Source organism: Vespula vulgaris, chromosome 1, assembly GCF_905475345.1.
Source record: "Vespula vulgaris chromosome 1, iyVesVulg1.1, whole genome shotgun sequence".
Classification (NCBI taxonomy): domain Eukaryota; kingdom Metazoa; phylum Arthropoda; class Insecta; order Hymenoptera; family Vespidae; genus Vespula; species Vespula vulgaris.
The window spans coordinates 195543-310732 of NC_066586.1; the positions used below are offsets into that span (position 1 = coordinate 195543).

The following is a 115190-nucleotide window of genomic DNA, read 5'->3' on the forward strand; positions in this document are numbered from 1 at the left end:
CGCGTACGAGTACGACGCTCTTACTTCTATTCGCACTTTCGAGTTACCTTACGCGTAAGAAAACTTTCCACTTTTCGCGAGGAATAACGCAAACCCGAGAGAAGCTCTTTCCCCGCGGAAGATACATTATCGCATTATGGAACTTCAAAGCCGATTTCGAATTCTTTCGCGGCTAAAAATATCTCGATCGCATTATGAGAAGCCGCGAGAAAACTTGCGAAATTAATAATCGACAACGTCCATCTCTTTTTCTCAAAAACCGTGAGAAAATCGGTTACGGTTTATTATTATCGTTTCTCAGTTTCTACTCCTTGCCGGTAGAAAAGTAATTAAAATTTTTTATAAATAATTCCAAACAACTACATTCTCCTCTCTTTTCAATTATTCTCAACTTTCTCAACTTTTTCAATTATAACAAATTTTTGTCTATTTACTTTCTACTCCTACTCGGCATAACTTCGGCCAAGTCGAGAGCTTCAACTTTTCTCGCGAATTCCATTCACGAAGTAATCGTTTAAAATTCATTTTGTTGAAAGCAAATCGTTAATTATGATTTCATTGATCGTACCACCGTTACGATTGTCCCAGTACGAGTATTTTCAACAAATCCTCGCTTTTCTCTATATTACTTTAAAGCAAGGTTCGAAAGGGAGCTTTGTGTTACGATACGTTGCCCCAACGGCCCGAGAGTCGGATAAAATCAGAAGGCCTACTGCTGCTATAGCGCGAGAGAAAGGCAGAGAGAAAGAGAGAGAGAGAGAGAGAAACGAGTGCAATGGTCCGTGAGTTTCGAAAGTTTCCGTAATTAAAGCGCGATCCACTGCTCGTATCAGTGGATATAACCAGAAACGGTTAAAGTCTCGTTCTCGTTCTGATTTTAGAAACGAGGGAAAGATAATAGGTTTAAAGTTATACTTTAAAGGGAAAATTGTATGTCCTCGACGTATCGTTGACCATTGACCGAACTATCGCTCGAACTATCTCTCTCTTCCTTTCTCCCGATCCGAGACATTTATTTTTATTACTCATTACATTTATATTACACGATTCATCAATGTTTTTGAGATCGTATCGAGTTATCTCTCGCGCAGTTTCGCGAATAAACAAGGAAAGATCATGTCCAAATTCCGTAGCGAGAAAAAAGAAGCGGAAAGAAAGAGAAGGAAAAGCGCGTTGATCGATTAGAAAGCTCGTAAGTTCGTGCAATGACCTACTGGGATCGTACGAGCGAAAGAAGGTCGCCACGAATTCATGTTTTACCGCTTGTAAAAATTTATGGAACGTCATTCCGCGAAAACTGTGTAAGCCGACGAGATAGGAAAAAAGTGAGAAAGCGAGAAGGGAAAAAGTGCTCGACTCTTCATGAAGCTACGAAGAAGCGATGCGTCGAATAAATGCGAAGGGTGATTCTTATCGAGAAAAGTATGACGAAGGGTCGACACGTAGCGGCTTATCGTCTGGTTCACTTGTGCGATAAGCATGATTAAGCATACGACCAAGTACTCGTAACGATCATCGTAACGATATTACTGATTCGTCGTAACTTTCTTCGAATATCGTGCCAACGCTCCCAGTTTCTTTATTCGACGTAAAAATTATTAGAACGTAAAATATACGAGGTAGATATGCGGCTGATAAAATCTGGTTATCGGTCTTCATAAATATCAACTAATTTCGTATTCCATGGTATGTGCGAGACAATATTTTGCGAGGTGCGATCCTTGTCGATTCGCAGCATGCCAAAAGTATTATATATTCCAAGCGTAGAACCGAGAGGAAGCCAATGTTACGAACAAAAGTCAAAGTAGTCGTGTAATTTTCCATCCTCGAAGGGTAGTTGGGCGGAATACGCTCCTATCAAAGCAAAGTAAACGCAACGAAGCTTCCTAATTAGTGCTTCGCGCGAATAAGCGTCGTTAATAAGTATTGCAGAACGAGATGATTCCGTTTACGACTACTCGTCGTATAATACGAACGCAATAATTCGATTTCTCAACACATTTCCCTTCATGAATCCAAAACAGACGAATGTAAATGATTGACCAACTGTCTTATTCATTCACGAGAGAACGTTATCAAACTTCTTTGTGTCCAGCATCTATTATGGATCGTATTTACCGAGTTTGCATTTGCAAGTGTCGTTACGCTTGAAATATTCAAATGTTCAAATGTTCCTTTGTATTGAGCCGGACTATTTGCGTAGCAACGTTGCGCGTACCCTTTTCAAACGATCGACTCGAGCTCGTTCGACCAAATCTGTCGGTGGAAACTCGATTACCTAACTATTTTTCAATAAACTCGACCTATCAAACTTACGTCTGTCTCGGAAATATTAACGAGCTTCGTTTGTAAGCACGACCCAAATGCAATCTTTTAAATTATTTTCATCAACAAACGATCTTTCTCGTAAAGTTACAAGGACACTTTGGGCTTTAGTATGTTTACCGTAATAACGAACGTTTTCACCAAAGTCTCGTCCGTCCGATCAATCGAATATCCGAGCAAGAGAGAGTGAAAGAGAGAGAGAGAGAGAATAGGTCAAAAGGGTTAATTTACGAGCAAATGACAAGCCGCCTCTGTCAGTAACAGCCGACGCCTGTTATCCGCTATCAATGGCTCGATATAATCGTTCGTCCCTTAGTGAAAGAACGATCGAGGATTCGCTAGAAAATTGAAAACGTTTCACGTATCGTCGAGCTGCAGACGCATAGAAAATTTAACCAACGAGTCAACGGAGTTTCTCATTTCGAAAGAAAATCCTCGGAGGATACATAATTCTCCGGGAAGTGAAATTTTATGCTAATGCATTCTCTGATACTCGTGTAATTACTTTCTACCACTTTACGTATATATATATTATCTTAAAAAGAGTTATAATAAAAAATAAAAGAGGAAGAGGAAGATATGAAGTATTAGTCGGTTGCAAAGTGGAAAATTAGTTGCACTGTGAAGGAGCAACAGTGACCAATCGAATAAAATTATTTTCATCGTAACATTCCAAGACGAAACATTGAGAATCCTCTGCGGATCTCTTAAAAGCAACTGCCGTTTTCGTAAAGAGGAAAGAAGGAGAGGAGTAAAAAGCTAGTTTTTGGTCGCCGAGAGCATCGAGGCTTCGAACTTAAAGTCGTCGATGGTTCATTCTCGTCGTCGACCTCGTCTTGTTGGCGTCTTGAGCAAACAACATTTGAATACCAGCAACTGGATGAGAAAGAATCGGACGATGGTTGGCGCATATATATATTCCTGGCCTAGATTTTAAAAGAAGAAAAAGAAAAAGAAAAAGAAAAGCGTGGAATGAGTTAGGCGAGAATGAAAAGTGTGTCTGCGTTTGAGAGATGAGAATATGGAATAGAGAAGAGCAAGAAAAAGAAAGAAAGAGGGAAGGAGAATAGCCGACAAAGTTTAGTTCGAGGTGACGGTAGCTTGGCTAGCAGCAGAAGCGACCCTGCGTTTCTTGCCTCGTGATGCGCGTATACGCTAGTGTATTATGAAAGGAGGCGAATTAACTGTTCTTAAAATAAAAAAGAAAGAAGGAAGGAAGTCTTGTCCCCTAGGAGAAACGTGAAAAGTTTTTCTAGCATATCTTTCAAAGTTGGCGTACGTGCATGCTTTTCGACCTCTCTCGTTGTATCGTTCCTTCTCTCTCTCTCTCTCTCTCTCTCTCTCTCTCTCTCTCTCTCTCTCTCTCTCTCTCTCTCCTCTTGGGCGCGCGCGTCAATATTCGACCTTTATTATATTATATTATATTACATCATATTTGAGGGGCTACGTAATACAGAGTAATACAGAAATTTAAATGAAAATCGGATCAATGGATAAATAGACTCCATGAAAAAAAAAACGAACGAGATTTACGATTCGTCTCGATTCATCCCACTATATCCATTTAAGCATTATTTAGATTATCTCCGATAAAAGGTATTCGCGAAGGTATTAAAAGAGCAACTCGAAAAAGCATTGAAGAATATTTGGTCTCTCGTCGAAAAGACGTTCCATGGGAAAAGTATAAATTTCGTTAAATACTGAGCGATTAGGATTAAACGAGAGAGTCGTGCAACGTCGTCGGTTGTCCGGGAAAGGAGAAGGATCGTTCGCGAATTAGAAACGCCCGTAGAAAATGAAACTGTGAATGTATAGTCTCGTTAAACTTCCTAATTGTCAGCGATACGAGGAAAGTCGAGACGAGACGAAACGAGACGATTCTAATTGTCCTGTCGTTACACAGTTGACATCTGTTTCGTTCTAACTGAGAATGCCCACCGTCGTCGTTCTCGCGCGACTTTTCGACCTTCTCTCCTTGTCTTAATTAAGTAATAACTCGATTAAGCAACAAACCACCGGGAGTATAATCGTTAGCAATTAGTAAGAACGAGACGACTCTCCGAGTCCCTTTCCTTTTTCTCGAGGGTCCACGAGTCGATCGATTTTGTCCGCCGATAACCACACACGCTGTCGTGTCTCTCGAGTATAAAAGTTTAGTAAATAATATCAACAAAATACGACGATACTTAATCGCGAGTATCGCGTAGCTTGTCTTTTCTTTGACGAAAAAAAAAAGAAAATAAATAAATACGATGAAATTTTAAAGGGCGAACGCGAGCCCATAAGATTTTACGAGTCGACCAAATTATTTCATCGTTTAATGCGGCTACAAGGAAGATAGGACTCTTTATCAAAAGTCATACATAGAGAGGAAAGAGAGAGAGAAACGAACACACGTTTGGACTACGTATCCTCGACTCGTGAACTCACGATCGATTTTCGTGGGAGCTTCGATTGGCCGACGACCTGCCGGCGACTCGTGGCTTGGAACTTTGCCAAAAGGTCACGGAGCAACATGTATACGAGACTAGCGTGCGTCGTTATCGGGCTTCTACAAATCGCACGCCGTATCGTTCTGCGAACGCCTTGCTTCCTCTAAACGTAGACTAATAAATGGACAAATTGATACGCAAAAATAGACAGTAATTATTCCAAAGTGAAAGAAAATCGAATGTACGTACAATAAAATTAGGATTTTCGATTTGGATTCGGAAAGAAAATGGATAGTTCTTTCGCTTTCCCGATAAGGATGAGAGAGAAAAATCGAAGAAGAATCGAGATGCTTCTCGCCTTTTATCTCGAGTAAAAGTTACATTCGACTCGGTATACGGTTTCAACCCTATACGCGAGAATCAAAATCTTGAAGGACGCGACAGTACACACATGTAGCTACGTAGATACGTTAGGCTAGACACTTTCGGGAATTCCGACCTACAACGGAAAGCACTTAAAAGCGTTTGAAAGCATAGTATCTCTCGCCCTCGTTGAAAGTGAGACGCGCGGGATGGGTAAGGAAAGAGTACGAAAGAATATAGTGAAAGAGGACGGACCGATGGAAGGGGAAGTAGAGACGCGAGATGGATGGATGGATGGATGAATAAAGAGAGATAGACAGATAGATAGATAGATAGATAGATAGATAGATAGAGAGAGAGAGAGAGAGAGAGAGAGAGAGAGCGAGCGAAGACACGAGTATTCGCGGAGGAACAGGAGGAAGACAATAGGAAAACGACGAACGAGAGTACGAGCGCGAGAACTTGTAAAATTTAAAGCACGGCCACGCTCTCCTTCGACGAAAAGATCGATAATACGAGACTCTTCTGTTTGGTTCTTCGACTGGTATCGAGAATGACATTGATATCTATCGCTCGTACTTTCCCGAACGATAATGTATTTTTTATCCGATCGGATTAATTCGACGGATAGGAGCGATAATTATCCAAGGAGAGAAACGGCGTGATAGATTTGATAAGCGGTGCGCTCAAGCGCACGTTCGATCGACCAAACGAATCGTTATTGTCAAAGACGAAAGTATGATATGAAACGAAAAAACTTCACCGATATCTCGGTCAAAGGTTTCTATCGAAAAGACGTTTCTATGAATTCGTTTGAAGAAAACGCAGTATCGTTCCGCTCGGTTACATTCGCACGGCCATACAACGGCAGATTGGCACGTCCTTTCTCGAGAAAAGAACTTTTTCAGAGCGGAACGTTCTCTATATATGCGTAAAAAAGAGATGTAACATAAAAGGAACGATATACCGGCATATCGGCGAACAAGGAACGAGATCGAACGATCGAAGGAGTTATGAATCTAAGAGTCGGACCTTCGACATCGATTCGCACTTCCTTTTCTTTTCTTCTTTCGTCGAATTAATCGTTTTTCAAATATCTCTCTCGAAAATCGAAGCTGCATCGCATCGATCGCCTCGCGCGTCAACCTTCGTCGTTACTTTACATCTCGTATCGTAATCTCGAACGATCGGAAGTTTGTCACAAAGTTTCAACAGGGAAAACCAATAATTCTCCATTGTCGTTCGAGTAGTCGAAATCCTCTACCGATCGGCCGTCTTCTACTTCGAAACGAACGAATTTTCTTCGTTTCCTTTCAAACCTAACCGGGATCCTTTTTATTTTTTTCTCATCTTCTTCGAATTCTGTCACCAATTAATACGGGAATAAGAGAGGTATGGATATCGAAGGCGATATGTACCGAAGGAAACAAATCGGACGAATGAATGGAATCACAAATCGTATTACCGAAACAGCAAACCGTATTAATCGTCTCGAGTATTAACGCGCGAGAAAGGAGAGGAGAAAGATAACACCTAGACGCCTAGACAATTGTTACTCGTTTTTCTATTTTGACACGCTCCTTCTCTCTCTTTCGTCGGAATCTTTGAATCCCTCGGGATTGAACGGACCGTCACGGCATACCTTATGTTCGCGTGAAACTAATCTCGTCACTCTGTCATGAGCGCGAAAGCCGACAAAGTTACTTCCACTTGTCATAGCGCACTCGCCCCGACACCGGCGATATATGAGACGTCAGCTTGGAAAAAAAGGGGCGTACGATGACGTGATCGCTTAAAAAAGGAGAAAATAATCTTTTCCGCCGCCTTTTCGCGAGGCCGTGGACTTTCTCGTTCAGTGTTCTTTCTCTAGCGTTGAAAAAAAAATCAAAAACGTAAAGAATTTTTCTCTCCTTTCCAAGTCCGTTCGAAACAAAATCGAATTATGAAAATTACAATTCGGCCATTAACGTCGAATTAAGCACGAGACCGAATAGAATGGAAATCGGAAATCCATGAATTTGCATCGCGTTTCGTTCGCGTCGCGTTAGGACGAAGATCCATCGGACGGTGAAAAACTTGGAAGCGCAGCGACGTCCGCTTTAATCTGCCTTTTCCCCAGAAGACGCATTAATATTGATACCGAGTAAAAAAAAAATGACCTCGTTGAGAGAGGGCCGGTGAATAGAGATAGATAGATAGATAGGTAGATGTACAAAGAGAGTGAAAAGAGAGAAAATACGATGAAATGAGAGAAAATGATATAATTCCGAATGTAATTTCGAATTGGCCGATATCTAAGTACTCGCGTTTGTTAATGTCGACGAATATATATACCATTTTCGAATGGAATGCCTTCGAACGAATTTTCAGACTTCGGCGTTCCTCGATTGGGATCGACGATTCCAAAAGTTGTCGGCGGTTTATATAAAATACGAATCGGATTCGACTTTCATCGTTCGATCGTCTTTGTCTCCGCGTTACAACGATTCCGATTCGTCGACGAAGCGCGAAACATAGAAGAACCTTCGCTCGAATTCGAGAGAGAGGTCGAGCGATCTTGAAAATTTCCTTCGCCCGGATCGATCGAATCGATTTCTAAAGACGAAACTCTATCGGGTGCGTTTAATCGACGAGAATGTCATCGAAAAGACCGAAAAAACGTCGTTCGACGATTCATCGTTAGGATCTCTCGGCGAACGATACATCGACGATTTTGTGCAAACACGAAGAGGAGGTGTGAAAATTCAATTTTCAAAGATTGGCTCGATCGTTTAACGACTCTCGAAACTCGAGTTTGAAGAAACTCGATTACCGAAACTGGAGAGTTCCAAAACGCGTCTCGTTTTCCAATTCGATTCGTCCTATTCGAGCGATCTCTCGAAAGCGCAAACTCGCGACCTCGATATATTTGTTCTTCTCGACACATATGCAAAATTTCCCCAAGAAGGTACACGCGTGCACGAGTGTACGTATACGATAACGGGAGATCGATGCCTATGAATTAACTTAATGAATACCGATTATCAATTCGGCAACGAGCAAATACATGGCGAATCGCGGCTTCCTCGTTAATTCCGAAAGCCACAATTCGGCTCGCGAACGCGAGTAGCGTTCGATCGGACGATAACTATTATATTTCTTCTTCGCGTCGTTCGACTCTCGACGCGACTCTCGTTGCGCGAACTCTCTTACACTAGTTATCCGTTAAGGCCTCTTCTTCATTAAGGGTTCCATCAATCCGGAAAGGAAACGACGACGCCGACGCCGACGCCGCTGTCGCCGCCGACGACGTCGACGACGACGACGACGACGACGACGACGACGACGACTCGTGGAAATTCGTTGACGCAATTAACGACACGTACGCGCGCTTGTAGATTTATGTCTCATCCGTAGGTATATATGTCAATTTTGCTTTCGGAAACGGAACGTACCCGTAAACGCGACAAGATTCGACGGAAATTGGATTTCCCTGGTGCGAGTTAGATTCGTTACGATGGCGAGAGTCACCGAAATTCTTCATCGAGATGCTTCAGGACTACGCATAGCCGAGGGAAGAGATCATAGATCAGCCGGAAGTCGTTCGTTTCGGATCGAGCCGATAAAAGGCGGTAAAAGAAAATATATCGCTGGAAAAAGAGGGGGAAACGTGACGAGACCGAAACGACCCAAATACATATTGGTCGTGCGTGCTATGCGAATCGGGTATTTGGTATTCGTAGCGGGGGGTAAATCGAGACGGTCACGATTTAACGGCGATTTAGCAGCGGGAATACCGCAACGAGCGAGTAAAATGTAAATCGCTAGTCGTTAGCCGTTTTGCAGCCGTTTGACTGCCGTCGTTGCTGCGTCGTTGTTGTTTCCCAGTTCAGAGTTTGTACGTAAGTAAACTGAAAGCACGTGAAAACGAAATCGCTCGGTTTCTAGGTGTTTACGAAAGACCGCGTTCTTACGCGTCCTTCTTCTTTCGTGAAAAAGAAAAACAAGGATCGATACCATTTACATAGTCTCTCTGTTGACGAATGAAACAAAAAAAGGAATATCGTCATAACAAAAATAAAGGAATATCTTACTTACTAATCTTAAATTACGATTCTCTTACGTACGTATGTATCCAGTCAACGCAAATACGCAGGAGTATACTTTAGAGCGCGTAAACGTTTCGAGTCAAGCTTCGCTTTCCGTCACGCTCGTTCGTGATCGCTGAGAACAAGGCGACGTGCGTCGTGCCTATCTTAATTTTGATATCCTACCTACGATCGTCGAAGGTCGCACGTTGAATGGCATATCGCGTGGCGGCTAAACTCTGCTCGCCGTGACGTAATCGAACGTATCGTATTCTATCTCTACCCATGTAATTATAATTAAGAGACGAAGCATCGTGCGCACTGAAAATAAACGATAAGACTCACCTGCACATCAACGTTCTCACGTACGCCGGCAGTTGCGATGCGCGAGCAAAAAAAAAGGAAGAGTAAAGAGAGTCGACGAACGCAAAGATTTTGTACTCACCTGAAACAAAGAAGATAAAACATTGAGATAAGATTTAACGCAGTTAGGTATACGTCGGGTACTAGTTTTCATTAAATTCAACGAGGAGAGGAGAGGAGAGAAGTTAAAGACGTCGTTCGCAAAGACGTCTATCCCGAGTAAAAGGAAAATTGCTGTAAAATGCGAGGAGAGTGGTCGTGGGCAAAGGAGGCCGAGAACGACCGCTCGTTCGTTCGCGTACTAGCTTCGCAGAAAATGAGAGCGCGTTGAACAGAAGGAGTAGAATGGACAGGAAGAACCTGCCCGGCTATTATTTGCAATTAGTCGCGTTCAGACGTGCTGCCATGCGTGCAACAATACGCGCTGGTAAATGCGGTAGAGTGCGAGCGAGGGAGAGGCGAGACGGCCGAGAGAAAAGCCTGCTGGAGACTTTAATTATTTCGTCGTTTCTCATGAATAAATATGAGTCCTGAGTGTGACGCCAAAAATGTCTGCTGGAGCGTGAGACGAGGCACCGGACGATGCAGCGAACGGAGCATCGAGACAATGCCACGAACTGCAGCGAGAGAAGGGAAGAGAGAAACGGAGACAGCATTTTTATTTCATTAACGATCCTTCGTCATCGCGGTGCCGCATCCCGCGCGAGATCTTCGAACGTTCTTCGTTTTTCTTGAAATTACGACAGTTACTGCCCCGTTAAACGTCCCGCCACGAAATTTACGATCATCGCGATCGCCTTGACGTAAAAGTCGAAACGCGGGTAAAACGACTTCTAATCTCGTTATTACGACGTGCTCGTAAGGGTAAACTGCACGAACGGAGGGAAGAAAATAATAGGAGGTAGAGGGTTGAAGTCCGCGCGTTCGAGTCGCGTCTTCTTAGCGACGATGGTTCCCGAGATGAACGATTATCGTCGAGTAGAAATCGTTCGTAAACTCGGGTTCGCTCGTACCGAAACGATCGCTCGATACGAAAATTTCTTTTCGTAGAGCGCGCAGAAGGAAGGCGACTCGTTGCGTGCGTTACCACGAGAAAGAGGAGGAGAAGGAAACGGTCGTGAGCGAAATGAATTTCCTTATGTACTCCGTTTTCCTCGTAGCTAGAACGACCGTATGATTGGCTTCGTTCCAAGCTCGCATAATCTCTGGTAGACGAAACGCCTCCGGGTTTCGCCTATTTGCGCTTTAGCTCCTCGGGGCCGAATCGTGGAAAGAGAAGAAAACCCGAAGGGATATCTACCGGAATACCGAGTATCTAGAAACGCAAGGAGAACCGAGATAGCGACAATGGGAATCCGAGTCCTTGGAAAGTATCTTCGGACCTATCGCGTCTTCTCCCCGTTACAAATTTTTTACTCTACTTTTCTGGTCCGCTTTTATACTCGTACAATTCGTACGAGAATTTTTACGCGCTCTAGCAATTTTATTTAACAATATCCTTGACACAAAAATCGAGAAAACGAGCGATACAAACGTTTCCTTCCTTTTTTCTTTTTCAATCGTCTTTTCGCACGTTGCTGGATGGCAAGCGTTAATTGCACGTAAAATTCGAAAAAGAAACGCACGGTCGCGGAGTAACGTCACTTTGACGCTTTTTTCTCCTTTCTCGTATTTACGAAACTGAAAGTAGCGTTTCGTCGTCGTTTACACGACGCTTTAATCGCGCGAAAGGGAGTCGAAGCGCGAAAGAACGTTCCGCCGGTGTTGCAAAGCGAAAAATACGCGTACGTAGTAATACCGAGCATGTATAATCGCTCGTAAAAGGCGTCGGTAACTACCGACTATTCGTTGGCCAACGAGAAATTAATTTCTATCCTTTTTTCGAGATTCCAAAGTATTACTACGAGAAAATTTTCTTTTAATTCGAGAGAAAGAGAACAAACGAGAACAATCGTTTTTATTTCTCACCTCGAGAGCGAACTTACCCCGATGGATTTAAACGGGGAGAGAATCAAAGAAGCGAATCGCGTTTGTGTAAAATTGATAAAATTTAATCAAATTCTCGCGCGAGATTGCACTCGGTCGTCGGTCGTATTTATGAATACGAACCCATCGATGGGCTTTAATGAATGGCGAGAATGTTAACGAGGATTCGAGGGATCGCAGTGAAAAAGAGAAAGAGTCAACGAGCTTTTGGTTAACCGCAAGATCGTTCGATCCTGCATCGATACGTTTCGTTGCGTCGTCGACGTAACGGACCATTTTTGAATACGATCGTACGGGTCATAACGTTGAAAAGCCATTAAAATCTTCGGTGTTCGATCGGCCGACGTTCGATTCTACGCGTTTCCCGCCAATGGACAAAACTTTTCAGGATAGAACATTTTCTCTCCGACTATGCGGAGAATCCTTGTTGCTCGTTTCCTCTTCGAAGATAAATCAATGTTGCTCCTTTTCTCTTCGAAACATGGAAATGGTTAAAGCGCGAGAACTTGACGGGACGTAGGTACGAAGGTCTCGAAAAAGTGTCTGCTAAAAAAGACCAGAAATGGATGCAGCTAGAAAAAAAGGGACGGGTTTGTTGGTCGAATCTTCTTTGTTATATTTCACGCTGCCCGTATCTTCCTTTACTCGCCACCCGTATTTACGTTTACTCGCAACCAGCTTCGCCGTGATAAATCACGGCTCGAAGGAGAGCCGGAGCAAAATGTTTGGAGGAAAGTACGTTGCGAGCCAAAAATAAAGTATGATTCCTTTCGTCCCATGAAAACCGATACGTTCGTCGGGGAAAACCTATGTATCCCATTCCGTGGATATTTTACAGAGTACCTTCCTCGCGTAGGTATAACACTTTATACGATAACGTAAACTCAACCTGCTCGTTGGAATAAAATAATATTTTCTCTGGATCCAACGCATCGACGTTTTTTTTTAGAAATTTATAATATTACGTCGCTATGAAGCATCGGAGTATATATATATATAATAGACTCGCTAAACAAGTAAAAACGAACAAATATTTTATATAGTTTTCATCTCCTAAAATGAATATGAAAAATGATAAGACCGGATGAAACGATCCTACAAAAAGTATGCAAATTTTTAACGGTATCCTGTAGCGGGTACAACGATATAACGTAGCGAATTTTTCGCCGAAGAACTTGCATTCGGAAGAATGTAATTCCAGTGGCGTTTTCTTGGCACACTGACTTTTTCTCCCCTTTTCTTTTCCAGCTTTCGCTTTACGATCGAGGAGGAATTTAAATACGAACAATCACGGCGGTTCGAGCGGAACTCCAAGCGAAAAGTAGAAACGAAAGAAAAGAACGAGTTGGTCGTTTCAAAAAAATATATAGAGCTTCGAGGAGATAGAACGGTGTACGAAAATCGGTGTACCGTTATAAATCCTTCAACGAAAGTAGACGATCGTCTAAAACCCGCGCACACGACGATCTACTTAATAATATCTCTTCGAGATTTACGAGAAATCGTTCGTAAACCGTACAAATTTTGTATTATTTGTTGACGCTCGAACAGCATGAAAAGAAGAAGAATGTGCTTACGTGCCACTTTCCGTTGAAGGCTGAATCGACGGTGAATTCTAGAGAGAGAGAGAGAGAGAGAAAGGGAGAATCGACCTTTTGCAAGCCGACAAGCATCCGACGAATCATTTATGAATCACGTACTTACAAGGCTTCGTACGATTCGACCAACTCTCCAACTTTCTTACGCTTTTTCTCTTACAACACACGCGAGCGATATACTCGATCACCTTCCCCCTTCCAAAGAAGAAGACGAGGGTAAGAAGAAGAAGAAGAAAAAGAAGAAGGAACTACTTCGAGGGATACGTTCAAAAATCTTTTAAGAATCAAAAAAATATCGAGAGTTCGCAAAATAAAAAAGTTTTACTTTACTTTGTTTCGTTTTTCCAAGTTTCAGCAACGTACGTACGTAGAGGAGCGATAAGCTCGCTCGAATTTCTTTTATGGACAAAGTTAGCGTTACCTCGATAAAAAGCTTCCTCGTAAGGAAAGCAGTCGAGAGAGCATCTATGGAACATTGTTTCGGAAAACAGAGTTATAAGAGAGACACGATAATATCGTCGAAAGACAATGGAAGACGTTGATGGACTAAGACATGGCTAACCTCCTACGCGATAGTCAGCAAGCTAGCTGAATGTATCATGAATATTTCAACTTCGGTAAGTGTCTACTGCCACAAGTATGCGGCGTATTTCAAGTTTAACGAGATGTTGCAAACAGCGACCGTCTATAATATCTTATAGTCCGGCTTGTCTTTCGGCGTTTCGTCGACTCTAGTTCGAGACAGTCGATGATACTATTTTCGTCTCGTTAAGCACGCTGTCGTGAGGTATACTCGGGTTAGTTTCCCGACAAATTGCAAGTTTGAAATAAGTCGTGAGAAAATTAGAAGATCGATACGATACCATAGTTATATCCACGTGCTTACACGTGCGAATATCGGTTCGATCGAGAAAAATATAATTGGAAAGAACGAATAGGTCCGAAGCGCAAGGATGAAGGAAGGTCGATGATAAAAGGAACGTCGTCGACGAAGAAGAATGCTCGTCCGAGTAGTGTTGCTGACATTCGAAATGATTAAATTTCCATGAATTTTCACGCTTATCAATTTCTAGTGCGAATAGATACGTAACGTCCTTCCTGTAACACCGAGATTAGATTATTTCGAAATATCGCTCGAGGCTGGTTATCGTAATTGGAAAATATGTTAACGCTTGTCTTATTCTTTTTTTTTTCCATCCTATCGGCTCGATCTATCGGCGATATTTCGAGCGATATTACATTTTCCTCGAAACGCTTGAATTTTACCACGACTTGGACGTAACCGGTACGTAGATCCGCAATTTAGAGAAAGAGAGAGAGAGAGAGAGCGAAAGAGAGAGGTGAGGATAAATCGGCGTGCGTGCTTTTTAATCTAAGATTACTCCGGTAATCCGGTAGATTTTTCGGCGATGAAAGAGTCGAACGTGTAAATTTCGTACAAACGTCAAGCGAATTTCTGGAAATCGGGCATTACGTTAATGCGTATTCTTATATCCTAGGCATGGTATTTCATTGGATCTTAAATCGTTTTTACGAGAAGCGCGATTATCGTAGCTGTCGTAACGTAAAAGGAAGAAGGCCATCGAGGAACGATTTAACCGACGAATCGGTAGTCCGAAGATAATCGACGATCGGCGAACGGTACGCGTGGAGATCTGATCCTTCGAAACTTACGATCATCCTCTTGACGGCGCTAGGACTAAAGACCATCATTCGACGTTGCTTCTTGATGAGTCTGCTGAGCCGTTGAGTCCTTTGAGCGCACGTAAGCGGTTGTCCGTTCAATTGAAAATCGTCTCGAAGTTCGTCCTCGAGGTCGTTCGCATCTCTCTCGATCCGGGGGAGGTGCCTGAGCGTGACCGTGCTAAGCGGTACCGCCTTGGCGACTAGACTCTCGCTTCTAACGCTCCAATTTGAGCCACCGTACTTCTTCAGATTCATCAGATCACCGATGCTACCTCTGACCTGACTGGTACACAGCTGAAGATTCGTTCTCGAGAGAGCCGGCGAGTGAGGAAGAGACTCGGAACACTTTTCGATCGATCTGACGACGTCCGGTAACATCGACTTGTTCTGAAGTTTGTCCAAATCCGAGAGGGACGATCCACGACGAATCCTGGCTCTTGGCAAGGTCGCCTTTTCTTGCGCGATTTTTTCTTTCTCGCGATTCACGCTCTTCGAGGATAAAGAAGACTTCATGGCGAACAGGCCGGCCTTCAGTGGGAAGAGCAATGCCCACTCGGTCGACTTTTCGCGAGTCTCCATTTTCAGCGACTTTTTCGCTTTCTTCCCGTCGATAAGAGTTTCCTTCGAAACGCGCGTGTACGAGAAATATTATAGTCGCGCTCGAGGCTCCGAGACAGGAAAGAGTTCTCGTTTAAGCGTTACGTTAGAACGATAATGCGCCGTCCGGTTTGCGGACCTTCCGCTCGGTCGTTATCGTGCTTCCAATGGCAACCGGAAGAACTTGCCTCGTATAATAAAGTGCAAACGACTAGAAATTCGAGCAAAGAGATTCTTTTTGATAACGGTAGGCCAAAGTCTTTGCCTCTTTCGATCCGACGAAGCTCTTTTCAAGAAAACGTTCTCTTTACCTTCCATCCTTTTACACGTAGCTTTCCTGAGAACGTTTCCTCGCGCGACATCTTTAAGGCCGATATTTTCGCTTCTTTAGAAACGGAGGAACGTTTCTAAAACTCGATGTTTCCGGCTTTCTTGGTTAACGTTCTCAGCCACGCCAACTTGTTGCCTCGTAAACGTCGGAGCGAAGGAGACGTTGCGCTCGAATTTCTCGGTTAAAGGGATAAGCCTCGATCCGACGAGACCAAGGAGATCCTTCTTGGTTGGCAACTTCGATGAGACTCGATGAGGCTGATAGATCGGCGTGCGGGCTTAGGAGATCGCGTCGTAATGGTAAGGAGGGTGGTACGGAGCCTGTGACGGACCTCTCGGTGGTATTTTCACTTAAGTTAACACGACCCCCTGCGAGGATGTACTCTTTGCAGGCCGTCGACGACACTTCCGTCTAATAAAAGCCTAATAACGATCGATAGAAACGCCTAGCCTCCTTTCGTGCTTGACCAAGTCGAAGGATCGCACGAGGAAAAGCGAAGCGGTAAGTGTGGTTAAAACGAATCGACGGATGTATGGTTTGCGAACTCCACGGAGGAAGAAACGATTCGATACTGAGAGAAAAACCGGATTTGCTTTGCTCTAAACGCGAACGAGCTAGCCGTGATAAACGAATGGTGGTAAGCGAGGACCTTGCGGCGAAGGTGATATCGCTCGTTGTCGCTACGTACTCGACGTTTGGTCTTCGTCGTCATCGTCATCGTTATCATCGTCGACGTCGTCGTCGTCGTCGTCGTCGTCGTCGTCGTCGTCGTCGTCGTCGTCGCCGCTCGCAAGCTCGCAATCGTCATACGGGTTTCCGATTACGCACGATACGGACGACAGGTTTGTTCCACATAGATTATGTTTCCACGAGGTCTTTTTATCGCCAGACCGAAGAAAAATGTAGGAAGAACAGTCGTTTGAACGCAAAAGAGACCAAGAGAACGCGATTCAACGAAAGAATTTTTGGAGAAGAAATTGCAGTTGAATTCACGAGTACGTCGGTACATCAATTTGGGAAAATACGTTAGCTCGGTCGACTATTTTTCTTTGCGGAGTACATTTTTCGTATTGTCTCAAGCACGAAGAGAAAAAAAATGATGTATCATCGAGAACGAACGTAGATCATTTTCCCGAAAGAATCTGAAAAGAGAGAAGAGGTCGACGAACGAGCAGTCCGAGAATTCGAATAAAATGCAAAGCGAGACACGGTCGAGCATACGAACGGCCGTTTTTGCGCGAATAATAAAAATACGGTGGAAAGAATGGGAATGCGTGTTACTCGGGAACGCGCAAAGATCCAAGCTGATGCAATAGAGCAAAAAGTCAACGAAAATAACAAAATAACATAGTAAAAGCCTATCGTATATTTGTCAATGAATCATTCAATGAAATCCCATATCGCAGCTACGAAGGGGAAATACCGAAGGTAAGCGATAGAAGGAGCGATAGGGTTTATAAATCTCGCCGTTTTGACGTATAACGATAACACCGTACGCTCTTTTTTAACAATTTTATTTAACGTTAAGCCGGTAATGGGGATTTTTGTTGATCGTTATAGGTCTCGCGACGACGATCGTAACGAATGGGTTATCGCTTATCTCAAGGGGGGAGGGGAGGTTGATTAAACGATCGACCACCGAAAACCGATATAAAAGCTATAATTATAATAGGGGAGGAGGAGGAGGAGGAGGAATATTAGAGAATTCGATACGTTCATTTCGAAATCGTGTATTTCAGGGCGATGCGGCGGATCGTTGGAAAAAGTTTCCGGTTATTGTAATTATTCCAGAAAATTGCCTTCCCAGTAAAATCTCCCAATGCAGCGAACAAACAAACCGAATTCGTGGCTGTCTGCGTTATCCTCTTTCTCTCTGGCTCGCGACACGGCTTAAGCTTAATCCAGTTCGCCCCTTCCGGCTCCTGCCCCCGAATTCGCTCATTTACATTTTCTCTCGTACACAATAGCGTTCCTCAAACGTACGATCGTCTATCGTGGCAACCAAAAGTGCAGCAGGTGCGTACTCGGGAAACCACGATTGGGCGACACGATTGGGTGACACGATTGGAAGAGGCGAATTGGGCGACACGTTTGCGTTAATGGAAGTTTCGTGTAAGCCAACGTTAATCCACAGCTGCGACTTCGACGAGCGCTAGATTTTCAAGGTGACGAGTCACCGACGCGACTCGACCCTTCCTCCTCTCCGTATATCTCCCTTTTTTGCGATAAACGAACACGACTTCGACCTTTTCACGCTTCGTTCGCTTTTTATTCATTCGCCGTGCGAGTAACGAAAGTCAGTCCTATGCGATAAAAGCTTCAAGGTCGCTTTTAAACGGGCAATGGGCCGTCGTGAAATCCACTTTTATAAATTTACCGAGATAAGAGAAATGGTAGTCGAGTTTGCGAAAGAAATCGTCTGAGATTAATTAAGACGGATAACATTTGAGTCCGACGCTTGCAAAGTCGACGTTCGTGCGACTGATCGATCGATAGTTGCACCGCGAACCAAGCAATTCGTCGTGACTCGTTTCGGTGAGAGGTCGACAGTCGTGGTGCGAGCTTCCATCCTTGAACGAAAAGGTACACGAACGATAAATCGTGGAGAGAGAGAGAGAGAGAGAGAGAGAGAGAGAGAGAGAGAGAGAGAGAGAGAGAGAGGATGCGCTACTCTACCAGCGAGCTACGTGACAAATCGATGGGTGTTCCCCAAAGGTAACAATTGGCAAGGCCACCTTTCTGTTCGCGAAGGACTGCCAGAGATGCGGGCTACCGGCGCGGTGACGATATCGAGCGACGAATCTCTTTCGGAAGGTCGAACACGGAGGTCGATGTACTCGTGACGTTTCGGCGAGAGCAAAAGTATTTTTCTGGGACAGGACTATCGAATACAATTAACATCAGGCAGGAGTAGACGTCTTTGGCTTTTTGCCGAAGAACGAAAAAGACTTTTGTTCGATTCCTTTTAAAATAACTCGATAATTGTTCGCGTATCATCGGCGTAAAGTTACTTTGACGAGTAACTCGAGCGTTAAACTCGGCGCCTCTTAAACGGCAATCTTCACGGGGAAAGTATTTATAGGGAAAAGTTTGTCGAAGGTCGGAGGTACGCGATCGCATAGGGTGAAATAAATACTCACGTTCAATTGTATGATGATTTTGTTGTAGGCCCAGTGCCAACGTTGCCGCGGTGTCATCTTTATCTCCGGTCGTTCCTTGAGTTGCGTTGGGACGGGCACGGCACCGACCATCTCCAAGAGTTCCTCGTCGGGCGGTGGTTCCGGTGGACTTCGCGGCGGTGTATCCATTTGCACGCTCTCCTCCAACGACGCTTGCTTCGTTATACTCCCTAGAATAGGATGAGCCTTCTATAGGCATCTTTCTCGTACCCCGATAGATCGTATGCGGACGGGAATAATCTATTCTAGGATACCAACCGCGTGGACTGTCGGTGTGCGACAACGGTGGAGACGTCTTGTACGCATCGAGCAGCGAGTTCTCTCGAGAGCTACGAATCATCGCTTCCTCTCCGCGTTCGTACCTACGATTCAAATTCGCAACGATTAACGGCGGACCGACAGTCGGGCCAAAGGACGAACGAACGAACGCACGATATTTACCTGTCGAGAGTTTCGTCCCTCATTTTGTACTCCCCGTTGACCTGATTGCTCAACGTAATCTCGCTCTCGTCAATCGTTTCCTGATCCTTGAAGTAACCTCTCTGATAACCCTCGGCTCTTGATATTGGCTCGGGAGCGGTGAAATTTTGCGCGTAACCGGTCCCTCTGCTCTGATACGAATCGGTCCTTGTCAGAGGCGGTTTGAAGGCTTCCTGCGTGGCGGAAGAGACGGATTCCTTTCTGATAGACTGAGCGTAAGATCCTCTTCTACTGTAGGACTCTTCGGGGAAATGATCGGAGGCGTAAGAGTCGCCTCTCGTGAGTTTGGGTTTCTGGGAATGCGTACTCGAGTGTTGACTGAGCTGACTCTGATGGGACAGTTGAGAATCCTTTCTCTGGGGCTCCGTTGGAATGATTTCGGGATACTCCTCGTCCTCGATCGCTTCTTCCTGATACGATTCCGTTCGAGCCAATCGTTTGCCATTTATCGCGGCAGAGGTAGAATGAACCGTCGCTGTAACCGTGATGATGCTGCTACTGCCGACGTGATTATCCATACTCGCGACGTGATTTACCATGCTCGTAAGTGGCTGCGTCGTACTCTGGGGCGAATCGACCAGAGTGGTCGCGGCAGGACTAGAGTCACCCGCGGTCGAGTACTCGCTGTAAGCTTTCCTAGGTTGACTACTCTCGACCGAACTCACGGCCGTTTCGAAGGAATCCTTTAATTCGTCGTCCCTCGATTCCAGCGAGTCCGTGTTTTGTTGCAAAAGCGGACTGGGCTCGCGCTTACCGAGCTTCTTCCTCCTAGACGCACCTATCTGCGAAACCTGCTCGTTTTCCTGATTGTACAAATATTCCGACTCGCTAGACGGATAACCGTTGGTTTTTGTCTGACCCTTCGGCGTGGTAACGGATACTTCCGGCACTTCGCTCTGTCTCCTTTCCGCGACAGCGGCCGAACTTTCTTTATAACGTTCCTCGTAAGAGTCGTGATAAGATCCCTGATAGGATTCTTGATAGGATTCTGGATAAGCAGATTCGTCGTATTGCTCCTCCTGATAATTTTCATATTGATTTTGATAATCGTTTTGATACGTCGTCGGTACGGTCTCCTCTTTGGTATAAGGAACGTCGTAATTCGTATAATCGTCTTGCTGTTGCTTAATATAAGCATCCTGATAATTATCTTGAGTCGTAACAGGCACTTCATTGTACGTATTATCTTGATAGGTGTTTTGATAATCGGTAGACGTACTGATATTGTACTCGGAATCGTATTGCTGATATTGATTGTAAGCGTTCGACACGTTATTCTGGTCGTAGACGCTCGACGGAACGTAATCGTCGTACTGTTTCTGATAGGTTTCCTCCTGATTATAGGTCTCTTGATATTGGACGTTGTTCCGATCATAATTCTCGACTTGATAATTATTGTCGATTATCATGTCCTGGCCCTTGTCGTACTGATCGTTCGAGATATTCGTATACTGATCGTTAGGTAAAACGGTGTATTGGTCGTTCGCTTGGCTCGCGTTAGGATAAGTCGTTTCCTCGTACGTTTTCTGATAAATATCTACGTTCTTGTCTTGCACGTACGATTGCCGATACTCGTCCTTGTACGAGTTTTGCACGTAGGATCGATCGTAGGCGTCTTGCGTCTGCGAATCTTGCTGATACGCGTACGGATCGTCGAGCTGGCCCCCGTAAGTGCTGGCGTATTGATTGTCCTGGCTCATGTCGGTATACCGATTCTTGCCAGAAATGTGCGCCTGATCGAGAGAATCCTGGTGCGTAGCGTACAGGTTCGCGGGGTGAGAGTTGTCTTGCGGCAAATTGTCCTGACTGCGATAAGCGTAATTATAGTCCTCGTTGTAGTCAGACTTGTAGTAGCTCTCCTCGGAGGGCGTTCTAGTCTTTGGCAGTTGTCTGCTCGGCGTAGCAGGTAGAGAGGCGAGTTTACGGCCAACGACGACGTTGCTCGGTTTGGTCGGTGTCGGAGGTAGCTTCTTGCCGGTTCCTTCCTGGCGAGACATTGGACGTTGCTGCGGCTGCAGCGCTTTTCTACGACGATCGTGACCGCTGTCGCAAAGGGAAGAAGAAGAAGAAGAAGAAGAAGGAGTTAAAGCACCTGGACGACGTTAGCGCGAAGCAACGCTAGCCCCTTAGCCTCCCCCGCAAGTACCTGTAATCCAGTTCCTCCGAGTCGTAGCTACGTTGCCTGATGACCGTCGGCCTGTAATCGGGTCGATGAATACCGATACTCGACGCAGGCCTTTGCGGAAGCGTTTTCCTATTCCGTTTGTTCTCGTAGTAAGTGCTCGTGCCCGAATACCACTTCCCTCCGCTGTCCCACTGTCTGTCCTCGTCGTCCTGACCATACCTGAAACGACGAGGAACGTATAAGAAGAGGAAAAGAACTGAGAATTTATTTATCGCGGGATAACGACAACGACTCACCTTTCATCTTGATACACGTATCCCGTTATAGTGTCGTAGTACTCGTTATACCTGATGTCCGTTTGACATTCCGGATAAGTGGCGTTCATCTTGCTCGTTCTACCGTCGCTGCTGTAGCCATCGGTGAAGTACGAATGCTCGTCGTAGAGGGTCATCTGTCTTTCCAAGGACGGCCGTCTCTGAGGACCTGCGTAGGTCAGAGTAATACGATTTTACCGAAAGAGTCATTGCTTCGTTCTTCGTTCTTCGACGATTCGATTCGATTCGATTCGATTCGCGCCGTTTACCTCTTCTTCGCGACGTGGTCGTCGTCGAACTTGGATAGTACTCGGTGTCGCTGTAGATCCTCGTGTCGTCGAGCCGCGTACCGTGATAGTCGTAGCCCTCGCTGTACCAACCATCTTGACTGAAATTACGTATCGACACTTGAAATTCCGAAGTTTTCGTAGAGGGGATAGACTCGCGAATACGAACGATAGGTAAGTAAATCGTGATGGATGGATGTCGAAAAGGACGTGGCGTAATCTAGGCGCGCTTCCGCGATACGTGCATGCAAATTTCTTCGGTCCGGCATTTACTTTCGGTTTTTTTTTTTTTTTAATTCTTTTTACGTAGAAGAAAACGTTGTGGTGCGCCGAGCCATACGACAAAAGCAAAATAAACGATCGCAGGTGCGGACTAATCGAGTCTACGAGGCACGCTTGGTATATGAGTCGTGGTAATGAGTCGTGGTGAGAAACGAGGTGAGTGTTATTCGACGCGAGCCCGTTCGATTTCGACTCTTAGACGACGACGACGACGACGACGACGACGATGGTGTGTGACAGACTGCATGACTCCGAGGGATCTCTAATACTCTCACGAGTCTTTTTCAGACTATACGTTTCGTACCTGTCCTCGTAATCCCATGTGTGCTTCCGTCGTCTGAATCAGGAAAAGAAATAATAGACGATATTTTTTTAAACACGCACATATGTATATTCTTAACTCCAAATCTGTAGTGTAGCATAAAGAAAGCGTAGAGATCGATCGATATTCCGATCCATAACGTATTCTGCGAATTTTCGTTCGTTACTTTCCACGATAAATTTATACGCTTAAATACCTGTATTCTTTGTAATGTCTCGGTCTACTATTATAGAAGAGTGGCTCGGAACATTCCGAAGAATGCTGTACGGAGTATCGCTGAGGCAGACATTCCTCGGGATACGGCTCGTCGTATCTCGGACTATGACTTTGACTGCCATAACCACCGCCGTAACTACCGCCGCTGGCTAATCGTCCACCGACCGTCGTTGGAATCTGCCAAGAAATATAACACTCGATTATTTATACGCACAGATCATGTAGCACGTCGTAAAGTCGGCGCAACGTCGAAAGAACCGTTGCGAACGATTTAAAGGACCGAGGCTGGTTTTACCGACTTCTAAGTCGTATGGGATCAATCGGATCGATGGCTACCTGATGATCGTCCCTCTCGTAACTGTTTTCCCTGGAGGTTTCGAGAGACCTCTGAGGAGTAGCCAATTGATTCGCCGCGCTACGGAACTGCGAGGCCGAGCTGTTCGCCCCTTGTCCTCCAACTGGATAATTCAGGTCCGACGTGTAGTCGGAATCCTCCGAATAACCGGCTGAAAGCGAAACAAACGTGATTCAACGGATTCGAGCCGATCGAATCGACGTTCTCGTGTACCTTCGAACGCTCAACGAGACGCGCGTGCTCGATAAAGGTGTCACCCTGTCGCTAGGACCGTTACCTCTTTTCGTGTCTCGCGTATCGCCGCTTTAAAAGAGCTTGCGTACTGCCCTTTCGTTAGAGTCGTTAAAGCGAGCGCGCGTTCGCCCGTAAAGTACCGCGAATCCCTTCCCTCGGATACTCGGATCGAATCGTGGCAAGAACAGCGAGAACAAACGGCGCGTTGTACGCGAAGAGCGACGCTAATTGCTCGTTGTTGAGAAAACGCGGATTGGACGTCGAGGTTGGCCGTCGGGTTGATGCCCATTAGCGTCGTAAAAATATGAGGCTATTGGATTTTCGTTAAATCAATAATTAGAACAAACTCCATCGTAATTTCGTGCTCCCCTTGCTTCCTAAACGAATCACGAGTGTAATTAGAACTTTGTCGGTGATGCAGTTGGCCGCAATAATTTTGCAACTTTCCGCAAGCGAAATTGGTCGATATTGAACGAGTCCGAAGAGAAGCGAAGCCGTGCACGGGAAGTAGATACGCATAAGCGAAGATTCGCAAAGGAACGGGAGTCCGTTTCTTTCGTCTCTCGGCGTAGCGCTCGGCTTCGATGACCGAAGGATGCGAGCGAACGACCGGACGCGAATACGTACGCACCACTTACTCGCGTACGTACGACGATCGCGTCGCGTTCAAGAAAGGCGCCAAGGAAAGCGTTGGCTGACGAACGGATAAATGGAAGAAACGTTAATCGGAACGGTAATGATCGAGACGAACGCTTCGCTCCTCTACCATCGGCTTTCTTCTCTTTTAACGGAAAGAACGCAGGACGCATCGACTGGTAAGTTACCGACGACTCCGAACGCGTCCCATGGTCGATAACTCGCTTCCATACTCGTTTACGACGGCCGTCGTATCGAGACTGGTCGAGAGCCAACACTGACTGCTGATAACGCACGTTATTGCGAAATGACGAATCGTTCGACAACGGCGAATTGATTTTTCGCGTTGGAAGTGCGTCGACGTTAAACTTTAACGAGCCGTTCCCAGGCGGCGCGGGTTTTTCGGTTCTAAAAGTAAACTTGGAAAACGCGAGCCAACGACGACGATCGAGCGAGACTTCGAGACGACCCGGGCGAAAAAATCAAAGGATCGCGCTCCGGACGCGAAAGCGTTAAGTACGAGCCAATCGGTCGAGAAGAAAAAGGAACAAAGGGAAGAAGAAGAAGAAGAAGAAGAAGAAGAAGAAGAAGAAGAAGAAGAAGAAGAAGAGAGAAGCGATTGATCGGGGCCAAGTCTTTCGTCGCAGAGAGCGATCGAATGGAATAGCAGTAGCTTAAAATGTAAACTTTGGATGGGAAATGGCGGGGAATACTTACAGTGGCCTATATTGTACAATATCTGTCGGCGCGCCTGTTCGGCCCGTGCTTCCTGGTCCATCATGTTGTTCAGCATCTCCAGTTTCCTCTGCAGATCGGCCGCTTCCGTGTTCTCCGGGTCTTTCGAAAAGATAGAGATCGGTTGGGGATACGTTTAATCGCGCGAGCCTCGATATCTAATTTCTTTAATCCGCACCGTCTTACGCATCGCGTACGACATACGTCCTCTATATAAGTACACATATGTATATAACGTACAACGAGAGGAAAAAAGTAAAGAAATCGATATTCACTACGCCTCTACCATAATCCGTATCTACTCTTCTAGATAATGAGCTAGCGATAGGAGGACCGTCGATCGATCCCCTTCTCGTCGCTCATTCTCCGTTTTGTTTTCTCTTCGATCGATTTTTTCTTTCGTTATTAATTCATAGCAATTCGCGAGAGGTATCGCGATCGAAACTGGTCGTACAGATTGATCGAGATTACGACGATCTCGACGTCGAACTCGTGCGACGAAGTTGTTTCAAAATTCGAGATCAAAGAAAAGGGCAGACGCTCGTTCGAATCTCGTCTCTCGAGTTCGGACCTCGTTAACGCGACTCGTCGATTCGTGGAAATGGCACACACGTGACATACGTGTGTGCGACGACGGAAGAGAAAATGTCTATAGGATACGAGCAGAGCTCTAACGGCGTAGCTACGCGCTTCGGTCACGCGAAAGTTGCATTTGCCATTTCGACGTCGGTACTTTGATATAATTTGCGAGAGAAGCCACGGAATGGTGGACTGAAAACTTTTCAACCTGGCACATATATCGCGTATCGTAGTCGCGTATTGCGAGCAAAGCGTTCGGTTTGCCCTTCTCGTTTGCGAAACGATAAAGACATGTACTTTTAAAAGGAAGAGATAAACGAAATATCGAAACGTCCGCGCCGGAGAAACCGGAAAGTAATATCTCATTCCGCGGGCCGATCTAAAAAGCCAGATCGGAAAGAAGGAAAAGAACTCGGAGCGTTTTCGTCGTTCGACCCTGACCCACATATTTTGCATTCCGGCCCGAAGCGACTACTCCTTCCCGCGAATACACGTACCGTCGTCGTCTTTTCGTCTCGTTGTTCTCCCTGTGCGATTGCCCGTTTCTCTCTTCCCCTCTCTTCTTCTCCGTTACTCCCACGTACACGCTCGTATGCAATGAGGCAGAGAGGGAGAGAGAAAGTGCTTGTCCGCTGCCGGTGGTTGCTTCTAACTTTGGTTCGGATGCAATTAAAATAAGGAACTCCCTGCGGTCGTGCCTAAAAAGGGTCAAGCCCCCGGAGGAGAGAGCGAGTCGACGTCGACGTCGACGTCTCCGTCTTCTTCTTCGTCGTCTTTCTCGATGTCGACGTCGTGACCGTCGTCTCGGAAGCGGAAAGACCGAGTAGTTCTTTTCTTTGAGCTTTCCCCCACTTTCCAGAGAGCCGACGAGAGTTTCAACCCTCCCACGACTCCGATGACCTCTCCAAAGCTCTCTCCGTCTCTCTCTCTCTCTCTCCCCCGTTTCTCCTCCGTTCGAGAATAGTGACGTCTCTTTAAGGAGATAGGGAAACCTGCCGGCTGCACTCGAAGCGTCACGCACGCGCACGCTCCCTCGCTCTCACCCCTTCGACTCTTCTATTGTACACGACTCGGGGGAAAGAATATCGGTTGGTGCTTTTTCGCGCGAGCCCCTCTTTTTATTTTTTTCAGATTATTTTCTGAGCACTAACCTCGTTGGTCTTTCGACGCTCTCCGTTGCCATTCGACGATCGTTCGACCGATATAAATGCGATATATAAACGTTGCTCGCGTCGATAATGTAACATCTGCTCGTCGATATATTGAAAAACGTCGTTGCTAGTAACTGCGAGCTTGAGTGGAAGCCCGCTAGAACTCCAGTAGCGGCTCTTTTTTCGAACGTAGCCCGAGCGACCGAGCGTGAGAGAGAGAGAGAGAGAGAGAGAGAGAGACCGTCTCTTTCTACGAGAGACGACGAGATTCCTCCGTCCAAGTTTCCTGCGGTTTTCCCCTTTTTCTTTGTCTCTTTGCCGTTATCCAGCCCGGGGCGAATTTTATCCGAGGTTCAATTTTTGCGATCCGCGAATGACACAACGAGACGCGTCTTTCTGAGCGAGTGTCGTCATTTATTTCTTCGGTTTTTCGGACAGACTCTTTCTACTTCTTCGTGCTGCCCGAACCGAAACGGATGCTAAAAATAAGAAAATTCTTGCATCTCTTTTTTCTCCCTTTCGCAAAAAAAAAGCGATCAATTTTATCGGAAACGACCAACGACGAAAAGGAAACGTTTATCTCGAGAAACGTCGACGCGGAGACTTTTGATTCTCCCGCGAGTCGATCCTGTTACAAGAACGTTCCGTTTCGCGTAAGAATTTTTCTCTCTTTCGACGCGGCCTCGTCGGACGAGGAACCGAGAGATTCTCGCGGGAGATTGGTCAAGGAACGAAATAAATTTCTGACAACGGAGAACGCTGTACCACCTTCTTCGTGTAGTCGTTCTCGTGGAATTATACATCCGCTTATTTCGATGAGAGAAATGATTGAATCAAAGCGATATACTATATATTTTATAGTACACGTACGTCGTTTACACGCGTGGGCGATTAACTGGTTTCGTCTGTTTGATCGTTGCTCCTCCCTCTCCCCCTCCCTCTCTCTCTTTCTGCTCTTCGAAGAACGAAGATCTTGGTATTTTGAAAAAGCTCGAGGAGCCTTTATCGTTCCTCTTTATCGAAACCTGACACCGATCTCGAACAAACGTTTTTCCTGCAATGAGATTAACCGGCCTCCGAAAAGGTTCGATCAACGTGTACGACCATTCGCTAGATTTCGCTTTAATCGTTCGATCGTTAACTTTACTGTTTCTCCAATGTCTTCTTGGTGCGTAAGATAAATACACAAGTGAACGGACAAATAAAAAAGAAAATACAAATAGAAATACACACTCCACAATGCGTTCCGCATGCTTGAAAAGTGAAACGAACGATCTAACTAACGTAAGTACTATCCCCGTTCGTTCGCCGACAAAGGAAAGAAAATCGTCGACGTTCGTCGACGTCGGTGCGATCCATTCGAGCAAACGATATTCGCGAAAGACATTTTTTTACCGCGACGATTCGACGGATCACACATCATTGACGCTACTATCGGTCTTTGACGACGGGATCCGATTGAAAAGCAAAGTCGTATACGAAAGAAAAGAAGACGAGAAGGAGAAGAGGCTGATAGAAGGGCGGTAGTGGTGGGGCTGACGGGGGTGGGGGTGGGGGTAAGGGGGACGACTACGGACGATTGGACAGTTAAATTACAGTGTCGCAGCCATAGCTCGGTTGTATGTATATCCGCAGGTACCCTCTCGCATCATTGCAACGCGATATCATTGTCATTAGTCTCGGAACAAAGAAAAACAAAAAATCGCTCGTTTAATCGCGGCGAAAAAGCCCATCCCCTCTTGTGCTATCGCCGCGCCACTGCGTGCACGTGCGATGATGTGCTGCGAAAGTGAATACGTGCTCTTTGAAAAGGAAAGATATGCTTGAAGAGAGATAGAAAAATAGAAGAGAGAGGAGACAGTGGGCGAGGACGGAACGAAAGAAGCTCCAAGAATTTCGTCCTCGATCGTAACGAATTACTATCGGCCAATCGAACGAGTAGGAGAGTAGCGATGAAGGTTGTCGTTAACGAGGAAACGGAGATGAACGACGTCTTTGGACATTCGACAAGAAGGGTGGAAGACAGCGAGTTCGTCGCGTAAACTCGGAGAAAAAGCAACGCGTACGCGTATCTTCGCGCGCGATAAAAGAGATACCGGATAACGCGGTTCTCCGCGCGACGAGAAAAATCCTCGATAAGCGGCGCTTTGTCACCGCTTCCAACGTTTCTTTCATTTTACCTCGATACTCTTAGCAAACCTGATCGTCGGCGCATCGACGCTTCCTCTCCGTCTCTTTTATGGACGAAACGCGACGAAAGTCTCTCGACGAAGCTTACGCGCTTGCTTACGGTCGAGCACGTCGAAAGGTCAAACGTCTCACCTTCCAGGATCGATTTACAAACGATCGACGCGTTCTTTTTTTCCTCTAAATATATCAAACTAAAGATAACGAAAAGCGGAATTCCTAGAAGAGGTGCCGTGCTCTCGTGACGATACAAAACCTTCTTGTTTTTCTCTTTCCTCTGTGTACGTGTGTGTATTTGTGTATGTTTCTTTCGCGTATTACGTCGACGATCGATCGATTCGACGAAAGGAGAAGACGTACGAGGAGAATATCGTTTTAATCGTGGTAAATACATCGCGAAGGACCGAAAGGAATTTCCTTGGCGCGACTTTACGCTTCACGTCGGCTCATACCGTCGCGAAACACGCACGAGTCGACCCGCAAGAGATCGAACGATTAACTCAACGGAGAGAAGGAGAAAAGCGAAAGAAAGAGACGAAAAGCTTGGAACAAAGGACTCGAGTCGATTAAGTTCAAAGCCATTTTCTTAATTACCGTGGAACGACAAATCTCGGGCCTATTATCTAAAAGTAATCTTTCGTCGAACCGAGATCGATCGTCGTCGTTCACGTCGAGCTTTCCTATTGCATCGTCTCGAATACACGCGCAAAGAGAAAGAAGTGATAAAAGAAAGAGAAACGAAAACCGACATGTAAAGACTATGGTGCAGTGGCTGACGAGCAAGAAGAGGGTTATTATCGCTAATTACGTACAAACGACGCGGATACTCTCGTGGATCGTGAAAGCGCGTCTCGTTTCGATCGTTTCGTTAAATTTCCTTTGCGTTGGCATGTCTTGGGCAAGAGCGAAATAACGTGATACGCAAATTCACGAAGAACGAAGCATCCGCTCAACGACGAAAGAAAAACGTGAGGTGCGAAGTGGCGCGCGGCGTTCCCGCGTTCGACGGGAATCCCAAAAACCAAAAATCGGGAGGAGATCCTATTGATCAAGGTCAATGCGGATTTTGACGAGGGTACCTGAGCCACACATGGGCCGAGCTGCTCGCAACTGCATTGCCGTTTCGCTCGTTAGCAGGGCTTTCCATCCGGTTCGTCGATCGCTCTTTCCTGATTGGTCAGACACTGATCAGACGGTACGATCGAACGTTTCTTATCCGTTTAACGATCGTGTTTTTTTTTTCTTTTCTTTCTTTTCTTTTCTTTTCTGCGTTTACGTGCGCGTCCGTAAATGTACTACGAGTATATGTGTGTTTTCGCGCCGACGCGGTTGCCAAAAGTGTTTTGCGGGATTGATTTAAAGATGTTCGCCGATTCGAAAAGATTCGCAGAGAGCGGACTGCTCTGGCTCGGATTAGAGCTCGAATAAACGGTGCCGCTTCGGCAATGCGTTTTCTTTCTCGCGAATAGAGATCGGTCGATCTGGTCGCATTAACGAGACGAACGAGTCGATACGTCACGCCCTCTCCCCCTTGCCCCGTCGATAGTATCTGCAAAGTTTTCTTCTCCATCGCCTCTCTTTGCCGTACTACCTCGCACGTCCGTTTCCTCCCTTGCGTATGTACATCGGCACGAGAGATGGTCGAGTCGAGGCCCGTCGAGGCCAGTCAGTAGTTTCGTGATAAAAGACCTTATCCGAGACGAATGGAGACGAACAAGAGAGAAAGAGCTCCGTACGAATTTTCTGATTTAGCGAACGGTGATTTATGCGTAAAGCCGTCGGAGTAAGATCTTTCTTCTTGTCGCGGTGCTCGGGGATAGCCATGAAAATAAACCGTTCCCGTGTCGACGTAATGCTATGCAGTCCGATAAATCTGACTTATATTTATGAATCCATCGAGGTGTCTTCAAAAATACCGGTTCACCGTTCTACGAGCGTCATAAATCTTTTCCACGTGTACCCACGAAGATATTGATTCTTTCGGAGCACATTGCCTTCCGATGGATATAATAGGTACCGACCCAAAACGTTATTTTTATATCGCGAAAGTGATTGCGAGCGTAAAAGATACATTATGCGTCGGACGAGTGTCAAGGTCTTAAAACATAATTTAAGAGGTATCTGTGTTCTATTTACGCGTCGCCCTAAAAAAATTCAATGAAAGATAAACCGGGAGAAGAAAGAGAGCGCTCGATGAAAATCCATTAAACGCAGGCATGTCGGCGCGGATGGAAAAACCGGAAGATACGTGGAATAAAAGTACACGCGGTTGCGAGAGAACGAGGAAGGAGGAGGAAGGGGAGGAAACGGGAGAAAGACAAAGGTGGAAAAGGAAAAAGAGAACGAGAAAGAGAACGTGTGTGGACGAGGGCGACGTCGGAAAGAAAGGGAAAGGAAGGGAATGCGAGGGGGTAGAGGGATGGGTAGAGCGATGCAGCCTGCACCTAGGTTTATTATAAACGGCCTCCTTTTTTCCCTCATTTCGCAACACGGTCAAGTGGAGCATCGCGTGATACAAAATAATTTGCACCGTTGCTTTAAAAGGAACTCGCGTAAGACTTTGCGCACGATTTAAATATAAGGGAATCGAGAAAAATCGTCCGCGATAAAGGGCAATTTTCGCGTCAACGCGTTCGGCTAATCGGTCCGTGCTTTAAACGGCTTCGTCCCATCCTGCCCCGTTCCGCGTCTTCCCGTCCCCTCCCTTCCCCCTCCCGTCGACGTAGCCCGCGATCGATGCTCCGATATTTATTCCCGTTACTGTCCAGTTTACCGCCTCCCTCCGGATTTTTTGTTCGACGTCAATCCATGACGTTATCCCAAGAAAGAAAATTTTGTCCATTTTTATCACGAAATTATCGGAAACATGCTCGATTGTAACCGAGAAGCGAGAGGGTCGATAACATATCGATCGTCGTGTCGACGACCGGCCAGTAGGTAAAAGTCGACCGCGCTTCTTGGAAAGTACAACGTTTTCGAACCGAACGTTCTTTCCCGAAGATTCCATTTAGCAAAAGGAAAAAGAACGCTCGTTCTTACCTCCGATCGATTTTGGAGAATTAACGAGTATACGTGTACGTGCGTCTGAAAACGTCGAGGAAGGCGCTAACGAAGAGTCTCGTCGTTTCGCGATTTCGTTTTCGCGTCTTCGTTCGATTTCGATCGTCGGCTAAACGTTTTTTAAAATCCTTCGTTTAAACTGGCTGCCTTTGAAGCGGTTACGCGAGAGTTATTAACGATCGATATCGGAAGGGAAAACGATGAGTTCGCACATTTCGCCAGTTATGCGCGATCGCTCATGAATAATGCATGTACAACGCGCTATAGGATACAACGCTAGAACGACGCGTCTCCCAGTCTCGAATGAACGCACGAAAAGCGTGTCGGTGGTATCATCGGATGTCTGCTTGAGAAAGAATCGCATCGTCCTTGAAAGGAAGAGGAAACCAAATTGAGAAACGAAGTGCTCTCTCTCTCTCTCTCTCTCTCTCTCTGGCTCGCTCGCGCACGCGCGCGCCTTTCGTGCGTGCTTCCAAATCGCAGAAACGCGCTATCCTCGTTTCGCCCGAATCCGGAAGCAAAACTTGGACCGAGGAAGCTTCGTCGGCTCTTCCTTTTTGCTCGTCTCTCTCCCCCCTCCTGGAAGCAGCGTTCGGTCGATTTCGACCAGTTTCCAAAGTACCAGACGTCGAAATAATTCTCGAAGCACGTAGCTACGCGGCATGCGGATGGTACATCGGCTTGGAATCTACGAACCACCGGCAGGCGTCGAGCCAAAAGCTCGACAAGTTTCTAGACGTACTCAATTAAAAGTTCGTCCCCGTGCAAGAGAAGTCGTGTTTTCTCCTCCCCCGGCTCTCGCACGATCGACTACCACGAACCCGTAACGCACGTTTCTCCCTACTTTCCTAAAAATCCTCTTCGCTTCTTTCGAACGGTACTTATCGTCTTTCACCGACGGCTATTTCTATCGTCGCTTCGATTATAAAAATCTTCGAAGCTTACCGGCAGCCAATTTCGTTCGATCCTTTCGTAATCCACGACCTTTACCTCCCAAACTCGGACGGATCCATCCTTTTTTTTCATTTTTTCAACATTTACGCTCTTTCGATTCCACTAGATCCGAGTCTGACGGTCGTGAAATTAAACGGATATACGTGTGTGTCAGCCGAGACTCTTTTTCTAACAGTAAGTCTCGCGTTGAACACTTTTGGCAACCGTATTTGGAAAGGTCGTTCGTCACGCGCGACTAATGAACTACATCGTTCGACTTTATATTTTTCACGATGATCGTTTTGTTGCGTTTGAGAGTGTACGCGCGCGGGTGTATCTCGTGATAAAGAACTAGAAAATTATGTACTGATATAAAAGCACGGTCGTATGTCCTTAGGTATAATCATCTTTTTCTATTTTTATAGAGCAATGATAAATACTCGACTCACCGAAAGGTAGCTCCAATCGACAGTCTATTAGAAGAGAGTGACCGGTCGGCTTTTTCGTGCCAACGATTTCGGCACCCCTCATTTCGAGCTCGGAATCCAAGCCGACCCACTGTCCAGAGCCCTCCTGAAAAATGAAGGTATAAAATGATATAAATCCAAGGTTCTATCGGGCGACGACTACTTGGAAAAGAAAAAAAATTGTCGTTCTAAAAAAAGCTAGAAAGCGTTGTTACGTTCGTCCAGAAAGTGAGCGAGAAGATCCTGCGATAAGATTGCTAAACTGTACCTACTGGATTAAAGTAATTCCAAGGGCGATCGGACGAAAAAAAAAGAAAAAAAAAAAGAAAGAAAAAAGAAAAGAAAACGATTCAACTTGTGCCACATTTATTTAACGCTATATTTTAATCGTGGAATATCGCGAAAGCTTTAATATTAAAGAGACTGCGGTAAATTCGTAATGCAGAGTAACGAATAACCGTACTGTTTGCCTTACGTCGACTATAATTCATCGAGTCGATCAAATATACTCGAGAACGTCTTGTTGATTCACGATACTGTTTATCTTTCGTACGTACGTGGATATCCGGATAGCTAATTTTGTTCGTACTAATTTTTCGACCATCTTTTAAACGAGTTTGCGCGGCGTACGACGAAAGAGTAAATAATTTAATGCACGTAGTAGATGGGGGGAGTCGTTGTTCCGAACGCATCGTAATTCATTCGCCAACGATCCCTCTCATTGCATTAGCATCGAGAGTCAACGCGTTTCGTGCCGGCTGTTCGCCAACTGCAATTGTTAGATAGAAGCGTGAATATATAATAATTTATACGACTTCGTCGAAAGCGTTCTTCCCATTCGGCGTATAACAGTCTGGATGCGCTGCTTCCGTGTCGCCGGTAGCGTCGAGCGATAATGGGCATAGCCATGAAAAATTCTTCTCTCGCTATTTCAACCGCTTAGAGTTTTTCCATCGGAAAGAATCGAGAGTAAAGAATAATCGGAGAGGTGCAAAAACCCGTTAGTACGTAAGTGCGCTGACTCGCGAACGACGAGCAGCGGTTAAAAAGCGATACTTTTTTATTTATAATACATATAGTAACGAACTTGCACCTTGGAACGAGCTCGGTCCTCGATATTTTTGTCCCTCGAGTAATCGTGTGCGAGGAATTTCAGAGGAATTTGCGTCAGGGTCGCAAAATTATAATTCCATGCGTGGCATAAAGTGTTAAAGATCGATGTCCTTGAAAGAACTCGAAGCGAGGAAATCGAGATCGGGTTGATCGAGGTTTTCGCTCCTTTTAAGAACCTGTTGTACCCTGTATTTCACCGTCAACGTCTGGAGAAAATATTTTCTCCGTTTTCTCGACTTACGACGGACGTAACACGCGATCGTACGTCGACGAGGGCACTCGACGTTCTAACGAATTCCTTTCAATTATTTCTGCCCCACTAATCCGATTCCATCGCGAAACTAGACTACGGCGTTCTCGTTAGAGAAACGGCGAATCGTAAAAACTGAAAACAGCCTCGTCGACGCTAAAAGCTCGAGTAAGGGTTAAGGCGCGAGTAACGATAATTAGGACGAATCAAAGGATTTTCTCTCGAAAGCGAATTTCCTTAGGGTCTAGTCGCCGTTTCGTTTCGTAACATTCTTGATAATTTCCAACGATCGATGCGACGAGAAGGAGAGAATAACGAGTCTCGAGATATACGGAGGTCGAGATTTTAAATACCTACAACCTCGTTATCGGAGATCATCCAGTTTCGTACCGAACCGCCGCGCCGCGCCAAGAAACGGATAAAGGAAAGGAGGATTATCTTTGGACCGACGGATCTTGCCTTTCCGCATTTCGCGTTTCGCACTTTGCGCATGGCAAAGATAAAGGAGAAACATCGAGAGAAAGAGAGAGAGAGAGAGAGAGAGAGAGAGAGCGCAACGTTCTTCCGTCGAGGATGCTAACGATCGAACTGCGAATTAAAGGACGTCATTCGGACGATCACAGGATCCAAATCGAGCGTACGCTACGCGCTTAGCCGTAATTGCTTCTTATCAGGATAACTTACGTTCCCTCTCCCGTTCTAATAATCGATAAATTAGCCACAATGGTTTTGGTTAGCCACGACTCGGAAATACCGCGTCTCTCGTCGATCGATCGCTTTTGCAAAGTATTTCGATCAATTTCAACTTCTTTCTACCTTACGCGCAACGATAATTAAAGACGACTCGCTGTACTCGATCGAGGATGCTCGTCGATCCGCCCGAGTTGGAATTAATTCCAGCCTATTACAACCCTAGCAGGGGTAGGTGAATTGAGTTAGTGATATAGGTGTGACGTGTGGTCGCCCCCGTCTGATTTCAATCCGTCTCCATGCAACCGAGCCCAATTATCGTTTCGATCATACAAGAGAGGAATAAGAGTCTGAACGAATCGATGGAAGAAACGAAAGGGTAGAAAGCAAGAGAGAGAGAGAGAGAAAGAAGAAGAACGTTAACCACCCTCTTGTTCGATATGCATCGTAGTAAAATAAACGAAACGAAAGCAATTTGCATTCCTATCTCGCGCATCCAAATGTGCAATTTTTCCATGAATCTTAAAGCGAAACTAATTTTCTTGCGATCGCGTCCACAATAATTCTCTTTACCAATCAACGAATTAATTTCACGTTTCTAATCTATTTTGCTGAGAAATATGTATGCGATCGATTCGAGTGCATTTCGTTTCGACGTAAAAATTCTGCCGATCGATAGGAGACACATTTTAGCGGAACAAACGCGAAACGTCGATACTACCCGACCGAGTCACGAGGCGACACGATTATTAACGTCTCTATAAATCCCACCCCTTTCTTTCTCTCGCACGCGCGTTTTGACCCCTTTTCAAGATTTTTTTCAACAACCTCCTCGTCGTCGTCGGCGTGTGCTGGCTCGGCGTTCTCGCGCCATCTCATGAAATTGAACGAGGACAAAAAGAGAGAATTACGGTGTACGCGAAAACGTGTAGAGCGAGCAAACGAGGAAGAGAGAGAGAGAGAGAGAGAGAGAGAGAGAGAGAGAGAGATGGATATTCGCGAATGAGGCAAGACGCCTCCGCAATTAAGGGTCCGACAACACAATGATTCTCCGCCATAATCTCCGCAAATAATTACAAACGTCGCGTGGGGATTTGTCACGCGAGAAGAACGAACGCTATAACTATTTCCCATTACGTACGAGAGAGAATATGACGATAGAAGGAAGGAACCGTCGTTCTCGTAAAAGCGGCTACAATTTCCTATAGCTCTCGATCGAACGAGATCTCGTGGTCGTTCATCAATTTCTTGGGACAACGAAGCGACTCGACTCGATCCTCTACTGCAAAGATCACGCGTCAAGTCCCTCTTAAAAGGAGATAGCGATTATCTACGAAAGACTGCCTCGAATCTTTCGAGATATCGAAGGAAGGACACACCGAACGACGTACTTGCGGAATCATCGAAGCGATATTCGGTCTCCCGTTCCTTCCTTCATATTTCCACGGCGTTAGGAAGGCAAACGAACGATTTACTTCGAAGGAGACGCTAGAAGGGGAAGATAAAGAGTAGAACGGAAATGATAGGATCGATCGAAGAGTGCCATCCCGTCGAGCCGTTTCTTCATAGTCTTCGTGAGCCACGACTGGAATCGTCGATCAACGGAACGAAGAACTTCCCACCGAGTCTTGGAAATGATTCTCGATCGTAGTGGCTGCCATCGAAGACCTCCATCGTGGAGAAATATAAATCGATATCCGATGCATCCTCCATCTCCGTTACTCCAACTTACATCACGCAACGGTCCTTTTATTTTTGTTCCTCTTTCTTCGAACTTCAAAAATGGCAAGTTCTTTCTCGCTAAATCTCGATTCCTGTCTGATTAACGACGAGAGAGTGGGTGGCCTCTTTGGGCGTACGGAAGAAAGGACGGCAGCCATTGAAAGACCACTCTCGAGTGAGCTTTAAGTCGGTAATGAAAATGCAAATTTAGGTAGGTAAGTCTCCTCGACGGTGTTAAAACGGCGAGAAGAAGATCGATCTCTCCCGTGCGCGCCGTTCAGAGCCTCTCTCTCTCTCTCTCTCGGTAATACTTTTATTCGTAAGGTAATGAAGTCTCTCGAGGGTAGGGGAGCGGAGCGGACGGAAATAATAATCGAAAACTTTTTCTCCGATCGGTATATTATATCTACTTTCGATAGTTAATTACCGGAGAAGGAATATTAGGTCGGCAGAAAGATTTTTGCGCGTGGCTTTGCTAAAAGAAATCAAAATTAATTCTATATACCTGTATAGAATATAAAAGTGTGTTTGAAGGAAATTGGTAAAAAATTCTGTGATAACCGTAGCGCTTCTACGACAAACGTCGTCTACCTTTTCGATAAAATGAAAAGCAACGAAGGATCGAGAGATACGGAATTGAAACGCGAAGAGGCAGGATTTTCATCCGCCGGGAGGAAGACGTTCTCCCGAAATCAAGGATATTCATCGTTGTGACGGCAAATTCAATTCAAGATCGCATGAGTGCGGCAAGCGTCATACCGTGGAACGTAGCGAAAATGTTGACGTTAGGGGTAAAGGAGATATCGCTAAAAGCTACGCCAAGGCGGCACCGTTAGGGATGGCTGCTTCTTTCCGTGTGCGTCGGCACACGTAAACTTTGGAAGAGAGGAGATACACCGACCCACGTTGCCGATGCCGTTCGTTTATAGCGTTACTCCGGCGTTATACCCCTCTCGAGTTTCTCGAGTTTCTTGACATATCACAGTCAGCGCATTTCTAATGCGAATCGAACCGCTCGTACGGAGATCTCTCGCTCTTCGGTCGGCTCTATGAATATTTTAAGCCAGACCTGACCCAGATTGTCCTCGCAACAGGAAAAGCTACCTGATCTCGTTCCGTTTTCTCGCACGTTCTATCTTTCCTTCTTTTTTTTTACACATCGCTTAATCAATCTCTCTACCGCACCCTCTTCATCGCTTTTACTATACTTTATCCGTTATATTTTCAACTTTTGCTCGCACCTCCCACTGGTCACTCCGCTTCTCCTAGCCCACCTATTTCTTTTCCTTTTTATCTCTATCTCTCGTTCTCCTTCCGCTTACGTCTCGATGTCGGCGCGCCAGACTCGTCGATCGATCGTCTAGAAGCGCGAAAGAATGGCTCGTCTCGTGATTCATCGTTTTTCTCTCTCCCTCCTCCCCCCCCCCCCTCTCTCTCCGTAGCAATCGTTCGTGGTCACGATCGCGTCGTTTAAAGTGCAAACGCGAATAAAAGGCAAGCCAAAAGAGAAGAAGCAAGTTACGATCGTCGAAAAGTAATTTGTCGCAAGAATGCCGGAAAGAGGTGTCGCGTTGTAGGAAATGTTACGACGTAGGATCGTTCGATTTTAGGTCTCTTTTCGAACGATACGCGGAAGAAATGCGATATCGTTCAAGTCCTCTATCAAGGTCGTTGCCACAAGATCGGATGGCCGTTCGCGTGTGCGCACGCAAAATAATGCCGTCGTAAAAGCACGTCGACTACGTCGCCTTGGCTTCCCCGACCGTTTCATTGAGCGCTCCGAGTTGGCCGCGCGCCAGATGACGTCACGAACAGAAAAACTGGGGGGATTGTTGCTAGTGATGGCGATGGAAGCAAGGTGGATATCGCGGACGAAGGCAGTCGCGGCGATGCTGCTTCCATTCTTTTCGAATCAGAAATTCAGGATCGCGTGTTTGAAAACGTTGCTCGTCCTTTTGTCTCGTCATGGAATTTCGTCGATACTCGCTCGAACTCGAGACGAAAAGAATTAAAAGGGACGTCCCACCGGATAATCTTCCTTCGATAAAGCAAACATCCGCGATATCTATGACTATGGTATTTTCGAGCGGACGTATAGAAAGATTAGGTTAAATCCAGGCGAGAGGCTACTCTCGGACGCGCTGAGGGAGGACGGAACGGTTAAAGGGTGAGACGAGTATTCGAGTGTGTGTAAAAGGAAGGGTCGTCTCTCGGACGTGACTGAATTACACCCCTACCCGAGGTAAGGCCACCCTCTAATTTAATTTGTACGACCCTCCGTCGAAAGATAAGATGTACTTGGTGCAATTCGTGCGGAAAAAAACGCGCTACCACCCAACCCCACCGCCTCCTCTCTCTCTCTCTTTCTCTCTCTTTTTTCTAGCCTTCGCGCCGATGAAAAGATCCTCCGTTGATCCTTCCTTTCCGATCGAACTGGACCGGGCCTACGTAATACGTTTATGACGATCTCACGACATTCTTTCGCGAATATCTCCAAGGCAAAGGCGCTACGCTGTTCTCATAATTTTCAAACTCCTTTGCGAATCAATTGGATCAGCAGGCAGTCTCTTTTGTCGATAGATTTTGTCGGTGCAGTCAAACGCATCTTCTTTCGTCCGAAAGAAAGAATATGGAAGGATACTCGAGTCGAAATCCTTTTCAGGGATCTTCGCAGTTCGCGATGGTTCAAGGACCTTTGGAATAGCGAGAAAGAGAAAAAGGAGAAAAATAGACTTTGGTCCCGTCGTTTCATCTCTTTGAGAAAGTCTCTTACAAGTCTCGGATAAATATCCAAACGTTTCTATTTTCGATATTAAAAACTGTGATCTCGAGTCCTCGGTAGAGAACGATATTTCTTAAAGTTATTTTAAGGCCGTAATTGTAACAGGATTTAAAAGAGAAATTCGGTTAATATAAGCGGAAAAGCTTTTCTATCTTTAGACTTGGCTCGTTTTTTAATAAAGAGAAGTAGATGGAAACGTATGATATCATGGATAAAGTATAAGAAAGAAACGGTGAGGCCGCGGTAGCAAGTTTCATGTTACTTACGAATTTATGTATTCCTCCACCTTTTGTATCGGTCGTCTCTCTTCGTTCGAGCTTCGGAATCGTCAAACTTCTACGGAACGATATCGACTGTTCGAGGGACTTTTATTTGCGCTACCCTCTCTCCGGCAATGATATTTTATAAGCGAACCGAGCGGGGAAAAGTTAAGGGAGAAAAGTGGACGGACTTTTCTTTCCTTTTATTTTTCTTTTCCCTTACGAACCGAACTATCCGATGATATCGATCCGCAAGTTTTTTCTTTCAACGATCTACGATTGTTTTTATCCTCTATTTTTTCACGCTTCGTTCTCTCACGCGAGGAGAATATTTAAGATTAAAACGCCGAAGTGTTCCGTTTTGGTCTGCTATCGAAAGAGCAAGTCTCCACTTACTACGAATTGTAAATTTACAGAAGAATTTAATAGGGAAATATAGCGGCCGCGATCTAAACTATCGCAAATTTGTTCGCATAAATTATAAATCGCTTTTTGATCGTTTCGAAGAATCGCTAGATTGCTGATCAAGAGATTTTAAAGTTAATAATCGCGAAAGAGGAAAAGAAGAAGGAAGATATAAAAGTTTGATATTAACAAGAGCCGAAGCTAACTCGAGGATAGATTATGGACAGCCTTTAAGCTTCGGATTACCGAGATTCTTATGTTTCCGTCACGCGCCTGCAAATGCTCGCCGATGGTAAACGGATTAGAGCCGAGATGCGTTTCACGTTCGACTTACAGAACGCATTGTAAAATGAAAAGAGGGACGGAGAAAGAAAGGAAAATAAAGAAAGAGGGAGAGGGAGAGAGAGCGCGCGCAGGAAAGAGGGCGAACCGATGTCATTACGAAATTGTAGTCCGTGAAATATGATCGTCGCATTATCGAGAAGCATAAAATTCACAATGGACGAAAGACGGGTAAGCTTCTTCGAAATCGTGAAAGAAGGTCGAAGACGTCGTTAGGTCATCGATAACGACGTGCGTCCAAAACGGTTTGGAAAACTCGTGAAACGTTTAAACGATATGCTGCATCTAAAAAAAGAAAGAAGGAGAAAGAAAGAAATAAAGAAAAGGAGCGAGGACCGCGTCGATTGAAAGAAGGAAAACGAGAGAAAGGTCGTAATAATTTTTGGATGAAAATTTGAAAAGAGAAGAATCTACGATGAGAGGCATTATCGGCCGTCTTATCGAAACTCGTCGCTCGTAACGAATCGCGTTAAATCGCGTACGTGACAGCGAATGTATGTAAATACTTGTCGGATCGTGAATCTCTCGAGCTTCGGAGTGTCGAAAGTTTCGTCGATAATTGGGAATGCCTGGACAATAGATCGACTTTCGAAAGATATAATCTAAAGGGCTACCGCGCGAGAGGTTCGAGGTAAAGAGCCGATAAAAAGACGATAGTCTTTCGTTCGTCTTTCACCGTCTCGCGAGTACTTGCGCCGAACGTACTTGCATCGTGCTTCCATCTTCTCTTCTAGTACTTTTCGGTACGTTTCGAGGAAATTTCAATTCATGGGGACGAAAGCAACACTTAGCCAAATTACTTTGCAATCTCTCTCTCTCTCTCTCTCTCTCTCTCTCGTTTCATTACTCGTTATCCTGATCGATACCTCCGACCGACTACATATATCGAAGTCGTTTCGCTCGAACGAGAAAATTGAGCGAAATATGCGCTTAACGGATCGTTCCGACGGTCGAAGCTTGCCGAAAATACAATAAATCGGAAAAATAGTTTCACGGCTTGAATCGGTCTAGCCGTCTATCGAATGAACTCGGGTCTCAAAAAATAGTGGCACTTTCGGTCAACGAGTGGGGCGGTAATTGGGTTCGGTTGGTTCGACGCGAAAACACTCAACGAATTTCGTTTCGTCTACCAATTTCGACCAGATGATCGAGAAAAAAAGGAAAAGATGTACTATTCCGAGGAAATCGGGGATGGAGGGAAAACGGAAAAAGAATGTGTTTCCGAAAGAGCCCTCTTCGAGGCATTTCGTAAATAATTAGCGTTCCTTCTGTTCTCTCGAGATCCCTCGAAGCTCCGATATTACTCGTTGAACCAACTTTCTTCGCCATGATCATTTAGCGAAATATTTTCGAGTGAAATCGACGTAAAGAAAATCTTTGCATACGATACGAGAAAGAGGATAACAAAGAAGTCGAAGCATTGGCTATGGTACTATGAAAGAAATATCGGTAAAAATTTGCCGCGATACAATTTCCTTATTAATGGAGATATCCGAGAGATAACAAAAGGTCGATGAAACTAAAGAAAATTTATCGAAAAGTTTTTCAACTCTTAAGCTTACAATAGAATCGTGTCTAAAGCGTGGAACGAAACAGCATGCTGGAAAAGACTACTCGCCTTTATATCGGATAGTGCACGTGCATGAGTTCAAATTCTACAGAAATTTCTATAGCTACGTTACTACCATCTATTGAACATACAAAAAAAAATCTATTCCGATGTTTCTTGTTTTTAGACAAAGAACGTACGATAAAGTGATTTTTAGCGATTTTAAAGTTTCCTTCAAATAATCGTCGTGAACGAAAATTTGGGATCTACGATCGTAAATTTTCGCAAACGTTCCGTAGAAAATCGTTGCGAAAATTTGCTGCGACTGGCCGAATTTGATTTTCAGTCCTTCCAGCATATACCAAAGGTTTTGCGATCGAGAAAGAACGTCCGGAGCGATGCCGTAACGACCGAACAAGTTGCGTTTCGGTAAAAGCAGCTACGCGCATGCACGTACGATTGAAAAACGATGCTTCTATCGAAAAATGTGTATGTATCGTGTTGAGTGTACCGTCCGAGTGTCGCCGAGTGGTTGTGTATTGCTGTTGTTATCGGACGATACGCGTTGCTCTTGTTTTAACGCCGATGTCTCGAAAGTCTTATTTGACGTTACCTCGTTCATGTAGGACACTTCCGAAAGTGGGATGAAGTAGTAACCGAGAAAACGATCCCAGAGAAATCCCTTGCACCAAACTTCTACTAGCAGGCCAGCGTTCATATCGTTTGTTTCGCTGAAAATAAAGAAAACGAATGTTTGCAAGATTAACTTTCAATGGCGAATCACACGTGTCCAACGAAGCAACGCGATCGAATTTCGTAAGAAAACAAGAACCTATGTAATTATTCGAAGGAGCAACGAGCGATCGCGTAATTATTAATGGTTACGTTACGCCGTGATCGTCGTCGTTTGAAGCGTCACGTTCTTCGTCGACGATCGAGACAAATACACGTTAAATATATGATCAACGAATACAAAAGCGTGCACCGAACGGAAAGTAGGTTAAAGATTTGTTAGTTCGTACCTAAGGATTTGTGCGGCGTCGAGAGTTTCCTATCCGAACGATCCGAGATCGAACGGTCGATTGTTTCTTAGCGTCACGATTCGCGCGTCCTCAGGTTAGAAACGTTTACTTAGATTTTGAAAATTTAGAATCGTTCGGGATTGATTGCTTAAGCGATCTATCAACTAGAAATGGTTACTATTACTAAAAATGATTAAAAGATCGAACGAATCTTTCGAAGCAAGAATCGAATTTGCTGGCCGAAACGCAAACGCGTGTATATCCGCGTAATAGCGATAAAAGACGGCGATCGATCGCTCATTGGTTAGAAGTTTTAAACGGGACAGCCCGTAAGCCACCTTACCGGCGGAAACATTGAACCGGCTGCTTTGAACTATAGCTAGATAGAAATATCGATGACGTCATTCGCCACTTGTTCGAGGCGGCCCTTCGATCCAGAACAGATACGGAGCAGATGTAGAATGGACGTAAAATAGATGTAGAACGGATCCAAAACAGATCCAGAACAGATCCGAAACAGGAGGGATCCAGAAAAATGCTTTTTCTCGAGTCTCGAGCTAGCGAGCGATCACGCGTTCCTTCGATAATTACGTGCAACCGGAGAGATCAATCTTCTCTTCGTTGGCGGCCCTACGATCGAAACCTTAAGTAGATCGTGCTCGAGCCGCGCTAACGATGCATAGAAACGAGCGGATCGTTTTAAATCGGACCAGTTGAAGCCACATTCGCGTTTCTAGGAGGATCAAAAGAGAAAAAGGAGAAGAAAAGAAGAGAAGAGAAGTGAAGGGAAAAAGAAAGATATTAAACGCACCTCGCGATCTCGCTAATCGAGCCATTCTCTAAGTCCGCTATCTCGTCGCGCGAACCTAAGCACCTATTTCTATATCGATGGGCTGGATCGGTTTAGCCCTTAAGGGGGCTCGATAGTCGATCGCGAAATTTCGGATTTCACAGCGTTTCTCAAGCCCGTAGACGGAAAGTCAATAACGCGTGCCAGTAGATAATATTTATAGCCGTGCAACATTCCGTTTTTCGATACGTATCTTTGTACCTACGTTTCGTCCGGCCAGTGATCGAACCCGAAGATACTCGGAAAGAAAAATATAGCGGAAGAAATAGTAAACCGTCGCTCGTACTCGAACAAAAAAGGTAGCTACTTTTGGAAGAAGGTGGAAAAGGTAAGACGATGATCGTGAGCAACCGTTTTAAATTTAAATTGATTTTCTTGCGAGGCTCCGCGCTTCGCCTCCGACCTCGTTGAAAGTTTAAAAATAATCGAACCCTCTTAAACTCACCGTCTGACCTCGATTCGCAGCTTTTCTCCACCCTCTTTCGTTCGCATTCATCTACTTCGTCTTACGTACGAAACGATATCTACTAGAATATAGCGATGGCAGAACGGTACGTAGACAAACTATACTCACAATAAGAAATCTTGCTCCCAGCTTGGATTGGCCCCCTTTACGGTGACTGTCGTCGACTTTACATTCTGCAGCTTCAGCGTTACGTACGAATTGAAGTCATCCGCTGTAATCGTTAACGATAATCGTCCGTTCAATGACGCACCGACGCACCGTCGACTAACGAGCGTACGAGCGAGCAAACAGTCGCTACACTTTCACGAGAGAAACGTTGTTTTGTTAAAGGTTACGTGCTCGCTAGACGCGGAACGTACGACCCAAATTATCCTCGAGGCACCGTCGCAAACTCTCCTTTTGTTGCGCGCATTCGTAAATACGCCAAATACGCCAAGTACGTCCAAGATCGAGCTACCCTTTTGCTTCCTTATATCTTTTTATTCCGTAGCAAACGCTCGGGAAAGTTTTGCTCTCATAACTTTATAACTTTACTTACGACTTCGCCTACTCCCTCTCTCTCTCTCTCTCTCTCTCTCTCTCTCTCTCTCTCTCTGGACGCAAATGCCCAGACATTCCTGCTTTCGTTTAGGAAACATATAAATCCTTCTTTACCGATTTAAATCCACCTTTAAATCTCCATGTCTTTTACCTTACGTCGTAAAGGGTCTATAGATGATCGGTAAAAAATTAATGAGCGCGCCCACGCGACTAAATCGAAAAGAGTACAAATAAAGCGACCTTTTGACCGTAGAAAAGCCAAAAGCTGACAAAGATGTGATTTCATTTAGCGGCATTTCTTTTTTTCTTTCTTTCTTTTTCTTTTTTTTTTTCTCTCCATTGAAGTTCCCGCCCTCGCCAGCAAGGCGCGTTTCATTGAAAAGGTCGCGCACTTTTCCTCTCTTGACGCTTTCACTTTAGCTCTTTGCATCCTCGAACGCAATTTTTTCATCTCTCGAATACGCGTTACGGCAATATCTCATTTGATCCGATTTGAAAAGAACAAAATCAAGTTTACCTTCTTCGCGAATTTATCAGCGAATATCCATTTTCCTTCTTTCTCCACTGCATACGTACAAGTACGTACGTCGATGATATCAATGTACAAGCACGATCGGGAAAAATCATCTCTATCGCGGTAGCGTTAAAACGACGAGATAAGTGGGACCACGCTGAAATTCGTGTTAATTAATTCTTATCTCTAATCGACTAACGATATATACGTACGACGGTATATTTCACGTACGATATCGATTTACGGAACGAACGACACGCCCGGCGTAAAGAACGAAAGTGTGTATATTTGCGTGTGTGTCTTCCAACAAGAAGGAAGAAAGGGCGATAAGTAAAACAAATCCTACACGCAGGAGTGGTTTTATGCGCGATGAAATAATGCTCTCTAAACTCTCCAGACGCGTACGAGTAGACGCGTTGTTAAAGCTCGAGTTAACGGATGGTAAACACAATATGAGAAAGAAGAATAAAAGGGTATAAAAAGGACTCAAGGTTTGTACGCGTCGATATGGAAAATTGAAAAGCTTCGAAGGAGCTTCGAAGGGGCCTCGAGGGAAATGAAAATCGAATGGCATCGTCGTAAAAGGGTATTTTAACGAGCGCGAATAATGCATTTGGAGGCGCACTCTCGAAAATTATAGGAACGCGATTGCGACTCGACTCGCGACATGTCACCGGCCGAACGATGATAATTTCTTTTAGTACGAACGTTACGTCGCGATATTCCGGACGAAAAGTCACATAACCTTTAACTTGGAAGCGTTCCAATCCGAACGCAACAAATTTTGCGCGGATCTCAGAACTGGAGCGTAACTAAGGACTTCTCTTTACGGAGGTATCGTTTCGATTCCAATTCTGTGGGACAATCGTTCGCCGTTACGCTCGGTCGGATCCACGTTTGCGTTTCTCTCGTGAAAGTTTAAATGGCAGGAGAAAACGATCCGCCGACGAGTCGGTGAATCGCTTCTCTGTCGTTCGACCCTTTGTCTCTTCTCCTCTTTTCTTCGGTTCGCGTCTTTGCTCTTCTCTTCCATATCAGTTGATACGAACCTTCCTCGCAGACGAACCGCGCCTTCTTCACTGCAACAGAAAGCCGAGACGTTAAACCAAGGGAAATATTAAAAGCCAAAGTCTTAATCGCGATCAGATGCCTTCGTAGAGATCGGCCTATCGGTGACAGCCGTTGAAAGCTTACAGCGCGATTCCATTTCTTACTCCGAAGGTAGAAAAGGTTGGCCTTTGCGAAAAGTAAAACGTCTCTTCCTTCGAAAAAGATCTCTCAATTATTATCGCGTTCTTTGAGAAGGCAAAAAGGTGTCGGTCAAAGAGCGGCTCCATTCTGATAATAGATTGGACCGACGATGTCGATAAGCCGTTAGCACCGTCTGTTTGCACGGGACGATTGATTTGATGGAATTAACGGATTTTATCGAGAAACGGTACCGTCCCGTTCGCTCGATCGCGGATGTAAAACGTGCTAAGAGCCAACGAGTTTCGTTCGTACGTGCCACGTAAACGTTGACTACTAATCAATTTTATGTATGTAGAACTTACAGATTATTAGAACCGAGACGACAACGTCGACGTTTCGTGCAGGCGTTTACATTTTCGTCGAGATTTATACTAGCGTTTTACGTCGAATTACAAAGACTGCGTAACCTGCATAAACGCATTCAAAAGATTAAGACCGATAATATTCAAATGAAGTTGTAGGGCGGACGACAATGGAAATTATACTAGCGCTACGTGCTTCGGAGACGATTAATTAGATAATGTCCGATAACGTAGCGCAGTCGAACAAAGTGCCACGTTACCGTGTCAGCATACGCTTTAATATAATTATAATTATATAATTACGTTGGCCAGCTTTCTTCGAGCGACGTCTCCCGATCTAACGACCAGAGAGAAAGGAAAGAAATGGTTCGAGTCGAAGAGCAGCGAAGTCTCGTTCGCGAACACGGAGCAAGGATTTGCAAGTTTGGCTTATCGATTGGCATAACATGCGGTACGTACTACGCTTCCACCCGACGCAAAACAAGCTCCCGTATCTTAGGGCCGAACGCGTTTTGCCTTCGCTCACGAAACCAACGGACTTTGTCGAGAACGTTAAGCCGTAGTTCCTCGTACATCCGCGCTTTACACGATTTATGTTTGTCGAGCAGCAGGTATCTGCTTTGTTCGTTTGTTTATACACCGGCGCAAAGGACTTTCTAAATTGATCTTTCGTAACCGTAAACTATGACGATCGATAATGTCAGCCGATGTAGACTTTAGGGAAAGACGCGAATAGACGTAAGAAACGACGCGCTGGTTATTTTCTGTTTTTTTTTTTTTTTTTTTTCTTTTTGATATCCTCTTATTAATGAAAAGGTCACGGTAGCGTGTCACACGTTACGGGAGCAAGCGTACACGCCGTTACGCCGTAATCCGATACGATGGAGTTTAATCGTGCGAGCGCGCGCGCACCTATCTCTTTAAACGACGGCCGACTGCGATCTGAAGCAATGACCTGTGCTAATAAATGCCAGTCGATATATGAGAACCCCTCCCTTCCCTCGTGTGAAAAGGAATAGCTCGGTTCTAAGGTTAAGTGCAAGAGACACGAGAATGGCTTCGCCGCGAGCTTGACTCTACTGCGTGCGCGTGCGAGCGTGCGTGCGTGCGTGCGAGCGAGCGTATGCGTCTGTCGTTTTACAATTACGCGCGGCTAGTACGAGAAAATCCGCGTAGCGTGATCGCTAAACCGACGAAATAGTTCGCCTTCGGACCTCACGTTTCCTTTTAAAATACATAATTCATCGAATGTAAAATACATTGGCTCTATGCGTATCGAATAAAAATCGAGTTTGAGCGGAAGAAAAATTCGAGATTGCAGCAGTTTCTCTCAGTTAGATTTATTCTCGTTGGAACAGGAAATAAAGATGGTACGCGATCGTTTCAGCTTTTCTTTCAACGGACGCAAAGACGAAAGCTATCTTCTTGGAAACGCTTGCGACTCGGTCACAGGCGCCGTGTAAATATTTAAAAGGACGACGTACAAACTTGAAGTGGGCGGCCTAAAAACGATGACGTCACTGACCCAGACCGGAGTTAAAGTAACAATCATACCGAAAGAAGCGTAACTCGGTCCCGTTGGCAACGCAAATATGTATTTTGCACTTCTATTCGAACGGACCTAAGCGAAGGAGGAAGAGCGAGCGAGAGAGAGAGAGAGAGAGAGCCAACAGGTGAACGCGACTTCATTATCCGCGCTCTTTACAAATTAATTACGCTCAGTCGCTTAAAAATAATTGGAATTTGCGCGGGAACGGTTATGTGTTTACGAGGAGCCGTTCGGTATCTATGGCATTGGCAATGGGCCAGTCGCGATTCAAAGCCAATATGCAAGAAGAGAATCACGAGGGAGAAAGCTAAGAAAAAATTTCGTTCGTTTTGCAGCCGACGATCGAGAAATCGAATGAGAGAGAAGCGTACGTGTCGCTCGTATGATCGATCCAGCGATGTTAGACGAACGCGTCGTTCTTTCGAATAGAAAGATAATCAACGAACTCGACGAACGACTTTGAAAAGTGTTTCTCGAAAATATCAAGTACAAAAGACAACGACGAGAGAGATGTAGTAGGAGATGTCGTCGAATATCGAGACAAAAGGGACCGCCATGCGAATGAGGATTGAAAACCAAAGGGTAGTGGTGACGTCGACGGTACTTGCGTCTCGGGATAGAGAAGAAACGTGGATGGACTCGAAAAGAAATAATACGATGGAAAAACGAGAATACTTTGCGAGAGTATACACTTTGAAATTCGCGAGAACGCGTTACGTAAATAAATGGGCGTCATCTAGACTAGAGAGGTGGTGGTGAAAAAAAGAAAAACGTAACAACGATGTCAGCCTTAACGCTTCAGTTGCGTTCCCTTACCTTCGAACAAGTCGAGACAATGGACGTCTACGTGTGAATACGAGCTGAGATGTTCTTGTCCTTGCATGTGCCATACCACCGTACACGCTTCTGCATTGTACCTTGTTTCTCCGCGTTTTTACGCGAATGCATGCTTATGTGCATGTACTCGAGAACTCTCTCTCTCTCTCTCTCTCTCTCTCTCTCGTGAATTCGCGAGAGAAGGGAAGGGATTCACTTTCCACTCCCGAGTTTTCCTCCGGTAGCGTTTTAGCCAAGGGTGAGAAAACGAGAGAAAGAGAGAAAATTGACGTTATGGAAGAGTCGAGAATATGAGAGAGCGAAGGAGAATCGAGAAACCGGCACTGCCATATACGGTCGACGTTATTTATAGCGAAGCTATATTAAAGGTAATATTTACGCGACAAGCATAAGCACGATATCTTATCCAGGTATCGTAGCTCGTCTCAGGATCCTCCCGCATCCGCGAAGAAATCATCTTTCTCGATGTAAGCGCGCGTACGTATATGAAAAAAAGGAGAAACGTTTTACGTCGGTTTATCTCTGATAAGAAAAGATCCGGCTAGGGGTCGCGATTACAAGCGACATTATTAATTAGGACAAAATTATCTCAGCGTCTTTTTTACATTGTACAATTTCCCTCGGTGTAACTCGCAAAGCATCCTGTCCATTAGAAGCGAGCTGAGATCATCGCAAGCTGGTTTCTTACAACGTTACAAGCAATTTGGGCTAATTAGTCCGGTGTAAATTCGGTCTCCGTTATGGATAATCGATGGGACAAACTCCGGAACGGTTCTACTCCTTCGACGACGAAACCGTTCGTTCCCTCTTCCCCTCTTCGTCGTTCGTAGTGATAAATCGAAACGTACGGTTAGTATGGTCGAAACGATTGATTATTATGATTGATATTCGGGATTAAAGCTTACGAAATCCTATCGTGCTTTCACGGAGACTTATCGTCAGCGAAGACTCTTCGTGTCACGAAGAAAGAATAATACGCTCGCGTGTATGTACGTAACTACAGTCGGTGGGCCAGAGAAAGATAAGATAACCGTCGAACGTGCTATTTTTTACGACTACGTCACGACGAACATATGGTATTATCAATAAGCGTCGCTAAGAAAAAGAAATCTAGCAAGTCGCGAGAAATCGATATCGAACGAGCTAATAACGTAGGATATTAATGAACGAGAAGGAACGAAGAGATCGAACTTTGAGAATATTCGCTCTCTACGGAAATGAAGGAACGAAATCGCGACCTAGTCCGTTCGTCGATGCGAGAGTTGGCTCGAAATCACGTACTTCCCCAAAGGTGAATCCGATGAATCCTTTAGATCTAAGGGATAAGATGTCTTATCCTTTCTCACCCCAAGGGTGAACGAAGTTCCTTTGGAAACCTCTAATACGCCCTAGCTTGCTCGGTGAGTAAACAAGGGGTCAACGATCCACCGTAATCGAGGAGCATTGCGATTTAAAAAGAAAATGCGGATACCGAGCTCGAACGGATGTTCCTTCCGTAAACGATTGCCAATTACCGATGGTAATTGCGAGATATAATTGCGAGATGTAATTGCGAGATCTCGCGTTTAAGCCACACCGAGACCGGGTTTCGGCTCCGGGTTTCGAACTGGGCTAAAGTTGAAAGTACTTTACCGTTTCTTTTCGTTGATTCCTCTTGGTACGCTACAGCGAAAGGACCGTTTACGAGAATTTAACGAGTCATAAAAGTTCGCAGAATCCTTCTACAGGATAGGGCCTTGGTAAAAACGTCGCATTTCACGGTATATAACTAGGAAATGAATAGGCTCCTCTCTGGTGGAAACGACGAGGAGCGTTTTCGAATAAATAAATCACGACGGTCGTGTACGTGAGTAGGTCGAAGAATGAAACGATAAATTTAAAGGCAAAAAGGTGCGTTAACTGCGACACGGAATTGAGCGATACGCGAGGACGGCTGTCGCGAATCGTCAACGCCATTTCATCCGGTCAATTAGTTGCCGATTGTGACGCGAAACGATATTATTGCGTAACGTTCTAATTATATATCCACGTCGGACGGCAGATAAAAATATATCTCGGCGAATAGGATCGGAGGTTTAATTGCAGAGCTTATATCGAGATATTCCCCGGTTAAAGCCGCGTTCGACGTAGGGGGTAAGCCGTTTCCAGCGGAACGAAGGAAAGTCGCTTCTCCCGAGCGGGTCTCCGTCGTACCTTATATCAGTCTTTTATCCAGTTTTAGTCCTTCTATTGATAGAAACCACTTAAAGTGTCTCCATTGTAGGGTATAACCGTCGTAAATCCGTACTCTCCGTCGGAGTCCTCGAGGTTCGAGCAATTTCGTAATTCCCTGCGGATAATCTTATTTCGAAGAAACTTTCGAACGGCTATAAATAGGATCGAATCTGAATCTAAATGTCTTCGTTCCCCTCTTTTTGTTTACTCGCGTATATCCTACGGGAATATTCGATTTAATTAGCGCGTGGAAGTTCCGCGGTCGGCAGTCGGCGGTTAGGATCGAGACGACGCATTCGACCGAGCTCCTCACGCGTTCCCTTTTCGAGAGATCCTTCGACGATATCGTTTTCGCGTGTAAGATCTCGATTTCCTTCTGTCGCGAAATTTCTCCAAAGTCGATAACCGATAACGGAATTATCGCGACTATGTACGACCGAACAGCGATTGCGGGATGAGAAAAAAGCGTGACGCTGGAATAGGATCGAAGAAGCAATGGAAGACCGAGACGAAACTCGAGGGAACAGCTTCATCCTCGAAAGTTGGAGCTTTCTAGACGAGCTACTAGACCGCATTTCCAAGTTTCGGAAAGCTCTGTTGGTCTCAGCGATCGGCGCTTTAATTTAATGAAAATACGAAGTAAATCGGGTCAAACTCGTTTGATGGTAGAAAAATACGCTTCTAAGAAAATAGGTGGATAGTCCGGAAGCTTGTCGGAATGTGCCCGAGAGTTCTCGACGTGGAATAATGATAAATATCTCTCAACGGTATGGTCTCGGTGACACGGTCTATCGAGAATTCCCTTTGCTCTTTGGAAGAATAGAGCGCGAAAATAAAGAGAAAAGGTGGATAAAAGATGGACGTTGAAGAAGACAGAACGGAAGGACGGAAAGTCGATGAACGGAAAGTTGCCCCCTCCAAGTCGACCGACGCAACCGTCGAGCTCGAGTTCAAAGAACCCCGTTCTTCGTAACGACAACGCCCGTGTCCTTAACTAGGCGAGGTTCTTCCTGCGGCTTCGGACTTGGCTAGAATATCCATATTGGATTTCGCATCGTCCACGCCCGCTACCTGAAAAGCTCCGAAGAGAAAATGCACGGCTTGGCCCGGCTCGGCTCGGCTCGACTCGACTCGAGGAAAACGGAACCGTATAACGTCGTTTGCGAGTAAACGACCGGTAACTATCGCCCTCGATAAATTATCGGGAAAAGAAATTTCGTTCGAAATGCGACCGAGAGGTACCTATCCGTTTATTCTCGTAATTTCTCGAAGAACGGCGATGTTGCGGATTTGATTACGCGTAGTCGGACGCTTTGCGATTCCCAAAAGGTTACGAGATAGGAAAGGAATCTTTGTCGTTGAAAAGGGAATCCTTTTCAGGGTTACTCAACGAGGGGAGAGAGCGGAGGGTCAAATATCGGTACTGACCACCTGTCGTACTCGGACCATAGGTACTTTGCTCGAGTCGACGCATACATAGCTCGTTTCAAACTATCCTGATATATCGCACGGAGAACACGGCTGGAGGAACACGGAGTGCCAACAAGCCGGCAGTCGAAGCCGGCTGATCAAAGCGTTTCTAAAGTTCATTCCGGACGAGTCTACAGCGGGTTTACGACGCTACCTCATCATCGATCGCTCTCTCTATCTATCTACCTACCTACCTACCTATCTATCTATCTATCTATTCTCCGCCTCTACCTCATTCGCCCTTTCGCGATTGATCGAAAATCGATCGAAAGGTCAGAGACATAGATTCGAGAATGGTGTGCGTATACTATTATTTTTACCCAACGCCGATCGTTCAAAGTTACACCTAAATGTACAACGTAGTGAACAACGACCCGAACGGAGGAAACTTGAGAAAAGTAAGATGCTCCACGGAAATGGCTTTGGAAAATATTGTCTCAAGCAGAGGAGTATGTCGCTTCTAGGTAGGAGGCACGTTCGCGAAACAGCCGTTAACCCTTTAACTTTCGGAATGTTTCTTCTACGCTTAAAAAGGCAATTCTATAGAGTTAGAAAAATGATCGAAACGTGGAGTACGTGCGGCTCGTTGCAGGGAGCGCCAACGGTTTACGTAAAGGTACCGAGTTCGGACCGGCTGTTTCGTACTTCTCGTACTCTTTATATTGGATTATAGCAAAAGAAGGACGAGTTCGTTAAAAAATTGATGCAAGAGTAACTCGCGAGCAGTATTTTTTGAAAAGGTCAGGAGTTGCAAGTTTAACGAACGTGATCTTCATTACGTGGAGATAACTCGTTCGTACTCGACAGCCACGATCAATTGCTGGGCTGCGTCTACTAAGGCGTATGCGTATCCACCTATGGATAAGCATTATTCGCGACGAACAAAGTTTCCGACGATACTTTGTACTAACGCGTTCGTCCCCGGAACGAACGAACGAACGAACGAACGAACATTTTGGCGAGAGAAATCTCCGAATCGAAAATAAAGGAATCGTACGATCAAAAAAGAGTTGCATCGATGAAACGGCAATTCGACGAATCATCGATGGACGGAAAATGCGATTGAATACAAACGAAGAACACGACGAACGAATAACGTTCGAGTATCGGTCTATTCTCTTTTCGCGGAACAAATAAAGCGTGTTACATTTGTCACACACGAGCTTTCTACCGAGGCAGTTTTATTAGCTCGAATAGAGAAAGAGTATCGCGATAGTTCTGGTCACGCGCTTAGGAGGTGTCACCCACGAAAGTCCAGTGAAGAAAAATCGTCAAAGGTTGGCCGCGCTATCGACGCTCGATCGCGCCGAACGTCGTTCTCCCTAACGCACGCGTCGAAAATCGAGAGAAAATAGTAATCGATGAACGGGAATACGACGCTTGAGCCGACGGTATCGCGTCTACGATATTTCATTTTTATAATAAGTAATAATAATACGGACGAGTAAGGCGCAACGAATGAAAATTGATTGGCGACATTGCTTTTGTCAAAGTCACGCGAGAGACGAAATATCGATGCGAAAATAGAACCGAGACGATTTTACATCGCGTCTTGCATCGAAAGTAGAGTACGAGAGCGTTCGTTAACGAGAACGAAACGGATCGTCGTCGTTATTGTAGACGATGCATCTCCATTAACAAGGAGACGTTTCAAACTTGCAGTGAAAAATGCGTCATGTAAATGCGCTGGACCTTTCCGAGTGGTAGCGACAAAAAAAGTAGGTCCTTCGTGCCTACGCTTATAGAAACGACGACGACGACGACGACGACGGTCCGCGTTTCGTTGAAAACGGTATCTGTACCGAATGAAAGGAAATACTGAAAGAGAGTACGGAGAAATGAGAGTGCTCTTACCATTTGAAAAGTGGAAAAGGTAACAAGACGTTTTAAATCCGAGATCGTACCGCGTTATAACGGACACAATAAGAATCGGATTCTGTCCGACGATCTTCCGAGAAAAGGATGTCAATAGAATACACGACCATAGGATGTCGATGAGATACACGACCGTAGATATACATACAAGAGGAAATAGTCGACGACGAGGCATGACATTCCGAGCGCGTTGTCGGTAGATACAGGTTCGTCGGTCTGCCGCGCACTAAGTCCGCTCGTGTCGGTCAAGGTATATACATTACGTAGGCGAATTTACGTAGTCGTACCAGTTATATCGGTGTATATAATCGGCAAACGAGGGAGCGTTAGAAATGATAGGAGCGCTCCGGAGAGGAGAACGGAGGATTGGGAGTCGGGCTCGAAGCGAGCGCGGAGCGGAGTGGAGTCTAGCCGGAGCTACGGAAAGGGGGCGGCAGCGTTGGGTGCCGGAGGCTTGCGCTGGTCGAGGAAGGGAATGACCCCGGATACGCGGGGTCAACCGTGGTTGGACTCCGCGTTGCTCGCTACACCCATCCTCCTATTTTCCTCTCGCGGCTACAAACGGGGACCCTTGCGCTTTGACATTCGAATGCGGTACGCGAAGACGTAAGGAGAAACGGAGAAAGATAGATCAGACCTCGCTAATGGCCTGTTCGCTTAGTCTCCATTCGTTTACTGCCGATGGGACGTTACGATCGCCGAGGCATCATCTTCCGTGGAGAATTTTCCATACGTCGACGAACGGTGGATATAGCTAGGTCGTATGGAGGATCGATGCCAAGTTCCCTGGTACGCGGTTTTTTACGAATTTTGTGAAAACGATCTTTCGGATCTCATCGAGACGTAGGTACGTTGTAATACCTTGTTCCGTCTGGAAACACGACCGCGAGAATTCGATAATTCATCGTTAACGATGACGGATCGAGCATTTGGAAGAAACGAAACGTTTGATCCGGCGGAGATAATCGAGAAACTGCTCTTGCTGCAAACGCTTACGAGTTAACGCGTGGAATAGAAAAGAGGGATCAAAGAGGTCTTAATACACGTGCGACACCGTGCTCGTTCGGCGCGTATTCGATTCGCGTATAGAAAAAGCGCTCGCGTAAAAGCGTCTTTCGTTTGGTTCTCGCGCACGACTAGGATCGTCCTAGAGAAAATACGTGTACGTTCGTACGCGTGAGTTAAAACTCGTGGAGCGTACGTCCCGAAGGATATCGCGTTGTGGTTCACCGACGCCACCAAAGTTCGTGCGACCCAGAAATATCTATCAAATGTTTCGAGATTCTCTCAGGCATTAAACTCTAAATCACACGATACCTGATGCTCGGGTAATTAATTCATTGTATTCCGATTTGAATTCGTTCTTCGACCGTCGCGTCTCGAACGAAGAAAAAACGCTTCGATTTAATTAATTGTATTATACGATAAAATCGGTAGATCGTAACGGGAACAAGTGCGATGTAAAAATCGAAGCACGCAATCAATTTTAATTATATTTTATAGAGCGTTCGTGGAAGACGGACTATATGGGCGAATATAAGGACAAAGGTCGTTCGTCGTGCCTCATAGGGAGAGAGTATATTATGCGGGAGAGGAAAAAGTAGTTTGAGCGACGGCACGAAGATGTGGCTTGAAAGAAGGCCGAGCTAATCGAACGGTTCGATGCCGATGAAATTATCGCGCCGAGTTTTAATACCGTACTGCCTCCGTTCATGGATGGTTTTCCAATAGAAAGAACTCTTTTGCCGTGGAAGCTCCTCCGGCTCTGACGTAATCGTCCGAGACGTACGTTTCAACTTCTCCGAATCTATATGCGATCGTTTTATTAACGTTCCTTGCGATTAATACGATTCCAATGGATCGCGAATTAAAGCTGCGTAAGACGCAGCGAGTAGGAAGCAAACTCGTTTCCATAAAATCGTCGAACGTCGAACGTTCGTCGAAAGACTCTTTCTTTGGAACGAACGAAAAAAATTCGTATTCGCACTCGTAACCACTCGAATGCAGTTTAATGGAGCATCGCCGGCGAGCAAGGGTAGGAGAAAATTCAATAATGCTTTGTTACCATCGCTAATCGAGCACCCCTCTGTCTCCGACAGACACGACGTGCCTCGGACATTTCGCTTCGTCAACGTGTACGGAATGATTTCCTATTTAGAATGGTGCATCGCTTTGAAATATCCCCTATCAAATTCCCGTATCGCGAGAACCGAAGAAACCGGTAAGCTGATGAAAACTAAGCTAATTTGTGGGGTAACTGGAAGAAGGGAACGAGGGAAGCGAGTTTCAAAGTGACGCGAATAAATAAGAAAATGACGTGCTTTATAACGAAGACCGATAACGGTGTCGGAGCGAACAGCGTGCTCTCTCTCTCTCTCTCTCTCTCTCTCCTTTCGATCCGATTCGATCACCGCTTTTACTGCTCGCACTCTCGAGGGTAGATAGACATTTAGAAAAAAGGAGAGAGAGAGAGAGAGAGAGAGAGAAAAAAAACAGAACGGAAATCTCGAGCGAGAAAGTCAAATAGAATTTTAATCTCGTTTAAAAAGTAAATAATCGAGAACGGTACGACACTTTGATCGTGATTATCGTTAAATAAAGAGTCCGTATTATTGGCTACGTCATAGCGATCGTTCGAAACGCAAGAAAATAAAAGGAAAAAAGGAAAAAAAGCGATGGTTAGATACAGGCGTACACACAGCAGTCGGTTCGCACCCACCGTTAGCACGCGATCGTCCTCCTACCCCTGGCACCTTTCTCTTACTCCTAGTTTTCGACGTCGGGCATTCGTATTAACGTAATTAGAGACTTCATTAACGCTAATTAATCCGTATGTATCGTGACTCGCTTAACTCTGCTCCGCGACTCCGACACTTTACGAGGTAACGGTATTCTTTCGAAAGTCTAAAACAGCAAACAGCGTCGTAAATTCGATGGTAGGACGAACAACGAACGATTTTAAAGATCACCGCACGAAGCTACCCTATGTGGAATGAAAAGTACACAGTAAATGTGAAAAAGCGAAGAGAAAAACGGATAGTTTCTCCTTTAGAAAAAAATCCTCGTCTCGAATTCGTCGATCGATTTTGAAAAGTCTCTTCTATGAAATTCATACATTTTTATAGGATCGTGCCAAGATTAGTTTTATAACCGTCGTAAAATATTCTCGGTATATCGTAAGCTCCAAGAGACTTTATTGGACGTTAGCGAGTAGAGCGCGAATCAGCTTTCGTTCGGGTCCCATCGAGCGGAAGGGACGAAAATTTTGGACGAGCCCTTTCAGCTTTTTTCAAAACGACCGAAAGACTATATCCGACGACGGAATCGTAAATCTGTTGGGAGCACAACGGTTCATCCGAGACAATTTAACCCCGCTTTATCGCCCACTTTCTTTTCTACGTCACTGCGCTAGAAAGGGTTTGCTTCAAAGTTAACAGCAATGGAATGCGCTCGGTGAAAAGGAAACGTTTCGTATTTTCGATAAAAAGATTCGGAAAGAGACACGTTAATACTTTTCTTCTAAATTTCCTATATATGGCCAATAGAAAAATATCAGATGTAAAAGTAGGCGTCGAATGGAAATGAATGTGTACGAGAAGACTCACCTCTGACGTTGAGAAGAGACATGGTCGAAGGTCCTCGAACTGTACGGCTTGGCTTTTATTATCGAGGGAGTCGCATTGAAATATTCGTCCAACGGCACTCGATGCGACGTACGAAGATAACGTAGGAAAAAAGGCAGATTAGCGTGCAGCGATGACGCCAGCGGAGCACGAAACGTCGATTTTCCCCGTCCCCGCCCCCTCCTTTCTCTCTCTCTCTCTCTCTCTCTCTCTCTCTCTCTCTCCGTCTCTCCCTTTCTCTTCTTTTTTGGACGAAGAAAACGAAGAAGCGGTACACTTTTCTCCCTTCTTTCTGCTTCTTTCTCTCGTTAACGGACTGCTTTCGCACTTTGTACGCCTTTTAATCTCACGTCAAACGCGCGCACGTCCTTATATTTTATAACGAGTTCGTGTGATATATGTATGTATATATATATATACAATATATTGGTATACGTGCACTTATATACATAGGCATACATATACAGGTATAGATAAAGAAGGGAAATACGATAAACATATATACGCTATGGCTCGAAATTCGGTGACATGTGGCGGTGGAGAGGGACTAAGAGGAAGTCCGGGGAAAGGGGCGAGGAGGTTCGTGGAGAGTGTAACGCGAATAGAAAGAGAAAGAAAGATACTCCCGAAGGCGCTCCTCTCGTTTCTCCCTACTATACACACACTCTCTCTCTCCCTCTCTCTCTCTCTCTCTCTCTCTCTCTCTCTCTCTTTTACACAACAAGAAGACGATGCGTCCGTGTTTGAAGAAATTGCGATAGTTCTATCGTTTTCAGTCTGTCTCTCTCTCTCTCTCTCTCTGTCTCTGTCTCTCTCTCTGTCCCTGTCCGTCTCTGTCCGTCTCTCCTTCTCCCTCTCTATCTCTCTCTGTATGTCTTCGCAGCACTCGCGACGCTTTTCAAGAGTTTGATGCACCGACCTGCACCATTGAGAAAAGCCGGCACTTGCAGCAGCAGCACTCGCGCGGCGTAAAGATATCGCGTTCGTGGTTCGTGCCGTGAAAAGAGAGAGAAGAAAGAAAGGGTGGCGAAGATCGAGGAAGAAAAATCGCTAATTTTCTTCGGTATTCGACGAGGTCGCGCGCGCACAAGTAGTAACGAGAACGGAGGAGAAAAGACACGGCGGTCGTTGGAACGATCGCGCTTCGACTGATAGGCGCGTAGCGTGTTGGTAAAAGTAGTAACGAGGGCCGGCTCTTGGTCACGCGCAAGCCGGCGCACCGACTCGGAAGTAGTTGCCTTTATCCTCGTGCTTCTTTCTAGCTCCCGGCGAATCCTCTTTGGCCGTTAGCGAGTGCGTAGGCGATTTCCGCGTGCGTTTCGCTCGGTCAACGATGAAAGCTCGATCACGGCTATAGCAGCGACAATAGTTGTCGTAGCGATGAGAACGATAATCGCGGATAGTCGTGCTCGATGGAAGGTCGATGGCCAGAATGCCGGTACCGGCGTCCGGGTAGTCGGCGTCGCTCGCCGGCAGCCTCTCGTCTTCGTAATCTCTCTCGTCGTCTCGCACGTATTTCCGAGGGCAGAAACGCAACATCGCCTTCGCAGCGGCAGTATCGGTGATGCTCGCTCGCCGTCGGTGCACGTTTTCCTCTCGTCGATTATCGCGTCCTCTCGGTCGTCGTCCAACGTCGTCCTCCGAGCCGAAGGAGGAGGCGGAGGAAGAGGAGGAGGAGGAGGAGGTGGAGGAGGAGGAGGAGGAGGAGCAGCGGCAGCAGCAGCAGCGGCAAGAGGAAGAGGTGGAGGAGGAGGAGGAGGAGGAGGAGGAGGAAGAAGAGACTCGGCCGAGCGCCGCTCGCTTCGGGAGGAGCGCCCACCGTAAGAAGCTTCTCGTTACTATCATAGTAGCAAAAGGCGGCCTGAACACGCCGGCTCTCGTGACACCGTGGTGATCTCGTGCGCTCGTCAAGCTAGCTCGAACCACCGCCGGCTGTCCCACCGTCCTCCCTCGCGTTCTTTCTCGCGTCCTCTCTCGCGTCGTCGCTCCGAGGCGCCTCGACCGCTTACGCGCATTTCCGCCCCGCGCACTTTCCTGAAAAAATGCTTAGGGAAAACGGACGCGGGGAGAGCGAGGGAGCCGGAAGAAAGACGAGACCAGATATACGGGATTTCCGCGTAGCACCTACGTGCGAGAAAGCGCGCATCCGTTCGTTCCGTTCGTAGGCGCTCGGTACGTCCGTGAATACGTGTGTGCGCGCGCGAGAGAAAGAAGAGGATAGCGACGGAGGGGGATGGGGCGAGGGGCTGGGTAAGGGGGAGTGGAGTGGACGAAGAGGCAGGTGGGAGGTAGGGAGGTAGGACGAGGAGAGGTAGGGGAAGAACGAAAGCAGAAACGCGCTCTGTAGAACGAGGAGAAACGTCGGTGGTGGGCGAGCGTAGGAGTCGCACGGTTTCTCTCTCTCTCCCTCTCCCTCTCCCTCTCTCTCTCTCTCTCTTTCTCTCTCTCTCACACACGCACACAGAGAGACACACACACACACACACGCTCGCTCGCTCTTTTCTCTTCGCGTTGATCGTAGCGCGTTAAAGAAGCGAGTCTTGGTCCTCGTAGTTATCGCGGCTTCTCTGGGTTGCCGTGGCGTTGCGAGAAATAGTCGTTCCTTCGGGAACTCTTCGTCGCCGTCGTCGTCGTCGCCGTCGTCGTCGTCGTCGAAGATGGTGACGTTGTTGGCAGCTACTCCCCGGCGTCGAGAGACACGAAAGGCACCGTGCGACGCGGGAACGATGGGAACCCGCGAACAACAACATCGAGATTACGCCGTCGATGCGCCGACGATGCGCCGACGACGCGCCGCTGATGCGCCGATGATACGCCGATGGAACGTTGTTACGGACGTACGCGGACTGCTCGACGGCGAGCACTGTTCGGACGGAGACGCCTCCGACACGCCGCCGCCATCTTGCTACGTCAGGGCTCGGGGAGAACGCCGGCGTCGACGCTGGCGCCGACGCCGACGTAGGCGCCGGCCAGCCGAGCGTCACCGAACAAGACCGACCGTCGAACGAGTCGACCCTTTGCCAAGCTCACCCCCGCCGCGCGGTTCCTTCCTTCCTCGCGGATTCCGTCGATGCGACTGCCGCCCTATGCGCTCGCTCTCTCTCTCTCTACCCCCCTCCCGCCCCTTTCTCTCTCTCGCTCTCGCTCGCAACCCCTTCCTTCTCGCACGCCGCTATGCCGGACGATCGAAAAGGAGCTATCGATTTCTTTCGGGAAAACGTGACCGAGATTTCTCTCTTCCTGCGACTCCCTGGCGACCCCCTTCGCAAAGGATCTTTCTTCGAGATCTCGATTCGAAAAGTACACGATTAAGAGAACCCAACGAACCTTTGTAAAATGTGATTAACGACTCGCTGGTGTATCGTTCCGAATACCCTGTCATTTTCGAAACGTTCGGCCCGTGTCAGGCCGTGTCTCGTTCGATCGAAACGCCGCTAGCGAGAATCATAAAGTGTCGAAATAACGAGCCACGAGGTCAAGAGGTCGCTAACCTCTGCCCGTAATGCTACCTCTGCTGCTTCCTGTAAATTTAATCTCGTTGGAATTCTATTTCCGTGTTCCGCATCCTTTAAAATGATTTGTTTCGAAGTCGAACGCATAACATTAATCCGCGTTTATTCGTTGCTCTATATAAAGGGTGTAACTTAACATTTCTCTCTGTCTTCCTCCTTTTTATCTCGTACGCATTTATACAAGGTATACGTTATGTTTTTTTGAGAGAAAATATGCAGGGTCGAGTCCGCGCTATGAATATATGCTCGACTCTTCGATCCCTTCTTCCTTTTGTTTCACGAATTTCTCCGTAACGCCCTGTCTTCCATCAAACGGTTAATTCCCGTGCACACAAAATCATTTAAGTTTGAACCTTTCGGATCGTATAGCGGTACCTCCCGAGAATGAATTTTACCATCCACTGCCATCCACCGTTTACGAATCCTTCCTACTCTAGCTTTACCGGCGAAGAAATACGAGGAATGGGTGGAGTCGCGTTACTACTTTCCAACTTTAGCACTTAAAAAATACGCTCCAACGCAACCACTAATTTTCTTTCCCACTACTAACGAAGTTTCTCGCTTCCCTGGAATTTACAGGAGGGGTGGAAGAAGGAAAAGATTGAGGGTGAACCGTGTAACAATGCGATTTTCATTATCGGACGCGATGTAAAATGTACTTGATACGACTTAAGAGACAACCGTGGAAATACGAGAGAGAAAATTGACCGGTTAGGACGGTCCTCCTCTCGTTTGCGTGAGGAAAAGTCGTAATGCAGAGTTGAACGAGCCCGAGTACACGCAACGTCTGGAATTCAAAGTTCTTCCGTTCCACCGTGCGCTAAGAAGGTGGAATAGAGCAATAGCAATAACCTAGCGTCGTTTCGTCGCCTAACGACGATCGCATTTTCGTATAATCGCGAGGACTCGAAACTTTCGACTCGGTCGCCGTAATTATTTCCATCGTTCGTTATCCTCGCGTATGGCTTTCAACGTGGCCCTCGTAATTATATCAGCCTGCGAAGAAGCGTTCCTTTACGCTCGAGAAAAGCGATACGTTGAATCAAAGCGGTGAAACTTTATTGATAAGCGTTCTATCGTACCCTCGACTAGCGTTTCGCTCGACTAGCAAGCGATTCCTATCGATGAGAAACCGGCTGCGTATATTAGGTGCTTACACTACTTGGCCGCGTCCTCTATAGAGGCGCTCCACTAGCTTCGATGCACCGATCATATTCGACTCGTACCATCGCCTCCTACTACTCCGAGATTCTAATGCGAGCGTTAGAACCTAGGGTGTGTGTGTGTGTGTGCGTGTGTATGTATGTACATATGTATTTCGTTGCCAATGAAACGCGAATGGGGTTTGCTCGAAGTATCTTCGGCTATGGTACGAGCAAATGGGACGTTGTCGCGTCATTATCGTCCGAGAAAATACTCGAAATAAACGATTCGGCTTTCGACGTGTAGCAATTTCATTGGCGATAGGCTTCGTAAATAGACTTTCGTGTTTTCGTGCCATCAATAAAAGATGCGCCCTGTGCAATGGAGGTATTCCGTCGATACGTACTCGAGACGTCTAAAAAAGTTACGAGCTTTTTCTGTCCTTTGCATTGTTAAAATAGGCACAAATAGTGACCTCGTTGATGGAACGATGACGAGTAAAAAAGTACGACGTTCCCAACGGGCTAAAAGCCAGTTAGAAAACTGTCGTAAATCGTCGTTAAAAATCAGGAAGGTGAAGAAACCCGATAGACGCATGCTTTTAATGAAATATAGGCAGAGAGGTGGGCGGGATCTTAACCGACTCGATTCGAATGCATCTCGTTTGACTCTTTCTACTTTGCACTCTCCTACTCGCCACTTTAGCGACGACATTTCGCCCACGATTGTTCCTTCGTACGAAATGACGTAATACGAAGGATCCTCTTAAGCTCCTCGACGTCGACGGCCGACGAATAACCTCCTCTTGTATTCGCTCGCTTGGCCCTCGATCTTACCAATCGAACGACTTTGACGTATCGCACCGATATTTCATATTCGACGATCGACGCCGTCTGAAATCGAAAAATGCGTCGATGTGTACACATTGTGTCGCGCGTCTAAAGTTACGCACCTACATAGGTACCTTGAGCGGTTCGAAAGAAAATATATTAATATTCGATGCGCGCATTCGCCGTCTTCCACGAGAATGCAACTCGCGATAGAAATCTGTGCTCGTTGCTGCTTTCCCTTCGTTCGGAACTTGGCGGAACTCCATCGCCAAGCAAGTTTCTTCCACTGATTTCCCTGGGATCCATTGTGGGACTCCGGCCGTGCTCCCTTTTCCTTCAATGGACGAAACGACGTTGGTGCGATACTCGCTAATTCGCCTTACGATTCGTCTCCGAGTCGTAACGGCTGACGATGAGAAATCTTCGTCGGCGAACGCTAATATCGTATCGATAATTTGGAACCTTCAAAAGTAACATTTATCGTATTCTCGAGATGGAAACGTTGGTTCGGAATGCGTTGGACATACTACGAATGTCGTCGCATACGTTCGACATCAGAGATTAGAGATTCCCGACGGTGTTACGCGGATCGAATTAATCTCTTTGAATATCTACTCCCACGAGCGAATCATCGTCTTACCCACGCCCACCCGTCCTAATAACGACTCGAAACATCGCTGTTACTTTCAATTATTATCCTTGTACGTCCAACGAATCCGAGATCTACCAGCGTGGAGGAAAGCGGCTCGATTCGCAAATTGGCAAGTCGGCGAAGATCGAGCAGCGTTGATGGGAAAATGCGAAGGAAAAGGAGATAGGGGGAAAATGAGAGAAACGAGAACGAGTAAAATGCATAAAAGTAAACGTGTGAACCGTGAGTACACGTCGAGTGATATTCCTGATATGTATGCGCGACTGGGCACAACTTGGCGCGTTTAAACGAAGCATTTATCAGGTCACGTTCGTACGTGGCATATACCTCCGGTAGAATAGTAGATCATGTGTTCTCGCAATGCCACAGACCTTCGAAAGGAACGATCTCGTTCGTTTCATATATCCTAACTCGTAACGAATTATCTAGAAGCAATTCGTTTGGTCTCTCGGACGAGTGTTACAACCTCCCTGGATTCTTTTTTTCTCCTGGCGAAAACATCGTCCTTTTTCGTTATTAAATTTCCTCGCGAGGATTCTCCGATAAATAGTCATCTATCGTCAGAAACTTTCGTCGGCAAAATGTTTGCAAGCCGCTCGAGTGGCCATCGAAGGAATTTCGAGTTCGGTTTATCGAGAATCACGGCTCGTCGGCATAACCCGCTTTTTATGAATTATTCTATTTAAGCAGACTGCCGAGAGACTCAAAATATGCTAGTATACTTGCTGGCGTATCGATCAGCGAAATTCCAAGTTCCACTGACGTAGACGCGGGAGGAGTACTCGCTACGCTGAATTCCCTGTCACACATTGTCCATTAAGCTAGACCGATGGCATTCCGATAGTATTATATACCATGTATACGCACAAGTATATAGTATACGTACGTACATTCTTGCATGTAAATTCTATGACAAATTGTAAGAAATATATATTTTTAGATATTCCAGTTCCTTATTCACGATGCTGGAATATTATTTACTCGTCGTTCTTGTTATTCGCGCGACGTACTTTCTTGATAAAGGAAAAAAAGGAAGAAAGAAAGAAGGAAGAAAAAATCACGAGGTAGGTGCGAAACCAAGGCAACGTTACGATTGCGTCCTGCGCAAAACACGAGTCTACGAATTTCCATCGGTTCTCCCCGAAAAACATTATCCGTGTTTCGAGTTTATGAATAGGCAAATGTTACGCCTCGCCAATAAGAGAGACCGGCGATGTGCGGTAATACGTGTGTATACGTCGATATAACGGCACGTCGTACACGCGTATACGTCGCGTACGTGTGTCAGCAAGTTTAGAAAGAGATATCGCGTGTTCTAATTATGCGGTCTTTCTACGATACCGCTGGCACATAGAAATTCACTTGTAGCTCACGTGCAATCGTATAAGCGCTACATCGTGTACGCATCGGTAACACGAAGGACCAAAGTTGGAAAACTAGTTCGTGACATTAGTGATACACGATAATACGTTACAACGGATACACGTGTGTAGAGACGAAAAAAAAAAGAAATAAACGCATAGAAAATAGCAAAGGTCCGTGAAATAAAAATAATGGTAAAACGGTAAAAAGGTCGTACGCTTCGTTAACGCGAACGTGTTTACTACGTAGTAGTAAGTAGAACGTAGTTTTTTTCCCCTTTAAATAAACAATTACACAAAAGAGTAAACAAACGTTCCGTAAAGCAGATATATATATATACACATACACGGATCGTGAAAAACCATCGTATTTTTTGTCTCGTATCTAGTCGCAGGAAAAGTTAGGAACGAAAGTGTGTACCATGGACATGGGACGAAGCTTCTTTCACGAATCGAAAATTCACGTTATCTCGTCGATCGTTAGTAGGTGTACGTCGCGTACGATTTGCTTTCAATCTGTCAGAAACTGTGACGAACGTTCTAAATACGTGATCCTCTCTATTCTCTATCCTCTATCCTCTATTCCAGACCGTAGAGATTGGCGAGGTCGACGTCGCGCCAACTGCGCGATGCATCGTTACGTCACGAGGGAGGATCAACGATCGTAAGTCTAACGATCCGAACGTAATCTCTCGTAAATAGTACTACGCGAGATACTTCGAGCTCGTAGAAATATCGAACGTTCTAATCCCTTATATACCTTATCTCTCTCTCTCTCTCTCTCTCTCTCTCTCTCTCTCTCTCTCTCTCTCTCGGTTTAATCGATAAAACGCGGCTAGAAATTCCTCTTTAAAAAATGCATCGAACAAGTCGATGCACCGCCAAAGCGAAATCGCGTCGACCTATCGCGCGAGCATGGAAGCGCTCTGACGTACTCTCAATGGAGATATTTTCGTTTATCAAGATCAATTTCGCTTCGATCAATCAATTTGAATCAAGTCCTCCGAGCGAAATGTTTAACGTCAAATTGCAGGTGTATTCGTACAGAAACTCTAGCATATTATCAAATTAAACTTTTCGTACGAAAAATCTTTTCCCGATAGCAATAATATGTATAGGGTGAAAAGATATTTTTAGATTTTGAGAAATTAAATCTGCTTACCTGATGACCTGATTCTTGATTGGAAAGGTAATGTCTTTGTATTTACGTTTGAAAGCCAAACCGATCCCCTGTATAATCAATCAAAAGTTTCAAATGAGATTTGTGCTTGATACTTTGACATTTGTCGCGTATATAACTTTAACTAAATCATTCGATACTGAGACTAAGGTGTACATTTAAAAATATCTTTCGTCTTCTCGCAACTTCGCAAAGTTCGTTTTCTTACAGCGACGACAGTAGAGTACTAATTGAAGTCTCTCTCGAATGATAATCGTTCTTGAATGGTAAACACCATCGGTAAAATAGATCTCCCTACGTCGAGCAAATTCTTTTACCGACGCGTCGAATAGATGCAACGACGGTATATCAAAATATATGTTAAAAATATATACGACCAACGTCAATAAGAATTCCTAAAGGAGACGTTGTATCTCTGCCCTCGATTTTCTCTTTTGCAAAACGTTCGTATTACCTTTTAGATCCTCATTTACAGAGATCAACGCGAACGTAAATATCCGACGAAAATATATTTTAACGAGAAGAGACTTTCTAGCTCCGTCGAAACGAAGTTTATGCAAAATTATTTAGAATTTGTGCGACTTCACTTTCACGTTCGATCTCTCTGAAGATACGAAAAATAAGAAAAATGCAACGAACAGATATCAAGTCGAATAAAGATTCTACTTGAAACATTTATCGAAGACAATTAAAGTATCCTTCACGAGAATTTCTCGAACGCTCGATGTCATCGATCGATTCACTCAAGGTTCGAGGGTCATCTGGCGAACAAATATTCGAACTAACTTTGAGAGTGTGTTCTCGTAAAAGATTACGTTCGTTAGATGTGTGTACGGAGAACTTTATGGATATATCTATAAATATATGTATACGTAAAACTTTTAGGCGATCGATGGTAACGCAAGTTTGAATCGATATCTTAAGTATTTCATTTAAAAAGAATAATATAGATTCGTATTATATATTTAAGTCGCATCGAACATCGTAAGACGCAACTGAATACACGTACCTCGATGACTCGTAGTTTATACTCGAAATGAGAAAAGTATTGTTTTCTCTGTTCATTGGCGATCTTCTTCGTCATAGAAAAAAAAAAAAGAAATACAAAACATTATTCCAATTAATAAAAGATTTTCGTAAGAAAATCCCTACAATGATAACAAGATCTGTAAAGTCGTAGAAACGTTTCACTATTCTCCCTTCTCTTTATCGTTTGCCAATGGTTCACGAAGTGTCACGTGACCGAAACGACAAACCAATCGTATTACCAGAAAAGTCACGTGATTAGGAAAATCGAAATGGTGGACGTATCGGGACGAAGGATCCCGAAAGGAGACGAAGGGCGATAAACTGGGCAAGGGCTCGTCGTATCGTGTGTTGGTATTATCGAGAAGCAAAAGAAGTGGAGGATCGGAATGAATTCGATCGTCGTCGATCATTAAGATCGCTGATGAGGTTCGACTGATAGGAAACAATAAGTTTAGCAACGAAAGCTTCTATTCGTTCGAATGTCAGTTCGCCCGTATGTAAGTGCCTCTGAAGCAAGAGATCCAGTGTGTGCGCGCGAGTGTGCGTGTGTGCGTGTGTGAGAAAGAGGTTGGATGTAGAGAGGGAGGGAAGGAGAGAGAGAGAGAGAAAGCATAGCCGTGTGCACGCAGCGATCGTGGGTGTTTGTCTTGTCTCGCTCTCTTCGTTGAAAGTGTTGATTTTCCGAAGGGTGCTCGTTGAAGAAAAAGAATATTTTCGCGGCGTGCGAACGAAGAAGGAGGAGGAGTCTCTTTTGGACGTATCGAGATACGGTGACGGTTTAGTGCCAGTGCTGGAGAGGAAGGGAGCTAGGAGGCCACGATTAGTATGTACTTACCAGTGTATACCAGGCTCTTCTTTCATGCACCAAAAGGATGTGTCATTGCAAACGCCTTGGAATCGACAAAGGAGGTAAATCGAAAAAGAAATTCATGCGTGTTTCTCGAACGTTTCTATCGCATGCCCTTTAAGACGCGCGTTTTCTTTCTCTTTCTCTCTGTCTCTCTCTCTCTCTCTCTCTATGTGTGTGTGTGTGTGCTCTTTCTCCCGTTCTCTTTCCTTCTTTCTCTCTCTCTCTCTCTCTCTCTCTCTCTCTCTCTCTCTCTCTCTCTCTCTCTCTCTCTCTCTCTCTTCCTCCGATCGCTCACGAGCGTTAATTGTGGTAGTAAATGGTGTTGCTATTTCTATTACTATTGTCGACGATGGTGGTAATGGTAATGATGGTGATGATGGTGATGATGATGGTGGTGGTGGTGTCCGGTGATCGCTCTACCTTCGAGCGAGAAATTCCTTTTGCCGCTTTAAGCCCGGTTTACTCTGTTGACGTTCGCGATCGCGTATCGGCGCTCGATTGGTAGCACGATCCGTGACCCGCCAATCGTCGAGACGGGAAGTTTTTCCTTGCGAATGTCAAGCCGTCGACACGGATGCAGGACCGATCTCGACAATAGACGTTCGCTCAACAGTTCGCGCGTTGTCCTTTTTCGCGACACATCTTTCTTCTTTTGATCTCTTCGAAGTGAATGCGTGCTAAGACGCAGAAATGGCGAAAAAGAGAGAACGAGAGAAAGGTGTCGTATGTAGGATTCGATCTAACGTAATGCTCGCTTGAATATCGTTTCGAAGTGTTGTTCTCCTTATTGTGGTGTGCACCACTTTTCAACGATCCACTGTACGCGTGGATGTGTGTAGTAGGATCGAAAAAGGTCGTCGATAGGTGTGGGTTATCTTTTTTCTCGCAAGACCTAAGATCGGTCTATCGTTATCGTCGTCCTCGTAATTGTACACAAGTCGGTTAACGCGACCAAAGCATATGTAATTTATATCGTCTTGTTGCTTTAAGGTTATACCTTTTGATACCAGCGATTTTTCTTTTGTATCGAACGTCAAGCCCCCCTATCTCTAGCTGTCATTTCATTTTGCGATGATAACACGTTTCCTTCGAGATGCTCGTTTCTTTTTAACGTTTCTATGAATGAGATATTGCATGAATAACCCTTGTTCCACTTCAAAACGTAAATCTTATTAATAACGTTTCAATTTTTTATTACGGCTACGAAATCCTTTTTTCACGTATTCAATTGTTTTTCACAAATTGAAATACCTTGCGAATGATTGTGCATGCAACTGTTTCATCTGTCGTTAGTAACAAAGAAATTCACGTTCCTTTTATTGGCTTTTTTTCAGATAAACTATTGTTCTGATTAAGAAAACTTTCCACGAGCAATATTGTCCATGAGAGAAGGTCTCTGTCGCGATGACCGCGATAAAACGATTGAAAAGCATATAGATATGCCGATATATCGAGACCTATATACTTTTGTCAAAGCGAGAAGACTATTCTACTGCCTGCCAACAATAGAACGCCCACGCAATTTGTGAAACAAATTTCATTATAATAACTTGATGGCTGTCAGGAAAATTCTATAGGCATTCAATGTTGAAAGCTTAACGTTAAGGTATAAATAGTCGTGTCGATGAGAAATACTCTCATTCTTTGAGAACAAGATCGATAATACGGATCTGCTATTTGACTGAATCCATAAGCTAAAAGAGAAGATTATAATTTTAGTAAGTCTATTTTATTATATTGAAATAATATAGAGCAAAATTATAATACTCTATTCTTTCCTATCGGTCAAATTATCGAGTAAAAGAATGAAAATAAAACTCGACGATAATCAGAAATTAAACACAGATATTTCTAAGCACTTTGTATCGCTATTTAGAGAAAGAAAGAGGGCTTACGATTGTTTCTGCATAATTTCGACGCTGTAATTAAATTAAGTATTTTACTTAAATATAGTCTGGTTAATTCCAGCTAGTGCATAGTTGTGCGGTGAAATAAAATTATATGACCGTTCAAGATACGATACAGTTAACGTGTGTACATAGACCATTGACGATAAAGAAAAAACTGTGAGAGCATAGTAGCTAACATTTTTTTAAACAGAATGTGTAAAAGTTATTTTAAACCATTGTATGAGTGGGTGTATATAACGACGAAGAAGAACGAAGGGATAATGAAACGCTTGAAGTATCCTATGGATGGCAGAGGACGTATTTGCTAACCCTAATTACAAGAAGGTAAGCTAACGCATTTTACTTGGATACGTGTATCTTACACGGATATCGATATCGATTGGAATGTCCTTTCAACGACGATGTTTTTCAGGGTTATAAGTATGGATAACTGCGGTTCCGGAGTGGTACAAGTATTCGTGGGCGAATGGAGCCCCGAATACGAAGCGCTATCCATCAAAGCTACGAAACAGACCTCCTCGGCGGAAATAGTCGAATGTATTATCGAGAGATTGGGTTTGGTGGATGTTTCCAACGTTTCCAATGGTTACGAGTTAGCAGAAGTGGTAGGAAATTCTGTTGGGCAGGAGTGTAAAGAAAGAAGACTTGGTCCTTCCGAATGCCCCGTAGCTCTTATGTTACTCTGGCCGAAGAGTGCTGCCCAGCAAGAGTATTACAGGTAACGTGATATTCCTCCAACGAATTATAAGTTATTCCGCAAGTTTGCGTATGAGAGTATAGATGATATTTGTACGCTTCTCTGTTGTCATATCTCCGTTAGGTTTTACTTGAGGAAAAAGCAAACGGATTATTTATGGTGCGACAGTAGATTTCCTATGGATCCGCAACTATTAAAGGATTATTTCAATAGATTCCTGTATCAACCACGAGACAAAGAATATCCAGATTTATGCCAGCTTCCTGACCTTAACGAGCAGACGCTTTTGGACAATCTTCGTGCTAGATTTTTAGCTGGAAATATATACACCTATGTCGGCAGCATATTGATCGCTTTAAATCCGTTTAAATTTTATCCCATCTACAATCCAAAGTACGTGAAACTTTATCAAAACAGACGATTGGGCCCGGACATACCTCCGCATATATTTGCGATAGCTGACGCGGCGTATCATTGCATGTTGAAAGAAAAAAGGAATCAGTGTATTGTGATCAGTGGTGAAAGTGGTTCGGGTAAAACGGAATCAACAAACTTTTTATTACATCATCTAACTGCCTTAAGTCAAAAGGGTTCCCATGGTAGTGGCGTTGAACAGACGATACTCAGCGCTGGTCCTGTACTTGAGGCGTTTGGCAATGCAAAGACCGCACATAACAATAATAGCAGCCGTTTCGGGAAATTCATACAAGTGAACTATAAAGAAAATGGAATGGTACATGGGTAAGTTTCTCTTTGCTATGAGATGTATCGAACTAGATCGCACAACGATAATTATTGTTTAAACAACAGGGCAGTAGTCCAGAAGTATCTGTTGGAAAAGTCAAGGATAGTTTCTCAAGGAAGAAACGAAAGGAACTACCACGTTTTTTATTATTTATTAGCTGGGGCAAATGAACAGGAAAGACAACTTCTACATTTAGAAAGTTGCGAACGTTATAATTATTTAAACAAAAGTGGCTGTTACGGTCTTGAGAATATCGACGAAAGACATGAATTTTCGCGGTTGAAGCAGTCTATGGAGATGGTGGGATTCACGCCGGAGAAGCAAAAACGACTTTTTGCAGTTTTATCGGCCGTTCTTCTACTCGGTGATTAGCGCAAAAAAATGATTGATCGTTTTTAATCAGAGTGACTAACCACGTCGTATTTCCCAGGTAATGTCGAATTTCAACCAAGAAAGTCCTATCATCATCACGACGAGGCAGTAGGGGTTAAGAATCCTGAAGTCGTCGCATTAATATCCGAGTTGCTCAGGGTGAAACAAGAAACTCTTTTGGCAGCATTAACTGCGAAACGCGCACGAGCTTCTGGCGAAACGTTGGTCATTAATTATAGACTTCCAGAGGCGATAGCGGCGAGAGACGCAATGGCCAAGTGTTTATACGGAGCTTTGTTCGATTGGATCGTGCTTCAGGTACGAGATTCAGGCAAATTTATGTTAAAGATTAGCGCAGCGTTTATAACTAATTACCGTTTATGATCTTAGGTCAATCACGCTTTACTCTCTAAGAAGGATACTCTGAGGGATCATCAAGGAAATAGTATAGGGGTACTGGATATCTTCGGTTTCGAAGATTTCAAGACGTGCAATAGCTTCGAACAGTTGTGCATCAATTATGCAAACGAACAATTGCAGCATTACTTCAATCAACACGTTTTTCAATACGAACAAAGAGAGTATAGGAAGCAGGGAATCAGATGGACAGATATAGGATACAGCGACAATTCTGGCTGTTTGAATCTCATTGAGGGGAAACCAAACGGACTCCTTTGCCTTTTAGATGATCAATGCAAGTTAGCACTTCTTTTTCTTTTTTTTTTCTCTCCCTCTCTCTCCCCATAACAATAATATTACAAGCAAAAATAACACTTCGTCGATGCATATCTTTCTAGCTTCCCAGGTGCAACGAATGAGACACTGTTGCAAAAATTTAATACGGTGCACAAAGAAAATCCTTTCTACGAAGCGCCGCAAAGACGCGAGGCGGCCTTCGTCGTACGCCATTACGCAGGGGCTGTCAAATACCAAGCCGCTAATATGAGAGAGAAGAACTTGGACCTGATGAGACCAGATGGAGTAGTTGGTGTACTCAAAAACTCATCCCTGGCTTTTGTACGAGAACTCGTTGGTGCCGATCCAGTCGCTGTATTTAGATGGGCTATTCTCAGAGCTTTTTTTCGAGCTCATTTCGCTTTTCAGGAAGCAGGACGTGCGCATAGACACGGTAGAGGTAACTATACGTTATGTCGAAATTGCGTGCCATCGAACGTTTCTAAGTGCGATGGTTTTGAATTCGAATCCTAAGACGTGCGACGTATCTTATTTTAGCCGACGGTAGTAAAACATCTGCACAAAACAGGTATAGGACGCCGAACGAGAATTTGATAAGGTATGCATTAGTTTTTATCTATCAATTCCATGCTATATCTGTTCTCACGAAGGGTGATTCTTTGAAAAATATGTCAAATGCTTTTATATCTTTAATAGAGCAGCGCATTTATTGATTTTATATTAATAATCATAACGAGCAAGTACCAATGTCGTTACGCTTGACTATGAATATGTTCGATCTGCATATTGTCTCACCCTACGGAGTATAAATTTGCATCTAGCTAAAAAGGTTTTTGTGTGTTCATATCTAATTGGAACGTTGAGTATATTTATATTGGCCACATTGTCTTTTGTCCCTGTAGCCATCTTGTGACGTTATCGGCCGTCAATCTAACTATTAACCGAATTGCGTAAGTGGTATTTGATCCACTGTATGTGTCATTTTACGAGATGTTACGTTTTGTTAGGCTAAGATGCGTTATGGATTTACAACGTCGTATGAAGTATTGACGATTGCCAAATACACTCGATTGGAGTTATTATCGCTTGTAGAAAAACGAGCTCGAAAGTCTCTTTCTGTACGCGACAATCGCAGCTGAACGTTTAATGCAAAAGACGACTGCGGATCTCGGAAACATCCTTTCCATTTTACGTATCGAAGAGGCAATCCTATTCTCAAGGATCATAGAGTTATAATTGTAAATCCATACAGCTGTTACACCACTTTGATTCTGTATGTCTACAGACTTTATTTAGAGTTCTATGTTCGCACTTCTGTATTAGATGTGATTAGAGTGCAACCTGATGACCTTCGCCACATGAAAATATCTTATCACTCACGAGTGCATTATTCTTTCCGCCGTTCTCTTTTGAGCATGATCGCGAGCGAGAACGCGATAATAACTTTTACTTGGTATAATTCATTATTGCGATTACCATTCGCGATCGGTCATTTCAATCTCTAATTGTCGTCTCTTCGTTGATACAGTTTATTCGCTCGTCGAACTTCAAGCCTATTTACGATCGTTAAATGTACCAACGATAAATGTTTGACTCGTTATTTATCATTCCATAAGTATTACATAAGCAAAACAAGTAATCATAAGCATTAAATCACACGATCGCGTCGAGAAATCAACTAAGCATGAAAGGATTTTTCAGTTCTCACAAACATACTCGTCCACCCAGCTATCAGAAGCAACGAAATGTCTGTTTACCATCGACCACTCCCACCGCCACATTATCCTGCGTACAAATTGAAAACGACAGTGTAAACAACAATCGATTATCGTGGCCGCAGTTTAGAAACATTAATCAGACTCAACACCCGTCGAATGTAACAACAACGAAGAATTACATAATAAGGGGCAGGGAAGACCAGCCTCATAGTAATAATAATAAATTCAGACGGGATACTCATACACCGCTAGAGAGGGTGCTTCCGAAAGACGAAGCTAACGTTATGGAACGCGCTAATCAAATCGTCATGTATGTAAACGTATTTTGCTGGATCTTGGATAAGAACTTAATTTAAGCTATAAAATATCACTGGCTCGCAGTAAAGGTAGTGCGTGCTCTATATATAGGTCTTATGGGTGAATCTATTGGTTTCCTTCGTATCACGTCTTAGTACGATATTAATGGTCTTCCCGTGCAGTACATACATGGCTTTACACGTTATCATTTTATCTAGTCGATCTCCAGCCCTCACGCACAATCCTTCGAACTGTAAACACGTAATCCTATTATCATCCTCCATCACAGAAATTTCTTTCGATCTAACGTGTAGTTTAATATTCGCAATTTTCAATACGTTATGGTGGTTGGTGCATGTTACTCGTTTGTCAATAACTATAGATCACACGTTTCGTAAAAAGAAAAGACCCGCTACTTGACCCATCATTTTTCTCATCTATAGATTTTTCGTATGGATATACGTTTAGCGTATATCGAAACTTGGTAATTGTCGAATCTTTCGTACGAACTGTACTCGCCATTCTCGCCAAACAACAGTATCGATATATGATCGCTCCACTTTTCTACATGCCATCAAACGAACTCGTCACCAAATTTTGATAACAATTAACCATCTATAGTGTAACAATTGTCTTTCTACGCTTTTTTACCTTTATATCGTATTCCGTATACTCTGCCAATTGTTTGCTGTCGTATATCTTGCATTTCGTATTAAGTGTGTGGGAAAAAAAAAAGAACGATTTACAAAAAGAAAAAGAAAAATCGCAATGCACCGTCGTTCGCCAAAGTAGACATTGTGTAACGCTTCTTCCTTGTCCTGTTTTTTTATTATCGCGCAAGTGATATTCCATAGAAACGCGCGTACACGCTTTTGCGCGAGGAAATCGAGAGAAAGCACAAATCGTATGGAATAAGTAATGAAGCAAACGAAAGAACAGGAAAAGGAATAGACGAGCGCTTTTCCGATATATTTATCAATGATACTCAATCAGAAACGTTTGCAGGAAAAACAAATCGTTCCGTCCAAGGGAACGTGGTAAAAAGGGTCTGAAGAATCTTCAGACTGTGAAAACTCTCGCCGGAAGAACGCAAAGTTACGGGACTGGTCCGGGAAAAGCAAGGAAGCAACCCATGACCGTGTCGGCACAATTTCAACAAAGTTTACACAGCCTTATGGATACCTTGAATCAAGCAAATCCTTTTTTCATTAGATGCATAAAAAGCAACGCCAATAAAGTACCGAACGAATTCGACGAAGAAACCGTACAGCGGCAGCTAAGATACACCGGGATGTTGGAGACCGTACGGATCAGACAAGCGGGCTTTAACGTCCGATTAACGTACGACGAATTTATTCAGTTGTATCGAATGTTATTACCTAAAGGGCTTTTGAGTTCGCAATCGGATGTACGTGATTTTTTGTTAACGTTGAATCTGAATAGAGACAATTATCAGCTTGGAACAACAAAGGTATTTCTTCGAGAATCCGAGAAGATAAAGCTGGATATAGAGTTGCATCAACAAATCATTACGAGTATCACGACGATACAAAACTGGTTTCGTGCTTGCTTGGAAAGGAGAAGGTTCTTAAGGTTAAAGAACGCGGTGGTGCAAATTCAATCGTTTTGGAGAATGGTATGTGCCCAACGATTTGCACAGGCCCTACGTGCGAGAACGGAAGCTGCTATTCATATTCAAACCGTATGGAGAGGGTACAAACAACGTACATGGTTTAAAAAATTAAGATCCTGCATAACGATCTTTCAGGCTTACGTTAGAGGTAACAACTCTAGGAAAGCTTTCATGGAACTTAAAAGGCGGAGGAAGAGTATGAGAAAGATCGAGGAACCGCAGGAAAATCGGGATTCCGAGGAGCATACGCTTCAAAAAATCACCTACTCGCCTGCCCATGCGGACGCGGAGGAGTAAGTACCTTCGCAGCTTTTTCGATTCCTTCGCCAGGTTTCACTTCGTTATCACATTTTTCCTTTACAGACCATTGTCCATTTGCGAGGAACGTTCCTTGCCGGAGTACACCGTATCGCCTCGAAAGTTGGAAGCGCAAAAGCGCCTAACGCCGGTCAAGTGAGTCGATCGAATAACCACTGTTACGAATACTTTCTTATATCGATGTCCCGTAACGCTTTGTGATTTCGTCTTGCAGGCAAGAAAACTTACGTAGAGATGCGACCGGCGACACGAGCGTGCCCTACTCCAAGCGGAAAATTACGAACAAAAGGTTGTTGCACGAGTCGAGCGTCGCGCCGAAAAATACCGAAACGTTTTACTCCGAAGAAATTGGCGAGCGCAAGAGCAGCATCGAGAGTCTCACTAGCCTAAAAAGTTATGAATCTCAAGGTAGCGTTAATAGTTCCGAATCGCAAGAGAATTCGAGCTGCAAGCCGGTCCCAAGTACGAGAACGAAACGCGGCGATCACTCGGCCGTGGCCGTCGCGAACACGAATTTAGCGACCTCCAACAGACTGTCCTCGATAAGTAAAAGAACCGATAGCTCGTCGACGGGTTGTAGCGATGGCGAAACGGACGGCGATATGCCTAACGCCGTGCAAAGTGCTCCGCCCATTTTCAACGTCGCTCCGTCGTTCACGAATCCTAGAGAAACGAAATATCATCCGAACGCGAATTTGAACCGCAGTCCGAATTCGGATATTTGGCGAAGGCGCGCCGAGTATTCGTCCATCAATTACAACGACTACATAATGTCGGTGCCTCAGAAAGCGACCGTGACCCGATCCCCGAACGTTTCTCAATATAAGAACATCGCCGATAACGTTTTGGAGCACTCTCGGTTGGAACAACCGAACGAAGCTGCAAATTACAACGTCAAATTGGACGCCAGCGAACGTTTCATACGGATGGAAAATTCTCGCGAGTCGCGACTGTCGGGGGATCGCTTGGAAAATCTACCGATCTCGCCGTCACGACGGGAGCAAAACTACGGATTGTGCAAAGACGTCAAAGAGATCAATTATTTGAGAAGGCAAAATTCCGAAGGCGACAGCACCGCCAAGGCGGAGCCAGCGAACGACGAGAACGCCGCGAAGAACGTACTCGCGAGAAGGACGGATCTTAAAGACAAAAATTCTAGGCCGAAGGACAAATTCGAGCCGGACGTGCCGGTGAGGAGTGCCAGACGAAATCGACCATCGAGGGAGGTCCAATGCAGATCCATGGGCGAGAGCGCCTCGGACACCAGCGCCGGAGAGACGAGGAGTCTCTTCCTCGGTACCATTAAGGAGACCGACATGAAGCGCATGGAAAATATCAACGTATGGACGAGAAAGGACAATCCGAGCGAGGCCACCTCTAGATCGGTCACCGATTGGCCAGTGAATAAGAACGAAACGGTTTACAAGGGCCAGCAGCCGGGGAAGCGAATGAGATCGAACGCCATAACGACCTTGGAACTTCGAAGAAGAAATTCCGATCCAGCTACGAAGATATCCGCGTTGAACGACGACAAGCCCGGCGCGGACACCAGCCCGAACGAACTGAAACTCGCCCCTGGTATGAATCTGTTGGAGTGGAAGGGCAACAATCTCTTTACCTTGGCCGGTCATCGTTTCAGAAAAGTAGCGCGTTTCGCGAAAGACGACGTATGCGTTTGTTGTCACGAGAAGATGGACGCCTTTGTTACCCAAGGATACAAGTGCGTCGATTGCAAACAACTGTATCACGTAAAGTGCATTCAGAATGGAGGAGTACTCAAAATGCCATGTCTCTTGGCGAACACGCCAAACAGACGGAAAAACAGAAAGCCACCGCGTACACCGTACGACGCTAGCAAACAAGCGGTGGCTTCGAAATTCAGTCTCACCGGTACCTCGGCTTTCTCCGACAGTACGGATAAGATCATATCCGATGCCAAAGAATTGGCGCTCATGCAGGACTTTATTACTAAAAAGATATACATAATGGAGGCTCAAGAGGAAGGTAGAAAGCCCAGCGAGGTGGATCGCGTTTTTAAGCAGGCGTTGCGTAAATTCAAAGACGAGCTGGTGATTACTTACAGCGTTGCGATTCAACAGGGCGTGGAAGGAAACATCAAGTACACCGATCTGATAGCGAATTTTCTTCACGTTATGGAGACCGTCTGTAAGCAAGAAAATACCAGCGAGGATTTTCCCGTGACAATGGGCGTTAATGCCTTCAGAGGATTTATGAACGAATTCATGACGTTGGTTAAGACCGAAGCGCCGGAGAAGCAAAGCAAGAGCAAGCGGAAAAAGGAAAAGAAACGGAAACAAGAGGAGCCTATACGACATGGTAATCACATGTTCCAATTAACCATCATCAATATACCCACCGCTTGCGAAGTTTGTACTTCGTTCTTCATGTGGCCGATCGAACGAGGACTCGTTTGCCAAAGTAAGTACGTCTTGATCGTTCGTTCTCGGAGAATACGTTTCGTCGATCGTATTTACCTACCTATATCGCTTTTTCTCTTCGAACAGATTGCAAGCTGACCTGTCACAAGAAGTGTTACACAAAGGCAACGCCCGAGTGCGGAAAGGAAGCGTCCATGCTCGAAGCGAATTCGCGTAGAGTTTTCGGTGTTCCGTTGTACAAATTGGACTGCGGCGACGGCAAAGTACCCCTGGTAGTCGATCGATTGATCACGACCATAGAGATGCACGGATTGTACACGGAGGGTATATACAGAAAGAGCGGAGTGAGTTCGAAAGTACGAGAGCTCAAGGTTAAAATGGACGAGGGTGATTTGGAGAAGGTGGACTTTGAGAACTATCAGGTACACGTTCTGGCAGCCGTTTTGAAGAGCTTCTTCCGAGATATGCCGGAGCCTCTGTTGACTTTCGAATACTACGACGATTTCCTTCACGCCGCGAACTTGACCGACCCTCACGATAGAATCAGCACGCTCTTTGCGATTCTGAAGAAATTGCCGAAGCCGAATTTCGATCTGATGGAACGATTGATCGTGCATCTAGCGAGAGTGGCGTTGCACGAAGTCGACAATCGAATGTCGCCGTCCGCCTTGGCGATCGTTTTCGCTCCGTGTATATTGAGAACGAATCGAACCCTGCCGGCGCAAGATTCGCTTCAAGACGTGGGCAGACAGACCCGCTGCGTGGAAACGATCGTACACGAGAAATTGCGAGTCGTAAGAGCGACTTTGGCCGACATAAATACCTTGGAGTCCGCTTGCCACACGGCGACCCATCGACTCTCGAGCTTAAGGTCCTCCAAGATATTTAGTCCGGAAGAGCTGAACGTAGCGACGTCGAATATAACGGCACGAAGCGTGGGTGCCGACAGGGAGAGAGATCGAGGGGACGAAGAGGAAGCGTTGCTCGTCGATCACATACAGGAGATCCAAAAGGAGAAGGCTTTATTGACGTCCACGTTACCGAGCTTAACCCGCGCTTCTTCGGACGACGATCTCCTTCTCTCTGCTACGGATTTGGACGACGGATCTCTCGACGATTTGCTTCCACCTTCCGCCGGTACGTTTGCCTCTGCTTTAGAAACTTAGATTTTAACCGCGTTTACGTTCTCGCGCGATATAAGCAACGGTATATCGCTGCGGTATAGGCAACGATCGGACCTAAAACGAGTAAATTCCTTTGAAATGTCCTACCTAAGCGTACATTATTTCTAAGAACGTTATTTTCTATTTCTCCTAGACGGTCTGGTACGAAAGAAACCCATACAGAGGCAAAGCTCGGCGGACAACGCTTTTCCCACTATCATAAGCGTCGACGAGGACATGGTGATGGTATGACCACAGTCGTCCACAGGCAACATGTCCGTGAAACTCGGACGATAAAAAAAGTGTAGCAGCATGACAAGCTTCGCATGGTTCCGTCTCTCGACGGCCGCCAATTCTGGTCTCATCCGAAAGACGCCGAGTTATTTTATTCGCTAGTTAAGACGACTTTTATGTAGGTCTAGTAATTTGTCAACCCTTTAGGATCTCAAGCCGCTGATTTTTGGGTCGTCGCTTACTTCCATCGTTCCGTGGTTAAAAACGTTTCGTCAAATTTTATTTAGGAAAACGTAGCTCGCCCCGGCGTGGCGATTTACATATCGCGACGTCGACCTAATATCGCTGTAAAAACTATTCTTTTCCTGGGATACATTCCTTTTACCGAAGACTGTCAACGCTAAATCAGCGTCTCTTTCGAGAGCTCATCTTCGACCACCGCAAATACTTCTTTTTTCTTCATTTTTATTTCATACGTCGATGTAACGAACGCATCGTTCCTTGGAAATCATTCGTACTCTTTATCTCTCGCAGGCATTCGAAAACCTTTCAATTCTATACCTTGGTAAGGAGTTCCGCTCGATAAGAATTAAATGAGACTCTCTGTCCTGATTATCGTCACAATCATGAATCCGTTACACTTTCTTTGACAATCGGAGAAATTCAAAGAGAATCGGCGATGCGACTAAAAGTCGATCGATAACAGCGCGACGACTTTAGCCTAGGCTCCATGATCGAATGGCAAACAGGAGGATTGCTCGTTTCTTTCCTCGAAGAAGAATTCTCGTTGCTTCGGCGATATCTTCTGCTTGGCTGAGAACAGCGAATTATCAAATTGCTAGATCTAAGCGGAAAGACTTTATAGCAGAGAAGATACGAAAGAACATGGAAAACCAAAATATAACTTGTACATATTATATCATACGACTATCTCATATTAGTCTGTTATTATTGTTAAAGTTACGAGAGACGTTACCAAGGTTATATTTCTACTGTCGATATTCATCGTAGGTGGTAAAACGTCGATATACAAATAATATATCGGGCTTGCCGATTTTTTTATTCGTTGCGATTGGTTTTTCTTTTTTTTTTTCTTTTTTATTTTTTCTTTTTTATTTTTTATTTTTCTTTTTCTTTTTTTTTTCTTTTTGTTTTGTTTTTTTTTTTAATTTCTGTGCGACGATTTCATAAAACAGACGCATCCGACATAGACGTATATATCTGTACCGCGCATCTCGAATTACCTTACGTATGAGTACTTATGTATATACACACACGTATATATTTATATATATATATATAAATTTATATATATATATAAATTAGAAAAATTTCGTGCGGGCAGAATTAAGTAGGCTTTTTTTTACTCGAGATTTATAGCATGTCATTTTAGTTTCGTTTTTATCGCCTAGTTTCTTCGTTGGCCCATGCGCGCTTTTTATTCATTTTCTCGCCTCATTTTGCTCGTATTCCGTTTTAATCTTATTCGGAGTCAAAGTCCTATTCCTTTTACGCTCTCGTACGTTCCTCGTGCCAGTTTGTCGAAGTTTCTTGCTAATTAGAAAGATCGAGGAAACGAGTAAAAAGACGTATCATAACGTTGATACAAAGATTTCCTATTTTTATCATCGAATATATAGATAAAACAAGCGATGATCTCAATTCCATTTTAGCACACGCTAAATCTCTTTGTCGAAGATGAATTAAATCTGTTTTCGAATTAAATCTATTTCTCTCTGCATTTAATAGAAATATATATTCCTATTTTAGATCTCTGAATTATCGAATATGCAAAACGTAAAACGAAACGTTTGCACGTTCCTCGATCTTTTTTTTTGTGTCTTCCAACGTCTATGGTACCACCATAAGGACGTACTTTTTATGTTTCGATTAGTGACAAAGGTCAAATGAAACAGGAAATGACATTTATTTTGCGTAATTCGGTCGGCTCGATCAGTAACTAAAACGTACGCGGCTTTTATCCCAGTAACGTAGAATTAAGTGGAAGATTAGGAAAATATGCCGTTTTCGTTCTTTCAAAGTCTACTTTTCTTCCGACTCGTCAAAATATCATTTCTATTACGTTCGTTTTCTTCCTTTTTTTTCTTTTTTTTTTATTTTTATTTTTTTATTTCTTTTTTGTTTTCTCTCTTTTTTTTTTTTTTTTTTAACAACTGGTTATCGAATCGAGAGTTTTATACGTTCGCTCGTTTTATCCTTTCTTCCATTTCTTTTTTTATTTTCTTCTTCTTATCTTTCCTTTTCTTTACCTTCCTTTCTTTTCTTTTTTAATACGCGCTTCTAATCCCTTACTTTTCGCGCACGATGAGTTTTAGAAATATGAAAGATAGGAGGAGACATAGTCGAGTTATCGCGATGTAATGTTAAAGATTATTGATTACAGTTGTGTTTTAACGTTCTACGTTGTGTTTTATTCTACAAGCCATGACATCGTGCTACAGCACTGAGCAAAATGCGATTAGTTATGTTTCGAGCGAAACCGAAGTCATAATTCGTTGCAATCTTATAGTGGATCTCGATTTCGTTGAAGAAATATAATATAAACCGTCTTTTGTGCGAGTAGTTGCTGTGTTATTGTTGATTTTTCAATGTACATAGTATTGTATCTCTTGGAAAGGATTTACATAAAACATACATACCCAGAGAGACACAAAGCAGAGACAGACAAAAATCTTTATCGTTTCATCGTACATTTCTGACAAAAAAGGTGAACACTTACAAGTTGTTTTATTTCGTTTTGGCTAGTCTTCCGCATATGGAAGGAGCAGATTGTTATATTTAAAGTTTCGCAAACGCCTATAGTGATCGTTAACGATACCCTTCCTCCCTCGAGATCAATAGAAATTTATTCGTTGTAATTTGTGACCTAGATTTGTGACCGAACTGCTGTTTAGTCGTATCCTATTACTGAACGATAAGAAATAAGTATAAATTAATTGGTAAGAGATATCGATACGTGTACGCATACGCTTCTGTCGCGCAAGGTGCTATACACGATCGTCGAGCGCCCGTCTGTTTCGATAGCCTGTCAATGGGGAAAACATGAACGAGAATCGAATGGACGACGATATTGAAGTTCGACGGCAAGATTTTTCTTAATACCCCGACGATCAGAGCGAACGAATATCGAGCCTACACACGTTTATTGCGTTTCAACTTTCTTCTTTTTTTCTTTTGGAGTGATATTTTTCGATATTAAGTAGATGAAGCCTATTAAAAAAGAAAATGAGCAAAGCATTTTATCGCATTTTTACATAGTAGCAGTAGTAAGAAACAAATCGCTAATACACACGGCTCTACGTTTCGTGCTCCAACAAAAGTCGGGGTTTCAATTATCGTTGTTACCTACGTACATATGTCTAAAGAATATGGAAAACTTTCATGACAATATCGTCCAATATATCACGATCACGGTTGTTTAAATATATATCCTTTCTTCCGAGCGTATCCGTTCACGACGCGTACCATCGGGCCACGGTTCGCGTTCGTTATCGGAAACGTAAAATTACGAGACGGCGCGGCGGTTTGCGTTGTCCTTATCGTCCAACTATGACGAGAATCAAAATTGCAGCAAGCATGGTTATCGAACGAATAAAAAACTATATAATGCTCTATGTGGCCGAATTTTCGAAATACGCTTATTACAAATATAGGAAACGATATGATGTTTGCTGCTGCCGCTCCCAAATGTCTCTCTCTATCTCTCGCTCTCTTTCACTCTCTCTCTCTCTTTCTCTCTCTGTCTCTCTCTCTCTCTCTCTCTCTCTCTCTCTCTCTTTCTCTCTCTTTCTCTCTCTCGAATGATAAATAAAGGAAAAAACATCAATATGCTTCGATGATCTTGACTGTCGCGAAAAATTTTCATTTCTGTACGCGCGATCGTCGAAGATGAAAAATTGTATCGTCGAGGAAGAGAACAAAGTGATTAAGGCCAATGTAGGTTCCTGAAGAAAATAAAAAAAGAAAAGAGAGATCGATCGTGATGGGATGAACGAGTGATTTAGCAGAATTTATTAATAATATTAAAACATTGCGATATTAATGCTCTTCCCGTTCGTGTCTTGGCATAAATATAAGCACTGATTATGGACAGACTGTTCCCGATCGTCGCGATCGAACTCGATACTTTTGGATCCTCGATATAAAGATCGTAGAATAGAAGAATCGATTAGAACAAATCTGTATACGTACAAAAAAGGAATTTCGTCCAAGAATCTTGTCGTCGATTGTCCTCGATCGAAGGAATTTCTGGTTGTCGTTCGCAAGCTCGTCGCGATTCTCGGGAACATCGTGTACAAAATTATATTTATATACGCATATATGAATATATAAATATAGTATACAGTATATATACATATATATATATTTATATGATATGTATACATATATATATATATATTTATATGGTATGTGTATATACAAATGTGTGTGTATATATATACATATATATATATGTATGTAAATTTATCTGTTATTTTTTTGGAGAGAAAGAAACGCATGTGTCTTGCTGTACGAGAGTGGAGAGAAAGAATAACGAATGGGAATTGTGTAAGTTTTCCGCGAGAATTGTGTATCGCAAGAGTAAATAAATAGATGATAAAAGAATTTATATATTTATATATATACATACTTCCGACAAGTCCAAGCATGTATATATATATATACACACATATATATATATATATATATATATATATATATATATATATATATATATATATATATATATAATATATCGTCAACACAAACGGTACACACATAAACATACACGCACTCAAGTACACCCAGAGAGAAGAGTGGGGCGCGTGCGCGTATCGGCTGTTTATCCGAGCGTGTGCTCCGAGGGATTTTTCGTTAGACTCGAGTGCGCTCTTGTGTAGAGAGGCTCGAGACGTGGGAGGAGTTAGACGAAAGAGATTATAGACTTTTAATCGGGAAGCGAGGCTGAGATGCGAGAAAAAGGACCTAGAGGAAGAAGCCTCTTCACAATCGCCTTAGAATTAGCCTTAACCTTTATGTATATGTATGTATATGTATATACCGTCTTTCTTTTTTTCGCTAGACTAACCCGTTTTTGTACTCTCTCTTTCTCTCCCTCCCCCCTCTCTCTTTCTCTCGTTTTTTAATAGACTAGTACTATCTAGGAAGAATAGTATTACTTTTTGATTTTTCTCGTACGAATCGTGCGACGTTTTCGTCGGATAAAATTGCAATTTTTCATTCAACGATTTCAATTATTTCTTCTCCAGTCGTGAAACAATCGTAAGGGCGAAAATCTCGGATCTCTCTTTGTTCTTTCTTCATTCTACGTCACTTTTCGAACGTCTTTTCAACGACGAGGCAACATCTCGTTTTTTTTACATTTGACCGCGCGTTCGCACCCTAATCACCGTGAATCTCGCGAGCAAAGAACCGTGAAATGGGCCGACAGGGTTTACCAGAGTTTGCCGAGGGACATAACGGGAAGGACGTCACGGACGATCGAAGCGTGACGACGTGGAACATTCGTTTTTTTTCCTGTCTTTTCCTTTTTTCTTTTCTTTTCTTTTTTTTTCTTTTTTCTCTTTCTTTTTTTTCTTTCTTTTCCACTTCATCTTGCTGCTCCCCGTTAACGCCGGCGATGGTAGTGGTTACGTAGTGGCTCGATGTTCAACTAACAATAAATACCATAGCTCTAGAAAATAGGAGGAAAAAAGCTTGTCGCACATTTTTTCCTACTTTCCCGAGTTACTACTTGTATTTCTAGATTCTACCATTTCTAAAGGGAGAAAGAGAAAGCGAGAGAGAAAATAAAGAAGCGATAAGGAGAAAAGTCCGAGTAGGCGTCGCGGAAGAGAGATTCTTCCTACTTTGTTTTCATTTTTTCATCTATTTTGTTTTCTTGCTCCTTGCTTCGTTTCTTCCTTCCTTCCTTCCTTCCTTGGTTGTCACTTGCTTCCTGACTCGCGATCGAAGGCACTAGACGTCGAGAAAGATCAATCGACTTGGACTCTTGGGTTAGAGAGAGGAAGACAGTTGGTTAAAGAACGAGGGAGATTAAGGGTAACGAAGAGGAACGGCCGTGTTCCGTGTTCGAACACGCTCGTTAACCGTACACAAACATACACGCATTTTCACACAGAAATAGAGACAGACAGAAAGATATCCATAGGCGTCGTCGTATATGTATGTATGTTACTTTAATCGGAAGGTTTACCGACTTCGATCCGCGAGCCTGGTACAACGTTCTTTCACTTGTACAATATGCGTGTGGCCGCTTAAAAGTATATTTTGCGTGTTCCCTCGCGCGCGCCCGTGTGGATCATACGTGTGCGTCCTCCGAGACGGTGTGTGTACGAGGGGCTATCCTCCGTGATCGACTGTAATTTTATATAATATTTGTAAGGCAAATGAATTATTATGTACAGCATACCTGACAGTAAATAATAAGTATCTACCTTATATCTATAGAGAAGGATCAAGTTACACAGGCATGCATTATGCGTGTTCCACTTTCCTCGTTCGATCGTCAGCGCTATCCAAGAACGAAGCCGGATCTCGTTTCTCCACGATTTTTCCGTCCTTTTCTTTCCCCGTCCTTCTTCTACGTTAGTTTCTTTCTTTATTTACGTAAGTTTCGAAGAAACAACGATAACGATAATCGCAACGCTTTATTTATGTTTTCCTTTATTTCGTACATAGATATATCGTTATTCCCTCTAGCGAGTTTACCTTTCCTCCGACGTATATACGTAGAGTTTGTCATCCTTTCGACACAAGTCGATCGAACGCCGAGTTGGGAAGTCACGACAGACGATTCGAGAATTCGATACTTGCAGGACTCGCTTCGCTGTGGGAACTTTGTCGTTTGAAATCCGTGTGTCGTGCGCGTCTATGTTCTATCATCATTTCCAATTCTCGTTTGCGTAGTATCGAACGTACGATGACAAGCGATGCGGATTGATTTCCGTAATTTGACGATGATAGTCGAGAACTAATTTCCTGTCAATCGCACGTCCTACAACGTACGCCATCGCTTTGAATCGACTTCGTTAGGAATCGCATTACCAAGATTTTCTGATACGGAGCGTACGACGTAAGCGAGCAGACTCTTTTTTCGATAAAGAGGGAGCGAGAGCGAGAGAGAGAGAAAGAGCTGCTGTTTCAAAAGAAACTCTCCGAGAATTTTTTTACTAAAGCCCAAGCGTATTGGAACTAATTAACGTTTCATTTCGTATCGAAGAAATTTTTAAGTAAGAATAAGACGAAAAGGTCGTCCTACATACTCGCGTTTGTAATTTACGAAGAAAAACGACGGTTACGACGTTATCGAGCGCCGTAAAAATAGTCCATTAATTTGGGGCCGATTGAAAGTAAGAAAAAATGACTTTGCCTTTTTATTTCGACACACGAGTAGCAAGATCGTATACTTTAATAGAACTCGAGAGCCGAGGGTGTCAACGGTACAGGGGAATATAAGTTCTCCTAAGAGAAAGGAAAGGGATTTTCTCGCAGTGCTTTAAGAGATCGCGTGGGAAGAATTTTTTAGCTTTCGGTGGAAGCACCAGCAGCTTTTCGGGGAAAGGCAATTAAGGGTGTCCGCCAGGTTTGCGCCACCGTCCCTCCGGAACGAAGAGAAGGCAGTTTGCCGAGAAGAAAAACGGCCGATATCAGCGGCGATGACCGGAGACGAAGGGACCGGGGATCGTTCCTCGCTCACAGAACCGTAGAAACGAACGGTAATGTCCTCGAGTCGGACAGAAATGAAATTCGCGTGATTTAGTCGTTCGAATTCACGGACAATCGGGGGAAGATAAATCCCATCCGAAAAATACTCTCTCTTCTTTCTTCTTCTCTTCCTGCTTTTTCTTTTTCTCCGGTACGCGCGCCATCTTTTGTACTTTTTCTCTTCTATTTTCACGATCGTTTCTACATCTACCATACTTGGGACGATACGCAGCGTTTTGTGTGAATTATCTCGTGTAAGTAGAAGTATTCTCTTTCGAATCGGTTTATTTTCCTTTTTTTTTTTTATACTTTCGACAACGTTCGACGGACAACAAAAACTAGAAAATATTTCATAGACGATTACCTACTCGCGTCCGTGTAGTAGTCGCTCTCGTTAGTCAACAACGAGCGACCTTTTTGACCGCTTTACACGCCGATAAGTATAGTATCTGTGAGCGTACGGCAACCGTAAACGCTGGACGAGGGTATTCTCGTAAACAGAAGGGACGATACTGTTTCTCAGCGACTAAGGTACGTCTGTGGAAAACGTAATAAATTGTCTAGTACAGGGTGCATTTTCTCGTACACCGTGTTCGCCAGCACCGAATCAAACAACGTAGAAAGCAAACGATCCTTTCTCTTGGAACGAACGATAAACCGAATTCGAGGGTTTCATCGGGGTAGACGTTATTTTTTTCAAGTCAGCCCTGACCTCGGTTCAGGCTTCTCTACGCTTCAAAGAGCCAACCGCACACGCACGAATAATCGATGGCTCGCTCGTTCTACCGATTCGCTGTTCGGGTCGGAAGGCAGGGAGAGGATGAACAGGACTACCAAGATTTCAGATTTAACCCAATTTGCAATACGAGTCGCTTCGCCGGATTGGCTCTCAGTTCCCCTCCTCCGTCCCTCTCATTCTCTCTCTCTCTCTCTCTCTCTCTCTCTCTCTCTCTCTCTCTCTCTCTCTGTCCATCCATCTATCTATCTATGTATCCATCCGTCCGTCCGTCCGTCCGTCCATCCGTCCATCCATCCATTTAGCTCTTTCTCTTTCGTTCGTACGCTAATACGAATGGTTCGATGAAGTGTCGACGTCGCTCGCAGATCAAAGCGAACGTGGGCTTTGTAAATTAGAGTCGATCCGATATGTAAACGTTCAACGCTTATTGCTAACCGTGCGTAATGCGGTAGTATCGACGGTTTGCGGTTCGTCCTTTTCGATTTAACGACGTATGCATTCTCTCGCCGCCTCATACCTCTTTTCTCTCTCTGACCGATCGAACTTTTCGATCGAGGAATTTGATCCGCGACCACTTTGAAAGTTTGGTGTCGAGTATCGTTTAAACAGGCAGACGGAGAGAAAGGAGGTTTCGGATTTAAGGCGTCTTCGCAAAGTTGATAGGTAGTAAATTAAACGGTAGAAGGAAAGATGAAAAGTACGGTATTACGTATCGGTTTATCGACCTTAATGACGTCGTAAAGAGAGTTACGTCCATTCGACCTGGATAATCCAGGATGGATCCGACACGGTAATAATAGCCGACACTAACGGAGTCCTTTCAATATTCGATTCTTCCGAACATTGGCAGATAATTACGCGATTCGTAGAATACATTAGAGAAACTCTTTGCTCCCAGCCAAGTAATCCGATGGTCGGTCGCTCCCCTCTAATGGAATCCAAATATAAATACGGCGAGCTTTACGTACTTTCCTATTCAAAATAGTACGATCTAATTTGACGAGAGAACCCGGTCCGCGTTCGAGGATTCAAAGAGGAGGAAGAAAGTTTTGATAAGAAAAAGAGCAAACGACCGATGGCCTTTGGTCGTTTGCGGTCTTTCAAAGAAACTTACAAATATATTTACAGTTGCAATTTTAAAAGCGTTTAAGTGCCATGTAAAAGTCCACTTTTAATTCCGCGCTCCTTTCGTACAACTTTACTCGTCTCTTTTTGTTTTTTGCTTTTCTCTTTTTTTCTTCTCTTTTTCACATAGATCCTCGAAACGAGAAAGGGGTGGAGGAGGAGCATAAGAAGGACGACGACAGAATCGGCCGCTTTGTCATCGGATCGTAGTCTCGCTTATTCGTTTTTATTTACCTTCTTCTTTAGACGCTTACGGACGATAATTCACCGACACGGCAGACCATTTATTTACCGTCGGCATCGGTTTCTTCGCGCGACGACGCCCGTATAAAAGGACGGATCACGAAAATTCCTCGTCTTCCTTTTTCACGAGTCGACACCACCCTCGGCGCTACTCCAACCTCTTTCGTTTCATCCATCTCGATGCGTTTCCATTGGATACGCGAGACAAAATGGACACGAGAAAAGTCTTTGGCAAATCGTTCGTTCATCTCGAATTGGCTACACGTTATAATCCCATATCCGCGTCCGTCCATGTACGTTTGTGCATACGTACGCATTTTATTCGAAAAAAAAAAAACTTTTAACGATTTGCTAAAAATTTGGAGAAAAGAATCACTCGTTTGAGAATTCCTGGCACGGGTACGAGCGTTCTCTTTGCTTCCACTAATCGAATCGAATTGAATTTTCATTCGGCCCTCGTTCGGGAGAGCATTCGATCCTTTGGGATCGACCACCTACGCTAGGAAGCCAATAAAAATTAACGTTTTATTTGAAAAAATCGGCCTGCTCTATTTCTCCTCTTTTTTTCATCGACGAAAACGACACACAGATTTGTTCAACGAAGGGACGTTGAATAACGAAGGATATAGGATTTGTTTTAATAATCCTTCCACGTCTCTACGACCTTAGTTTCGATCGAAGAGAAACTAGCTCGGATTTCTTCTTTGTAAAGAAACGATAAGAGGAGAGGAAGAGATCTCTTTGTCAAGACGCTGGCTGGCTTCGTTAACCTAGAGAATTCTCGGTCTATGACCGAGAAATCGATTGGATGCTAATCAGAATCTTCTTTCGCGTAAGCCACATAAAAGTAGCAATTTTTCGATTTCGAGATAAAAAAGGAGTGATACTTCCGCGGAGATACGTAAATCCTCGATGGATAAGATGTCCTACGACTTGAAATGTCCGCCATTTCCATCGGTTCGACGATCGAGATCGAACATCGATATTCACGTATATCCAAATACGACGATAGCTTTTCACCAAGTGGATTTATGTCGAAGGAACTGAGAAAGGTCGGGAAAAGGAAATGCAACGATCGCGATTTCGCATCGAAAAGAATATTGTCGTCGATCGGATAATTCGGACGAGGAGTGAGAGTGAGAGAAGAACGGAGAAAGGGAGGATGCGTGTAGAGGAATTTTTGGGCAGCAGTCGGCCTCGTTATGCTGTAAAATCTGAAATCGATTGGAGAACCCGGACCGTGTCGGGGCGTCTGCGCGACGCACACGTCGACGCAGACGCCGAGGTTGCTCGTCAGGTCGATAGCGAGCCCTGCTTAAACTCTACGAACGAACTTTGCCGATGGTCCGTGAGGGAAAGAGAGAAAAAGAAGGTGGATGAGAAGGAGTTGGACCAAGAGAGGGAGAGGGACGGAGTTAGAAGGGATGAGACGGAAAGAGGGTGCGAGGGATGAGAAAGAGGATGGATCGGTTCTCTCGGCTCTACTTACGAAAGACGGACATCATTGCGTCGACGAATTAATTACGGCCGATCCTTAGGTCCCCTTTATAACGCCTTCCGTCCTCGAAACCAGGTCGGTAGGCACCTCTCTCTCTTTCTCTCTCTCTCGAACGTATCTACCATCCGCTTATGGAGACTCGATTTGCCGGGTAAAAGAGCAAAGGCCAAATTCCCAATCCCTTTTCTCTCGGACAAGCCGATACTCTTTCGATGGGTCCTAGGATGAATCTCAAGCGATCGTCTTACGTCGAAAAAATACGTACGACTTTTTTTCCAAAATGATACCCAAAGTTATTTATTTACGATCGATTATATACGAGGATGAAATATCGAAAAACTCGTAAATCTTCGATCGTAGATCTTTGTGGCAATGCCGTCAAGGGTAAAGGGAGAATAAAGGAATTTGTCGCGAAAAGAGGCGAGAGATAAATTTCACGGATTAACTTGGACGTTCGGCTCGGCTGTCCGTAAGATTGCGCTCGATGAGCGAACACTATTCTACACGTGGTACGGAAAGATAAAGCGTTCGCGCGCGTACTCCCGATAAAGGGCATCCTTTTAAAAGCGATTTACGTGAAACGAGTCCTTATCCTTATCCGCCTATCGATAAATATTGATTCTTCACGGTAGAATGGAAGGAAATAGGACAATCGCGAGCACGGAGAAATTTATTCATATACACACCGACGCGTAACACGGATCCTTTCATTCGTATGTAAATGATTTCCTGGCTCCGCTATCTACTCAGAGAAAAATTGATCTTCGTTCGTTCGTTCACGAGATTAACTCGAAACGACGAAGAGAGGCGGAGACAGGGGCAGAGAGAGAGAGAGAAAAGCACTCGAACGACGCGGCTCAAAGGACAAAGTAGTTCAATTGATAAAAATATCGAGCGCAAAAACGCGCGCGATCGAGCTCTCGAGATCGCGCTTTTACAGTTTTTTCCTGTTGTCGAGTGGAAAATGTCGTTTTTTGGTCGATCGTCGATCGAATGTGTTCTCGTTAAAGAAAAAGGGCCGATATATATATATATATAACGAGAGAGAGAGAGAGAGAGAGGAGGCTCCAAACGGATGAACGAAGGGAGAGAAGGAGAAACGAATGAACGTGGGCGTCGTTCGAGTCGAAGCAATAAAACGCGATTCAGCATCGATATTCCGATGAAAGTGGCACTCGTTAAATTAAAAGGCGTGTCCTGCTGGAAGACAAATTGGTCGCGGAAAAGAGGACAAAGGCCGTTTTCCCTCTCTTTCTCTTTCTCTCTTTGCGGTTTGCCGAGCTCTCGAATCCACCTGTCAGCTGATTACAAGGACGAATCGCGTTTCGCTGAAAATCGTTCGCGTTGCCGATAAAATAATCGCGAGATACTGCACCAAAGAGAGTCAACGGAAAGAAAAGACGCATCTTTACGGTACTCCCTTTTCCGTTCGATTTTCATCTCGAAGACGGAAAATCACGAAGAGAAAGAGAGAAAGAGAGAGAGAGAGAGAGAGAGAGTAAAAGGAGAAACGAAATTCCGTTGGAAGGAGTACATCACGCCGGAACGCACGTATCCTTGGAGAAAAGGTACAAAGATTCTTCGAGGACATACCATCGGACGCTCGATATTCCGATAAAATTGGCATTCGTTTAATAAAAAGGAGCCATGGGTCCGGACATCGCTATCTTCTTGAAAAGAGATGGAATATTATCGAGAGAAAAAGTTTCACTGGTTTCTTGTTTCCGGTCTATTCACCAAAGAAATTCGCTTGCGTACGAGAAACACGTGAGATGCGTTGAAATTTCCACGAGCTTACATTTCCGCGCGTACGCGAGAGAGAGAGAGAGAGAGAGAGAGAGAGAGAGAGAGAGAGAGAGCTTGCGCAGCTTGAAATTAATCTGAAAATCACTAAGAATTTGCAATAAGGATTTTACTCGGAGTAGAATTCGTTTTAAAGGCGATAACTAATACCTACATAGCTCTGGATTTTTGCTTTCTTCTCAAACCATCTTGGAATTTATTAGACATATTTCTCGAACGATATCGAGATTCAAAGAGAGCCAATAGAGTCGACGAGCATCGTCTGGTTAAGTGGAGTATAAGAAGAATCGGGATAAGACTTCTTCGTCCCCTCAAGGAGACCGCCTATGTTCCCTCTTTCTCTCTGTCTCCGTCTCTCGTTTATCTAGCGTGCGTTCGAAAGCCGCGAAACCTATGCTCGATAATGCTATAAATCCCAAAGAGCACCGACTCCACTTCGGGTCGAGGCTTTGCCTTAAGCCCCACGATAGATCGCTCGACGTGACGAACGTTGTTAAATAAATTCGACGGGGCCTTGGATGGGTCCTGGATAAAATTATTTTTCAATGCTCGCATCATCCTCGAATATCCGTTTCGTGACTTGTCTCTCTCCTTTATCTTAAGCTCGTATTATACGTGACATATCACGTAGGTACCTATATTCGCATTTTTTATGGTAAACTATAGCAAAAAAGAAAGAGAAAAATTAATAAGAAGCGTTGAAACGCGCGCTCGAAAGCCACCTTTGAAACGTTTTACAATGCATATTCATAGATGCGCGAGCGGAACTCCTACATGTGCATTTACATACGAATTCCAAACTCCATATATGCGTTGCAGATCGAAGAATGCATGTTGCTTCGAATGAATATTACCGACGCTTTTTTCCCTTCCTTTTCTCACAATTTAGTTTCAGTTTCGGTCGTTCCTTCGAGCACGAATGGTGGAATCAAAGGAAGTGCTCGCGAAAATTAGAAAACTTTTCGAGGTTTATTTTCCACGGCATGAGAATACCCGCCGTATGTCTTGAAAAAGAGAAACGGAAAATTAAAAGTCGTACAAACAACACTGTTACGGACACGTAAGCGAGTTTCTCGGGGTTGTTTTCAAGTATTTCACCAGCGAAGCGCGACCTTCACGATACTCGAGAGAGAAAGAGAGAGAGAGAGAGAGAGAGATCCTTTAACGATTACTAAAACTCGACAGACATCTTTGATTTTTTTATCTTTTCTATTTTTTATTACAGTCTCGCGCGCGCAAAAGGATATAGTTAATAGAAAGTTCATTCGAAAAAGGGGTTAACTCTGTTACAATCGAGCTTCGATGTTTTCGTTTCTCCGTTCAAATTCTTGGATCACGGACAAGAATAATCGGTATCGAGTCAAAATTATTTATTTTAATAAATTCTGCTTCTTCAGAATTTACGTCCGACTATATTTAAACTCTTCTACTGAAAGTTCGGTTAATCTAATCAAGAAGTCGCGTTAGCGTTTCGTTTATCGAATTTTTATTGGCCAAAGGACGGAGTGCGAATGAAACGTAAGGGAGAGAGACGAAGGGAGTAGGAAAAAGAGTGACAAGGATTCTGTTACGTAAGATACTTTTATTTTCGCGAGAGAGAAATGTCTCTCCGACTGATAGCCAGATCGACTTTAGATGCGTTCGCCTTTTATACTTTGACAGCTGCCTTCTTGGAGAATCCGAGAAATTTTAAAGAAATTTGACTCGCAGCATCTTTGTCGCCTCGTTCCAAGCTTTTTCTCGAATACGTTTCAAGGAGTTTAAAGTTTCGCAAAAGTCTCTGTTGCCCTTTTCTCTTTAGAAAATATTTTTTCGCGGAATTCTCTAGCGAATTGAAATCGTGGAAGAGACTCGGAGTCGACGAGGGAACGTCCAAGGGCAGTCGACGTAGCGCGAACAACGAAAGTGTCAAAAATGAGACGGTTTTCTGCGTCGACAAGTTTTTCACGCGTAGAAAAAACATTACGAATGTCTTTTGCGTTCAAACGCATCTAAGGATAAGATATGAAAAAGTACTCGATAGGTAATAAAGTTTCTTTATAGATCGTCACACGGTTTGATCTACCAACGGAAATTCATTATTAGCACAAAGAAAGTCATCGCGCTTTCCCGGGGAGAGAAAAGAGGCACGAACAATTTTCTGATAATACAATTTCGTTCGGTCGGCGAACGTAGTCATCGTCGCTACTAGTAATTCGAAAGAATGTTTTCTCTTTTTCGTTGCCAAACGTCTTTGCTTTCTCTTTCTCTCTCTCTTTCTCTGTCTTTCTCCTGGATAATATTCGCAAATTGCTAGTACTGCAATTTCCCCCACCTGGCTACAGGCACTTCCATCGCTTTACGGCCGGCACTTCGGAAAATACATCGCGATTCTCGTTAAAACTTGCCCGACGACCGAACGCGCGATGTTAGCACGATACAATAAGTCATCCTGCCCGATGTAATAACAAGAATTCCGCTTTAAAAATGGCACGTTTTTAATCCTCGATTGCCGCAGTTGTCGTGGCAGCTGGGCTTTTTCAGAGAGACGCACTTTAGGTATTCGTTTTCTTCTTTTCTTTGTTTTTCTTTTTCCTTTTGGTTCTTTTGTCTTTTAATGCCACACTGGAAATTTTTACGCAACGGCAGAATATAAAAAAGCTATCACGGCGAGTAAATAGAAATATTGTCAAAGTATCATTGTTTTATTCGGTGACGCAAACGTTTTTAAAGCGCATTCTTTTGACGAGAGAAAAATGTACAAAGAAAATTCATGAAACGACTTCCACAAAGGGAAATTGCGACGGAAAGAGGGAGACAGAGGAAGCAGAGTTTATATAATTATTACTTCAAATCTGTTTCAAGTCGAGTACTTTACTTCGGTAAGAGGCGTCATCCGCACAAATACGACGTAACGAACGTGTAAAGATTCGCCGGTTTTCTTTCGAAATGGTAAAGAGATCGAATGGTAAAGAACGGTACGGCGCGATATATCGATATACAGCAAAATTATTAAACGCGACGGAATACCCCAGGGAAATTTAAGTTGTTTTCATTCGGGAGAAGCACGTTTGTTCGTTCCATCCGATTGCTCGTCGAGATACGACGAACAAACAAAGCGTGAAAACACGCCATCCTCCCTGCTTACTTTACAGACAGCATGAATAATAGCGGCGTAGAAAATACGGAACGGTACTAGCCGATTTTCCAGGTACGCCGATGGAAATGGAAGCCATCATACTTAAAATCAAATTTGACGATGGTCGATGTATCGAAGGAGAAATATGAATTTTCCATCTTTGTCTACGGAAGTACGGCGTCATAAGGAATAAAAGAGAGGGAGAGGAAAAAAGGTCGTTAACGTTCCTCATTTTTCCTTTCTCTCTTCACCGACGTATACTTGGAAAATTCGGTCGGCTTGTTTACGACGACGCAACGAACGGCGATAAACTCGATCTAACTCGAGCCGTGCGACTACGACTGGTACGTTTGCCGTGAAAGAAAGAGAAGTACAGCGAAACGATGTGCAAGAAGAGATAGTAAGAAAGAAGAAGAGAGGACGGGAAAGTACCAGGAAAGCGAGCGTGGAGTAGGAGCCAGGCCACGGGGACGTTACTATACGCTGCTGCGTTCGTTCATCGAGCTAACTTTCTCGTTTGTAAGCTCCACGGTTGATTCACCACTTCGATCTCCCCGGTGATATTGAGAATTTTGCAGGAAAAGTCAATAAATAGTTCGCCTCTAGAAAGACAAATCGACGATCAAAGGATGTAGAACGATTTTTCAGATACCACTTTATTATTTAGTCGCATCGATGTAAATTTTACGAGTCGGTAGGATAGAATTTTGTATTAAATTTATTTGGAAGGAACGATACATTTCAAAGTGTCGATTAAATGCGTGGGTACATGCAACACGTAGGTAACTACCGCAATCTCAAAGCGATCTCTCCAAGAAGAAGATAAAAAAGCCACCTTAGGGCCGAGGGAAGAAACAAATTATATTTGCAGGACACTTTACACGTGTTTCTTACTTTCGACGTGTTCTTCGATCTCACTTCTCTCATATCCTTGATCCGACGTACGTGATAGAAATGATCATTCGAAAGGAATATTCGATACGTGTCTCACATAATAAACGCAAACAGCGTTTTACCCGTTTCTATTTGGTAAATGGAATAGGATTTCGACGAACATAAATTCTTCTTTGTTTCTATGAAAATTGGGAAATCAAGAAGGCTTAACATCCATCGAGTCGGTGAGATTCGAAAGGTCTTGGCCATCCCGGTACACAATTGTTATTAAAGTTTAATCGATTAGCTTCCTCAACGCGGTACGAGGACGCTTGATCTAGGATCTCGGACGACGTCCGAGGAAGGAGATGATGAATTTTACGGTGAGACGCCTCTCTTACTCTTCCAGTAAAATTTCTTCTTCTTCTTCTTCTTCTTCTTCTTCTTCTTCTTCTTCTTTCGTATTTCTTCTATCTCGGAGAAAAGATTTGAAGTTTTCTTTCTTGAAAAAGCACCTAACCTATTCCACTGCTTTCTTTGTATTTGGAAATAAATCCACGGGGAAGAATCTTGATAAGGAAAACGGAAGAGACACGTTTAATACGTACGTACGTAAGTACATAGATACAGTGGGAATACGAAAACCTACATAGCGAAATGAAATGAGATTCTGGAAGATTTCGCGTTTCATATGTTCGCATTCTCGAGGGAACGCATTCTATAAAGAGTGTAACAGTTCGACGAAAGTGAATCATTTCAATGAACTGTATTCGATTCGCCGTAAGAGAATTTATATTTTGCTCGATTTCAAAGCGAACGTACGAAAATCTCGTCGGAAGATTTTCCTTTGCGAAAATATATTGAGTTTCTTTTACGAAGCGAAACATAACGCGGAACGAACGTTAAGCTTTTCCCTATTATATAGCATTCGATGAGAGGTGAGAACATCCGAAACGAATTTGCTCGAACGAAAATCGAACTTTCGAAATTTCTGATCCGCTTTGTAACCGGAGAACGCATTTTTGCAAAATTAATTTCAACTAGAATTAATCTCTATCGTATTAGATCGCATTCGCAATTTATCCAGAGTCCTTTAATACTAAAACTCGCTAATAATTTCGGCTTAGCCGTTTCTCCTGCATTTAAATGAATTTTGATTACAACTTCTCTGTGAGATCGTACGAACGCGATCCGGATGATGGAAGCATTAATATTAATAACGCATGAGATGTAATCTGCTTTTCTAAATTTACTTATGGAACTTGTATTCTTCGAATCAGTTAGCATCGATCTAACTTGAAATCATATTTCAAAAAAGATTATAACTTTACGAACAGAGCTACCTGTTGAATAGAAACGGTCATAATTGAGAAGAAAAATCTTTTTAACGTCGAGATACGAAGGGAATATTCGCAAAGGGTACCTAAGATCTTTCTTACGACGGACCGTATAAAAAATGTACGAGTCGTAAATATCTATGACGAGACCAAAGAAGAAAATCGGGGACGTGGATACAGTGTTTTTCTTTCGTTCTTTTATTGCCTTTTTATTAAACGACGAAATTGATTAATCAAAATCCAATCTGTAGCGGTGTTGCAAGGGCGGAGAATTCAAATTCGTTCGTCGCGGTCGAATTCGGAGAATTTCCGCGAGGTTACGAATCGAGAGAGAGAGAGGAGGGAGAGATAGGAGGATGGAAAGAGGGCTCGAGAGAGAGAGAGAGAGAGAGAGAGAGAGAACTACGTGCCGGAACGTGGTTCTTCTTTACTGGTGCAGCGCGACGCGAGGAACGATAAACGTGTCCGAGGTAGGAGAAATATCGTTTTGGAAGCAGAGAGAGGGACGTTCAACGTCCAAGCACCGTTACTGCACATCTGGCGCTGTCTCCATGAATATAAGCTCGTACCACTGGCACCGGTAGTACCGCTGCACTGGTAGCAGTAGCACTAGAACTAGCTCCATCTCCAGCATCTCCGTCTCGTTCTTCCTCCGTACTCTCTTCATCTTCGTATAGCTCCTATACGCGCGCACATACACACACACACACACACACACATCTTTCTTTCCATCTCCTTCTCTTCCTCCTCCGAGTAGCCACTCTCGAGAAAGTTTCGCCACGATGCTCGGAGCTAGAGCGGTGTCAGTGGGAGGTGGGAGGAGAAGGAGAAGGAGAGCTGGAAAGGAAGAGAAAAGGAGAGAACACGGAGCTCGACGAGCCCCAGCTACCGTAGTCCCTTTCGAAGAAGGTAACCGCGTCGTATGGTCTATTCAGTCAGAACGTTCCATATCGTCTCTGTCGTTTCTGTTGCCTCTAGAAGAGAAAGAGACAGAGAGAGAGAGAGCTGAAGGAGGCGGAGGGTAATCGTTTGCGAACTCCCTTCCTGCCAACTTCTTTCGTGGCAGAGCGAACGGAAGAAAACTAAAGGAAGAGTTCTCGGATAACAGACGCTGCATTTCGGAATCAATTTATTCTCTCTCTCTCTCATGGGACACTGGCCGATATTCGACGATACTTCTCTTCGATCTATGTTCCTTTAACGTTCCGCTACCTTATTCTTCTTTGTCTTATTTCTTTCTTATTCGTGACCCTACTGCTCGAGATAAAAGAGAAAAGAGTTATCGGTACGGGATAAAAAACGTGAATACATCCTAACTCTGCAAGGGTCGTATTTCGATAATTACCGTCGAACGTAGAATACGCGGATATGGCTGACTCGAGATTCGCTTCGGTCTCCATATATAGACGCGGTTTGATCAGATTTTCATAAGGTCTGGAGCTCCGTCGGGGCGATAAACTTCTAAAGGATGTCAATAACCGTGGCAAATTCATTTTCGTGGATATTTATAGACAAAACGTGAATATATAATTCAGCTGAAATTCTTCGTCGGCACTTATTAATTTCTTTTCTATTATTTTCTGTTTGTTTCTAATCGAATTAATCTTCGTTCGATATTCCTTAATATCAGCTTTTAACCGACTCGTCACAGCTCGTAGTCGACATCGACGAGTCTTGTTTTCTTCGTCATTGGCAGCATCGTCGACTCCGTCTCTCCGAGTCCTATTCTGGGATATACTAGACTAACGTGGGGTAGCTAGGCTGCCAGCCAGGCCAACAGCATCGTCTCTCCTTTTATCGCGAACGAGTAGAAGGTTGACAGAGACCGGTCTGAAGCCACAAACTAATTACGACCCGGGGCGCCGTCGAGAGTAGAGGCGCCGATGGCACACGCTGGGGTTGCACACCACCGATGGTGGCTCGGAGGAAGAGTAGGAGAAGAGAGAGAGAGGAAGAGGGTCGACGGAGAATACCACTGTCGTTAGCACCGAACCGGGGGAATGGACTCTGCTCCGTTCTATGTACATATACTCCACCGTCGATACTTCTCCTCCTACCAAGTTACTCTTACTAACTCGTCCTTTTCACGTAGTCCGTTATACCATCGGTTCGACGTCGATCGCTTCAAATTTTCTTTTTCCGACAGATTTTGTAAATTATCTTTCTTCTTTCGACCAGCTCGTAGAGGGATCCATTAACCGATCTAAACGAAACTTTCTCGTTGGAAAATGCATAAAGCGTCCGGTCAAAATATTCTCGTTAATATCATTATTAACGATTAACCGTTTCCTCCGTAAGATTATTTAAAATTCCATCCGTTTCCGTATATTTGAATTACAACTTGGTTGCATTCAACGTCTACTACTAGTCGACGTTATTATTTGATCGTTTTACAACCTCCATTGCGAGCGAGGCGTTCTCTACTGCAGCGTTCTAATATTCGACCGCTAAACTAAAACGTGTTTAGAGCGTGTCGAGAGTCAAGTGGCTAGTCCCTGAAAGCCAGCTAGTCGACGCAACGCAGAAAGCATTCTCGTGCTTTGTGTCTTCTCGTATTAAACGCGGACAAACTATTTACGTGGCTTGGAATAACGCGATAACGCATTGTTATCAAGTTTTCCCTCCCCTCCCTCTCTCTACCTAACTGTCTACCCATTTTCGAAACCATAAATTTTACCGAATAATTTATACAAGGGTAATGATACGATTAGAAAGAGAATCGATTTTGAAGAAATGATTTCATCGTTTGCGTATGTTTCTTCTCAAAGCCTATCCCGTGAATTATACTTCTCCGTTTTCATCGAAAGGCATCGTTGAGTCGCTCGAGTACGTCCAGCTCGAGTGTACGCTCGGAAGTCGAGTATAACGCGAGACGAAGCGCCGTAATTCGCGGCAAAATGCCTTCATCGTACCGATGCTATCTGGGTCCGGGTTGGTGTGCGCCGACGCAATTAAATCCTCGAGCTCCTAATTCGAGCCTCCTCCTCGTTCTCCTCGTTATCGTCCTTGGCGTTGGCGATGGCAGCAAGAGAATGTGGATGAGAAAGAGAAGGGAATAGGAGATGATGATGGGAAGGATAGGGTGGTCGACTTAATTGAACTGTATAGATCTAACGACGTAATTGCTAAGACGATTTAGAATACGTAAACGAGAGTGTATGCTTTGAGCTGCCAAGCGACTAGTCGAAGAGAACGAGAGAGAGAGAGAGTTTAGCAAAAAATATGGAAAGAAGAAAAAGGGAGAAACTTGTCTCGAAGGAAGTTAATTGGCTCGTTCCTCTCGAAGAATATGAGAAATTTGGCTTGTCTTGGAACGTAGTTCACATAAGAATCGATCAATTATGTAGATTCAAAACGCTCAAAGCTTTTCAGCTTCTCGGAGACTCTCTTGGTCGTTCCATTCGATAATCCGTTTTAAGAAGGTAACATCTTTGACATAATTCTATGATCAGCGACATGTGCGACACGATTCACTCGCAGAAAATGTCCTCATAGAGGAACCGTAAAAGCGTTTAATCGATCTCGACGTATAGATAACGCTTTCTGGAGTATCGAGAACACAAGAAAATGCGTTCAACGTGTGCGACGTTATCGAGAAGGCGATATCTCTTTGGAGAAAACGATGAAAGCATTTATTTCCGAAGAGAAATGTGTATCGTTCGATCAAAGCGGACTTTTTCTTACGAATCCGGCCAGCTTACTTATCGTCCGCGTAAGAGCCGCTTCGATTTCACTCGGAAAATATTCAAATGAGTTTCTACAAAAGGAAATCTCGTTCGAAAGATATGTTACAACGCTATCTTTGCGACTGTGCAATGGGAATTACAACCTTCTCTCTCTCTCTCTCTCTTCCTCTCTCCCTTTGTGCATCTAGTATTTTACTCGCTTTAGTAATGAAAAGAAAAATTAGAAATATGCGATTATCATTAGCGAGATTGTCGGGAATGGAAGAGACGTCGCGTAATGTTCGCAATCTTTGCCCCAAGCTCGGAAACGCAAAGACGTCGGTGTATCCCTGTACATTGATACGAAGGGCGAGAGAGCAGCGGAAAGAGAAAAATGGCTTTTCGAGGGATTAAGAGGTCACGTGCCCGGCGGTCGAGGGTAAATGCAGACCGGGTCGAACATCGCCGAGGGATTATCGCTACACTTTTGCAATAAGTACGTTACCTTGTTCTTGTCCACGAACGGACCATGATCCCAGCCCGATGATGAACCCTTCGATCGACTCTCTCTCTCTCTCTCTCTCTCTCTCTCTCTCTCTCTCTCTCTCTCTCTCTCTCACCCTCTTTCTTTCCTCCGTGCTCCAACTTTTTCGCACGATGTATCACTCCGGCATCGAAACGACTTTCGAGGGCTTACAACGTTCGACGATTCAACGTTCCTCGAAATCTCTCGATCACTTTGGAATTTATGTTTCGAGGGTAGAAAGATCACGAGGGTGAAGGAGTTTGAAAAACCCTTAAGATGATTCCCATGCGGAGAACGCTTTTCGACGACTGTAGATTGTAGGAAAAAATATATAACCGGTAGGGAGGAGATAGAACAACGCAGACTCGCAATCATCTTCGCCGTACCTTTGACGCACTGCGCTGCAAGCACGACCCTCGCGAGGGCTGCTCGCTTCTTTCCTTTACGAAAATAACTTCGACCTCCGACCTATTGTTATCCTACGGATTGATGCGTTGTCTTTTTGAAACGTCCATCGTCTAACTTCGCATGGCCATCTTTGAAAAACGTGCGCGGAAAAAGCGGCAATAAATGCGATCAATTTTTAAAGGGGACTGTCGTTGAAATGCGGATCCGTTGAAAAATTCTGTAAAAAAGATGTCCGCGAACGTTTCCACGGAAACGAGTATATCGAACGTCCTTTTTGCGATTTTATCGAATGAAAATAATTCGAAAAACAGATAGGAGATGATTCTACCGAAGTAAAGAAATCGGTCGCTATGAAACGATTTGAAAGGTCCACGGTTTGAAATCGAAACGGTGAACGTCTCGTATGAAAAATACGATCGTTATCCGAGGGGGAATTTGATCCGGCGAAGAAGTAGAAATGGCAAGCAGCGAACAATTTAACCGTTTCTCGGCGTTAAGTCGACGCTCATTACCGATGTAAGTCGCGTCTCGTGAAAGCGCGCCTTCGCGAACGTAGGCGGTCTGTAACTTTTGACAATCCAGATAGAGGAAGCCGTTATTTCGCTACTTACGAGCCATTACCGCGTACTCCTCGATTCCAACTCGTACCTAGCTACCTACCTACCTAACTACCTACCCACCCACCCACCTACCTATCTACCTTTCTCCTCTCCCGATTATTATTTGCATAATTCGGAGTGTTGGCCCGATACGGACGAGAATTTGCTCGTTCACGCGAGCAAAGTGAAACGTGTCCTTTTTATTAAGAACGAGAGTAGGACTGTTCCCTTCGATCGCTCGGTGGTCAATACCGTCGCGACGATCGATACTCTCCAACTTCGATTTTTGCGGGTATGGAGAAACCGTTGAGAAGAAATAGGAGGAGATACGAAGAAGACGGAAGCCTAGAGCACGGAATATACGTGGAATCACGTGTGATATCACGTCGATACCCATTCTCCGCAAAGACATCGTTACCTTTGGCTTCCGTGTCGGGAATACGTCGACCTCGTTTCCGTGACGGGAATTCAGGTCCGTCTCTGTGAGCTAGGACCATCCTCTTCTCTTCTCCCACACTCTGTCTCTCTTTCTCTCTCTACTTCTTTCTCTTCTCTTTTTAGTCCTTTGTAGACGATGAAAATATCCAAAGCGGATTGGCAGGACAGCCGTCTAACAATTTCACGCACGTGACGTGTCGGAACACGGAACGCCAAGAGCAACGTTTATAATTTGGAAAGTTTGAACTCGAAGGAGAGAAAACGGGACGAAAGGTGACGAAAGGTGACGGAAGGTGATGAAAGGGGTGGGGGTTGAGGGACTTGAAAAGACGAAAAGTCTTCGAACGAATAATTAGTCCAAAGCGAGAAATAACGTAGAGCTATGGGATTACGTCATCGGTTGTTGGCCCAATTTCTCCAAAGGATCGATGAGTGGGCAGCGAGCGAGATTTTCCGAGGGGCTACTTTAAGGTCGCCGTCGTCTTTGGTAGAATCTACGAAGCTTAATGACGAGAGGAGGAAGTTACGATTTTCCAATCGTTCCTCGAAAACTTCTACCTAGCTGGGACGAGAAGAAGAAAGGAGAGAGAGAGAGAGCTCGTGGAAATGTCGTTTGGAACGTAGGTTTATAAAATTGTACTTTTCCTCGATCCTTCCACTCGCTCGATTTCGAGAGTCTCCGTTATACTTTCCTAGTCTTTGTCCTAGTACCAAAGGACTCGAGTTTCCTTTCGTTTCGGAAAGAATTTCACTTAAATGACTGAGAATATATCGCGTACAACGCGAAGAAAAAGTTATTTCATCGTGGTTAAGAAAACGGAAGAATCAAAAAAATTCGTTTCGATCGTTGCTGCGTCGCGCTGGCACGATGCCTTTCTCGATTCATTCGGTTATATCGAGGATAAAAAGGAACAATGAAATTTGTAAATAAAAAAGTTTTAATAGCACTTTAGCGGCTGGCACTTTAACGGTGGGCAATTTGCGGATAATGATCGTAAAGTTTATATCGTTTGCCGATCGATAAACAGCGATTAATAAAATATCGACGACTACTCGCGTTGCACGGGGTGAAAAATTTAAATATCGATAGACGTAAGGTATTTTTTTATGCTTTTCTCTCCTTTTTTCCTTTTTCCTTTTGTCCTTTTTCTTTCGCAGTACACCTCGTAGGCACGCACCGTTCGACGTCACGAAAGAAAATAGGATCGACGAGAGGGCAAAGGTGAAATAAAGCATGCCGTAACGGTTTAATAAACGTCACGTGATATCGCAGGCCGAGCTTATGAGCCGTGCGCGGAGAAATGACGGCGATAATGCCTCATCGTGCGGAGGATAAAAATCGACCCTGTATTCGAGGAAGCTACAAAATTCCTGGAATTTCGCCGTCGAAATTCGCGCGTCGATACATGCAAGTCGGATAACGACAAGTCCGAGGAAAATAATTCATGCGCCGGCCCGAGTACCATCGTTTCCGTGAAAAGTACGATTGTCTAACGGACGAAAGAAAGAAAATCTTTTATTCGATTTTTCAAATTCTTTATAACGATATCGTATTCATCTCATAATTCTCTCTCCGCTTCTAGGTCTCTAAATATTCCAATGACCTTTATTACATTTTCCTTCCCTCTCGAATATATATGTATTTTTCTCCCGTTCTCCCGACTATCGTCTTCATTTATTTATCGACTAGCTTCCATCTTGCAACGCCTAGCAAATATTTCAGAGGCGATCAAAAAGGTGCGTTGTCTCTTTCCATTGTTAAGCACGAATTCATTGGAAATTTATTCTCTCTCGCGATTCGTTCGCGCATGAGATGTGAGCAAAATGAAACGGGGAGAGAGAGAGAGAGAGAGAGAGAGAGAGAGAGAGAGAGAGAGAGAGAGCGAGCGACTAGATGTGGAAAAGAATGCATAGCCACGGAAACTATAAGCTCGAAACAACGTACGGTTCGCGTGACCTCGTGAAAACTCGTGCGTTTAAACATAAGTGTAATTACTTTGCTAACCTGATAATTAATTTGACCGTTTCACCGACCCCCGCCATCGCCATCATCGCTGTTGTCGTTATTGCATGGAAAATCCGCCCTCTGCGTCGCTTTATTTCATTAAATCAGCTATCGTTAGGCAAATATCGAAAATAACTCGATATGCTGCTCCTCGATGTTTGGCATTTCGATATCCGTTTCTCTTTTCCTTTTCCTCTCTGCAACGATGCACCGATGCGAATCAAAATATATCCGGGAGAAAAAGAAATTGATCGTTCACGCAACGATCCTCGAATATAATTCATTACAGATATACTCGTTTGCGCGAGAGACTCGATTTTCATCGTTTTGACTCGACTCGAGAGTTTTTACGCGGAGCTTTTATTTCAAACGATCGCGCACGATTATCCATTTGAAAAAGAAAGGAAAAGGGAGAGAGAGAGAGAGAGAGAGAGAGAGAGATCGAGAAAAAGAATCAACGCATACGTTCGAACGATTCCCGACGAATTTGGAACGGATAGGCAAACGTTTGCCGTGGCCGGTATTGCGTTCGCATCGCGATCCCGGCATTGTTTCTACTCTTTCGTAATGACTGTCGATCGATTTTCTGGTTCATTGAACCGATTCTTGCGCGCTTCGAATGGAAAGACGTATGTTGGAACGTATACGTGTACATAGCTAGCTAGGCGCATACGTGTGTTTCGTACGGAGACGCGTATGAAACGGAGACGCGGACGCGAATTTAGCGGAAAATTTGTCTTTCTTTTATAGCGCGCGAGAGGAGTCGCGAGAAGCGAGTTGGAACGATTGAACGATGATAGCGTGAATTGAAACGATCGAACGTATGAAAAGACGAAACTGTTCGCGTTCGTAGACAAGAGTATTCGTAAGCGTGCAAGAAGATTCTGGTACGTAGTTATTACGGCAATAGATAGGACTATTAACGGTAACGCGCATAAAATTATATTTCCGCTTGATCCGGACTGTGAAACGTTTCGAAAGGAAGTTTAACGAGGTGGTACGAAACACGAGAAATTGAGTCTTCTCGCCATCTTGCGAAAGCCCGCGTAATAATCGGGAATCTCTTAACGCGAAAACGAGCATCGACATTTTTGCTGGTTTGCTCGGACCTATAACCGTATAATCGTACTCTCGCTAAATATTCTGGCACTTGGCGGCGTGGCCTTTCGAAAATTTCCCCTCAGCTTTTCGCGTTTTCGCTTCCAAAACGAGCGAAGTCGTAATCGGTCGAGAGGCTTATTCAGCTCCGAAATCGAAACGATTACGGTTGGAAATGTTGCGCGCGCTTCTCTTTCGAAATTAGCTGCCTTTACACCGGCATAATGGTCGTTCGACGAGATGCAAAAGAGGATTAACTTAATCGCTCGTTTATTTCTACCGAATCGCGAGACTTTCCAAATACGATCTAGCGACTCGCAATTGTACGTTTTATTCTCTCTCTTTTCTCTTTCTCTTTCTTTTTCTTTTAGCCTTTAACGGCAGCGCGTTTCGACCATTCACACAACTACTCACTTGCGGAACTATAACGATATATTTCTGATCGTAAACAATCTTGCGAAAAGGTTAAAGGAGCCTCGGGAAAGAAATTTGTAGATACTTAAAAGATATCTAGGAAATGACTGTAATTAATATCAAACGATTCGCGCGACGTTCTTGCCAGTTTGCCGGAAAATCGTTCGAGCTTTTAACGCGAGTTTTTCACTCGACTACCAACCTCTGTTAGTACGATGGTTGTACTTTTCTATGCTTACTTCGTGCGTCCTACTTTATGACTTTCCTGTGTACTTTTCCGGAACGTTCGTTTCTCTCTCTCCGTCTCTCTTTTCCTCTCGCCTAGGTGCCACCGAGTTGGGACCTTTGGTCGGCCGATTCTTTCGTACAATACAATTTTTACCGGCTGCATGCGCTTTCTCGAAATGCACACGTCGTAGTAATTTCAGGACCAGTATTTACCTTAGACGACTACGTCCTCGTTCACCTTTCGCGTTTCTTCCATACGTAACGATGGAATAGTATGCGCGTTCCAGCATTCACGAGAACGTGTTTTATATATTCGATGTATTTCCGATCAACCGACAAAAGTTATATTCTTGATCGGCAGATACCTTCAGCGATGGTATTCTTTATATCATTTATTATTATAAATCTATCATAGACGTTTATGCTACGTCGGGCTATGCATGCTTAGAAAGATAATATTTATATTTATCCGTTCTACAAAGTTCCTCGAATAAGGCGCGTGTATATATCTAGATGCAAACAAAATCATACAGTCGTCCGTCTCTTTTATTTCTCTTTATTTACATCCGATGCAATTCATCGCCTCGAGACAAGAGATAAGAAGGAAATGTCTACGAAGCTATGTACGAATTGTAGAGATCGAGGAATGGAAAAAAATGTCTACGTTTTAACGAGTTCTCGCGAGTCGTCCGTCTCTCCGCGTTATTTACTCGCGGTGGAAAGCTTAAGGAGATCTCTTTATCGCTCGCTAACGATCCCGTAGCCCCGCACAATCCTACCGTGTTTAATGTTTATCGTCGCTCGGATTCTCGATGGTTCTTTCGAAGGACGCTCCTTCGTCGATTTGTCAATTTAATGTTACATTCAGCTAGCTTCGGTCGTTTCAAAGCTGACTCGCTAACGTTGTCCGGCTTTCTGCCACACACGTTTCCGATCGTAAATAAGATAGAGATCCAAGTAACTCACACATAAGCGACTTGTTCGACAAGTTTTAGATTGAAACGGAGGAAAGGAGTGCTACTCGATTTTTCTCGAGTTTTAGAAAGCTCTTTGGTTATTTATTTTATCTGGTACGTAGTACAACGAATATTCTCCAATATTTTTAATCGATACACAGGAGCTCCTTGCGTTTGCCAATATTTCAAAGGAAACTTTATTGAAACGACGACGTAAACAAGAATACAGTGGATAGAAAGAACTTTCACCGCTTGGCTCGCACATACGCGATTAGGCTGCTTCCTTTGAGTACAACGGCAAATATTTAACGAGATACGTATATCCCATATCGGTGCATCGATCCGGACGACGTACAGTTTCGATTGTCAAGCAGTAAACCAGCTAGGTAAAATAGCTATTTGGCTGGGCGAATAGAAAATAGAAAATAATAGTTAGTAGCGAGTTAAGATTAGACGAGTCTTCTCGTATTTCTCGCCATTCTACGAAAATGACGTGCTCCATTTACGATTGATTTTATTCGTTTTTCTTTTCACTTTGGCATTTTGCAAATCCCAATCAAGCAAATGCATAGAAATATTGTCATCTATCATTTACGCTCGCGGATAACTCTCAATAAGGTTAATTATTTTAGAAATGGTTTATCTCTTTGCAACGTGGCTCAAAGGAACGCAAGTGATAAATGGTAGCGTCTCGCTCGTACGTTGCCGTCGCTTTAGAAAAAGCGAACGAACGAACGAACGAACGAACGAACGAACGAACGAATTGATAAATGTCGAAGGACGAACGCTCGAATTACACGATCGTACGATACGGACGAATTGAAATTCAACGAACGCGAATATGTGTTGTTTTAACGAGGCGAAAAATCGTTTCTTTATGCCTCACGACGTCGTTATTACATTCGTCGCGTATAGCGACAAGCGATCCAACGGCGACGAACAAAGCGAGAGAGAAAAATAATTAAATGCTAAACACGTGCGCGCGAGGAGTAAGTGGGAGAAAAAAGTAATGGGATAATTTTTAAGTCCTACGTCTCTCTCTCTCTCTCTCTCGTGCGCGTCTCTCGTACGTGGCGGTACGACGCTTACTCGTTATACCGATTTCGCATTAACTCGGATCGAGAAGAGATTCGTTGGCGTATCGTTAACGCGCAAGGGAAAAAGCGTAAAGCGCGTTTATCGGTACCTTTGCGTACACGTACGATTTTTTCTGACGATAGTCGGATCGTATACCATTAGGAACGTTCGTCGTCGAACGGTGCTCGAATATAAACGAGATTTATATTTCCATAGTTTTCTCTTAAGCACGGAAGCGAGGAAGGATAAAGGTTTTACGGAACAAACCGTCTTTTATTTTCATCGCGTTCGTCTTTGCATCTTAATCGCATCATTTTATCTAGACGGAAAACCGAAACGTCGGACGATCGATGCGATCGCTTTTTAGAAATTTTCGTAACGAATCGAGCAGACGTTACGGACGATCGATTGCCTGGACAAACTTTTTGCGAATCGGTTTCGATGACTTTGCTAAATAAGATCGATATTTCGGCGTAATAATTTCGCAAGAAAATCGTCGGTAGAGTTAACGCGGTAGACTAGAGTCGTAGGAGATATTCTCGCTTTACGTATGCACGCTCGAGTTATCTCGCTCTTTTCGAAAGAAGATAGAAGAGAGCGTCCGTAAAACGTAAAAACGACGACCATAGCGGTGACCGTTTTTCTTTGTCCTAAAACGATTCGTCCGGAGCATTAAGTTAGAAATCGCGTGCATCGCTTTGCAGTATACGTAAGCACATTAAACGTGTATTTAATAGGAACGTACGACTTATTCATTTTTCTCGCTCGAGCGCTTCCAGTTATTTTAAGATAAATTCGAGAAAGAGTAATAGGGTAGGAAGAAATTTATTATGGAAAGCTCGTTTCGAAATTTGATACGTTCTCGTTTATAGCTGGAGCTATTAATTTTTACGTTGGCTCTTCATTCGAACTTCGAAACGAGCGATCAGCGTCAAGAAAAAATATTCGGGTGGAAACGGTGTCTTGTCTAAACGGACGCGAATGAAACGCTTGGAAAGAAAGGCAATTACAAGATTATCACGGAATAAGCAAGCGATAATAGAGCTCCGTAGATCGTGGTACACGGCGACGTAACCCAACGATGTGACTCGACTCGAAGAAAAAGCATAATCACCGAAGCGAAAGGGAAGGAAGCGATCTTCGTAAAAAGTTAATCCGCGGAGTACCTTGGAGAATTTAGCCGGAGCTCTGCTTCCTCATCGCTAACCGTTTATCCTGCCTCAAGGGAGAGATCTCGGTTTAAGGGGAAATGGATTACCGAAAGTCCCCCTTTGAGTTCAATCTCGGACTAAATTCGATAACGCGTCTATTAGCGAAACGATAAGGAACGATTTTAGCGAGATAATCGTTTCTACGGGCTTTACCGTTTGCCCGGAGAATATATACGGATCGTTCGTGCACGGAATCGCGACGATTCAAAATAAACGCTGACCCGCGTTGCACTTATCCCACCTTCGTGATAACACCATTTTGTTTTCGGTTCGAAATTAATCGAATCGAGAAGTGCTCGTCCTTCTCCGCTCGAAGGAAACTCGAGCGCTCCGTCGAAAGATAGAACGATCGGTCTTGAAAAGTTGCGACTTGAAAAGTCGTGGACGGATCCACGGGCAAGGGTGGTACGTCTCGCTCAAGGAGCCCTCTCCAACGTTTTTGACCGTTGTCCACGTGGAGGGTTTCGAGGGTCGGCTTCGGCCTTGTTTCGAGGAAAAAACGTATAGAGGGAAGTTACAAAGCTATTTTTCCGCTCCAATTCCGGATAAATTCTATCACGTGATCGTTCGCGAAACTATCAAAGACGGGATAAACGTCGTTGGAAAGTCCTTATCGAGTGCGTGCTCTCGTTCGCGTGTTCGTACGATAGAAAAGGGATGTCGATAAACGACGCGCGCCCCTCTCGAAGAGCGTCCACCCCTCCTTGAAAAAACTCGGACAAAGATTCGGATGATCCGCAAGTGCCTCGAAAAATCTTGGATCTCTTGGCCATTGTTCGCACCCATCGAAGAAAGATCGGGACGATAGTTTCGCTAGGTTTTCCCATTTTCTTTTCGTTTATTCTCTTTTTTTCTTGTTTTCTCTTCCTCTCTCTCTCTCTCTCTCTCTCTCTCTCTCTCTCGAGAAGGAAGTTGAAAGAAAGTTAAGCGGAAGTTTGCGCCTTGATTAAAAGCGTTGCTTCGAAGTTGCAAGGCTTTTCCCATGAAACGATAATTAATGATCCGGTTGGTTTTAAAGGACGACGAAGGTATTCGCATAAATTACGAGGCGGTAAATTATAATGCGGTTTAAACGCGGTTATACGCTTCCTGTTAACGTACCGTGGCATCATGCATCAGCGACATCACATGGGAATCTCGCGCGCATTATCGAACGATCAACATCGCGTTATCGTCATCAAAACTTATTTTTCTCGCTTATCAATTCAGCGCGAATTGTAGATCTCTCGCAGAGATCAAATTTGTTTGTTCTTTTCCTTTCTCCTTCCGGTAGACGATGGGAATTCTTAATGAAGCGTAATAATCGGTTCGTTAAGCATATATAAAGCCGAATTATATGGATATAACGCTAACCAGAGATTGGAACGGATTCAATGATTTATCATTCCATTAAGATCGGTAAGTGGAGCAACGTAATTCGCTAAAGTCTCACAATCAGCGGTATTCTATAAACATACCGAAAGTACACTTTGAAAGCCCCTTTTAGATTCCTTTCAATGGCGAGCGATGGAAGGGAACGGTCGAGGGTCGAAGTACCTTCCGCTATTACCGCAAGAGCGATTAACGGTTGGGCCGTGCGAATCGAACAGCTGGCCCCGAAACGACTCGGCTTACGCTCGAAATAATCTAATCCTTCGTATTTCTTATCGAACTATCTAATATCACGTCCCATCGCAAATTCCACTTAACGTTTGCGCTACGTCCGGCAAATATCGAATTCTAGGAATATCGACCTAGATCTCAATGCCTCGTTATCTACTTATTAAAACGGTACGAAGGATTTAAAAAGACCGCGAGCGAGATGCAAGAGATATCTCTATGACGAACGGATCTCTCGCGATCGTTGTTATTCGAGATAACGACAAAATTCCTTGATCGATTCATCTTTGACGAGCCGACCTATCGCCGATGCTTAAGCTCTGTGATGGAAACATAGAATCGGAAACATCCCGTAGTACTTCGATACCGAAGCATGCTAAATGCGGCTTGGTTTACGCTCGTACGTGTAAAGCATCGTGCAAGTAGAAACCTAACGCATATCTGTGTATACCTACGTATCTACGAGCCCTCTCGTGTACTCAGATCTGTTGACACGCGCGCATAAACAGATGTGCGTACACGGTAACGTATGCATCGTATATCCAACGGAGAGAGATACCTCGATATCAATTGCGCGGATTCACGAAGCTCGATCGAGCGCTGTCTTTGTTTCTACCGCTCCGCGAGCAAGACTTCGATAAATTCTATAATCGATTCTATTCGTTCCCATTGATTTCGATAATGTATCTTAATCTATTTTTAGACTTGATCCAAGGATAACAAGAGGGAATAGAATTCACAAGTTTTTCTACGCCGTAAGGCGATTAGACCGTCGAAAGTATACAGAAGGATCGGATAACCGGTAACGTACTTATCACGATGAAAGAAAGAGAATTCTAACGTTTTA

The 115190-nt window shown here is 44.4% G+C and overlaps 2 protein-coding genes and 1 long non-coding RNA gene across 11 annotated transcripts; 1 reads left to right on the forward strand and 2 right to left on the reverse strand.

The window, feature by feature from the left end:
* Nucleotides 1-3689: 3689 nt before the first annotated feature.
* On the reverse strand, nt 3690-61980 carry LOC127071878 (uncharacterized). Its single transcript, XM_051011668.1, has 17 exons — nt 58899-61980; nt 46845-46874; nt 44850-44952; nt 42915-43134; nt 33273-33396; nt 29910-30014; nt 24896-25015; nt 23290-23459; nt 22934-23130; nt 22720-22752; nt 22116-22234; nt 21829-22015; nt 21554-21751; nt 19369-21450; nt 19186-19289; nt 18889-19097; nt 3690-9632 (listed from the first exon to the last, which is right to left on the reverse strand). The coding sequence occupies exons 1-17, from the start codon at nt 58918-58920 to the stop codon at nt 9549-9551; spliced, it is 4107 nt and encodes a 1368-aa protein (XP_050867625.1). The 5' UTR covers nt 58921-61980; the 3' UTR covers nt 3690-9548.
* Nucleotides 61981-68885: 6905 nt separating this feature from the next.
* LOC127071828 (unconventional myosin-IXAa-like) lies at nt 68886-82572 on the forward strand. 8 transcript variants are annotated; one of them, XM_051011574.1, is made up of 17 exons: nt 68886-69532; nt 70808-71191; nt 71442-71707; nt 71796-72101; nt 72204-72821; nt 72891-73189; nt 73256-73515; nt 73588-73895; nt 73995-74332; nt 74431-74491; nt 74796-74843; nt 75595-75921; nt 76914-77834; nt 77905-77994; nt 78074-80298; nt 80385-81395; nt 81576-82572. In XM_051011574.1, the coding sequence occupies exons 4-17, from the start codon at nt 71806-71808 to the stop codon at nt 81671-81673; spliced, it is 6900 nt and encodes a 2299-aa protein (XP_050867531.1). In that variant the 5' UTR covers nt 68886-69532; nt 70808-71191; nt 71442-71707; nt 71796-71805; the 3' UTR covers nt 81674-82572. The 8 variants fall into 8 exon arrangements, with proteins under 8 accessions (XP_050867531.1, XP_050867523.1, XP_050867562.1 ...); XM_051011566.1 differs by having other exon boundaries at nt 70808-71707; XM_051011584.1 differs by lacking the exon at nt 68886-69532 and adding an exon at nt 69579-70337 and having other exon boundaries at nt 70808-71707.
* A 4188-nt stretch (nt 82573-86760) lies between these two features.
* Nucleotides 86761-104695, reverse strand: LOC127072044 (uncharacterized). Of its 2 annotated transcripts, XR_007785305.1 has the most exons (3): nt 104290-104695; nt 88114-88673; nt 86761-88035 (listed from the first exon to the last, which is right to left on the reverse strand). It is a non-coding gene; the product is annotated as an uncharacterized LOC127072044 (long non-coding RNA). The 2 variants fall into 2 exon arrangements; XR_007785304.1 differs by lacking the exon at nt 104290-104695 and having other exon boundaries at nt 88114-89677.
* Between the last annotated feature and the right edge of the window lie 10495 nt (nt 104696-115190).

Bases quoted from the DNA above. Each gene is read 5' to 3' on its own strand.
- LOC127071828 (XM_051011566.1), top strand. From the start codon at position 71,806: ATGGATAACTGCGGTTCCGGAGTGGTACAAGTATTCGTGGGCGAATGG. The intron at 72,102-72,203 runs GTAACGTGATAT...TATCTCCGTTAG, and splicing joins GCCCAGCAAGAGTATTACAG to GTTTTACTTGAGGAAAAAGC. The intron at 80,299-80,384 runs GTAAGTACGTCT...CTCTTCGAACAG, and splicing joins ACGAGGACTCGTTTGCCAAA to ATTGCAAGCTGACCTGTCAC.
- LOC127071878 (XM_051011668.1), bottom strand. From the start codon at position 58,920: ATGTCTCTTCTCAACGTCAGAG. The intron at 46,875-58,898 runs GTGAGTCTTCTC...TTTCTGTTGCAG, and splicing joins GTCTCTTCTCAACGTCAGAG to TGAAGAAGGCGCGGTTCGTC. The intron at 22,753-22,933 runs GTATTTAAGCGT...TTCCTGATTCAG, and splicing joins AGACATTACAAAGAATACAG to ACGACGGAAGCACACATGGG.